The following is a 144179-nucleotide window of genomic DNA, read 5'->3' on the forward strand; positions in this document are numbered from 1 at the left end:
GACCATATGTTGCTCCAGAAGTGTTCCATGTCTGTTATGTTTGGTGGATTGTCTATTTTAATGTGTGTGTTATGTATTGTCTGGTAAAATCTCTTTTGGTTTGTGTTGAATGTTTGGTTTTGTTGCCTTCTATTTCCACTTTTTTTGTATCTTCTAAGTCGTTTGGCCAATGCTTGTAATTTCTGCTTCTTTTCATCTAATTGCTCTATCGCTTCTTGTTGCGAGATTTTACCTACACTTTTTCGTTTTTTTTCTGACATTTCATTTCTTATAAATTGTGTTAGCTGTCCGACGGCTTTTCTCAGTTCTTCTATTCTGATCTGTAGCCTGTGTTGCCATGCTGGTTTTGTGGGTTTCTTCTGTGTGTTGGTTTGTTCTGATCTCTGCCTAGTGTGTATATTTAGTGTAGTGAGTGCTCCTATATAAACCAGTAGTTGTAACTCATCCATAGTTGTGATTTCATTTATTTTGTTGTGTATGATTGTGTTGATAGTTTTTATTGTTGTTTCGACTTGTGGGTTATTTGGCGGTCTATGCCAGAATGGTCTAATGTCTGTATTTGTGTCTTTGTATTCTATATATGTCAGCTGAAATTTCTCTTCTATATCTAACATGTGTGTCTCTTCGTGTTCTATTTGTGCTTGATCTGATGGCTGTCTTAAGATTTCGTTTTCCTCTGATTGTTTAATTGATGCGTGTTGGTCTTTGTTTGTTTGCTCTGGGATGTTTGAGTCCATTACTGTATTTTCTTCTTCTTCTTCTGATTGCACATTATTTTGTTCCAGTATTTGTTGTACTTGTTGTTTGATGTTTTCTAATTCTGACTGGGGTATCCTGTTATTTTTGATTATTACACGAATCTGATCAGCTAGACGTTGTTCTGTTAAAAATTTTAATTCTGGATATCTGGTAATAAATGTTGTGTATACTTGTGATCTGTATCCAGTTGTGTTAGTTCCTAGGTTTGTTGATTGGTAATAACAGAACATGAGGTGTCGATTAACTTCATCTGACCATCTCATCCTCTGTCTTTGTTTTCCTTCTAGGGTGGTTGCAGGAAGCATATCCTGCAAAACACCTCTATTTGGATTTAAGTCATTTTCCAGTTGGCTAGCAGTGTCGTTAGCATTGTGGGCGGGCATAGGGTTCAAGCGTCGTCCCCGACCATGACGGCGCTTGTCCGAGGCTTCTTTAGTTCTGTCCTGAACCAACTAATCACACTAAAAGGGGGGTTAGCCCTATTAATGGTTTGTTCTTTTCGTCGCCTTTTACGACTGGCAGAACATACCGGAGGCCTATTCTTTTCCCGGGCCTCCACGGGAATTATTATTATTATTATTATTATTATTATTATTATTACTTCTATTATTATTATCATCGCTATGATCATTAACAGCATACTGCAACATAATAACAATATCGGTGACTTACAGCTGTACGAAAAATACGTGTGATTAGAACTTTGTTTCAGGATTTTGTTATGTCACGTCATATTGACCCGAACAGTACATTCGTAATGTACACTACTGGCCATTAAAATTGCTACACCACGAAGACGTGTTGCAGACGCAAAATTTAACCGACAGGAAAAAGATGCTGTGAAATGCAAATGATGAGCTTTTCAGAGCATTCACACAAGGTTGGCGCCGGTGGCGACACCTACAACGTGCTGACATGAGGAAAGTTTCCAACCGATTTCTCATACACAAACAGCAGATCACCGGCGTTGCCTGCTGAAACGTTGTTGTGATGCCTCGTGTAAGGAGAAGAAACGCTGGATCCCAACGGTCTCGTATCACTAGCAGTTGAGATGACAGGCATTTTATCCGCATGGCTGCAACGGATCGTGCAGCCACGTCTCGATCCCTGAGTCAACAGATGGGGACGTTTGCAACACAACAACCATCTGCACGAACAGTTCGACGACGTTTGCAGCAGCATGGACTATCAGCTCGGAGACCATGGCTGCGGTTAACCTTGACGCTGCATCACAGACAGGAGCGCCTGCAATTGTGTACTCAACGACGAACCTGGGTGCACGAATGGCAAAACTTCATTTTTTCGGATGAATCTAGGTTCTGTTTACGGCATCATGATGGTCACATCCGTGTTTAGCGACATCGCAGTGAACGCACATTGGAAGCATGTATTCGTCATCGCCATACTGGCGTATCACCCGGCGTGATGGAATGGGGTGCTATTTGTTACACGTCTCGGTCACCTATTGTTCGCATTGACGGCACTTTGAACAGTGGACGCTACATTTCTGATGTGTTACGACCCGTGGTTCTACCCGTCATTCGATCCCTGCGTAACCCTACATTTCAGCAGGATAATGCACGACCGCATGTTGCAGGTCCTGTACGGGCATTTCTGGATACAGAAATTGTTCGACTGCTGCCCTGGCCAGCACATTCTCCAGATCTCTCACCAATTGAAAACGTCTGGTCAATGGTGGCCTAGTAACTGGCTCGTCACAATACACCAGTCACTACTCTTCATTGAACTGTGGTATCATGTTGAAGCTGCGTGGGCAGCTGTACCTGTACAAGCTCTGCGTGGGCAGCTGTACCTGTACAAGCTCTGTTCGACTCAATGCCCAGGCATATCAAGGCCGTAATTACGGCCAGAGGTGGTTGCTCTGGGTACTGATTTCTCAGTATCTATGCACCCAGATTGCGTGAAAATGTAATCACACATCAGTTCTAGTATAATATATTTGTCCAATGAATACTCGTTTATCTACTGCATTTCTTCTTGGAGTAGCAATTTTAATGGTTAGTAATGTAAAAGTGAACAGAACACTAGAGTTAGACTAAACAGCAACAAGTTTGACAGGGACCAGTGCTACACACGTAGCAGAGCAGCCTTTGGGTATCGAGCGAAAGCAAAGACGAATGCTTGACGCGTGTAGGAGGGCGGGAGCGACAGTTGGGAAGGCGGCGCCGGCTGCTCGCGCCACGTGACGCAACTGGTCCCACGGCGGAATGGAACCGCTATGCACTGCCCAACTCGCCTTAGGCATGCGTCACTTCGTTCCCCTATGGTAGCCTCCAGAAGCTGATACCGCACCTACATATGGCGAACGCCGTGCCAACCCAGCAGTCAGTGTTTTTTACTCCTGACGGCGATGGATGAGACATTCGTCAGAAGCTCAAGTGTATTATTCGAAGATAGCCAGCCTGTAAATCGAGAATTTTTATTGATTTCAACATTATGTTTCCGTATTTCGTTGTTTCGGTACACTTGCGAAACAGTGAGTACATATTTCGACACCAATCACCAAGGGTCTTATTTCGCTAGAATTCGTGTTTTTTTTTTTGTTTTTTTTTTTTGTTTGTAAATATTTAGTTTTTCACCAAATTTTAGTAATATTCTCTGCAAAACATTATTGTTCACCCATTGGATTCAATACATAGAGTACAGTTGGTGGAAAATATGCTCATTCGTTTAGTTTCTTTTTAGTGATTTTTCGCCTCAAGTAGTCCCCACAAAAGCGCAAGTTCTGTTAATAGAAGTGGTACCAATGTACAGGCTTAGTTGGTTGTATTTATATAGAAGGCGGACTTAGGGGTACCGTCGGCGTTTCAGTGATATGGAAAAATGTGGGATTTAGTCTTAGTAGTGACATTGTAAAATATCTGAGACAATTCATTTTTAAAAAAATGATGGTTTCTACAATTTCAGTATTCTTTACTTAACGTGCGAATGCAAGACGATGGCGACGACGACATCGACCTGATGATTGGCTAGATTCATTTCCTCGTGATAGACTACCTTCTGGAATTATTTCGTATCTGCGTAACTACTGCACGCTATTCACTTGCACCTGCTTACTGTATTCTAGACTTAAAATCACTCTGTAATTTTCATCTCTGGCATTCCTGTCCAATATAAAATTTACTCCCTCTGGAGGGCGCACGATGTATCCTCCAACCTGACCTTACTTTTAGGGAAGATTTCCTATAAAATCTCTCTTCTCTGCATTTCGATTCAGCACATCTTCGTTTGTGATCCAGACAAACACTTTCAGAAAAAATGCTCAAAATTATATTAGGTGCTACAATAATTCTCTTTTGCGGAAACACGTAAGTGGCAATTAATTGCCAGACTGCAATTTATATCGTCTTTACTTCTGTCAGTTATATAGCTGCCCAACATCGAAACTCTATTACTACTCTCCGTGTGTCAGTACCTAATGCAATTCCTTCAACATCACCAGACGTAATTCGACTCCATCCCATTACCCTTGTTTTACTTTTGTTAATGTTCAGATTAACATCTCTTTTCACCTAATCTTCCAATTGCTTTGCAGTCTGGGAAAGAAGAAAATGTCATCGGTAACCCTCAGAGGTTTGATTTCTTCCAAAGGATTTTATCTTACTCTTACAGTTGAAAGCAAGATGAAACCCTTTACAAAATTTACAGAAGCTCTTGAACCATACTAAAATAAATTTATTTGTCCTCCCTGAATTTTAATTCCCTTTCCAGATTTCTGCTGTTTTTCTTTACAGCTTACCCAATATACATGGAGGGATAAGCGACAACCATGTCTTACCCTCTTTATCAGCTATTCCTTCCCATGTCCTTCAGTCCTTGCAACTACAGGCTAGTTCCAGTACAAGTTGCTGATTGCCTGTCGTGCTCTGTATTTTAGCACTGATGACTACAGAGCGCCAATGACACATTCAGTGTATGAGGTAAGAAGAAGTTGAGTTCTATAATCTCGGAATGAGTGTTGGGAAGCAGATACAGGAATCCTGCCTCACCGTCCTGCGTAAGGTCATAGGGGAAGTCATTTGCCATTGCCTTCTTTAGAACTGATATGAAGTGTCAAGAGTGTGTGTGTATTTTTGTTGTTGTGGACTAAGGGAAAGGTGATTGGTTCAAATGGCTCTGAGCTCTATGGGACTTAACTGCTGAGGTCATAAGTTCCCTAGAACTTAGAACTACTGAAACCTAACTAACCTAAGGACATCACACACATCCATGCCCGAGGCAGGATTCGATCCTGCGACCGTAGTTGTCGCGCGGTTTCAGACTGTAGCGCCGAGAGTCCGCACCTCGTGGTCGTGCGGTAGCGTTCTCGCTTCCCGCGCCCGGGTTCGATTCCCGGCGGGGTCATGGATTTTCTCTGTCTCGTGATGACTGGGTGTTGTGTGATGTCCTTAGGTTAGTTAGGTTTACGTAGTTCTAAGTTCTAGGGGACTGATGACCATAGATATTAAGTCCCATAGTGCTCAGAGCCATTTGAACCATTTTGTAGCGCCGAGAACCGCTCGGCCACTCCGGCGGGCTAGGAAAAGATGAGGGTGAAGCTGATAGCACATAAATACTCCTCTCTTAAGGTCCCCATCAAACAGACGGGCAGAAACGTTCCTCCTCGTCCGTCGTCTCGGAGCTTCTGTAGCGTCTGGTAAAGTCCAGTCACGGCCGTGGACAGAGTCGACGAACCCATAGGGCCGTGAGGTTCTCGAGACAAATCATGCGACGTATTGCTCCGTAGACTTCCTCCCAAAGGTAGGTTTGTGGACCTGGCTTTTTAGAGTGGCCTAGAAATTATCGAAGTAAAGGTTGGCAGCCTCGCTTATACCGCGTTCAAACAGCTGCTTAGCTGCTTCTTCTACACCACCATTCAGTGCCCTGAAACCATCTGATGACCTCAAAACATCCCAAGGAGCGGATAGTAAACACGGCAGTCAGTCTTTACGTCCTCACCAACCGGTCTCTCCCATCGCTTCTGTAAACAACACACGAACACACCGTATAGTCAAAGAGAGTAAGGATACACTCGGTAACTCCACATGTCAAATTTCTATTTGACCAAAATTCAATTTATTCTTCTTCTAATAACCCTTGCCAAGTCCACTTCGTTCGTTACAAAACGCCTCCAGCTAGACAGTTGCTCCACACGCTGTTAGGCAGCCTCTTACTTAACAGACACTCTCTGTCAGTATCCTCCTCGAAAACTAGCAACAGATTAACACGTTTTCCACAAGCGCGAAAGGCAACGCACTTCCAAACACTTCTGAACCTTCCATATCTAACAACAACCACCCCACTGCTCACGAACTTTCTCCACACCACCTCCACCCACCTTCTACGCCATAACAGGGTCACCGGCCAAACACTCAATTTCGCCAAGTACCTTCCGTTCCGCGAAACTCCTTTCACTATGCTGAAATTTCAGTCAATCAGTTTATAGAGCAGAAACTAGACACTACGATTGACAGTTTTCTGCTCATCCTCGTTGTGATACTGCAGTCCTGCTGCCTGCTGACACTTTCAGTAGGCTTTTCCCAAATGGCACTAGGAAATGCCAGTTACTTTGTGAGGAAAGACACGCCTTTGGAAACCTCCCAATCGGGCCAGGCCACATCAGTCAGCTGGAATAAGCAAAGACTGCCCACTTCACTCCAGGCGTGTGAACACTTCCCATCCGTTGAAGTCTGGGAACAGACGTAGTCACAGTGGTATTATATTACCGATACGATCCCATGGCTGTCAATGTTGGCAACAGAACTACAGGTTTCCGTCAGACGCCAACGGCGGGCCCAATGGTGTGCGCCCGCTGAGCCATACCTCCCGTGGCTCCGTACCACGAGCACCCCCTGCCGCCGCAATATACACTACTGGCCATTAACATTGCTACACCAAGAAGAAATGCAGATGATAAACGGGTATTCATTGGACAAATGCATTATACTAGAACTGACATGTGACTACATTTTCACGCAATTTGGGTGCATAGTTCCTGAGAAATCACTACCCAGAACAACCAACTCTGGCCGTAATAACGGCCTCGATACGCATGGGCATTGAGTCAAACAGAGCTAGGATGGCGTGTACAGGTTCAACTGCCCATGCAGGCTCAACAGGATACCACAGTTCATCAAGAGTAGTGACTGGCGTATTGCGACGAGCCAGTTGCTCGGCCACCATTGACCAGACGTTTTCAATTGGTGAGAGATATGGAGAATGTGCTGGCCAGGGCAGCAGTCGAACATTTTCCGTATCCATAACGTCCCGTACAGGACCTGCAACATGCGGTCGTGCATTATCCTGCTGAAATGTAGGGTTTCGCAGGGATCGAATGAAGGGTAGAGCCACGGGTCGTAACACATCTGAAATGTAACGTCCACTGTTCAAAGTGCCGCCGATGCGATTAAGAGGTGACCGAGACGTGTAACCAATGGCACCCCATACCATCACGCCAGGTGATACGCCAGTATGACGATGACGAATACACGCTTCCAATGTGCATTCACCGCGATGTCGCCAAACACAGATGCGACCATCATGTTGCTGTAAACAGAACCTGGATTCATCCGCACCCAGCTTCGTCGTTGAGTACACCATCGCAGGCGCTCCTATCTGTGATGCAGCGTCAAGGGTAACCGCAACCACGGTCTCCGAGCTGATAGTCCCTGCTGCTGCAAACGTTGTCGAACTGTTCGTGCAGATGGTTGTTGTCTTGCAAACGTCCCCATCTGTTGACTCAGGGATCGAGTCGTGGCTGCACGATCCGTTACAGCCATGCGGATAAGATGCCTGCCATCTCGACTGCTAGTGATACGAGGCCGTTGGGATCCAGCACGGCTTTCAGTATTACCCTCCTGAACCCACCGATTCCATATTCTGCTAACAGTCATTGGATCTCGTCCAACGCGAGCAGCAATGTCGCGATACGATAAACATCAATCGCGATAGGCTTCAATCCGATCTTTATCAAAGTCGGAAACGTGCTGGTACGCATTTCTCCTCCTTACACATCACAACAACGTTTCACCAGGCAACGCCGGTCATCTGCTGTTTGTGTATGAGAAATCGGTTGGAAACTTTCCTCATGTCAGCACGTTGTAGGTGTCGCCTCCGGCGCCATCCTTGTGCGAATGCTCTCAAGAGCTAATCATTTGCATATCACAGCATCTTGTTCCTGTCGGTTAATTTCGCGTCTGTAGCACGTCATCTTCGTGGCGTAGCAATTCTAATGGCCAGTAGTGTATGTCGCCCGCATCTCGTGGTCGTGCGGTAGTGTTCTCGTTTCCCACGCCCGGGTTCCCGGGTTCGATTCCCGGCGGGGTCAGGGATTTTCTCTGCCTCGTGATGGCTGGGTGTTGTGTGCTGTCCTTAGGTTAGTTAGGTTTAAGTAGTTCTAAGTTCTAGGGGACTGATGACCATAGAAGTTAAGTCCCATAGTGCTCAGAGCCATTTGAACCAAGTAGTGTATGTCGGCCTGCGGCAGCTACTTGCCCCACTCTTAGTTGGAGTCTCTTCACTATGTGACACTATGCAGACGCCGCCTAGTCGCAGATTTGACACCATCGTTTATCTTTAGGTCAGAGCACCTCTTCGTTGTTGACATTGAGAGGGGGATCTTGAATTTACTGTGATAACATGTTCGCAAGTCGTTTCGGCTCCTGTCCAGATGTCCTACAACGATAGTTGTTGCATCACTGGGTAACCCACCTCTGCTTACAGTTGTGTACGAAGCCTTACACAACAGTCGCCAATTAAAGTGACCGACTTTGGCCAACTGCCGCTGCCTGGAAATGATCCGCTACAGGATCACCGTCAATATTGTCACATGTCGTCACTTCATGAGACATTGCGGAGATGTTTGAAACTTAACCCAGGACAACGTCGCAAAGCCTGGTGCCCAGTAACTATACACGACTGTCTCTTCGCCCCTTTCCGGCCAGATACTCACCGCGAAAATTCTCCACCACCAATTACGAACCGGCTTATCTCAGAGCTGAACACCACCACACAAGCGTGCGTTAGCGGCTGCTGCTGCGGCTACGGAGGCGGATTCGGTGCACGATGCACGTCTGTATTGGCATACGGCGGTATGCGGGCGAGTAGGCGCTCTAGAGGAAGCCAGAGCGACGCCGCATGAACACAGGAATTCCTGTGTGGCCGAGTTATTCCAAGACTGCGACGGGTACTGCGCAAGCACGGTGGCGCAGTCTGCCGCAGGAATGCCCGCCACTGTGCAGGAAACTTTTAATGCCTCTTACTTGCAGCTGCGGCTGTCATACTATACGAACAGTACAGGAAGCAGCAGTACTGTGGCAACTTGCCGTAGGTAAGGGATCGAGGCTACATGGCACGCGAGAACGTGAAAACAACTTATTTCCTATGCAAGTAAGTCACCCGCTTTGTGATGTTCCTGACCGTACACAAAACGTTCATAGGTATACGTCGAAATGTGGGGTATTTTAAAAAGCATCCGATTTCGGAAAACTACTACTTTTACATGAGTGAAGATAGGAACTTGGGATGAATTTCAACTTACGCAGTGGGTTCAAATGGCTCTGAGCACTATGGGACTTAACATCTTAGGTCATCAGTCCCCTAGACTTAGAACTACTTAAACCGAACTAACCTAAGGACATCACACACATCCATGCCCGAGGCAGGATTCGAACCTCCGAACGTAGCGGTCACGCGGTTCCAGACTGAAGCGCCTAGAACCGCTCGGCCACTTCGGCCGGCTACCATTAGACTTTCCAAGTGTAGAAATTTCCATGACTGCACATATAACCTTTAGGGACTATTCACAAGAAACACTCTTTGACACAGGTGCCACTGTGATATATCGTATCTGTGTCGTTTGAACATGCCACAAGCAGTTGAAAATGCTAATTATGCCGATACAGTATGTTTGCTCGTGAGTTACTAAATTGCAGCCGGCCGCTGTGGCCGAGCGGTTCTAGGCGCTTCAGTCCGGAACCGCGCTGCTGCTACGGTCGCAGGTTCGAATCCTGCCTCGGGCATGGATGTGCGTGATGTCCTTAGGTTAGTTAGGTTTAAGTAGCTCTAAGTCTAGGGCACTGATGACTTCAGATGTTAAGTCCCATAGTACTCAGAGCCATTTGAACTAAACTGCATGATATTGGTGCAGCTCCCAGCAGTCGTATTACATCTGAATCTGCGAACGAAGCCGCTTGTTTTTTTTTAGCTTTGGAAGGATCGAAACGAAACAAATGAAAGACTTGTGCCTTCCACCAGATTTTTTAAAACTTGAGTTGTAGTATCTTGGTCATGTCATAAACAGTCTAAGTGTACCTCCTGTTTACTCACATTTGTTAGCCACACGGGTCCTGCCAGTTCCTCGCAGTGTCACAGAATTGCAGTCAGTCGTAGGGAACATGAACTGTCATATTCGGTTCGCACCAAATGCTGCACAAATCACAGTCCATTGCATCGCTTGCGTCGCAAGAACGTCCCCTTTGTGTGGACAGATGTGTGCCAAGAAGCTTTTCAAAAACTTAAAAATGCAATGCTCAGCGATAGATGCTTAGTTCACTCTGATCCTGACAAACCAGTTGTATTGCAAGTTGACGCTTCCTCTTACTGAATCGGTGCAGTGCTTCCGCACACTTTTGGTAATAAAGATGATGATGATGGGTTTGTGGGGCGCTCAACTGCGCGGTCATCAGCGCCCGTACAGAGTCCCAATCTTTACACAGTCAAATCTAGCCACTTCCACGAATGATGATGAAATGATGAGGGCAACACAAACACCCAGTCCCTGGGCAGAGAAAACCAACGCGGCCGGGAATCGAACCCGGGACCCCGTGATCCAGAGGCAGCAACGCTAGTCACTAGACCACGAGCTCCGGACATTTGGTGATAAAGACAGGCCTACTGCTTTCGCATCAAAAGTGCTGTGCGAAGCTCTGTGCAACTATTCACAAACAGAGAAAGAGGCATTGGCTATTGCGTATGGTGTCACCAAATACCACCACTTTTGCATGGCAGAAAATTCTACTTAGTAATGGATCACAAGCCAGTGCAGTTCTTGTTGGATTCGATGAAGCCGGTTTCTGTACGAACTGCCCAAAAATTGCAAATATGGGCCTTTTTTGTCATCTCCATACCAGTACGAGATTATGTATCGTCCGACAGCTCAACATGGTAATGCCGACGCATGTCTTCCGATTGGCCCAGACTTTGACGCTTCTGCCGTATCTTGTTGTCACATGGATGTTCAGGATTCTGAATCGCTTCAGTCTTTTCCGCTGAATTACAGGAAAATTGCATAGGCCATGGAAGCTGATTCAGATTTGAACATTTGGCTAAAATATATTAGCACGCCTTGGCCTCGCTCGTTGCATAGCATAAAGAACTCTGTAGTGCGCCAGTAATTTTCAAGTCGGCATAGCCTCGCTATACAACAAGGTGTGATTCTTGTTCAAAATGACAGTGAATAGTCTCGTGTGTTAATCCCCAATGCTATGCAAAAAGAAGTGTTGCAGTTGCTTCACCAATGACACTGGAGTATTGTTCGCACGAAATAGTTAGCGCGTCAACACTGTACTTGGCAGAGTATGGACACCCAAATAGAACAGATGACGTCACAGTGTCACGAATGAGAGGAAAATCAGTCCTCTCAGCCACAAAAATTCTATGCTTGGCCTAAGTCGCGATCATGGCAACGAGTGGAGAGACTTTTTTAAGCGGGACCTTCTTGGAGCAGTCGTTGGTTGATTGTGGTAGACACTTATAGCAAGTTTCCTTTTGCTGTGCCAATCTACTCGACAACGTCACGAAGCACAGCTCAGGCATTGTCCGCTATTTTTTGCCTCTAAGATATGCCTGTTATCATAGCGTCAGACAACGGACCTCAGTTCACGTCAAATAAATCTGGAACATTGTATGAACGCAATGGCATACAGCATCTAACTAGTGCACCGTTCCATCCACAGTCAAACGACGAAGCGGGGCGTTTTGTCAGAACCTTCAAGCAGCAGATGGCCAAACTTTGCACCGCGCACACCAGGGATCAAGAATTGCAACTGTTTCTCGCCTCCTATCGTTCGCATCCACGAGATGGACCATCGCCGGAGGAACTGCTTCACGGCCGCCGCCATAGGACACTGCTCCACCCTCCTCAGCATCCGGCACCGAAGGAGGGCATCAAGTATCGCTTCGCGCAGCATGATATTGTGTTTTTCAGGTTTTTTAGCGGCAGCAGACGGTGGACGCGTGGCGAGATCCTTCGTCGACTTGGCGCGTGCATGTATCTCATTTCAGGCCCAGACGGATTGCAGCGCCGACATCACAATCAGATTCGGCATTGTCATGTGCACGGTGATCCTTCTGTATCTCTTCCCCAAGATTCAGGGATCCCGAGGACAGCGCGGCCACAGAAACCGCCAGAGGATGTCGTCACGACCCCGCGGGACGAACCCATTGAAACGTAGCCTTCGGCTCCTCTCGTCCTACCGATGGAGCTGGACCCGCCCACGGCGCAACAACCGACGCCTTCTACATTTGGGTATGGGCCTCAGGAAGTGGACGCGTATCCTTCTGGGCGTTTTCTGAGGGTCGTTTCCACCAGAGCGAAGGCCGGATGGCGGGGTACGGCTGTAAGTCTGACGTCGCCTGCAGCCACAGTTTCGCCGGCCGCGGTGGCCGACCGGTTCTAGGCGCTTCAGTCCGGAACCGCGCGACTGCTACGGTCGCAGGTTCGAATCCTGCCTCGGGCATGGATGTGTGTGATGTCTTTAGGTTAGTTAGGTTTAAGTAGTTCTAAGTTCTAGGGGACTGATGACCTCAGATGTTAAGTCCCATAGTGCTCAGAGCCATTTGAACCATTTGAGCCACAGTTTCCAGTCCATCAGAGCGTCCACGCTCCTGCCTCCCCCCGGCGTTGTCGTGCTCCATATACGACGACGGTCCGTCGCTTTGGGGGCGAGGAATGTTACAGTGTAAAGTCTAGCACTAGCACGCCAGTTGGGGACGATATACAGCGTGTTACAAAAAGGTACGGCCGAACTTTCAGGAAACTTTCCTCACACACAAAGAAAGAAAATGTTATGTGGACATGTGTCCGGAAACGCTTACTTTCCATGTTAGAGCTCGTTTTATTATTTCTTTTCATATCACATTAATCATGGAATGGAAACACATAGCAATAGAACGTACCAGCGTGACTTCAAACACTTTGTTACAGGAAATGTTCAAAATGTCCTCCGTTAGCGAGGATACATGCATCCACCCTCCGTCGCATGGAATCCCTGATGCGCTGATGCAGCCCTGGAGAATGGCGTATTGTATCACAGCCGTCCACAATACGAGCACGAAGAGTCTCTACATTTGGTACCGAGGTTGAGGTCCATTGCAGGTGTCCTCGTCGTTTTACGTCTTCCCCAGTCGCGAGTCATAGGCTGGAATGTTCCGTGCTCCCTAAGACGCCGATCAATTGCTTCGAACGTCTTCCTGTCGGGACACGTTCGTCTCGATACAAACGCACCGCGCCACGGCTATTGCCCCGTGCTAATCCATAAATCAGATGGGCATCTGCCAACTCCGCATTTTTAAACATTGCACTGACTGCAAAACCACGTTCGTGATGAACACTAACCTGTTGATGCTACGTACTGATGTGCTTGATGCTAGTACTGTAGAGCAATGAGTCGCATGTCAACACCAGCACCGAAGTCAACATTACCTTCCTTCAATTGGGCCAACTGGCGGTGAATCGAGGAAGTACAGTACATATTGACGAAACTAAAATGAGCTCTAACATGGAAATTAAGCGTTTCTGGGCACATGTCCACATAACATCTTTTCTTTGTGTGTGAGGAATGTTTCCTGAAAGTTTGGCCGTACCTTTTTGTAACACCCTATAGAAGAGATGGCTGTCAGCCGATCGCACGCTGACCGACCCCTCTCTAGGACGACAACGCGACAGCAGCGGCCTCTATGTGAAGAGGACATAAGCGCCGCGACCGACTGGCGACGTTGAATGGTAGCGTCAAGATGAGCGACCTGGATGGAAGCGTCAACGACAGTTACTTCCTTTGTACTGTCTATGTAGCTCAGACTTGTGATTGTTTATACTGAAGACGATTGCTTATTTTCGATCCCAGGAAGCAGGCTTCCTATACACGGAGACATAATGAGAATAATAGAAAATCCTCAGACATTCCAAAATTTTATAAATGATTATTTCTGCGGTAATGGACGAGTTCTTCAGCTGAGGTGTTTTTGGAGCTCATCTTAGGCCTATTGACGACTGTCAAGGATATGCTACCTTGCGGAACCTCTATATTAATGTATTTTGGTTCTGGTAAATGTTTTACTAAATGCTTAGATCTGTTTTAAGTATGTGTTATCTCTATTCTTTGTACCCTATCTGCCAGTATGATCGAAACCAGTCATTAGCTACCCCTCTTATTGCTAATGCTTTTATTTATTTGAAAGAATCTTGTGATCGGCTGTATCAAAGGCCTTAGAAAGATCCAAGATACTTGTAGTTGAGGGAATGATTCGATTCCTGATTTTACTGTTGTTATTTGACGGAGATCGTCTGTTAGTCCGAGATCTTTTACAGCTACATCACGTTTTTTCCTGTCCGTATTTGTGGCCACCTGGTCAACTACTGATGCAGTCATTGTAGTAACACTTGTTGCACTGTTGACCAATAGGGACATACCAAAACTTTGAAGGATATTTATTAGGGTGCTACTGGATTCATTTATGATATTAGTGTTGATGTCCCCACACAGAATTATGTTCAACTTTGTACTCGAGACTTTATCCAGAACTTCTGTTAATTTATTGAAAAAAGTGTCCACGCTACCACTGGGAGATTTATACTCACATAAAATGATTAATTTCTTGGTGATATGAAGCCCTGTTAATTTAATAGTTGATATTTCAAAGTGTTTGTGTTACTTACTGTACTGATGTCATGTCTTAATTTGACCTGTGTTTCTTTTCTGATATAAATGCATGATCCTCCACCCTTTGAAGCAGTTCTCAAGTAAGAGTTCGCCCTTTCATACAATGATAATACTACATCTTGGATTTCTGTGTCTGTACATCAGTGCTCAGTAACACAAACTACTGTGCAGTTCAAAGTTGGAGCTCAACTACTAGTAGTTTTATTTCATTTTTTATTGATTGCATGTTTTGATGGAGGACTGTTAAGTCTGTGACATGCCACATGTTACTCTTTCCAATGGTTTGTTTTCCTTTGTGACATATGGTATGTGTTATATTTGGAGTGTCAAAAATCTGTCTTGTGAGTGATTGTTTCTGTATTTTTTAAACTGCTGGAGATAATCTTTAGACAAGGGAAACTGCTGTCTGGATTTACCCTAAAAAGGACTTACTTTTCCTACTCATGACAACAGGTATTCGACCATGTGTGGCCCGAGATCCATCCCCTATACTTTCTCATCGTAGTGAGAACAAGGTGACGCGTTCTCAAAGTTGCGGTAAGAAATTAGCAGTTTACAAATGAGGCAATCTATAACAATAAAACAGCCGCAACCTGGAGGCAACCCTAATTAAGGGTCGATAACTTGAAGTGCACAGTGTAGTGCATCATTGGAAAGTTCCCTACTTTTATACCACAGTTTACTTTATAGAAATTCGCCCTCTTTTAGTTTATTTGCAGATCTGCGTTGTATTAGGCCACTGAGATGGACGACGTCGTTGGGAAACTGAAACCGATCAGACTGGGGCAGTTTTAATTGCGAAATATTGCATACCGACGAGAAATCACTGGAATTTATGTCTCACGGGAGTTTGGGCATTTAAAAGTAAATCACGGAAGTGCACTATGATGTCCGATCGTTCGTGTTCGAACAATCCACTGTCAACCCCGTCCATTTTTCTTGCTGCAACATTCAGAAATCATGACATAAATGACTGAAATAGAAGGTAATGGCTTGGATCAGTAACGGAGCCGATACAACGGATTTAAATAACCTTTAACCAACAAATATAGTTACGACTACGACACTTACATCTGTTCAGCTTGAGCTACAACGACGAAGGTGGTGAAACAAGAAGACGATAAAAGAACAGCGCTCTTTCATTTATTTTCAGTAGCTTTGCATTCACCACTTTCAGAACTTCTGGAAGTTTCGGCAAATTAAGTACAATATTTAAACATAAATCAAAATAGTGTTCTTTACAACTGAAAGAGAGTTTCTTATTGCAGTTCTTTACATTACCAATGATGGGAATAAAAATTATGACAAAAATAATGACACGTTTAAATCCCTCAATCTCAATTACGTCAGTTTAGGGTCTGCCAAAGTCTGAATATCCTAGTCACATTACTAGCAATCTGCTGCAGCCAACAGTATCTGATTAAAATCCGACGTCTTTCAGTGCGCTGGGTCAACGCTCTGAGTGAAAATTCCAGGTCCATACAATTTCCGGAACTTTGTCTTTTCCGACGCGTTAATATCCAACTATGAATCCCACGCGGATTGCTGTTTTTTCAGTATAAATGTGGCCATCACCGTGAACATTGTGGTAATAGGGGGAGCGTTATTGTTAGAAGCAGTAAAAGAGTGCGCGTGACAATTCATGTTAGCACTATGAAATGCATTGTAGCTATCATACACTAACCATTACTCTACTTTCTCTTTTAAACCAACGAATAACTATAAAACCCCGCACTGCACTTGAAAAATAAAAGAACAGACCATACACGACGAATAATGAAACATAAAATGGCTTACGAGACTACTGTTATGTCAATATTTTTCAGACGGCCAATAATAGAGACCAAGTACAGCCGCGAAGTGAAAAGTGTCGAGGAGAGGCAGTGTTTTCCCGCTCGTTGCCGCAAACCACGCAGTTCTTTGCAGCTGCGGATGGAAGAGATCACAATGACTCTTACAACCCTCGGAGTCACAACAGTAAAAACATTAATTTTAAAGTTTTTCATAGAATTGACCTTTAGCATCACAGCAAGCAACAAATACAAGAAGAAACTGGCTACAAGTGAACAGTCAATTGTTTTAAGGGGGTGCTATCACTTTGAAAATACTGGGACATGTAGTTTTCAGCCAGTCAGCATTTCATGACATATATTTTTCATAAACACAATTCATCTTCTCGAAGCTTCCTTTAGCTCGTAATGCCTACAGCAATTTAGAGTCTTGAATAACAATCAAAAATGGGTCTCAGTTTAGTAAATTTATGTCAAAACTACTTACTGCTGCAGTTCTGTCATTTTTAAACCACTCACGAAAGCAGTAGTACAAACTCAAATTTACTTTGCAATAATTTTAGATACACTTACTTTCACTGCCGATGATCTCAATATAATCACAACAAAAGAACTACATGTCACAATACCCTTCGATCAAGAAACACTCTCCACGCCGGCAGCTGCTTTGAACGACGTAGCTGCTACAATGCATTATACTTGTAAGCGTACGTCACTGTACCTCTAGATGTCTCTGCTTGCAAAAACATCGGTGGTTTCATGCCAAAGGCATAGGTGCTTAATAAAATTGTGCTTTCAGGCAGAAAAAACAAAACATTCATCCCCGAAGTCTTCTGCCAACAACAATGTACGGTACCCGCCTTCCTTGTTTCCGTGTTAGCACGAAGCCCAAGTGTCAATTTTCGCCTTCAGCTCCTCAGGAAATTACTTGAGGTCGTTCAACTGTAGTAAACACGACCCAACGCCACAGACGTGTTGTTCTTGCATCACAGCAATGCGCATCTCACCAGCTGCCTGCAAGACAAATGAAGCGCTGCGTTTTTTTTTTTTTTTTTAAGTGAAGTCACCGAGTGTCTTCCGCATTGTCTATCCCTTCCAAATTACTGCTTGTTCTGTTCTCCTAAACACCTGTCGGAAGGACACTTGGTAGACGATTCAGCTGTTACTGCTGTAAACCATACGATATGTATTCGATATTGTAGAGACAAATACCCGTTACAAAGTATTCGTTGCTTTCGTTGTTGCATGTCGCCATGCGTAATTCTTCTTTTTTATAATTTATTATGGACCTTCCCTCAATGAGAATGATTGTCGATACAAATATCTTTGCTTTATTTCTTGGATATTCTCCGACAAAAATCACGTTTGATTCTTTTCTACTGCGAGATGATTCCATTACACACTGAACAAATGTATTAAAATTATCGTTAATGTGGACTCTATGCAGATTATAACAAGTTGTCGCAAGGTAGAAATAATTTCTCCACTCAGCTCAGATCAAAATTTTATCTTACAATCTAACTGAACACTTTGTAAGCAACGAAGGCACGTGGAACTATACGGCGTTATACAGTTGCCGCAGGTGGCGGTGACGCAATCTATTGTTCCCACCGTGTTTGAACCCACAGTACTTCGCTAGTACGCATACTAGGGTTCTCGCTCCGTACGGCGAGGTGCTCTGTGCAGAGTCCATTGACGACGTTTCACACGTTCCGCAAGGGCCTCATCTAGCAGACTAAAATGGGCTTGTCCGATTTCACTGCTATAAAAACATGAAAATATGCCAAACTGAACTAGACTTAGTTTTTAAATGAGTGCTTTACTTTTAATTTCTGGAGAAGACTTTCTCCTTTCACATGATTTTTGGCAACGCAAGAGTTTTGGTTTGTTTATGTCCTGTAAAGAACGTGAGATTCGTTACTTGTGGCAAAGTGTGTGTGGGTGTGGGGTGCTGTGCAGTTAATATAACTAGCGATAAATAATGTTTTACAAGGTGCAACAGGAGCAGTCCTATGGAATCACGTAACTCTACACGAAGCCCTCCGCAACTTGAAACCAGAAAATGGAAAAATAAAAATTCTACCATCACAAAAGGTGACTGGGTGCATTAATATCAGAAAAACCTTCATTCGTCACTCTCTCAGTGTTCCACACCTGCAACGGTTGAAAGTCATAAACTGACAAGAGGACGAAACTTTTTATCAGCATATCCCACAGACTCGGAAATACTGTAGCATCAGCTTGGCAGCGTTCGGTTAAAGTGCTGACGGTGTCACACTTTGCATTTCTGTTTGTTAAGAAGCCATTTTACATCCACTTCTCCAGCAGACTTTTCCAAGCATTACTGCCTTCACTCATGTAGACGCATGTTGCCCCTTCTTGTGTTCTGATGTTACACACCCATCTTCCATCCTGGCGCCGCCTCGTCTGTTCTTATCCCTTGGGACCCAGAGGACAAAATCCTTGCCACACTGAAAATCTATTTGCCTGGCTGTAGGCCCCGCACAGCTCAGTTTGATTTTCAAGACGTCCATAATAAGACTTACACTCTCGTCTCTTTTCTCGTCCATTTGACTGTTTCACTGTCTCTCTCACCTATTCCCAACATGCATCTTTCACTGCTCGCTTAGAAAGGCTGAGTTATGAATTCTTTTCACACCCAAAAGTCCGTGTCTCGCCACCCCAAGTCGAAATGGTAGCACATAGTAATAGGGTTTCCCATTCCCGATATAATATTTTGTGGTTACTTTCTAACTACCGGTATGTATTATACAGGATGTAACAAAGAGATCATCCGATTTTTTAAAAATCATAACTAGTATGTTATTTGAAATATGTCAGTGAACAACGTACTGGAGGGAAAGAGCAACTCTCGAGTTTTACATGGTTCCCGTTAGGTAGCAGCAGTATGCGCCCACTTCAGTTCTAGTGAAAATGGTGCCGGGACAACAGAAAGCGTTTTGTGTTCTACGTTTTGTGCAGTGCGGGTCAGTAATAACTGTTCAGCGTGACTTTCGTACTAGATACGGTGTGGATCCCCATACAGCACGGAGCAGTAGACGATAACATGAACAATCCCGGGGAACGGGTGGTTTGTGTAAAGGCAAATCGCCGGGCAGTTACCGAGCGTCTGAATGGTTCAAATGGCTCTGAGCACTATGGGACTTAACATGTATGGTCATCAGTCCCCTAGAACTTAGAACTACTTAAACCTAACTAACCTAAGGACATCACACAACACCCAGTCATCACGAGGCAGAGAAAATCCCTGACCCCGCCGGGAATCGAACCCGGAAACCCGGGCGCGGGAAGCGAGAACGCTACCGCACGACCACGAGCTGCGGACCGAGCGTCTGACACAGACGTCGAACGCATCCGCCAAAGTTTCACAAGGAGCCGGCAGAAACCTATTCGCCATGCAGCTCGACAGCTCAACATGCCCCCAATGTCCGTTTGGCGTGTATTGCGCCGACGTTCACACATGAAAGTATACAAAATACAGCTACTGTAAGCGCTTCGTGAAGGTGACAAACAACAACGTGAGGAGTTCTGTAATTTCGTTCTTGGCAAGATGGAGGATGACAGTTTTGTTCCACGCTTAGTGTTTAATGACGAGGCAACATTCCTTTTAAATGGAAAGGTGAATCGCCATAATGTGAGAAAATGGGGTACGGAACAACCACATGTAGTTCTACAACATGTGAGGGACTCAAAATTTGATGTGTTTTGTGCATTTTCACGGAAAAAGGTGTGTGGTCCATTTTTCTTTGCAGAGAACACTGCATATATCTAGATATGTTAGAGAACTTCCTTATTCCACAATTGGAGACTGATTCGAACTACTTCATTTACCAATGGGATGGGGCACCGCCACACTGGCATCTGTAAGTGCGGGAATTTTTAATTCACAAGTTTACTGAATGATGGATCGGTCGCACTGGACCAAATGGCCGGCCACTGTGGCTGAGCGGTTCTAGGCGCTTCATGCGGAACCGCGCGCCTGCTACGGTCGCAGGTTCGAATCCTGCCTCGGGCATGGATATGTGTGATGTCCTTATGTTAGTTAGGTTTAAGAAGTTTCTAAGCCTAGGGGACCGATGACCCATAGCGCTTAGAGCCATTTGAATTTGGACCAAATAATTCAGGCTTATATTACTGGTCTCCAAGGTCACCGGACGTGACTGTACGTGATTATTTCTTGGGGTGGTTTATAGAAGTTTTGTCTATGTGCTTCCTTTACCAACAATAATGAATGAACTGAGACATCACGTAACAGCAGCTGTGGAAGCTGTAACTCAAGACATGCTCACTGCAGTGTGGGAACAATATAACTACCAAATTGACATATGCCGTGAATCTCATGGGGGGGGGGGGGGGGGCATATTGAACACCTATGAAAAAACTGAGTTTCCCGCTCATCAAAAAGCAGAGTTCATTGTACATGTTTATTAGTTTCAAAAATATAGACGCGCCCAATAGTAAGATCTTTTTTGATACACTCTTCCGCTGGAAGCGAGCAGTACGATATGAACAGCAAAAAGGTTTTTCAGACCGGTTTCATTAATACGTTATATTCTATACTGGGTGTTTGAAAAAGAACTTTCGAGTTTTAAATATAAATTTAATGGAGAAATTAACGAAAAATTACATCAGTGACTACATATCACGAAAAAGAATTCCTTGAAGTTTTGTTTAATGCTAGTATACTTCAACGTGGGATCCATATGTTGCCTTGCACAAGTCGAGACGATATTCCACTTCTCGCCACGTATTCACCAACATTTCAGGTATAACTGCCCCAACCGCTGCGACGATTCTTTCCTGTAAACGACCGATCTCTCTGATCTTTTAACTGTACACAATGTTTTTTGTGTGTCTCCAGAAGAAAAAGTCCAGTGGGGTTACGTCTAGGCTTCGTGGTGGCCAAGGTATTGAGCCAGCCCTGCCTATCCATCTTGCTGGAAAGCGAGTGTCTTTTACGCACATCATCATACACAGTACCTTTAGGCACTCCTAATTGTAGACTACGTCTGGCCAATGACTTCTTCGGGCTCCGAACACACACGAAACACAGATCTGTTCAACAACATCTTCAGAAGTGGTGATCTTGCTTTTAAAACACTACTGGTTTCCTTGGAAGACTTAAGTCAATGACTGATAGTTTTCGCTGTAGGTGTGTCACCACCATACTGACATCTAAAATTAAGTTTTACTGTTATAACTGACTCAGTTTTCTGTTGCAAAGTACTCATTGTTGCTGAGTTGTTCTGCACTGCACTGCACTGCACTGCACGTACGCCTGGGCTGAACTGAGGGAACAGAGGAAGCAAAAACCAGCACTGGTGCCGTCTCAAGGTCAAGCAGACGTGCCAACTGCAGGGGAGCCAAACGTGGAGAGTTGATGAATCAAACACCACAAATTAGAATAGTGTAAGTCACTTTGTACAGATTCTAGGACACATTGAAACTAGGGAGTTCTTTTTCAAACAGACTATTTTCCTCGTTTTAGGATCTGAGAACTTCCTTTAGGGAATACAGAATCTTCTCTCCATATGGAATTTCCCACTATTATGGTAACTCTAAGGCGCAGTCCTCAGTCAGACGACACGATATGCGATAGTACACGATGCGACAGTTATCCGTGCAACATCCGCGCTCCCCCAGGAGCGATACGACAAGCAAGAAGACACTGCAGGGGGTCAGCCGAGCTGGCCCTGGCTTATGCGTTGGTTTAAACCTCGACCGTTACTCTGCGTTTGGTTTCCCGCGATTATTGCGGTTATGCCGTGGTTCTTCCTCTTTCTTGTGGCAGCAGCTGTGTGTATCGATATTCGCACCTTGTACTATCTTTGCTCTGGTGCTTATAGTTTCCGCCTAGACGGTGTGAGGCAGTCGGTCGGTTGGCGTGGATCACCCAGGAAATCTCCGCGCGGCGCAGTGGGCCGGGCCCGCTGGCGGTCTCTACGTAGTGTCAGAGTGTGTGGGAGCTGTTCCGATTGCTACGAGGTTCGTGGCTCACCGACCCAGGACATCATCAAAGTTGAGTGGTGATTTAATTCCAGAAACCAGTTTGTTAACACTGTGCCGTTGGTTTTCATGGTTACCTGTTGGGGGTATTCCCGTGAGCAACAGCGAGTGTTCGGGTTGGCGAAAGTTTGGCCACCGTCCGGTGGAGTTTAACTGTATTTTGGTTATTTGAAGTCCAAGTGCACCAGCGGAATTTTCTGCCTTGTGGCCTTTAGCGTTCCGGTTACCTGCCCCGGCCGCTGACGTAAAATTCAGGCAGTGTCCTTTTCCTCACCGTGTTGTTGCTGTCCGACACGTGTGTGTAGTGTTGACAGCTTATGCCTACTTGGTTGTGGGCGGCTACGCCTTTTACGTTTTGGGTTTGGAGTTCCTTGTGCACTGGTCGGATAGAAAGCAAGACGTCTTGTCGGTGGGTCCGTTGACTGTCTCTTGGTTGGGTTGCCGGCAGATCGGATATAGTTGGGCCGACTATCTGCCTCCCCTAAGCGAACGTTAATATTTCAAGTGCAGACCGACTCCCGGAAACTTCTGAGCGCCGCTGGCTGTACTGCCTTTTCTTATTGGTGTTTGATTGTGTATTTTTATGGCTTATAGTCGATGGTTTGAATTTGTATGCTTTTAGTTGGGTTTTAAATAATGGGTCTTCAGACACTTTAAAATTTAAATTCCTTACTTGTTAAATTTTATATTGTTTGGGCCTTCAGCCTGTGTAAAATATTTTTTGAAGATAAAGCTTTGGGCCTTCTGCCTACTAAAAATTATTTTAGTTGTTTTAAGTAATCGGCCTTCAGCCGCTTTTAAATTAAAGTTCTTGTCTTTCAAGTATCAGACTGTGTGGGGCCTTTTTTTTTTAAATTAATTTTATCTGCAGTCTTACATCACGGGCCTTCAGCCGTCTTTAAATTAAGCTTGTTTGCGTTTCAAGAGTTAGATTTGTTGGGCCTTCAGCTTGTAAGACGTATACATTGCCAGCGATGGGCGAGGCATGACAGAATCTCTGACCAGAGAGTAGTTTATCGTTAGCTGTTGCTAGTCTGCGCTTGACCGCGCGAGTCGACAGTAGTAGTTGGCAGTCGACAGTAGTCGTCAGTCCGTGTTAGTCGGTGCTAGTTGGCGGGAGTCGGCATGCGTTAGCTGTGTGCTCTGCTCGCGACTCTGGTTAGGACTCTAGTGGATGAGTATTGTTGTAGAAGGTAAAGAAGCAGCCTTGCGTATATTTAATAATGTATGTTAATTGTAAATTAACTTGTTCAAAGAATACCCTAATAATAATTTTTATAATATAAAGCAACTTTTTTAAAGAAAATCATTCATTTCAATTTAAATAATTTCCAATGCATTATCATTGCATCCAAGAATCAAAAAAAAAAAAAAAAATATACGCCAGATTGCACGAAGCGGTGTCGAAAAATGACTAATTTAAGAGCAGATAGAATTGCAGTTTTATTGAGGTAAGAATTTTTGCCTTTTTTATTCAGAATACAGGGCCGAAGGTCAGCGCTGCTGTCATAAAGTTTATCAGGTTACAGAACTTTATTATTTTGGTGTTTAGGAATTTTTTTTATTTCGAACTTGACATTAAATGAGAAAAGAATTTTGTGGGAATATTAAGTGTGAATGCATTCTTTGCACAGAGACTATAAATCGGAGCCAATTTTGTTCAGAGTTTACAATATTAAAATTCATTTAATTATTATTTTTGTGGCGAGGTTACGCTTGGCTCATTTTCATTAAACATTTTTCAATTCTTTGTGCGGAGGTTACTCGTGGCACACATTTTCATTTAATTATTAATCACTGCGGGGAGGTTACAAGCTAAGTTATAGAACTTACTTCCGTGAGGCCTTCTGCCTTCTAAATATTCTGTTTCGAGTCTGAATTTTAAATTAATGGCTTTCATCCTTTTTAAATTTAAGTGGTTGTGCCCTTAAGGCATGAAATAATGTGGCCTATTCAGCCGGTAACTAAGTTCAAAATATTTTGCTGTATTGTTTGGACAACTAAATAAAGTTATATGTGTTTGAGTGTAACTGACAGCCCCTTTTGGCCCCTTTCCACAATTCCAGCTACCTGTTCTGTCCTGCGGACTTAAGCAGGGCGTTTCAGGCGACAATGGCCTCGCGTTTGGCACTTCGCCACCAGCCTTATAGCGCCAACTTCCAAGTACACTCTCAAAAACCTGGCGCATGACATAGGAATGATCCGAAGGAGATGTAAAGCAGTAGATTTGATGTATATGTTCAACACAAACAAATGATTACAATTTCAGAAAAGCTGGGTGGTTTATTCAAGAGAAAGTTTCACAAAATGAGCAAGTCAATAACGCGTTGGTCCATTTCTGGTCCTTATACAAGCAGTAATTCCTCTTGGCACTGATGGAGTTGTTCCTTTTCCTCCTGAGGGATATCGTGCCAAATTCTGTCCAATTAGCGCATCAGATCGTCAAAATCCCGCGCTTACTGTAGGGCCTTGCCCATAATGCACGTCTTCTGTCTGACGTCTCATTGACTGAAGTAGAACTGGTTTCAGTGTTAAGTCCCGCTTCCAGCTGACCGGTGAAGGCTGATATGGAGATGCCCTGTAGAGCGGTGGGATACCACTTGGCTGTTGCCCGCCATACATCCTGGGCTGCCATTTCATTTTGTAGTAAGAGCCCTCTGGTTTTCATTCGCGGCACCCTTACTGCAAAGTGGTGAGTTGACGATATTCTACGACCCTTTTGTTGCCCTTCATGGCAAGCCATCCTGGACTTACATTTCAGCAAGATAATTCCCGCCCGCGCACGGCGAGAGTTTCTACTGGTTGTCTTTTTGTTTACCGAATCCTACCCTGGCCACCAACGTCGCCGAATCTCTCCCCAGTACAGACCGTTTGGAGCATTGTGGGTAGAGTTCTCCATGCAGCTCGGGATTTTGACGATCTAATGCACCAGCTGGACATTATCTGTCACGATATCCCTCAAGAGAACTTCCAATAATGAATCAATCAATCCGTTCCAAGCCGAGTGACTGCTTGCATAAGGGTCAGAAGTGGAACAACGCGTTATTGACCTATTCAGTTTGTGAAGTTCTTTCCCTTGAACAGAACATCCAATTTTTCTGAAACTGCTATCACTTGTAAATGTACGAGGGGCGTTTAAAAAGTCCGTGCAAAAATAAAAAAACTACTTACACGTTTAGGGTAAACCTTTTTTATTTTTCGACATGGTCTCCTTTTAGACTTATACACCTCGTCCAACGCTGTTCTAATATGGAATTGTCCACGTCTGCAAAATAGCTATTAGTTGCTGCAATCACCTCCTCGTTTGAATAAAATCTTTGTCCCACAAGTCATTTCTTCAAATTGGGGAACAAATAGTAGTCTGAAGGAGCCAAGTCTGGAGAATAGGGGGATTTGAAACGAGTTGGAATCCTAATTCCATTAATTTTGCGACCACAACTGCTGAGATGTGTGCTGGTGCATTGTCGTGATGGAAAAGGACTTTTTGCGGCCCAGACGTTGGCGTTTTTCTTGCAGCTCGGTTTTCAAATTGTCCAATAACGATGAATAACATTCACCTGTAATAGTTTTACCCTTTTCCAGAGAGTCGATGAGGATTATCCCTTGCGAATCCTAAAAGACAGTCGCCATAACCTTTCCGGCCGAAGGAATGGTCTTCGCCTATTTTGGTGCAGATTCTCCCTTGGTAACCCATTGATTAGATTGTTGTTTGGTCTCAGGAGTATAGTAATGTATCCATGTTTCAGCCACAGTGACGAAACGACGCTTGAAGTCCTGCGGATTCTTCCTAAACAGCTGCAAACCATCCTTGCAACACTTCACTTCACACGATTGCGTTTTTGATCAAGCGTGAGCAATCACGGAACACATCTTACGGATAGGTTTCTCATGTCCAAATGTTTATACAAAATATTATGTACCCGTTCATTCTAGATGCCCACAGCACTAGCAATCTCACGCACCTTAGCTCGTCTGTCATCCATCAACATATCATGGATTTTATCAATGATTTATGGAGTCATAACCTCCACAGGGCGTGCAGAAAGTTCAGCATCACTTGTGCACAAATGGGCACTCCGAAAATTTTGAAACCACTTATAAACTGTTCTAATCGAAGGTACACAGTCACCGTAATGTTTATCAAGCTTCTCTTTAGTCTCCTGAGGGGTTTTGCCTTTCATAAACTAATCTTTAATCACTACACGAAATTCTTTTTGGTCCATTCTTTGACAATCACTCGACTTCCTTGATTCACACAAATGCCAAACACAAAGAAATAGACCAATATGGCTGAAACTTGTTGTACGTTCTTTCCAAAGATGCTACTAACTAAACATGACCTCGATACGCGCCGATGGTGCAATCTCTCGGACTTTGCACGGACATTTCAAACGCCCCTCATAGATCACAACTACCGATTTCCATCTCGTTAGGGGAATTCCTTCGTGATGGGTCTTTTTCTTTGTCTTCGAGTGGATGTCGCGTATTCACTGCCCTTCCTAAGTCGGCCACATTTCGTATGCAGCATTGTATGACACAGAATGCACCAGATGTAAACTGGTCAGCGAATACATCTTTTTATGGATAACATCGGAAGTTCACTGAGGCTTTTTGCGGATGATGCTGTAGGGATCTGCAACGAATTGACGCATGGTGCAGGGAATGGCAATTGAATCTCAATGTAGACAAGTGTAATGTGCTGCGAATACATAGAAAAAAAGATCCTTTATCATTTAGCTACAATATAGGAAGTGAGCAACTGGAAGCAGTTAACTCCATAAATTATCTGGGAGTAGGCATTCGGAGTGATTTAAAATGGAATGACTACATAAAATTAATCGTCGGTAAAGCAGATGCCAGACTGAGATTCATTGGAAGGATCCCAAGGAAATGCAATCCGAAAACAAAGGAAGTAGGTTACAGTACACTTGTTCGCTCACTGCTTGAATACTGCTCAGCAGTGTGGGATCCGTACCAGATAGGGTTGATAGAAGAGAGAGAGAAGTTCCAACGGAGAGCAGCGCGCTTCGTTACAGGATCATTTAGTAATCGCGAAAGCGTTACGGAGATGATAGATAAACTCCAGTGGAAGACTCTGCAGGAGAGATGCTCAGTAGCTCGTTACGGGCTTTTGCTGAAGTTTCGAGAACGTACCTTCACCGAGGAGTCAAGCAGTATATTGCTCCCTCCTACGTATATCTCGCGAAGAGACCATGAGGATAAACTCAGAGAGATTAGAGCCCACACAGAGGCATACCGACAATCTTTCTTTCCACGAAAAATACGAGACTGGAACAGAAGGGAGAACCGATAGAGGTACTCAAAGTACCCTCCGCCACACACCGTCCGGTGGCCTGCCGAGTATGGATGTAGGTAGATACCAGTGAAGTCGCTTCATCTGCGTCCTATGCGCTGCACTGATGCTGGCTGCTGCTGCTGCGTCGTACCGCAAGTAGCATAGCTATGGTGTCGCATAGTTTCACCTCAGTGAGAAGCGAGCGGAAGTTTTGACACTGATTTTCTTCAGTATAGCAACACAGGTTGTGTCAACGCTGTTTTTCAAGGACTGTTAATGCAGCTTCTGTTCAAACAGAAGTTTTCTCAAAATCTATTAATTCCAAGTAAAATCTTAATACGTGTCCGAAAGAACTGACACCACATATACCTAACTGAGGCGAGGACGGTCAGTGATCTCTCCACTGCGGACGCATACCAGGCTCGAACTGTTAGGGGAATCGGCGACATGCCGTGAATAATGAGGATAATGAGCAAGGGGCTCATTCATTGTGGATGAGCTGAGGATTTGTGTCTGACGGGAGGCGTACTACGGTAGCACGTGCAGTTGCCATGACCATTGTGTGCGGATGGCGCAGAGGTCACTGCATCCGCATAGAGCAGGGGCGGGCAGGAATCCTGCACGTGTGCGGTGCACTTGCACGCGTGCAGTTAACAGTCGTTTTGCGTGCACACAGGGGCAAACTGGCCACCCGCTTATCTCCCCTCCCCACCATACCTTCTGTCCGCTCCTTCCCCCGCAATGCGTTTTGTTTCCTAGCTTGCTTTATTGAATGAAGGAATAAGATTAGTAGGAGTGCTTGAAAGATATCGTGATTTGAAATGGTACCTACTACCTACGATACGTTTTATTTAATTATCACAGTTGGAGTGGAACAAAATAAGGTTAGTAGGAGTGCTTGAAAGATGTCGTGTTTTGAAAGAGTACCTATTACCTACGATACGTTTTATTCAATTATCACAGGTGGAGTGGAACAAAACTTCTACATACAGACAAACGCAAATAGTTACTTAAATTTTCATCACTGATGTTTCCTCTTAACCGACACTTACTAATTCAGCAAATGGTTTTCCAGCTCTCGCTATATTAAGCGTAATCTTATAATTTGCACGTACCGCTGGGCTATTATTGTTGTCGTCCTGAAAAATTGAAAACAGTGCTCCATAAAATGTTAAATCAGTAAGATGAGAGACATGACGAAAGGAGGTCGCAGATCTCTCGTGACCACAGCAACTACGACAGATTCATCTAGTATCGTCAGATAGCTCTTCTTAAGCTCAGTCAATTTCCTCATCCGCTCAGAATCCGACAATAAATTGTACTCGTCCTTGTGAAATTTGTTATAATGGCCTTCAATACTAAACTTCCGCTGACCAGCGAGAATACTGCCACATATTAAACATTTCGAATTTTCACGTTTTTGCACAAAGAAAAAATGATTCTCCCATTACTTTTCAAAAGATAGCAAATCTCCGCTTCTCCGTTTCCTTGTTTCACTCTGCATTTTCCGGTTCTTGAAATACAACGTTCACTACGTAGTGGTCGCTACGCTTCGACGTCCGCAGCTTAGCCTGGTACTACACTGCCGCAACCTGCCGGCTGTCGCCACTGCCCCATTCGACGATTGCACGCGAGCAGCACACGTGCAGCGCTGTGCGCTCATGAGCCGCGTGCAACGTTTGCCCGCCCCTGGCTTAGAGAGTAGTAAACTCGGGTTCGGAACCCGATCCAGAACAAATTTTCAACTTTACTCATTGATTTTAATCAATGTCCGCTCGCAGCCCATGTCTGTAACTCCTTCGTGTCTGAAACCGGTATATACAGTGTGTTTCAGTAAGAGCGTGCAAGTATTTAACGGGATGTAGAGAATGCTCCACTGAACAACTTAAGGTAGGGAACCAGGACTCGAAGAAGCCACGTTAAGAAGATATAGAAGTGAACTTGTCTACTGATTTGTCTAGCAATACTGTTTTCCAGGTTATTTACAGCTAAAAAGTGTACAAGTTTACACGTGCTGTGCTGTTCATTTGCATCTTTTATGTCCTGCAAGGAAACAAGGACGAGCCTGATGACTGGGAAGAGTTCTACCAAAGTTATTGGAGAACGTAGCCTTGGCTGTTCGTGAGAGGATGTTGGTACAACATGACGGTGCACCGCCTCATTTCATTGCGGATGTTCGCAACCACCTCAATGCTGTATTTTCTGGTCGCTGGACTGGAAGGAGAAGTCCTATTCCAAGTTCTGTGAGGTCACGTGACGTGAATCTGCTTGATCATTTCCTGTGGGGATATCTAAACTCACTTGTGTATGAGATCCCAGTAGACAAGGAGATGGAATTAGCTGCCAGAATTGTAGTTGGCTGTTTGTTGGTTGGTTTGGGGAGGGGACCAGACAGCGAGGTCATCGCTCCCATCGGGTTAGGGAAGCATATATCAGGAAGTCAGTCGAGCCCTTTCAAAGAAACCATCCCAGTAACTGCCTGAAGCGATTTAGGCAAATAACGGAAAACCTAAATCAGGATGGACGGACGCGGGTTACGAACCGTCGTCGTCCTCACGAATGCGAGTCCCGTGTGCGAAACAGTGTACCACCTCGCTCGGTGTAGCTGCACGTCATGAGATTCGAAATACACCAGGGACATTTGTGACAGTGCGTCAGAATTTTGTTTATAATGGGTTTGATGGCCGTCACTTTCAGCACATTTTGTAACATACAGTACAAATGGTACGTTCATTGTGTCAGTGAGGGCATATCCAGCTAACTATAACTAATGTAACAAGAAAGTACACAGTAATGTGAATTTTTATCTCCTTAAGCTGGCTCCTCCGACCCCAGGTTTCCTCCCTCAAGTACACTACTGGCCATTAAAATTGCGACACCATGAAGATGACGTGCTACAGACGCGAAATTTAACCGGCAGGAAGAAGATGCTGTGATATGCATATGATTAGCTTTTCAGAGCATTCAGACAAGGTTGGCACCGGTGGCGACACCTACAACGTGCTGACACTACGAAAGTTTCCAACCGATTTCTCATACACAAACAGCAGTTGACCGGCGTTGCATGCTGAAACGTTGTTGTGATGCCACGTGTAAGGAGCAGAAATGCACACCATCACATTGCCGACTTCGATGAAGGTTAGATTGTAGCCTATCGCGACTGCGGTTTATCGTATCGCGACATTGCTGCTCGCATTGGTCGAGACCCAATGACTGTTACCAGAATATGGAATCGGTGGGTTCAGGAGGGTAATATGGAACGCCGTGCTGGATCCCAAAGGCCTCGTAACACTAGAAGTCGAGATGACAGGCATCTTATCCGCATGGCTGTAACGGATCGTGCAGCCACGTCTCGATCCCTGAGTCAACAGATGGGGACGTTTGCAAGACAACAACTATCTGCACGAACAGTTCGACGACGTTTGCAGCAGCATAGACTATCAGCTCGGAGACCATGGCTGCGGTTACCCTTGACGCTCCACCACAAAGGAGCGCTTGCTATGGTGTCCTCAACGACGTACCTGGGTGCACGAATGGCAAAACGTCATTTTTTCGGATGAATGCAGGTTCTGTTTACAGCATCATGATGGTCGCATCCGTGTTTGGCGACATCGCGGTGAACGCACATTGGAAGCGTGTATTCGTCATCGCCATACTGGCGTATCACCCGGCGTGATGGTATGGGGTGCCATTGGTTACACGTCTCTGTCACCTCTTGTTCGCATTGACGGCACTTTGAACAGTGGAAGTTACATTTCTGATGTATTACGACCCGTGGCTCTACCCTTCACTCGATCCGTGTGAAACCCTACATTTCAGCAGGATAATGCACGACCGCATGTTGCAGGTCCTGTACGGGCCTTTCTGGATACAGGAAATGTTCGACTGTTGGCCTGGCCAGCACATTCTCCAGATCTCTTACCAATTGAAAACGTCTGGTCAATGGTGGCCGAGCAACTGGCTCGTCACAATACGCCAGTCACTGCTCTTGACGAACTGTGGTTATGTGTTGAAGCTGCATGGGCAGCTGTACCTGTACATGCCATCCAAGCTCTGTTTGACTCAATGCCCAGGCGTATCAAGGCCGTTATTACGGCCAAAGGTGGTTGTTCTGGGTACTGATTTCTCAGGATTTATGCACCCAAACTGCGTGAAAATGTAATCACATGTCAATTCTAGTGTAATATATTTGTCCAATGAATATCCGTTTATCATCTGCATGTCTTCTTGGTGTAGCAATTTAATGGCCATTAGTGTAGTTCAGCGGAGCATCCTCTACGTCCTGTTGAATTTTTGCACGCTCTCATGAAAACACCCTGTATATACTGCTGAATATTCGGTCGTATGACGTAGTTCACAGTTTACAACTGCTCCATTACGTACTCTACCAAAATCAACTCGTGCTTGCGTCTGATCGAAATTCATCGTTTTTCACCCTGTAACAGTTTTAGGGAATACTTTGCACAAGATGGAGTTGAGGTTGATACGTCTATAGTTTTTAAATGAGAGAAAGGAGTCCACTGATAGAGATAGTAAGTAGCTTCTTTTTTATAATCGAAGGCACTCCGGCCATTCCGCGTCCGTACGGCGTAAATTCAGACCCGGCCGGCTGGCCGCGGGGATTTCTCGCCGCCTGTGCCGGCAGGCGAGTTATTAAAGAGAGTTCCTCTGGCGCTGATGAATGCGCGCACTGCGTTACTTCAGAAACCAGTGGGATGGGGTGGGACGGGCACGGGGGGGAGGGATGGAAATGGACGCGTCGGGTGCCTCGCGGACACCTGTTGCTCTGCTCCCGCGCTGTATTCACTGTGCGCATGGGCAGTTACGCAGCTCCGCCTTCAAGCACACGCAGGTGCAACTCACATACACAGCAACTTCTAGTAACATGCCCTTGGTTCGATGTGACGCCACACGAGCGCTGCAAGCTTATCAAGCATTTACCCCATCCAATATCACGGATAAGAGTAAAAATTAAGCAGAATACGGGCAACATACGAGGGCGAGTCAAATGAAAACCTTAACCCGTAACTGGTACACCTGGGTCCCAGGGACCCGAGCGAAATTTCTTTTTTCCAGCTCCGTGATGTGTGTGGTAGCACTGACTTCCCTCTCCCTGTACTCTCCTAACAATCAACTGGCTACCAGCCCACAACATTGTTGCAGGCGTTTCTTTGTTAGTTTTGTTTCTATAAAGGTGATCGGGTCCCGTGGACCCAGGTGTACCGTTAGTGAAAGTTTTCTTTTCGTGGCATTATTTCCGGTATCTTGGATTTACGGTGTAGTGCTTCAGAAAAATGAGCGAGGAAGATACTACAGATAATCTGAACGAACCATTGGACACTGATATTGAAGACATAAGTGGAAGCGACAGTGACTATGAAATTAGTGAACATGAAACTGGAAGTGATGAAAGTGATGATGGAGACAGTAACAACGAACAATCTGGAACTAATTATATCTATGGAAGAAACAGATTCAAGTGGTCAACAACACCCAGCATACGTGGAAGAACCTCTCAAACCAACATCATTGCTCCAATTCACTTTCCTGGCATACGTAATGCAGCTAGACAGGTAACAGAAAAGACCCCTCTAGCATTTTGGGAACTACTTTTCAGCAAAGAAATGATTGCAGAGGTAGTACTCAGAACCAATGAAAAGATTATGTCATTGCCACCTGAGTCAAAAAAGAATTCTTTTTCAAATCTAACAGACAGTACTGAAATAAAAGCTGTCATAGGTCTTTGTTATTTGTGGGGAGCCTTCAAGTCAAACAACGAAGATCTGAATGGTTTATATGCTACAAACGGCACTGGTAGACCAATTTTTAGGGCAACTATGCCCTTGAAACGTTTGCTGTTTTTATTACGTTGCCTTCGTTTTGATGATGCAGCAACCCGTGACGCAAGGAAACTCACAGATAAACTGTACCACATCTCTTGGCTCTTCAATTCATTGATAGAAGCTTGTCAAGAAAACTATTCAGTCGGAGAGTACGTCACTGTTGACGAAATGCTTGTAGGATTCCGTGGTAGATGTCCATTTAGGATGTACATTCCATCCAAGCCACGGAAATACGGTATAAAAATATTTATTCTAGCTGATGCCAAAATGCACTACTGTTTGAATGCAGAGATATATTCGGGAAAATCAGCTGTAGCCATCCCGCGCCGTGTCCTCTTACCAACAGCTGTTGTCATGCGGTTGGTTGAACCAATCAAGGGAAGTAACAGAAATGTGACAGGGGACAACTGGTTCTCAAGTGTGGAGTTGGTCAATGAGTTGTCGAACTGTAATTTGACTTATATTGGCACCATGAGAAAGAACAAGGCTGAGCTACCACCAAGCTTTTCAACAGCAAAGGGCAGAAATGTGTCTTCTTCAATCTACGGATACTCTGGTTCTGTAACAATACTTTCACACGTCCCCAAAAAGAACAAGGTTGTCAACCTGATATCGACAATGCACCATGGAGAATGTATGGTGGAAAATAAGCCTGAAATAATCCATGACTACAATAAAACAAAAGGTGGAGTTGACGCACTTGACGAAAAGACGCATAATTACACGACTTCTAGAAGAACAAGGCGGTGGCCTATGGCAGTCTTCTACACTATGCTAGATATAGCAGGTGTAAATGCTTTTGTTTTGTACCATGGGAAAGAAGATACTGATGATGTGACACGCAGAGAATTCCTCATTGAACTAGGTACACAACTCATAAGTGATTGTATGAAAAGAAGATTGGATTCTCCATTTTTGAGAAAAGATATCCGAAATTCCATTTGTGATATTCTAGGCATGACCCCCTCCAAGGCATCAGGAACATCCCAGGTTCACAGTGAAGCTGGTGCTACTAAATCGAAGAGGAAAAGATGCTCAGTGTGCCCATCTAAAAAAGACAGGAAAGCATCCCGGGCGTGTGCCAGATGTCGAACACCATTATGTTTGGAATGTTCCACTGCTTTATGTCCAAACTGTTTCGGTAGTCTGGATGAATGAAATAACTGAAATGGACTGGTGAAGATGCTGTATAATTGAAACCTAATATTTTGTCATAATTTCTGCTATTTTCAAAGATCACATAGTCATTTAGCTGAGAAATGTACTAAAATTTATCCAAAAGTTGTGCCTGCAGAAATTTTTATATTGATTTTGAACTTTTCTTCTGGCTTACTGTTGTGAAGCATAGTACATTTTGTGTTTAAACGTGAAGTTTCAGTTGTCTATCTTACTATTTGTAACTGATGTGCAGGACTTTCCAAAAGTATATTTTTCACATTTCGTATTTTATGCAGTTTATTGTCCTTTTTTGTAACATCTTTAAGGTATGACCATAAATGAGGAATGTGGTTTTAAAACATTAGTAACAAAACATTAATAAAAGTTTCATATTTAAATTTCATTTAAATGTGTTTTTTTTACCAAAATATACTCAAAACTTGGGTGGGTCCCGAGGACCCAGATGTACCTTATGTGTTACAATTTATAGGTGTACCAGTTACGGGTTAAATTTGTAATAACAAATCGAAATTTCGCACCGTTATCCTGTAAGTTGGTAAGCGTGCTACAAACAGCATGCAGAATGGCCTGTAGGTGGCAGCGTAGTGCAGATGCACACATACCGTCGCAGTATCAGTATAATGATGGCCACCCCACCAGGGAAGAACAGCGTTCTGTTCAAATGGCTCGGAGTACTATGGGATTTAACTTCTAAGGTCATCAGTCCCCTAGAACTTAGAACTAATTAAACCTAACTAACCTAAGGACATCACACACATCCATGCCCGAGGCAGGATTCGAACCTGCGACCGTAGCGGTCGCGCGGTTTCAGACTGAAGCGCCTAGAACCGCACGGTCACAACGTCCGGCTCGGCTATCTGTAACAGCTTTTCCGCACGAGTGTGTGACTCCTGCTCGTAGTGTCGATAAATTTGAATGCTGTCGTACTCGCATCGTGCAGCGTTGTCAATCATTATCACATGAAGAAGTCAAACACCTGTTTTGATAAAACTTACACAATGTTAATCGGCTGTAACCCTGAGAAGATTATTTCAAAGGAGTGCATACTGTTGTTTTTGTTGTATTCCCTCCGAAGACTGACATCGAGACATACTTTAGATGCAGAACTGGTAACTGGTATTAGTTTGTTCCTCTTAAACAGTGAAGCTTACCTCCCGAGTACCGAAGTGCCACTTAGCGCAGGGATGCCAGGTCAAAATTTCCGTGTACTATAGTACAGCTGCTCTGAATGACATAATCCTAATATTCAGGTTTAAGGAATTGGTTTATGGATTCTTAGGATAGATTATTCAAGCAGTAACCCACATTTAAAACACGGTGTAGTGACTGCAGAGATGGATGTTCATATACAGGGTGTACAGAAAGTCCGGGAACACTTTCAATCAATTATTTCACAAGAACCAAACTTTGTACAGACACCAGACATATGTTGCTTTGAACAGAAACCCTGAAAGTTCTTTTTCATATGTACCGCCACAGCGTAGTTTGGCAATTTGTCGATAGTCAGTGCTAGTCACAAACATGACGAGTTCAAGTGTGGAGCGACCTTTCTGTGTGTTGGATTCATAAAATGGCCTCCCCGATCACCAGATCTCACTCCGTGTGACTTTTTTGTGTGGGGACAAATTAGAGATCTCATGTATGTTCCGCCTCAACCACGTGATGTAGCAGAGTTCAGGGAAAGAATACGGGAAGCGACTGCCACAGTCGACGATGCCATGCTGGGACGGGTACGGCCAGAATTCGATTAGTGTAATTACGTCTACCGGGTCACTCATGGTTCGCGTATAGAATTTTCTAAAAAAAGTTTAGAGTCTCTCTTCAAATGCAATATGTATGACATCTGTACAATGCTTATTTCTTGTGCAATAAATAATTGAAATTGTTCCTGCATTTTTTGTAAACCTTGTATTTGTCACCATTACAAACTAACTAATATGGTCTGGGACTGCAGGCCTGTTTTATAAGAGCAATAAATAAATACGAGGGCTATTCGGAAAGTAAGGAACGATAGATCGCGAAATAGAAACAACAGTGAAAATCAAAACTGTCTAATTTGCAACAGTTAGCTACACCTTCCAGCTACTTCTCAGACTTAGACATCTGTCGTAGCGTTGTACCAACTTTTCAATTTCCTCGCTATAGAAGACAGCCGCCAGTGCTTTACGACAATTTTCTACTCTGGACTGCAGCTCATTGTCTGTGTCAGAATACTGTGTTCATAGCCAGAGGTTCATTTGTGCAGAGATGGACCTCAGGTGTAGCCAATTACGGGCAGTATTGTGGACGACCAAACACTTCCCAACGAAACGCTGTAGGAGCATTTTCATTACCCCTGCAGAGTGCGGCCGAGAATTGTGTAGAACGAACCGCTTGACATTTACGTTATGTTGATTGCATAGCTTCAGGCGAAATCTTTCGCCAGGCCCTCATACTTGGCGGGAGACGCTAATTTCTAGCCATTTTTTTGTTCTCACTGTGAGCTCAGAACTGAAAAGAGCGACATGATGCGATCGACGGGCGTACTAGGCACAGTTTCCACGCATCTGTGCAAAGCTTAATCAGTTTTTCACTGTATTTTCCATTTCGCGACCGATCGTTCCTTACTTTCTGAATAACCCTCGTAGTTGAAGGATTACTTTTTTGTTCCCTTCCTGTTAGTCTATCTTGTGCCATTTCCTTTGTTTCTATACAACTACTGCAACCTACCACCATTACTGCTTACTGTATCAGGCCTTGGTGTTCAGTTACAATTTTTAACCACACAATTCCTTGCATTATACATTAGCTATTCCTTCATGCCTCAGTATGTGTCCTATCAGCCTCTCTCTTCCTTTAGTCAAATTGGATCGAAAATTTCTATTGTCCCAATCCTGTTCAGTACCACCTCATTAGCTATTGTCTTTACCCATCTAAGCTTCAACATTTTTCTGCAGCACCAAATTTTTAAATTGCGTGTTCTCATCAAATCTTTACTTTTAGTCGTCCACCTTTCAGTTCTGTAGAAGGTTGCACCGAAGACTTATAACTTGAGAAGAGATAACCAAAATTTAGATTTATATTCTGTGGAAACAAATTCCAGTTTTCCAGAAATGCTTTTCTAGCCATAATCAGATTACATTTTATATCTTCTCTGCTTTGGCGATCGTCACGTATTATGCCACCCCAACAGCAAAACTCATCTAGTACTTTCACCGATCCTTTCTTTGACCAAATTCCCTCAGCAGTCCCTGATTTAATTCGATTACGCATTCTAGGACCCTAGTTTTATTGACATCCATTCAGTCTGGAACCGCGCGACCGCTACAGTCGTAGGCTCGAATCCTGCCTCGGGCATGGATGTGTGTGATGTCCTTAGGTTAGTTGGGTTTAAGTAGTTCTAAGTTCTAGGGGACTGATGACCACAGATGTTAAGTCCCATAGTGCTCAGAGCAATTTGAATCATTTTCTTGACACCCATCTTGCATCCGGTTTTCAAGGAGCAGTCTATTCCAGCCAATCGTTCTTCCAAGAACTTTGCTGTTTCTGACAGGTTACAGAGTCATCGGCACACCTTGAAGCTTTTATTTCTTCTACCTAAACTTCAAATTCATTTCCTAATTTATCCTTTTTTCCTGTTTGCTGAATATACAAGACTAATAACCTGGGGCATTGGGTACAACGCTTTGTCATTTCCTTCTCAATTAATGCCACCCTTTCATGTGTTGCGACTGACATGTGCAGTCCATTCAGTGAAGTTAGACTAAAAGTCCTTGCAGTACGAACACGTTACCAACTATGTAAGTCTGCGGGCTCTCGTGACTTCTCACTGACGGTAAAATCTTCTGGCTTGCAACACCGCATCTTCCTCTTCATATCTTCAGTAGTTGACGTTTCTTCCTCTCTGCCAAGATCTACGTCAGAACTCTTCAGGTGACTTTTCTTGGCTGAGCAGTAAGAAGTGTCTCGTTATTCGCTTCCGTAGCGGAGATCGCTAACGCAGGCCTGTGCGGTGGCTTTCTAATCGGAGGTACGCCCGTTTGAATCATATATGGGGAATTTTCATCGCCACTACTTGGCCGGCAAGAAGAGTAGTGGTAGTGGCGTGAAGTTCCTCGTCACCATTATTTGCACCACTGTGCTTGATTAACACGTTGAGCGTACCGTCAGTCACGTTGGACAGTGGTTTGGAGGGCACCAGTGTCATTGCCCAAACAGTGAACTTTTCGTTTGGACGAAATAAGTGCATGAGAATGGCAGTAACAAGGTAAAAAACCACTTTTTGTAATTTTGATCAAGTTTATTAAAAACATTCAGTACAAAAAAGAAATTTAGATTTGCATTATTACAAAAGATAACTACCTGCTTAGTTAAATTTCTAGGTACACTGCACTCGAAAGTTTCATGTTTGTCTTCTAATATTCAGAACGACATCCACCCACTTTATACACTTTTAAGTCCTTTTTGTTCAACGAGTGTTTGCTTTTCCATGTAACGATACTGACTTGAGTTCCCTGACGTGAATGCCGTGTGAGCGCATCAGCCAACTGTTTCCGAAATATCGTGATTGACAGTTCCCGTCCCGTCACGTCTTGGAATACATATAACGCATTAAAAACAGCTGTGTTCGAAAAGAGATCGAATGCTAACTTTCAATACTATTTTTCTGTCTCCGTGGACTGCTCTATGCAGTAATCTGATGAAAAAGATGAATAGCAGCTTTTCCCTTATTACATCCAGTAACAATTTCTGGTTTTCGATAAACGCCTCTTGCGATTGTCACGTTTTCCACTTCACTCGAATATGCATGTCAGGTGGTCACCTCAACGGAAAACCCGGTATAATCGGCTCTGCATTCAATATGTTGAATAGCAAATCTTTCTGCAGTTTCTCATAAAGTTAAGGCGTGCAACACTCTTGACAGTGATCCACCCTTTGGATGGGGACATTAAGCTCAGCAGCCCCTTGCTGCGATCTGAGAAGAGTAGCCTTTGTGCCAGCACCAGGTCTATCTCCCTCACCCTCATCATCTTCCTCACCCTCTTATCTCCCTCATCATCTCCCTCATCATCTCCCTCATCATCTCCCTCATCATCTCCCTCATCATCTCCCTCATCATCTCCCTCACCCTACCCCTCCCCCCTGCCATTCCATCCCAATTTTCCTCACCCTCATCCCCACCATCATCATCATCACCCGCATCATCCAACAGAAATCCAACACACGTTACACCACACAATCATTACATCCACCTACTCTCGACAAATACACGTACGACCCTCTCTCATAAATGCGCGGAAAGAGCCAATGTGCGCCGAGGAATTTAACACACTTTTCAACAGGCGGCTGAACCCCCTATTGTGTCTCACTGGTTAGAGGCACAAATTGCGTGTGTGCTTTCAGCTCGTTACTAAATGCAAGTAAGTAGGAGGACGAGTTGATAGGAGCTGAAGGAGTCCAGGTTGCAATAATACACGGTACGGCACACTGTTAGAGAGGAGGATTATTATTCGAGAAACACATAGTACAATGAAAATTACTTATCTTCAGTAGTTTGTAGGACTGCAGCGGCAGCTATGAACTAACACATCATATTCTCAGGGACTAAGCCTGATGGGCCCTCCTCAGAGAATCAATGCAAACATTACAGAACTAGCTGAGGGCCGATTATGAAAGTGCGTCTGCCTAGGTTGAAATCCAGCTAAGGAGTGAACGAGGCACACTCCAGTTCCGTCGAGCTGCACAGCCCGCTGGAGTGCGCTGTGCTCGGCAGACGACGGGCTGCCAACCTTGCGTTGCCGCGGCGTTGTAGTAGTACCTGTGGCAATGATACTACACCCGCACCATGAGATATTCTGGTTAACAATGCCATATGACATTTCTTTTAAGCGTAGCATTAACTTATTATATGTAGTTTCCCAGGTTGTTCTGAAGTGGAGTTTTTGAGTCAAGTTCTGGCACTACCACTGGTTACTCGGTAGGTAGCAATAAGATGCCGTATTTTTTGTCGTCCATCAACAAGGCGCTGGAAGTTCCCTGAAAAAAAAAAATCCGAACCGGTCGATCTAGAAGCTAACTATTGAAGAAGAAATCTGAAGAGAAACATGACGCGGCCTTAGAACTCCGTAGATTTTACGTTCACACTACAAACTAGTTGCGCTCTTGGAGACAATCTTAATTAACCCTGTGGTGCACATCTGCACTGCAGTGGACAGTTGTTAATGGTCGCTACTTCGGCATTTTCAGCAATTCTTCAGACTACAAACGCACGCAGGGCGCACAGCCAGTAGGGAGTGTCCACTGGGGTGTGCTGTGTGCATATGCATCCTCAGAACTGACAAAATGGCAGAGAACAGACGTTAAAAGCTGTCCACTCCAGTCGAAGGTGCAACGGAGGGTTCTACATCTACATTTGTACTCCGCAAGCCACTCAACGGTGTGTGGCGGAGGGCACTTTACGTGCCACTGTCATTACCTCCCTTTCCTGTTCCAGCCGCGTATGGTTCGCGGGAAGAACGAGTGCCGGAAAGCCTCCGTGCGCGCTCGTATCTCTCTAATTTTACATTCGTGACCTTCTCGAGAGGTGTAAGTAGGAGGAAGCAATATGTTCGATACCTCATCCAGAAACGCACCCTCTCGAAACCTGGACAGCAAGCTACACCGCGATGCAGAAGGCCTCTCTTGCAAAGTCTGCCACTTGAGTTTGCTAAACATCTCCGTAACGCTATCACGCTTACCAAATAACCCTGTGCCGAAACGCGCCGCTCTTCTTTGGATCTTCTCTGTCTCCTCCATCAACCCGACCTGGATCCCACACTGATGAGCAATACTCAAGTATAGGTCGAACGAGTGTTTTGTAAGCCACCTCCTTTGTTCATGGACTACATTTTCTAAGGACTCTCCCAATGAATCTCAACCTGGCACCCGCCTTACCAACAATTAATTTTATATGATCAAATCGTTCCGCACGCATACTCCCAGATATTTTACAGAAGTAACTGATAACAGTGTTTGTTCCACTATCATATAATCATACAATAAAGGATCCTTCTTTCTATGTATTCGCAATACATTACATTTCTCTCTGTATTCGCAATACATGAAATTTGTCTATGTTAAGGGTCAGTTGCCACTCCCTGCAACAAGTACCTATCCGCTGCAGATCTTCCTGCATTACGCTGCAATAGAAAATGCTGCAACTTCTCTGTATACTACAGCATCATCCGCGAAAAGCCACATGGAACTTCCGACACTATCTACTAGGTCATTTATATATATATTGTGAAAAGCAATGGTCCAATAACACTCCCCTGTGGCACACCAAAGGTTACTGTAACGTCTGTAGACGTCTCTCCATTGAAGACAACATGCTGTGTTCTGTTTGCTAATAAGTCTTCAATGCAGCCACACAGCTGGTCTGATATTCCGTAAGCTCTTACTTTGTTTATCAGGCGACAGTGCGGAACTGTTTCGAACGCCTTCCGGAAGTCAAGAAAAATCTACCTGGGAGCCTGTATCTAATATTTTCTGAGTCTCATGAACAAATAAAGCGAGTTGGGTCTCGCACGATCGCTGTTTCCGGAATCAATGTTGATTCTGGGTTTCCGGAAATGACATGATACGCGAGCAAAAATTCTAAACTTCTACAACAGATCGATGTCAGAGATATAGGCCTATAGTTTTGCGCATCTGCTCGACGACCCTTCATGAACACTGCGACTACCTGTGCTCTTTTCCAATCATTTTGAACCTTTCGTTTCTCTGGAGACTTGCGGGACACGGCTGTTAGAAGGGGGACAAGTTCTGTCGCGTACTCTGTGTACAATCAAACTGGTATCCCGTCAGGTCCAGTGGACTTTCCTCTGTTGAGTGATTTCAGTTGCTTTTCTATTCCTTGGACACTTATTTCGATGTCAACAAGCAGGTGCGTTTGTTTAGGAGAAACTTGTGTCGGACTAGGGAAGTGCAGCGCCCTTTCGTCGTGTGTGCACCTGTCTAGATACACGCCCAGGCCGGTCACTTTCCACAGCGACAGAACGGGAGCAGCGGACGAATCCGCTTAACTAGGCCAGCAGAGGCTCCTCCTCTTGCTCCCGGTCTTCGTCTCTCTCGGTCAAGGTGCCGCAGGGTCCTTCACCGCTTTCGTCCGCGCCCCTCCACTAGTCGCATTGCCAGGGCTTTTCCCGTTTCTTCGTCTGGTGCTCCACGTGTAGAAAGATACTGGATCTAGCGAGATGGCCGACAGACGGCCAGCACCAGATCGACAGAAACGTATTCCCGCCGTACCGAGCGGCTGGCCTCAATCGCCCGGAACTTCCACTCCACACCCGTAAAAAACGGATAATGGAGCCAAAGGGTCGCAATAAAAGTGACAGCGCACAGATATAGGGCGGCCGGCGACACTAAAAGGCCGTTCTTTGCCCCACCTTCCACCTCTGTTCCTTCTCCCACCTCCAAGGCATGCCCTCAGAATAAAGTGGACCCGCATAATTCAAGCAGATTCTTTATTCAGAGCAGGAAAGACTTCCATATCGTTATTGGACAAGTCAAAAAGGTTCAACTTTACTTTATTCTTTCTTGCTAATGTGATTTATTAAGAACTGAATAACAGTTCGATGCAGGAATTATGTGGGACCCTGTGCGGCGGCGCGTTTCCTTCAGTCCCTTTACGACGAACCTGCACCTACCTGTGAATATTGTCTCAGCATATCATCAGTAGGGAAGCCGAGCAAAACCTACTGTACTTCGACGTGAACCAGGCTGCAATTAACGTCACTAATCTACGTTTCGGGAGAAAGTTTTTCACGCGAAATGAAAGGTTGGAAATTTTGTCGTCAATTAATATATTCTGAAACTAAAGTGAACAAGTATCACTGCCAAGCCCGTGCTAGTCTTAACACAGTCACTCACGTTAGCAAGTTTATGGTGTTGCATTTCCCGAAAACGTAATAGCTACAAAAATACGGATTGTTTTTGATTGAGAATGCTCGCCAAATATTAAGTCAGTCGGTACCTAATGCAGTCACAGTTTTTTAGCCACCGACCTGCCCAATACGCCACGCGGAATTTATGTCGTTTCTCGTCATAAAATTTACTTAAAAATTCCAAAATTTCTACACAGCCATCGGAATAATTATGTCGTCACTTTACAACACTTTTGATCTATGAAAGACTGCTACATCCGGCAACTTATTTCCATCGCAACTACTACTACACACGTCCTAACTGTTTCATGGCTAGGCTCCGACTCCTCTCTAGAGCACTACTAAGTCTTTTCTACCAGCAGAGAAAGACGCGCGAAGAATACTGCTTTACCATTGGTCAGTTTACTCAACAGCCAATAGCAAAACAACATTCTCCCACGTCAGTCGGCGCTTTTCACTAATAACCAGTCGCACAATAGTAAACCTAACGACTGCACTTTTTACCGACGAAATTATTTAACATGTTGAAGTTTTGTTAATGCATAAAGTTATTTACTATTGTTATTTATACCTGAAATATCTTTCCCTTTATCATAAAATTATTTTACAAATCTATTCTACAAAAATCCCCTTTGTCCACATCCATACTTCTTCGAAATGTTCCCACACTAAATCCCACTACATAACTCGTTAAACAATTATCTTCATATTAACCTTAAACCACACTCACGCATCATTCGCATTGCTAAAACACATAACATTTTACATATATGAAAATACTGCACGGTTCTAGGCGCGCAGTCCGGAGCCGCGCGACTGCTACGGTCGCAGGTTCGAATCCTGCCTCGGGCATGGATGTGTGTGATGTCCTTAGGTTAGTTAGGTTTAAGTAGTTCTAAGTTCTAGGGGACTGATGACCTCAGATGTTAAGTCACATAGTGCTCAGAGCTATTTGAACCATTTTGAAAATACTACAACAGCTTATGAAAAACATTCTATTACTTTAGTGTGCTCATAGTGGGCACAAGCGAAATTAAATCACAGTCCCCTATCCAATACTGTCCTCTATCGGCTGATACATCAACTACATGCGCGTCCAGTCTCGCGTCACCATCTGTCACCATCCAGCTCTGAGACACATCTCTCACTTAACCGCTTCCAAGACAGGATCGGTATACGGCGCTACGCCTCACCTGCCCAGTCACCTTTCGAAACGACACGGCTTTCTAACATTATATATAGTGTGCACATGAAACCTCTCTCGTTTCCAAATGCAATAAAAAGAAGCTGTAAGTGATATTAATGGTTTGCAGTACCACGTAAAGTAACTCTAAATATAGTGCGCAATTTTTTTTCCGAACAATTCCTTTTGTTTGTTTCGAGTATACATAATTACCAGAAATGGCTACACCTCAAGAGGCTTCAGCTGGGGTGCTTTCCGATCTCCTGATGAGAATATTGTGCCAATTAACTATGTCACATGTGTGGACGGTTGCTTCGCCAGAGCAAATGACATTCCCTAGACAGTTGGAGTTTTGCCCGATCCGGTCCAACACCTCGACAGAAAATTTGTAACGAAGCTGGAAGTCAGTTAACTTCAGTGCTTGAGCAATATGGACTTTGTAAGCGAGCAGGTAAAGCAGATAATGCAGCACCTTGTGAACTCTAGAGCGAGGGGTATTTGGCACTAAGGATATTCCGCTAACTACACTACTGGCCATTAAAATTGCTACGCCAAGAAGACATGCAGATGATAAACGAGTATTCATTCGACAAATATATTATACTAGAACTGACATGTGATTACATTTTCACACAATTTGGGTGCATAGATCCTGAGAAATCAGTACCCAAAACAACCACCTCTGGCCGTAATAACGGCCTTGATACGCCTGGGTATTGAGTCAAACAGAGCTTGGACGGCCTGTACAGGTACAGCTGCCCATGCAGCTTTAACACGATACCACAGTGCATCAACAGTAGTGACTGACGTATTGTGACGAGCCACTTGCTCGGCCCCCATTGACCAGACGTTTTCATTTGGTGAGAGATCTGGACAATGTGCTGGCCAGGGCAGCAGTCGAACATTTTCTGTATTCAGAAAGGCCCGTACAGGACCTGCAACATGCGGTCGAGCATTATCCTGCTGAAATGTAGGGTTTCGCAGGGATCGAATGTAGGGTAGAGCCACAGGTCGTAACACATCTGAAATGTAACGTCCACTGTTCAAAGTGCCGTCAATGCGAACAAGAGCCGGCAGGGTGGCCGAGCGGTTCTAGGTGCTTCAATCTGGAACCGCGCAACCGCAACGGTCGCAGGTTCGAATCCTGCCCCGGGTACGGATGTGTGTGATGTCCTTAGGTTAGTTAGGTTTAAGTAGTTCTAAGTTCTAGGGGACTGATGATCTCAGATGTTAAGTCTCATAGTGCTCAGAGCCATTTGAACCATTTTTGCGAACAAGAGGTGACCGAGACATGTAATCAATGGCACCCCATACCATCATGCCGGGTGATACGCCAGTATGGCGACGACGAATACACGCTTCCAATGTGCGTTCACCGCGATGTCGCCAAACACGCATGCGACCATCATGATGCTGTAAACAGAACCAGGATTCATCCGAAAAAATGATGTTCTGCCATTCTTGCACCCGGGTTCGTCGTTGAGTACTCCATCGCATTCGCTGTCTGTAATGCACCTTCAAGGGTAACCGCAGCCACGGCCTCCGAGCTGATAGTCCATTCTGCTGCAAACGTCGTCGAACTGTTCGTGCAGATGGTTGTCGTCTTGCAAACGTTCCCATCTGTTGACTCAGGGATCGAGACGTGGTTGCACGATCCGTCACAGCCGTGCGGGTAAGATGCCTGTCATCTCGACTGCTAGTGATACGAGGCCGTTGGGATCCAGCACGGCGTTCCGTATTACCCTCCTGAACCCACCGATTCCATATTCTGCTAACAGTCATTGGATCTCGACCAACGCGAGCAGCAACGCCGCGATACGGTAAACCGCAATCGCGATAGGCTACACAACAACGTTTCACCCGGCAACGCCGGTCAATTGCTATTTTTGTATGAGAAATCGATTGGAAACTTCCTTCATGTCAGCACGTTGTAGGTGTCGCCACCGGCGCCAACCTTGTGTGAATGCTCTGAAAAGCTAATCATTTGCATATCACAGCATCTTGTTCCTGTCGGTTAAATTTCGCGTCTGTAGCACGTCATCTTCGTGGTGTAGCAATTTTAATGGCCAGTAGTGTAGCTTTGATAGGCTTTCTTGGAAGGTCTCTTTGATCTGTTCTGCCATTTCATCAGTTATGCATTTTCTGCCAAAACCTGAATGATTGTTCACACTCCCAGTGGTTAGGAGCTCATCGTACCAAACCTTACTCGTCTTAACGCTTGGTGGCAGCCATAGAAAAAGGAAGGAAGGAAGGAAGGAAGGAAGACTGGGTTTAGTTGCCCGTCGACATTTTGGTCATTGAAGGGGGAGCACAAACTCTGATTGTGTCAAGGACGTAAAAAGAAATCGGCTGTGCCCTTTCAAAGGAACCATCCCGGAATTTGCCTGGAGCGATTAAGGGCAATCACGGAAAACCTAAATCTAGACGGCCGAACGTGGGTTTCAACCGTCGTTTTCCTGAATGCGAGTCCAGCGTGCTAACAACTGCACCACCTTGCTCGGTAACGTCGGTAGTTCCTTTGGACGCAATGCATGATTTTGTTTCCGCATACAACACATGCGTTAGGGTCTGTCTTGTGTGGCATCCATTTCTGGTAATTATTTAGCACCTGAAACGAAACAAAACAAAGCTATCGTTTTGCAAAAAATGTACAGAAAACAATGAGTTGCTTTCGATGATGAGTCATAAAGCAAGTATCTATGTCTCTTCATTCTTTTTCAACTGCACTTGGGAATCAGCGATGTTTCGTGTAGACACCCTGAAAATCTGCCTTTACAGCAATACTCCGCAAAACTTGTGAAGAAGGGTGCACTGTTTCCATTAAAATAAGTCCTCCCACTTCTTTTTGTATTGGCCAATGGACAGTGAGAAGGTCTGTCGTTAAACCTCTACATAAGCTCTCTATTATCTGGCTCCACCGTCGCGTCTATCTCGTGACATAAAATAGTGTCCTACGTTACTCTGATATCAGCAAGAACTCCATAGTGGGGCAAATAAAAGTGAGACGGAGAACAGAGTCCCAGGGTACAACGAAACACGCCACAGCAAAGGAAATACAGCACTAACCTGACTGTAGCAGATGTTGAAAGTCATCACCATTCACCTATTGACACGTCTGGACCAGTGAGTTCCTGAAGGCGGATCGAAGCTAGACTGCTGGAACTGCTGCAGTCTCCTCCGAAATGTTCTGCTGCAGTTCTTGAAGACGGTTGTTGCGATACACCTTAGACTTGAAGGTTCCCCCACGCAAAGTAATCGCACACTGACAGATCATGTGACGTGGGTGGCCAGCTAGGGCCGATACCAAACTGACCTCTTTTAACAACTCTGTCAGATGTGAAGATTGTGTAAATGCGCTCTGAGGTTCGGCAGGCTGTAAGCGTAATCCTGTTGGGTGTCAGGGAAAAGAATCGCTATGTCAACGAAGCATTGTGTGTTGGTATCGACAATTTACGGACAACGATTGGTACGATACGTAGATCTGACAAAAAAAATTACAGAGTAAAAATACACGGCACTATAGATGATTGGTTTTTTTTTTTTTTTTTTTTGTAAGTTGGATATTTTCCAACTATGAATAAAACCGTTAAGTCTCAGAGTTTGAACTATACCCATCAGTTGGTGCTAGAAATTCAGTGCCTTGGCAAAATTGTGACAAAGCAAGAAAACAGAGTTTGTGTTTTGGAATATGCGATATGTTTATCTGTTGCAACAATACAGCTTGCATTCAGAAGGAATTATGGCAAAGAACAGCCACGTCAACGAAGCATTCTGTGTTGGTATCTACAATTTAGGAACAACGATTGCCTCTGAACGGAGTCGACCAAATGTGCCAGAGGCAACTGTGGAGAGGGGAAGTTTCGAACTCAGTCAAAAAAGCCAGGAACTAGAAACAGCCCAGAAACACTGTGTACCATTTTTCTACAGCGGTTATGTTTCAACTCGTACCGTCTGCAGCATGCGCAACAATTAAAACCTATAAATTAGGGCCGGAGCATTCAATTTTTGGAAGCACTTGAGAATGAACACGTCGCCTCCTACCTGATATTCAGCGACGAAACAACCTTCTGTTAATCCTGAAAGGTTCATCACCACAGTGTGAGTGTGTGGTACACAGAAAATCATTAAATTTCGGTGTGTGAACGAGATTCAGAGAAGGTTAATGTTTTCTGTGTAATGTCGTTTTTCCTGCTGTTGATGGGCACCTCTTACCTTGATATTTTGCAGTTGTAATTTCCGTAACTGACTGTTGATTCATAGAATTTCATAGCTGGATGGGACATAGTGGTGAGGATGACGTGGTTCTGTTCCCTTGACCACCCCCACCCCTCCCACCCCGCCCCTAATCGCCTGACGTAATAACTCTTTGTGATGTTTTCATTCGGAGGTACATTAAGAACCGTGTTTAAGTACCCCGACTGCCAGGAGCACAGGACTAGCTCAGAACGCACCAACGCTAAGGCGATGGCCCCTGAAGGATGTTGCCCATAAGGTATGGAACGAACATTATTACCGTTTGGACGTGTGTGTTGTGACCAGAGGGGCACTCACCAGGAGCATTTGTAGAGTGCAAAATGCGAACTTTGTGAGTTTTCTGTTGTGTTCATAAATATATCACGTTTGTACATGACCGAGCGAAGTGGCGCACTGGTTAGGTCACTAAACTCGCATTCTGGTGGACGACGGCTCAAACCCGCGTCCGGCCGTCCAGATTCAGGTTTTCCACGATTTTCCTAAATCGCTTCAGGCAAATGCTGGGATGTTTCCTTTGATAGGGCGCGGCCGACTTCCTCTTCCTTCCCTAATTCGATGGGACCGATGGCCTCGCTGTTTGGTTCTCTCCCCTCCCCTCCTCCTCCCCCACTCCCCCAACCAACCATTTGTACATGTAATATTTTCGAAAATATGGAGTTTTGGAAACAAGTTAATCATTTATAGTAACCTTGTACATTGATATGAGAATTTTTGTGCTGTTGTTGCGACCTTTTGGAAGGTGCGCTAGGTTGAATTTTACACCAGTGTCCACAGACACTAACGCGTCCGAGGCAAGCGATACGTGTCGTTCACTCCACTCTTAGCACAGAGAGAGAGTTGACCGTCCAGTGGAATAACTGTTTTAACGCGCATGGTGATTACTTTTGAATGGAACCATTCAATGGTCCCGTTGCGTCGGTTGCTCGATTTTCTTTTGGTTGATCTTCATAACAACTGTGTGGATGACTCTTGTCATACAACATTAGAATCAAATATTAAATAATACTCGCAGTGCCAACAACATGTTACAAATGCAGTCCTCACGCATCTACATCATTCCTCCCGAAAATTTGGCGCAAAATAGTCTTTGTTTACATTTAAATACACTGAAGCGCCAAAGAAACTGGTATAGGCATGCGTAGTCAAATACAGAGATACGTTAACAGGCAGAGTACGGCGCTGCGGTTGGCAACAACTGTATCAGACAATACGTGTTTGGCGCAGTTGTTAGATCGGTTACTGCTGCTACAATAGTAGGTTATCAAGATGTGAGTTTGAACGTGGTGTTATAGTCGGTCCACGAGCTGAGGAAGACAGTATCTCCGAGGTAGCGATGAAGTGGCGATTTTCCCATACGACCATTTCACGAATGTACCGTAAATATCAAGAATCCGGAAGAACATCACATCTCCGACATCGCTGCGGCCGGGAAAAGATCCTGCAAAACGGGACTACCGGCGACTGAAAAGTATGGTTCAATGTGTCAGAAGTGCAACACTTCCACAAATTGCTGCAGATTTCAATGCTCGACCATCAACAAGTGTCAGCGTGCGAACCATCCAACGAAACATCATCGATATGGGCTTTCGGAGCAGAAGGCCCACTCGGGTATCCTTGATGACTGCACGACACAAAGCTTTACGCCTCGCCTGGGCCCGTCAACACCGACATTGGACTGTTGATGACTGGAAACACGTTGCCTGGTCGGACGAGTCTCGTTTCAAATTCTATCGAGCCTATGAACAGGTACGGATATAGAGACAACTTCATGAATCCATGGACCCTGCATGTTAGCAAGGCGCTGTTCAAGCTGGCGGAGGCTCTGCAATGGTTTGGGGAGTGTGGAGTTGGAGTGACGTGCGACCGCTTAAACGTCTAGCTACGACTCTTACAGATGACACGTGCGTAAGCATCCTGTCTGATCACCTGCATCCATTCATGTCCATTGTGCATTCCGACGTACTTGGGCAATTCCAGCAGGATAATGGGACACTTCACACGTGCAGAATTGCTACAGACTGGCTCCAGGAACACTCTTCTGAGTCCAAACACTTCCACTGGCCACAAACTCCCCGGACATGAACATTATTGAGCATATCTGGGATGCCTTGCAACGTGCTGTTCATCTGAGATCTCCACCTTCGCTTCCGCCCTTCCGATGTACCTTTTTTGTTTGCATTTGGCACAGGATCGAGCATGAATCCGAGCTCATCGGCAACAGCTTGACAACTTTTTAAGACTGCTTTCTTTGTATATGGTATATTAACCTCTAGGTCCCATAACCATGGTCGTAGATGAAGCTCATGTATCAAATTCATGGCTCCCTCGTTTGTTTACCTCTCCATTGCTGTACACCATAGAAACAGCTACAGCACATGCGGCGATATGTACTGGCACGAACATTCGAACAAAAGTGAAACAATGTTGTTTTCGCTCAGGTGCCTGTAGAGATCTGGTGATAGAAGTAGCAAGCGAAGGTGAGAGCAAGAGGGAAGCATTTACAGGAAAAGACAAATAGATATTTCCGTGCAATACGTAACGTTCTCCACCCTTGGTGGTAAACACCGGCAACGCCTCAGAAACACGAAGTACCAGGAACAGCCTGCAACATCAGCAATGTCTGTCAGCCATACCGCAAAATTACTGTCTATTGCGGTCACATTGTATCAATATTAACGGCAACGCTATTGTGCCAAATACCGCCGTAAATAAAACTTAAACTGAAAATTAAAACTGACGTCACAAAAAATCTCTAGCAAGTAAGAAAGTAGTATATATTGCCCCTTTAAGTTCAGTATAAGTAGTAATACCAGGTGGTTATAATTAAACTTTCCCTAATTGCTGTACGAGTACCAAACTTGGTAGCATTAATGTCCAGAGTATGGGGTGTATGATTTCCATGTGTCACAGCGCCACCGTCCAGTTACAACTAAGGCCACCAGGTGCTGTGATCAGTCATCGTGATTCATAGTCACATACAACGGACCAGTCGTTGTGCACTTGTTGACGTGTCAACGTGAGCGTGGACAAAAAAAGGCAGGGCGTTATTCATAAAGCTCCGTTATCAAATCAACAGTAATGCTGCAGCTGCACTTCGAGAATATCTCCTGCTAAAAGAATTACGGAAGGGTCCTCTTTCTCCACCCGCTGTGCAGAGCATGAGGAGGTGGTTTGAATCACATTGATAACTGGGCGTCGCTCCAGGAAGACGCCAACGACCGGTTGCACCACAGGTGGGTGATGAAATCGCTGCTGCTATGGCAGACAACGCAGCACGCAATTCCCGATCATCAGCCAGTGCGTGTGCTGCGTCACGACAGTTGAACATCCCGAAGTCCACTGTACGGAAGGCGCTTCGAACCATTGTCAAATGGTATCTGTACAAGATCCATATCGTACAGCAGTTTGCACCACAGGACGCACAACAACGTGTTGAATTTGCTCTCCACTTTCTCGCAAGGATCGAAGTTAACGAGAGCTGGCCCTAGACCATCCTACGAACAGACATAGCTCGATTTTCTCTGACGGGTGAGCTGAACATACGGAACTGCCGAGTGTGGCGATCTTCACCTCCAACCAGTGTGCATGAAGTTCCTCTGTATGGTGGACGTATCATCGTATGGTGTGGCTTCACGGCTACGTTCATAACTGGCCCATTCTTTTTTGAACAGGTTAGCACTCATGGACCAAAGCCGTGCAGTGTGACTGGCCAGCGTTACTGCGATATCGTTCGCAGTCATACCGGCCCTGCAGGAGAGAGACTCATTGAACTCAACAGTTTTCACATAAGACGGGGCCTCACCGCAAATCGCTCTGAAGTTCACCTGCTTCTCCGAAGCACATTTGAGAACGATCTAATTATCAGCCGATCGTTTGCAAATGCTTGGCCGGCACGACCACCGTATCTCATTACCTGCGATTTCTGGTTGTGGGGCTACCCGAAGGACAGGGTTTACCAAAGGAACATTCACCCATGTGCTGATCTCAAGCTAGCATACCTACGGACATGCTTCGTTCTGCTTTGCAGAATGCAATCCTGCGCTTTCAGACTCTTCTGGACATTGGTGGGCGCCATACTGAGCCCCTTTTGTAGCAGTAACGGTACCGGTATGTAATGGAGTACTGTAAGGTAGCAGCACATTAGAAGTGTTTCATTTGAACTAATTCTGAGTTATTTCTCTTCCCCATGTCCTTGAAATTAATGCTATCAAGTTTGGTACTCGTACGGGTCATTAGTTTACATGTTATAACGTGTTAAATGGGAAAAGTTTAACTATAACGACGCGGTACTTTCATCCAAGGGTCTCCGCATCGGAGGACCGTTAAGCAAATTAAAAAAAATAAGTTAACAGCAGCTACCGTTTCTAGAAAACCATACTTTCATTATTGCTGGATATAAGCCTTTTCTGTTTGGCGTCATCTCTTCCAGCCCTGCGAGTGCCGTATCCATACCTCAAAATACACTCATGCTCATAAATTAAGGACAATTCTGATACATGGTGAAACGACGTTCTGGTGGGCGGTTTGCGGGTTTAAATCACCTCTGGGTATGACCATGCGGAGCATCGGACCTGCGGTCGTCGCACGGTGGCGCTGGCAGCAGTCCACATACGCAGAGGTGTGTTGGTGCATGTCAGAGTACGGTGCAGCGAGTAAGTGTGCAGACGTTTTCAGACGTGCTAATGGTGACTGTGTGTTGAAAATGGGTCAAAGAACACATATTGATGACGTTATGAGGGGTAAACTACTAGGGAGACTGAAGGCTGGTCAAACACAGCAGGTTGTAGCCAGTGGTGTACATGTTCCGCTTTTAACCCGCCCATGCTTGCCCGCTGGCCAGGCGGGCAGGCCGCCGCGCGTTGTCAACAGAACGGGCAGGCTGCTTCACTCCCAGCCAAGCCAAGCAGAACCCAACCCGGGAAGGCTGCGGGAAACTTGCTTGCCTGCCCATATTACTGCTAAGCTGCGCTACGCAGCCGTTTAGACCGCGCGCGTCATTGTCGTATTACGAACGTTAGTTAAAAGTTTTTATTTTACCTGAGCACCAAAAGACAAACCCCAATATATGTATTAATTTCAGGTCAAAAATATTGGGCTTTATTTGTACATTCTTCCTTTACGCATATATTTCGGGCTTATTATCCATATAAATAAAAATGAATTGCCAAATGTGTCGATAATCGTAAAACTCGAGAAAGGCTGGACCAATTCGCCCAATTTTTTTTCTTTCTTTTTTTTTTTTTTTGCTCTACTCGTAATTCTCAGGAGAAGGTTTTTATGAAATAAAAGTTTTGGAGAATCGACCTAAAAATTGGAAAATTTGAGAAAAACTGAAAGTGCGTTTTCATTGTGCCCGTGTGTTTGTATTGCATACAACCTTGATGAAATATTGCACACTATACCTTGAAACCATAAAATTTCGTAGGGTGCATGGCAGAGGCTACTTCACCAAACGGAATTCGACAAATTGCAGATTTTTATTCCAACCTTGATTAAATTTGGTACACTTGATAATGTTTTTTGTTTTAGTGGAACGCAATGCAGTCTGTGTTGCATTTTTCAACACTAAAACGGATGGATATTTGTACTAAAGAAGTGAACCTCCACCCTCCAAAAAGAAGATTGGTCCCTTACCCAGAAGAATAAATTATCTACGCCCCTGATAACCACGGTACTGCAATGAGAACCAAATTAAGATTTAGGAAGTCTAGATTCCTTAACTTTAGTATGTTTCAGCCAAATACGACACCAGTTCTACAAATATTTAACTACTTTTCCAGGATGTATTTTACTGGTTCTGTGAATTCATTCGAAGTTGGCAAAATCATTCTAAATTGCCAAAATGCATTTTAACAAAATCGAAGCACTTGTTTCGTATCCAGTTCGTCTAAAAACTATAGCGCTGGGAATACAATGGCGACTCTGAGCCATTTTTCGCGGCGTCTACGTTTGCGTCATGAGAGTCCACAGCGCAACCTGTTGTCAGGTGCAGCAAGCTGAGCGGGTCCCGTGAAGCTTGGCAGGTCTGAGGGAACCCAGGTTGCCCGGGCTTGCGGGAGCCCAAGTCGGCCGCATTACCCACTATGCCTCAGTACACGCGCACTCTTGTGTTTACGTCGCGGCAGGCTGACCTGCATGAATGGTTGCAGAGGAGCTAAGGGCAAGCAGGCCGCAAGTGGAATTTGTACACCTCTAGTTGTAGCACGGGACCTCCGTGTGCCACAAAGTGTTATCTCAAGATTATGACAACGATTCCAGCAGACAGGAAACGTGTCCAGGCGCTACAGTACGGGACGTCCACAGTGTACAACACCACAAGATGACCGATATCTCACCATCAGTGCCCGCAGACGGCCACAGAGTACTGCAGCTAGCCTTGCTCGGGACCTTACCGCAGCCACTGGAACAATTCTCTCCACACACACAGTCTACAGACGACTGAACAGACATTGTTTATTCGCCCCAAGACCTGCAAGGTGCATTCCACTGACCCCTGGTCACAGGAGAGCCCGCAAAGCCTGCTAAGAAGAACACAGTACATGGTCATTGGAACAGTGGTCCCACGTATTGTCTGAACAGTGATTCTCGCCGCGTTTTCATCGGGCGTGAACCAGAAACCAGACCCTTAATGTCCTTAAAAGGGACCTGTATGGAGGTCGTGGTTTGATGGTGTGGGGTGGGGATTATGATTGGTGCAAATACACCCCTGCATGTCTTTGATAGAGGAACTGTAACAGGTCAGGTGTATCGGGACGTCATTTTTCACCAGTATGTCCGCCTTTTCAGGGGTTCAGTGGGTCCCACATTCCTCCTGATGGATGATAACGCACGGCCCCACCGAGCTGCCATCGTGGAGGAGTACCTTGAAACAGAAGATGTCAGGTGAATGGAGTGGCCTGCCTGTTCTCCTGACCTAAACCCTACCGAGCACGTCTGGGATGCTCTCGGTCGACGTATCGCTGCACGTCTTCAAACCCCTATGACGCTTCAGGAGCTCCGACAGGCACTGGAGCAAGAATGGGAGACTATACCCCAGCAGCTGCTCGACCACCTGATCCAAAGTATGCCAACCCGTTGTGCGGGCTGTGTACGTGTGCATGGTGATCATATCCCATGTTGATGTCGGGGTACAAGTGTAGGAAACAGTGGCGTTTTGTAGCACATATGTTTAGGGACGGTTTTTTCAACTTATACCGTGGACTTTAACAGATCTGTGTAGAGTGTGTTCCCTTTGTGCCGGTGCTAATAGAGCCAGTTTTGTGTAGTGCCACGTTGTGTGGCACCACATTCTGCAATTATCCTTAATTTATGAGTATGAGTGTAGTTAGTCAGGTAATAATTACATATTATATAAAATACGAAAACCAATCCGCCTGTAATTAGCCTAACTTTGTTAGAGAATAGAGTTACCTGTTAACTTTATATGACAGATTTACGTAATTAAGTATGAACTTAGTTTCAGACGTCAATCATCTAACTAGGGCTATGTCCTGCAGTGGTTTGATGATGGCGTACTAACTCAGGCTTCATTATACCGCAAGTGCAAGTCGCGCGCTATGCGGCAGTCGCGTGAGGGCAGGCGTCGTTGACGGTTGTGTCAATACAGCGAATTTTTTTCGGAGTAAATTAATTCTTAGACTCGACGATTTGATATTGTCGTTTTGATATTTATCTATGTCGCCTACGTAAGTTAGGACTATTTAAATTTTTAGACGTGCTCTGCTTTTTTTTTATTTTTTGCCGGCCGGTGTAGCCGTGCGGTTCTAGGCACTTCAGTCTGGAACCGCGTGACCGCTACGGTCGCAGGTTCGAATCCTGCCTCGGGCATGGATGTGTGAGATGTCCTTAGGTTAGTTAGGTTTAAGTAGTTCTAGGGGGACTGATGACGTCAGAAGTTAAGTCCCATAATGCTCAGAGCCATTTAAACCATTTTTTTATTTTATTTACTTATTCGTCCCGTGAAGCGACAACGCTTGGATCAAAACATTACTACTTATATTAAACTAAAGGGGCGATACATCTTTTTATTTTTAGAGCTCTTTGTGCTGGAGTTATAATAAATGTTTAATTCAAGTTTTATTTCAGGCATTTTAAATTTCTATTTTACTAGAAGACACGGTACGATCGACGTTCTATCGTCACACTCACACAAATATTTTACAGGGCGAAACACGAAAATGTGACGCGAGATATTTTTTACTTATGCGATTGAAGAGTTTCTTTTTGTAATTCACATGTATATCCATTGACTATGTTTCAGTATATACTTAGCTAATTTAGTTTAACAGAAGAAATAAGCACTAGCGATAATTCTAAGCTGGCTGGTGTGGCCGAGCGCTTCTAGGCGCTTCAGTCCGGAACCGCGGTGCTGCTGCTGTTGCTACGGTCGCGGGTTCGAATCCTGCCTCGAGCATGGGTATGTGTGATTTACTTAGGTTAGTTAGATTTAAGTAGTTCTAAGTCTAGGGGGCTGATGACTTCAGATGTTAAGTCCCATAGTGCTCAGAGCCATTTCAACCATTTGATTTGATGATTCTAAATCAAGTGGGTAGAAAGTGGGCTGCCATTGCGTTTTCTTGCAACAGGCTGCCTACATTTTGGGTGAAAATCATTTGATTTGGTACTTAATTGCACACCTCAAATAGAACTACAGAAAAGTCTGTTAGAGCATGCGTTTATCTTGTACAGTTAAGTCACTATCTCCCTTTTTCCAGCTTGGCAGGTGCTGAAATGGGCGACATCAAAAGACGAAACTCATCATTTCTCGTCAAACGTAAAAGATAACCGTTACGTTCTCGCGGGCTTTTATTTAAATCTTTTTGGGCTACTTAATTTGATGCAGCTCTTCTGTATTACGTAGCAATCGATGGTAGGTAAAGAAATCCTCCTAACTATCTGTCTCTGAAGACCTCGTGATTCCATTATCAAACGGAGATTCGTAAGTGCATGAATTACTCTAATCTGTGAATAGCCAGGCTTCTACTGTATAGTTACACATGTAGCAACATTATCAGTATCACTTTATACATATTTTTTACGAAATTTTCTTTGCTTCTCCCGTAAAATTCAACAAATGGAGGTTTTCATTGCCTACCATCGATATCTCAAGAGACCGCGCTGAGGGAACGAAAACAGTTTTACTTAATTTCGCTGATGAAATTTAAATGGCTGAACAGACTTTCATTGAACTTTTCCAAATAAGAACTGCATTTAAATCGGGCCTCCAGTTTAGAAGCTGCGATGCCACACCTACATCTACGTGATTACTCATCAATTCACAATAAAGTGCCTGGCAGAGGGTTGAATGAATCACCTTCAAGCTGTCTCTCTGCCGTTCCACTCTCGAACGGCACGCGGGGAAAACGAGCGCTTAAATTTTTCTGTGCGAGCCTGATTTTTCTTATTTCCTGCTTACATGGCAGACGCTCTATCCATCTGAGCCACCGAGAGCACAGAGGATAGTGCGCCTGCAGGGACTTACCCCTTGCACGCTCCCCGTGAGACCCACATTACCAAGACATCCACACCACTACATTCGTAGTGCGCCTAATAGGTGTTAGCCCGTAGCCGTACTACGAATGTAGTGGTGTGGACATGTTGGGAATGTGGGTCTCACGAGGAGCGTGCACGGGATAAGTCCCTGCAGGCGCACTATCCTCTGTGCCCTCGTTGGCTCAGATAGATAGAGCTTCTGCCATGTAAGCAGGAGATCCCGGGTTCGAGTCCCGGTCGGGGCACACATTTTCAACATGTCCACAATTAAGTACATCAACGCCTGTTTGCAGCTAGGGTGTCCATTTAATTATGATTTCATTATTTGTAATTGTAATCCCTAAGTATTTACTTGAATTTACAGCCTTCAGATGTATGTGACTTATCACGTAATCGGAATTTAGCTGATCTCTTTTTTAGTACTCATGTAAATAACTTCACACTTTTCTTTATTCAGGGTCAATGCCACAAACAGATACACCTGTTAAACTTACTACATTCTTCTGCTTGCGTCGGGTGTTAAATGTGGCCCACCTAAATGCACCTTAACTGGATTAGACTGCATCGTGAAAGTGGCCTTGTAATCGACTGCCACTGGACACCACACGTTGTGGTTTTCGTTCCGTGCGAAGCAGAATGCAATGAGGTAACAACGATGGCCGACTAGTACACTACCGGCCATTACAATTGCTACACCAAGAAGAAATGCAGATGATAAACGGGTATTCATTGGACAAATATATTATACTAGAACTATATTATACTAGAACTGACATGTGATAACATTTTCACGCAATTTGGGTACATAGATCCTGAGAAATCAGTACCCAGAACAATCACTTCTGACCATAATAACGGCCTTGATACGCCTGGGCATTGAGTCAAACAGAGCTTGGATGGCGTGCACAGGTACAGCTGCCCATACAGCTTCAACACAATACCACACTTCACCTAGAGTAGTGACTGGCGTATTGTGACGAGCCACTTGCTCGGCCACCATTGACCAGACGTTTTCAGTTGATGAGAGATCTGGAGAATGTGCTGGCCAGGGCAGCAGTCGAACATTTTCTGTATCCAGAAAGGCCCGTACAGGATCTGCAACGTGCGGTCATGCATTATCCTGCTGAAATATAGGGTTTCACAGGGATCTGATGAAGGGTAGATCCACGGGTCGTAACTCATCTGAAATGTAACGTCCACTGTTCAAAGTGCCGTCAATGCGAACAAGAGGTGACCGAGACGTGTAACCAGTGACTCCCCATACCATCACGCCGAGTGATACGCCAGTATGGCGATGAATACACGCTTCCAATGTGCGTTCACCGCGATGTCGCCAAACACGTATGCGACCATCATGATGCTGTAAACAGAACCTGGATTAATGCGAAAAAATGACGTTTTGCCATTCGTGCACCCAGGTTCGTCGTTGAGTACACCATCGCAGGCGCTCCTGTCTGTGATGCAGCGTCACGGGTAACCGCAGCCACGGTCTCCGAGCTGATAGTCCATGCTGCTGCAAACGTCGTCGAACTGTTCGTGCAGAAGGTTGTCTTGCAAACGGCCCCATCTGTTGACTCAGGGATCGAGACGTGGGTGCACGATCCGCTACAGCCATGCGGATAAGATGCCTGTCATCTCGACTGCTAGTGATACGAGGCCGTTGGGATTCAGCACGGCGTTCCGTATTACCCTCGTGAACCCATTGATTCCATATTCCGCTAACAGTCATTGGATCTCGACCAACGGAAGCAGCATTGCCGCGATACGATAAACCGCAATCGCGATAGGCTACAATCCGACCTTTATCAAAGTCGGAAACGTGATGGTACGCATTTCTCCTCCTTACACGAGGCATCACAACAACGTTTCACCAGACAACGGCGGTCAGCTACTGTTTGTGTATGAGAAATCGGTTGGAAACATTCCTCGTGTCAGCACGTTGTAGGTGTCGTCACCGGCGCCAACCTTGTGTGAATGCTCTGAAAAGTTAATCATTTGCATATCACAGCATCTTCTTCCGGTCGGTTAAATTTCGCGTCTGTAGCACGTCATCTTCGTGGTGTAGCAATTTTAATGGGCAGTAGTGCGTATTTTTTACGAATATATCTTTGCTTCTCCCGTAAAATTCAACAAAATGGAGGTTTCCATCGCCTACCATCGATATATCAAGAGACCGCGCTGAAGAAATTTAAATGGCTGAACAACTTTCGTGGAACTTATCCAAATAAAAACTGCATTAAAATCGGGCCTTCCGTTTAGGAGGCGTGATGCCACAAAGAGATATACCTTTTAAACCTACAACATCCCTCTGTTTGCGTCGGGGGTTATTTGTGGTCCACCTAAATGCACCTTAACTGGATTAGACTACATCGTGAAAGTGCCCTTTTAATCGACTGGCGCTATACACCACACATTGTGGTTTCCGTTCCGTGCGAAGCAGAACCCAATGACGTAACAACGATCGGTGACTAGTACATTAGGTGAGTGTTGGCGAGCTTATCATGAACAGAGTGTAAGCAGCTCGGCTGTGAGAGGCAGTCCCCGTACGCTGGCATTTGATGCACCGGGAGGCGCCGCTTTCCAGAGAAACGCATGCAGGGAAGACCCGCGAGAGCTGTGCGCGGCCGGCTGTCGGCGCCGTAACCTGTTGAGTCCGACCAGTGGAGAGAAGGCAGGCAGCCAGGCATACCGCAGACACATGACGTACGAGCGGAGGGGCAGAGCGCGTCGCGTCTCTACGACTGCATTCGCCGGCCAGAGCCTGGCTTTCTCCTACGCGCATGCGCAGCCGGAGCCGGCAGTGGCTCGCTCGGGAACCCCGCGGCGCCGCGGAGGATCCAGGTCACCCAGTTGAGACCGACCGCCTCCCGGCAAGCGGGCGAGATGGCCGGCCAACCACACGCCCCGCGTGCAGCACATCTCGCGAAAGACAAACACCGAATTTCGAAACCTAGTTTTTCTGTCATTACTTTCCAAGGAGAATTCTATTGGCTCCAGAGCCAACGAAACTCGTACATTGTAACTTACCTACAACAAATATAGCCTATGAAACTTCCTGGCAGATTAAAACTGTGTGCCCGACCGAGACTCGAACTCGGGACCTTTGCCTTTCGCGGGCAAGTGCTCTACCATCTGAGCTAGCGAAGCACGACTCACGTCCGGTACTCACAGCTTTACTTCTGCCAGTACCTCGTCTCCTACCTTCCAAACTTTACAGAAGCTCTCCTGCGACCCTTGCAGAACTAGCACTCCTGAAAGAAAGGATATTGCGGAGACATGGCTTAGCCACAGCCTGGGAGATGTTTCCAGAATGAGATAGGAGACGAGGTACTGGCAGAAGTAAAGCTGCGAGTACCGGGCGTCAGTCGTGCCTCGGTAGCTCAGATGGTAGAGCACTTACCCGCGAAAGGCAAAGGTCCCGAGTTCGAGTCTCGGTCGGGCACACTGTTTTAATCTTCCAGGAAGTTTCATATCAGCGCACACTCCGCTGCAGAGTGAAAATCTCATTCTGGAAATATAGCCTATGTTCGTCTGTGAAAATGTACTCGATAAGTAACCTGAGCTACGAGTAATCGGAGTCTAACCTACGCAACACTGTGTGCGTGTTGTATGAGTGTCAGTTTCACTGTGTGGCGTTCGCTGTGTTATTCAGTTGTTTGGTATTAAACTAATTCGTAAATGAAAATGATGATATTATTTCATTACAGTGACTAATTACAAAGTAATTTTTTCCCTGCAAATGATTTGGTCAAGTTGCTAAAGAACTAAGTTAACGTTGTGTTAAAGTGTTGCCTGTAAGTTGTGTAAGTGTCACTAAATCACAGTTCGTACAACGGATTCTATACAACTAATGATTATGATGGAAACAGTTATCTTCAGCAAAATGATCATTAAAACCACCGAATATCAGCCGAGCACAACACTCACGTATGTTACCTGGAACAATATTCTTCGCAACTCGTGCATAATTAATTTCGGCTCCATACATCAGCAAGAAACGTTTGTTATATGGATCATGCTATAAGCACTGTTTTTAAAGAACCAATCTCATTCGAATTATTTTCATTAAAATGAGTTCGGGACCACCGGTGCACATTTATTTTTACACATTTTTATTACCTTCGGCATTTATGTCTGCGGAGTTGCGTAATTTGAATTTGCCGCTGAGATAATTGTTAAGACGGCGGCAGACAATTGATACAGACTTTCTATTGTTAGAGCAAATTTGCTTTTAACATGATAAGTATTTGAAATGCTTATTAAACTTTACTTTCATATTGTGCACTATTTAGACTAATTTTCATCAAGCAAACCTTTGATAATTTCGTAAGAAACAAAGATAAAAACGCAACACAAATCGCTATCATCAATGGCTGCGCTCCTTGCAGCGGAAAGAAATAATTAACACAGATAATGCTTATTGGGAGAGGAATTAAAGTTACAAATAATTACTCACTCATATTTATAATAATAATAAACTATATTCTCAAGTAATAATTAACAAATAAATACAATTTCTGAACAGACCTCAGTTTGATTTACGTCTTGCGTACGCAATCTACAAAACCCAACCAAAAAAAGGTAAAAATAAAGGAAGACAAACGCAGATCATAAGAGGTATTTACAATTATCACTGTCTTTATATGATACACATCGATATTTCTAATTACATCATAAAGTATTATATAGATAATTTATATTTATCATCGTTTTATTTCATTGTTTTTTTTCATATGTCGGATAGATAATGTTTATAACTGTTAGAGCCATAATTTCCTCTTGTCACACTAGCTAAAATTTATCTCGTGGCTGTTACAACTGTCATTTAAGCCCTCAACAGATCGTTACATGAAAAACTTGACAGTAACATTTGGAGAAGCTATCTGACTGCGGATTTGAATAAGAATTTGCAAGTGATACAGAATCTGGCTTGTGCAACGGAATTTACTGGATTAGAGTCATGATGAAATGTTGTGGTGCGTCAGTGTCTCTGTTTTGGCCCTAATTTTTGCACTCACCTCTTCAGATGACTGCCTTTTTACATGTGGTTTACGGCAATTCGCAACAGCATGCAGCAGCAGCGGCGGCTAAAGCTTATTGTTACTCAGAATGAATTTAATAAAAAGGACTTTGTTTCGTCCTGTAAACTACTAAATAACTTGTGAAGGGATTTCATAAATTAAGTGTATTTGAAACATCAGAAATCATCATGACCAATAATAGAGAATGACAATGCCATAAGTATCAACAATGTCAGTGCCAGATTAACTGATTATTTCAGTTTCAAAGTTACATTAACATTTAATAACCACTGCATAATTATTAATTAGTTGTGGAGAATTATTATTATTATTATTATTATTATTATTATTATTTGGAGGATAAGAAGGCTTCTTTAACTGACAAGCAAAACACGGGATTATTGCAAACTCGGACTAACTAACACGAGCCTATCGCAGCAATTGCTTTTGTGTAGGTTTTTTTTTGACAAATATGTAAAAATCTGCCAACCGGTACATAGGTTTTCTATATACCTTGACCAGGTTTCGTCACCTCTAAGGGTGACTCCATCAGAAGGTAAGGTCATAGCATGTATTACCTTACCTTCCGATGAAGTCACCCTTAGAGGTGACGAAACCTGGTCAAGGTATATAGAAAACCTATGCAACCGGTTGGCAGATTTTTACATATTTTTCAAATTTGTGTATACGGTTGCTGCAAACGTCAGCCATGTTCAAAGTTGTACGTTTTCGTGTAGGCTTGAGCATTTTACCTTTAATATCATCTTCAACCGCAATTAAGCCATCTAAATCTCTCCTGGCTATATAAATGAAATCAGGCTTTGAGTGTGGTAAGATACGCCATTACTGACGTGAGGGCAGCGTGACACGTCTTCCGTCTCTGAGCTCTCGACCGACACTACTACTTCCACACTCGCAGACAGACCTCGTCTCACAACAATGCTTAGAATCGCGCTCCCATGTTTCGCCCTCAGATTGTTACTATCTATATCTGAGGACTTATTTCTTTCCAATCTCACACAATGCAAAGAATACCGTTAACTTAGAGATCTCATACACACTCTTTACAACACATGCCTAATATTTTGTACCCGCGAGCACGCAGAAGTGCCGCAACACGACGTGGCATGCACTCTACTAATGTCTGAAGTAGTGCTGGAGAGAATTGACACTATGAATCCTGCAGGGCTGGCCACAAAACCGGAAGAGTAGGAGGGGGTGAAGATTTCTTCTGAACAGCACGTTGCAAGACATGTCAGATATGCTCAATACTGTTCGTGTCTGAGAAGTTTGGTGGCCATCAGATGTTTATAAACTCAGAAGAGTGTTCCTGGAGCCACTCTGTAGCAATTCTGGTCTGGTGGTGTGTCGCATTGTCGCGCTGGTATTGCCCAAGTCAGTCGGAATGCAGAATGAATATGAATGGATGCAGGGAATCCGACAGAATGCTTACGCATGTGTCACCTGGCAGAGTCGTATCTAGACGTATCAGGGGTCCCATATCACTCCAACTGCACACGACCCACACCATTACAGAACCTGTTCCAGCTTGAACAGTCCCCTGCTGACACGCAGAGTCCATGGATTCGTGAGATTGTCTCCATACCCACACACGTCCATCCGTTCAATATAACTTTGAAACGAGGCTCGTCCGACCAGGCAGCATGTTTCCAGTCATCAACAGCCCAATTTCGCTGTTGACGGGCCCAGGCGAGGCGTAAAGTTTTGTGTCGCGCAGTCATCAAGGGTACACGAGTGGGCCTTCGGCTCCGAAAGCCCATATCGATGATGTTTCGTTGCATGGTTCGTACACTGACACTTGCCGTTGGTCCAGCATTGAAATCGGCAGCAATTTGCGGAAGGGTTGCAATTCTGTCGCGTTGAACGAGTTTCTTCGGTGGTCGTTGGTTCCGTTGTTGCAGTATCTTTTTTCCGGCCGCAACGATGTCGGAGATTTGATGTTTTCCCGGATTCCTGACATTCACGGTACATTCGTAAAATGGTCGTACTGGAAAATCCCCACTTCATCGCTACTTCGGAGATGCTGTGTCCCATCGTTCGTGCGCCGACTATAACACTACGTTGAAACTCACTGAAAGTTTGGTAATCTTCAACCTACATCACCACTGGTCATAGCCGAACTAAAACTGCATAGGTGGGAACATCGGAAGATGTCATTCGCATATTTTGCGATATGGAAACCACAGTGAAAATCACAAATGTTGTATTTGCAACGGTTTTCTACGCGTTCCAGCTACTTCTCTGCTCCGACTTAGACACTACTCGTAGCGTTGTACCAACTTTCCAATACCCTCGTCATAGGAGGCAGCCGCGTGTGCTTTCCGCCACTTCTCTGCGATGGTCTTCATTTCGTTGTCTGACCCAGAATCTTGTCTCCACAGCCAGCGGCTGATATGAGCAGAGATGAACATTAGAGGGAACTATATCCTGGCTATATGGTATATGATAAAACACTTTCCATCGAAAACGCTGTAGACCCGTCCTCACTACCCCTACAGTGTGCTGTCGAGGGTTGATTAGGAGGAGGAAATGCGTGGCAGTTACATTGTGTGGGGCTGTATGAAACCCATACTTGGCGGCAGACACTATTGTTCTTGGAATCTTTGCAGCTCACTGGGCTCTCAAAACTGAAAAGAGCGACGTGAAGCGACCGCAAGCACTCTAGAGACGCTGACCAAAACGTCTGTGCACAGCTTCGTCGGATTCACTGACGTTTCCACTTCGTGACCTATCTAACCTGACTTTCCCAAGAGCCCTCATAGTTTCGCTGTAACCAGTACTGTTGCAGTATGGCTTAAAATGGGAGTGCGACCCTGAAACCAGTAGCAAAAAACGAAAGGCAAAGAAATTAACTAAAATAGCATACTGGCTCATTAATAATGCACATAATAACAAATCGATATCCCTCTATGCTAAAATTAGACAGTACTCTACATTAATTCATTCAGCAGCTCTTTAAGTAGCAGTACATGTAAGCAAACGGCGATTACGTAAGCTCTAGATATCACAGATAGGGAAAGACTAAGGTACGTTTTGGGACCAGCTTGCGAGCAAACCTAATACAAAAGACCTCATAAGAGTGAAGTTTATACACATATTTAAAGTATAAACATGATTAGGAATAGAAGAATAGCTTTCTATGGTCACACCGTAAGGACTCACCAAATTAAAAAAAAAACTCTAGCAGATACTGGAGCCACTTGGACAGAACAAAGGAGAGACACAACGAAAAATAACGAGGCAAAAGAAGAAGAAAAGAAAGGCGAAAGCAGAAACAGTTGAAACGAACCAAGTCCATAGTGGCTCATATGTGAGAGGAAGAAAAAGCAATGTACCTGTGCACAACCTAATTTAAAAAAAAAAAACGCCGGCTTTTGTGGCCGAGTGGTTCTAGGCGCTTCAGTCTGGAACGGCGCGACCTCTACGGTCGCAGGTTCTAATTCTGCCTCGGACATGGATGTGTGTGATGTCCTTAGGTTAGTTACGGGACTGATGACCTCAGATGTTAAGTCCCATAGTGCTCAGAGCCATTTGAACCATTTGAACTAAGTACCATAACAGACCATCCATCATCAAAAACTTACTGCATAATCGTAATACTATTCAGGAAACCTTTATAAAATATTGTCCTGTATGATAGTTGAAGTATGGTACAAAGCGCAACCCTAAAATAGAGGATAGTATGTATCTTTTCAATATAAAAAAGTCTGGTCAGTTAATAAATGGTGCTATTGTTATGGAGAACATCAACGTTGTATTGAGAAACGATGAAAACATAGCAATCCAAATTGTTGATCTACCTTTAATGTTTCATTAAACTGGGAATAGTTTCATCCATTGCGTTTTATTATTTATTTATTCTTAGACCTCATGTTATACATATTATTACGACAGTTTAAAAAAAATTCTGTAGGCATGGGCTCCCTTTTCAGTTCTTCTGGGTATCTGAACGCACAGCACTGACTTTCCCATAGTAACATGACACTTCTACTTCGTTAATCAAACTTTAAGACTGCATCTCATGGGTAAGGGCTGCCAATATTTTTTTTTTCGGTTGCACTTTGTACCATACTTTAGCTATCATATAGGGAAAACGACTGAAATATGGTTGTAATGACTATTTTGATTATGCACAGATATTTTTGGTGGTAAAATTGTCCGATAATGTCCGATGAGTGATACGATAGTAGCAATATTATTTAAAAATAGATCAAACGATATTCTAACTGACTGTTGAGAGGATCTACAAAAGGTAATGCATACCACGTACATAAATGATTTGCTACTTCACAAAATTATAAAACATGTAAACTGCATTTTGCAGCTTGGAAAAAACGTACAAAGCAAGAATACCTAAAACAAGTAGCCACCGCCATAACTAAGTGCACGTTACGCGACAAAGATATCTGCCCCAAGAGGAATATGACGGCTAAAGAAACTGGACTTGGAAAGCGGCTTCTAGAATTCTCTTCGCGTCCGTACGACTAGTTAATCAAGGAAGACAGCTGCAGATTAGCATAAGAAAGCCACTGATGTAAATGTACCAGACGTTCAGGCAGAAGGCGAATGCCTTTCCACAATGGCTGCGTCATCTGTTCGCAATGACCATCAAATTCTTTTACTCTTTTCATTCAAGAGACTTGGCGAAAAGTCTCCGACATAAATACACGTAACTGCTGCGGCAGTGAAAAGGCAGGGATATTCCAAACGCTTTTTAGTTGGATTTCTGAAAGCAATAGCAGGTTACAGCTTTCTGCTTGCCCCTCCTTTCCAACCATTGAACAATTGCGGTGTTAGGCGCATCGACTTCTCTCTTCTGTAATCCTTCCCCCTACTTTCCCAGCGGCGATTTGGAAGTCTTCAGGTATCCTCCAGACTGTCGGCTCTCTCTTCGTCTCTAATCTGTGAAATACTGCAGTGTGCCATCTCTTTCGCATCACCGAGTGATCTCAGTACGAAGGAAGAGTGGAAACGTCAAATGCTCTAAGAGCTAAATCCACGTTTCTCACGACAATCAGCAAGCAATGTATCTCTTTTTGCACATAGCTCATTTTTATTAAAAAAAACTGCGGAAGTATTCTGAGCCTACAGAATCATGCTGCTCACCTCATTGCTGCAAAAAGTTATGAGAATTTAGAAAATGAAAGTATTAAGAACGTTATCGGTACCATGCCAGGGAACTAAAAAATGTTCAAATGTGTGTGAAATCTTATGGGAATTAACTGCTAAGGTCATCAGTCCCTAAACTTACACACTACTTAACCTAAATTATGCTAAGGACAAAAACACTATAAGGTCTCTGTTGGATTCCTTTCATGTTAATTTTTTAAAACTGTTGTCATTTAAGGCATACATTCCAATTCTAAATTTACTGTGGTGTTTCTGACTACCAGGGAGGAGACTGAGCAGTGGAACGTGTTACTTTTACACATAATCAAGAACGATCTGTCACACTACTACACTTTAAAACACAGTTTATATTTAATTCATGTCACACAGTCTCATACGGTCCCTACATCCGCTTTCTTTTATATACTGTATATGATAAGATACTGTCATCCCCCTTCCCTTCTGTGTGAAAGGATGAATGAGCAAATGTATTTCTAGTTGCATGCTTGATGGTAGCAGACAAGCCTGTCTGCTGGAGAACAGTAGGACCAACGTCGGAACAGGTAGCTACGCTTTCAAAAACCAAAGAGGTTTCTTTTGTTAATATGGTCCTGTCCGTCCCTTGTCATGTTGGTATAGGAAGCTGCCTCTCTGGTCACTTCCGTTTTGTATCTGGAAGCACCCTTGGTAGGGGCCCACGGCAGTCTGTCCGCGGCGAGCGTCTGAAGTGGTAAGATCTCCGGCTAAGCGCGTCTCTGCTATGTCCGTAGGACAATGGATTTCTTAAGTTCACCCTAACTGAAAATTTAATCACCTTTATTTCAGGTTTAGATCTAAAATATCTAGTGTTATCTTAAATTGCAACGCAGTGTAATTCGAGTGTGAAGTTCAGACCATCTTCCGGTAGTTGCTTTGTCAGTACTTTGTGAGTAAAGTGGAACCACGTGTGGATGATCCGTAACTCTAACTAAGATCATCAATCTTAAATTCGAATGTGCGTGAGACTATAACGTCTCGTCTTGACAATATTTTTCAATATAGCAACTTTTCTTGATGTTCAACCCACGTGGGGTGTACTTTGTGAGACCAGTACCACGTGCTTATACAATTGTTTGACCCATCAGGTTAATAGTAAGACGATATTAACCAGTTCGAGGTTTTTCTTTTGTAAATTCCGTTTCGATGTAATTTATTTTAATTATCAAAATTATTGTGGAGTTACACTCTTTGTGTAAACCAAGTTGACCACGTGAAGCATGTGCTGTAATCATCAAAGTAACCCTCAGCTATTCTTTTCGGGAAGATTTCACAGAGAGTTAGTATGAATTTAGTATACCAGTGTGTGTTAATGACGGACAGGATTGCGCTACGAACGTAACTTCTTTGGGTGAAAATTGAATCGGTTGGTTGTGGTTAATTTCGTCTTGCATATGTTTCAACGTTCTTCGTGTGTTATTTTATGAATGCAGTCTTGTATGCAGTCTCCCTATCTTGGCTCCATATTTGATGTGTTCCGTAAGATTACAAACTCAGATTTTCACAATCCTAAATAAGGCACCAGTTTAGTTATGAATCTAGTGTAATATGCTGAAATTTTAACGGAACAATGATCAATGTTAAAATAAATGTCCAAATATAAACTGATTAATTCTTTTTATCTGTCATAAGATGACTATTAAAAGATTATAATTAATGTTTGTCTGGTTGGGAATTTGGTAAGCTAGACTGGATACCTGGTGAAACAGTTGCTCAGTAATGCAAGGTTAACTTCCCCAGGTAGCTCACAGCTTTTAACCCGCTTTTATCAGCACCGCTGAATTTACATCATCGTCAACGTCATCATCTTCATCGTCATCGTCATCCGTTATAATGGCTAGATTGGATTGTGTATAAAATGAGACTTTGTACGGACGCTGATGACCGCGCAGTTGAGCCAAGAAAAAAAAAACAATCCAAAGGAGTTAAACATGAAAAGCATTACTGACCCCAATGATAACAATGTATTACAACTTCTTCTGCGAATTGTCTGTTATGGCCGGCCGGAGTGGCCGGGAGGTTCTAGGCGCTACAGTCTGGAACCGGGCGACCGCTACGGTCGCAGGTTCGAATTCTGCCTCGGGCCTGGATGTGCGTAATGTCCTTAGGTTAGTTAGGTTTAAGTAGTTCTAAGTTCTAGGGGACTGATGACCTCAGCAGTTACGTCCCATCGTTCTCAGAGCCAATTTTGAACCTTCCTTTTTTTTGTCTGTTATGATAAGGGGCCTACAATAAGTAAAGCAACGAATTTTCTTATTTCTGTCAATTTCGGTTGAAAAAATGCAGAATTAGTTGTGGGTCATCGTGGGATGTTCCCGCTTCAGCCCCTATAGATTTATAAAGTTTCGACAGGTGGCGACGCTACAGGTAGCCTTGAAAATGCCGTCTGTAATGGAGGTGCGTTCCAAGCAGTGAGCTGTCATTTTCGTTTGGCGGAAAACTAGAGCACCGCTTGTATTCATAGGTGCTTACAGGACGTCTGCAGAGACCTGGCAGCTAACCGGGCCGACCTCCCGCGTGCCAGTCGGCCGCACGCAGCTGTGACTCCTGCAGTGTTGGAACGTGTGGACACTCTCATCCGAGGTGATCGACGGGACACAGTCAGACACCCCGCTGCCCAACCGGACCGCTCTGTTGGTATCACTCATCCACCAGTACTCAAAGGTATGTACCTACAGGGTTCCACGGCGCCTAACAAAGACCATAAAGAGCAACGAAGGACGATCTGTGTGGACGCAGTATCTGGATGACGGGGAGATTATTGATGCAGCAGTACATTGCCTCCGACGTCCAACGGTAGAGTGGTACCGTGCGGACATACATGCTCTCCCAGTGAGGTGGCGTAAGGCTGATTGAACGCGCATTATAGTGGGAATAATAATGTACTGGAATCTTGAATAAAACCAAACTGCTTTCAGGAAAAAAAAAATGTATCGCGTTACTTATTTAACGCCACTCTTAATTGCCATACCTGCTTTTCTCGTTGCCAGACTCAGAATTGATGCTGTGCAGGTGCGTTTGGCAACGGGGGACCGATTTTGTATTAGTACAATGCAGCAAAAAATTTGTATAACGTTGACTGGCGTGAATCAGACTTCGGATCATAAATTTAGATATCAAAGTTTTCTATACTGTCTAAATATGATCGTAAAGGCGCACAGTGGCGCGCATATCGACACGTCATTGAACTTCCCTTTTTCCAGTCTCAGTTAAATTGAGGGAGAGTAACGTCTTCATATCATTAGTGACCAAAAGGTAGCAATAGTGATCTACAAATGAAACACGGACAAAAGTAGCAACTACAATATTTTAATGTTAAAAAATATATCGGCTCAACCACTTGTTTATGGTGTAAAACACTAAGATTGACGCGTTTCGGAAGTCAGGCTTTCATCATCAGAATAATAAAAGTAAAAGAACCTGTTAAAACTCGCTAAAATGGAACATGCACCAGGCACAATAGAATTGATAATAAAATTAAAACATCGTGGCTACTTCCCTTGTTGCAGCTGTGTCTTCCCAGGTGCATCTCCACATAGTCGTCAAAATATAAAATACTCTAAAATGGTGTCGCCTAGGGTGTTCAACATCTAACCACATGGCTATCTCCTCTATCGTCGTAAACCGCCCGTGCGTCTTCGTTGATACCACACACCACGTAGCCAAACACGACACTGAAACGCGAGTGTGGTTAGATGTTGAACACCATAGGCGACACCATTTTAGAGTTTTTTATATTTTATCGACTATGTGGAGATGCACCTTGGAAGACACGGCTGCAACAAGGGAAGTAGCCACAATGTTTTAATTTTATTATCAATTTTATTGTGCCTGGTGCATGTTCCATTTTAGCGAGTTTTAACAGGTTCTTTTACTTTCATTATTCTGATGATGGAAGCTTGACTTCCGAAACGCGTCAATCTTAGTGTTTTACACTATAAACAAGTGGTTGAGCCGATATATTTTTTAACATCGACATTCACAACCACGACCTCTCATCCAGTATGGATAAAATCAAAGTACAATATTTTAGTCTGTTTTTAATCTAGCCTTCACCTTTCAACGATGTGACGAGTTGCCACGAACGATACGCGGTTCGGATTCCACGATAGACTGTTGGTTAGCAGTTGGATAACTGTGGTATATTTGGGACACTCAAGTTGCAGAAGTGACGTGAGATATGGTCCACATGAAATAACAATAATAATAATAATAATAATCGCAAGCACCCGTATCATCTAACACAGCCACACATCGATCAAGACTCATCCAACACATGGCTAAGGAAAGGCAATATATACAGTGAGACAGAAGGATTGATGATTGCAATACAGGATCAAACAATAAACACCAGATATTACAGCAAGCATATTATTAAAGATCCCAATACCACAACAGATAAATGCAGACTTTGCAAACAACAAACAGAAACAGTAGATCACATCACAAGCGGATGTACAATACTAGCAAATACAGAATACCGCAGAAGACATGAGTAGCAAAAATAATACATCAACAGCTTGCCATACAACATAAACTAATAAAACAACACGTTCCCACATACAAGTACACACCACAAAATGTACTGGAGAATGATGAATACAAATTATACTGGAACAGAACCATTATAACAGATAAAACACCACCACATAACAAACCGGACATTATACTCACCAATAAAAAGAAGAAATTAACACAACTAATCGAAATATCCAATTCCAATACAACAAATATACAGAAGAAAACAGGAGAAAAGATTGAAAAATACATCCAACTGGCTGAGGAAGTCAAGGACATGTGGCATCAGGTAAAGTTGACATTATACCAATTATACTATCAACTACAGGAGTCATACCACACAGTATCCACCAGTACATCAACGCAATACAGCTACATCCAAACTTATATATACAACTACAGAAATCCGTAATTATTGATACATGTTCAATTACCCGAAAGTTCCTAAATGCAATGGAACATATACCGTACAGTTAAAAGGAAGTCACGCTTGATCAAGGTCCGCGTCACTTTCCACTTTTAACCAGACATAACGTCTGAGAAAGGAAAGAATAATAATAATAATAATAATAATAATAATAATAATAACACCGCTGAATTCACTCATTTCTGATTGTATACAGAGACGAGTAAGCCTGCTCAAAGCGTTTTCTTACACAGATTACATGTTCTTACGAACTTTTTAACTTTCTATTTCCTGCCGGACATAAAAACATCGAAACATCTATAATGTTTACTTCAGCTTCTTGAAACTTAGTCAAACGATGTTTCTCCTGGTCTACCACAATTGTTGTGACACCAAAGTTTTAATACAGAGTCAAATGATTTTAGAAGTATCGAGAGGTCATGCAGTTGCGTTAAGCGCCGTAATGCTAGAACAGCGATGAGGCTGCATGCAGAGAGTTACCCAGATTGTGACAGGCATTACGATCTGTCTCCGCAAACACTAAAAAATTCAAGAAACTAAGTGTGATGTACAAAAAACTCACATTCCCGGACATTTAATGTCTGTGAGTATTCTTCGCACAATGATTTCTTTCAAAACCGCTTCATTGGATTTTCTTTCGGTCCAACTAGCACTCGTTAGCTTTCTCCAAAGCCGCATTTCCATCGCACCTAAGCGCTTTTTGCCTGTCTTCAAAAAGGTCCAGCTTCCATAGCCATACGGGAGCGCACTTCAGAATAACGTGGTTACCAAATTGTTCAGTTTTCACGACACTGTGATAAAATTTTAGGAACTGTGTAACCAACACAATTGTGCAAACTGTAGATTTAGTGACTATATCTCCACAATTTTTAGTGGAGGAAGAAATTCAGTTGCGGATTAACGAACGATGTCGTTCCCTGGCCATCTGAATTTGCATCCATCTGAATTTCCACTCAAAAGCGAGCAGATAATACGGTTTAGCGTGCTCTCACGATGACTGCTACGGATCATTCAAATTTGTGACTACACCAGGTTCCGAACCCGACCCCACTACACTGAAAGCATCTAAACTATTACTAAGATACGAGGGCTGTCCAGAAAGTAAGTTACGATTGATCGCGAAATGAAAATCACAGTGAAAATCAGAAATGTTTCATTTGTTACAGTTAGCTACACCTTTCAGCTACTTCTCTACGTAGTCGCCGTTCTGTCTCAGACATTCGTCGTAGCGATGTACCAACTTTCCAATACCCTCATCATAGAAGGCAGCCGCCAGTGCTTTCCGCCAATTCTCTACGCTGGCCTAAAGCTCGTTGTCTGTGCCAAAATGTTGTCTTCATAGCCAGCGGTTCGTTTGAGCAGAGATGAAACTCAGTGGGAGACAGTTACGGGCTGTATTGTGGGTAACCAAACATTTCCAATTGAAACGATGCAGGAACATCTTCACTGCCCATGCAGAATGAGGACGAGAATTGACTTGAAGAAACCGCACGACAGTTATGTAATGTTGGCTGCATAGCTTCAGGGGAAAATTCTCACCAGGCCCTCGTACTTGGCGGGAGACACTATTTTCTATAACATCTTTACGCGCTCTCTAAAAGCTCAGGAATGAAAAGAGCGACATAATTCTACCTAGAGTCATACTAGAGACACTGCCCAACACATCCTTGCAAAGCTTTATCCGATTTTCATAGTCGTTTCCATTTCGCGACCGATCGTACCTTACTTTCTGGACAGCCCTCGTACAAACGGGCGTAACAGTTCCAAGTTGAGTACCCACGAATATGTTAGCATTCGCAATACGTTTGTAGCAAAGACTCGCTAAAAAGTTATTTTGCGATATCAGTTACTGCAGTTATAGTTTGCTTTGATAGTAATTACTTTCAACACCTATTAAAAATGGTCAGTTATTGCTGCTGTGATCGACTGATAGACGGACAACACTGGGTCGTATTTGAATGAAGCTAAAGCTCCGTATTTTCTAGCTTGGTATACTGCGTGATTCCTATACTGCTTTGACGCAACCGAACATTAAAGGTCTCGCAAAAAAAAGGATAGAAAAAAAAAGGATTTGCTGAGTGAAAACACCAGGGAATGAGTCGCTGGTAGATGGAACTTACCACGTTAGCTGAGCGAGGTTGAACAGTTATTGCAGGCAAAATGTGAAGTCTTTAATTTTCTGCGAAAATTTCACCGTAGCGGATTACTGTAAACGAAAAGCAATAGAGATATCGTGACAGCAAATTCGTTTATCCAGCGCAGAATATTCCGTCTGCAAAAGTTACAATTCGAGTAAAAACTGCTCAGTAACATCAGCTAAAGATTGAATATTCGATTTCACACTATTAAAAAAAAGTATGTGCACGTGTTTCATGTTTTACTTTAACTCAAAAGCGTCGTTTTTCACTCTGTACCTACATGCAGTCATAAGAAGATTCCCAAACGTCGTTCAGAGAGTCAGTAACTTGTTTTTTACTGATACTTTGAGTCCAAACACTCCCTTAGCCCCATTTTCGGAGCTAAATCCGCCTCATGCTATGTTTTATTTAACTATAACTTAAAAGAATCCTGGCTTATCTTTCAGGTGGACATCCGACAATTTTAATCATTCGATATCTTCCTTTAATCCAGGCTGGTAAGGGTCCCAAACACTCGAGCAGTACTCAAGAAGAGGTCGCACTAGCGTCCTCTATTCGTTCTCCTTTACACGTGTTTAACACTTTCTTGGAATTCCCCAATGAACCGAACTCTACCATCTGCGTTTCCTACCACAATACCGACATGCTCGTTTCATTTCATATCACTCTGCTACGTTACGCCCAGATATTTAAGTGATGTAACTAATGCTGTATCCGAACACTACAGCTTTGTTTTTCTACTCATCCGCATCTACATTTAGAGCAAACTTCCATTCGTCACACAAACTACAAATGTTGTCTAAGTCATCTTGTATCCTCGTAGTCAGTCAACGACGACACCTTCCCGTACGCCACAGCATCGTCAGGAAACAACCGCCAATTGCTGCCCATCCTGTCTGCCAGATTATTTATGAATATAGAGAAAAACAGCGGTCCTGTCACACTTCCCTGATGCACTCCTGACGAAATCTTGTCTCTGATGCCGTTTAGGGCAACACACTGGGCTCTATTATTTAAGAAGTCTTCAAAAACCACTCATATACCTTTAAACTTATTCCATACCCTCGTACCTTTTCACTATAACTATTCGCACACTTTGTTACTGTGGCTGCTGGTGGTACACTAATTGTTATACACACTTAACGGCCACCAATGATGCACTGACAATTCCGTCAAATGCATTCTCGTTGTGGTTATGGGCACGTCCTATTTCATTTCTGTCATTCTATCATACCTCCACATAGCCCCTTCTTACTGTGTGTTGGTTCGATACAAGTGATTGGCACATACAAACAATTTCACTGACAATAATTATCACGTCTGTGACACAGGGTCTCAGGAAACCTTCAGTGCTCCTAAGCGACCCGTGTGTCTTTTTAAAAAGTGAATGATATTTGGTCTGCCGAGCTTATATCCCAATCCAAATGGTCTTAAGTAACTTCTGTGGCTGAAAAGAAAAGGAAATCTATAACCGCTACATGAACACATAATTAATGACCAGCCGGCCGCGGTGGTCTAGCGGTTCTAGGCGCGCAGTCCGGAACCGCGCGACTGCTACGGTCGCAGATTCGAATCCTGCCTCGGGCATGGATGTGTGTGATGTCCTTAGGTTAGTTAGGTTTAAGTAGTTCTAAGTTCTAGGGGACTGATGCCCACAGATGTTAAGTCCCATAGTGCTCAGAGCCATTTGCATAATTAATGACTATAGGAACCCAAAGCGTGGACCACCATTTTGTGGCAGAAATCACTACTAATTTACGAGTCCAGGTAAGAACAACTTTTGCTGACATAAATAGCATTTCTCGGTCTCATTATTTACGACAGAGAAATAAATCAACAAATAGTTGGCACATAGTTTAGTTACGCGGCCATGACAGCTTGGAGAGCCGAAATGAGAACAGCTGTTTCGGAAGAATCGTAAATTAACGCTCAACTGAATAATACAGTATGTTTGTCTTTATGGAATTAGTTAATTTGATACAGATCAAAATTAGCTGCGACCTATACGTTGTGCCGGCCGAGGTGGCCGAGCGGTTCTAGGCGCTACAGTCTGGAACCGCGCGACCGCTACGGTCGCAGGTTCGAATCCTGCCTCGGGCATGGATGTGTGTGATGTCCTTAGGTTAGTTAGGTTTCAGTAGTTCTAAGTTCTAGGCGACTGATGACCTCAGAAGTTAAGTCCCATAGTGCTCAGAGCCATTTGAACCTATACGTTGTAACACTGCTACCACGCCAATTAAACTGGAATGCAGTAATTATGTATTTGTGGAAATGACACGCTACTTACATGACAATATCAGTATAGCCAGATCATTCCGGATTTCCGTACACATATTAAAATGACTGTCCAATACCAGTGAATATTTATTACAATAGTTGAAAATACTCATTTAACTGTTATTATCTGCAGTAAAGCTATTTTTTTGTTTCTATTTTGCATGGAAATGTTCTGGAGACGCTGCGTTATGCTATGAAACATTCCTTGTATGAATAAAAACTCCGTCGAGGTGAAGATTTTTACGGTCGTTGCGCTGCCGTTAGTGAAGTTTCCGTTCTTCCTCACGTTGGAGAACCGTCAAGCAACACTGTACTGGAATTGACTAACGCGAAATAGAAGCTCGATACCTGGGTTTATAGATACCTCATAGGTATGCGAATGACAATGAATTTGTGACTAATTCCCCATGATAACGTACTGACCTTCAATGACATCAATATACATACCTCCACAGAAGTATTTCATCACCCCTTTATTTCGTAATTCATACCAGAGAAACAAAACATGGCTCTGAGACGTGTATGTAGTCATTTGCACCGTGTCCACACCACCAAATGAAAAAGCAAAGCACTGGAGTAAAGACAAAAGCGTCTGTTTCCTATGGTTCCCCCCACCCTCTCACAGCATTCCTGAGCAACGTCAATACGTGGTGGAACGTCCCCTTGTTCAGATGCAGGCTGGAATCCGTCGTGGCATACCATCGATGAGGTCACTGTCCTACTCTTCAAAAGCCATTTTTCCTAAGAGAGTACGTCGTTCTTGTCGACATCCAAAAACAGATTATTTAAATCCTACACATGTTTGTTCGGGTTCATGTCCGGAGAACAGGCAGGCCATACCATTCCGGTGATGAAAGAATGTGTTCTCGAGAAGAGGACTCTGAGCACACTAGTTATTCATCATGATAAATATTCACCAAACTACTGGCGACGTAGTTTCACTACTGGTTGCAGAATCTCTCAACAACAGTGAAATCGGCCTTATCAATAACGAAAGGTGTGCGGCGGCTCCATGTAATGGCATCCCGAAACAGCACGCCGCCACCATCTTGTTGCGTAATTGGGACACTGTGTTGGGCGCGTTCGATACTATCTGCTTGCCTCCAAATACGTTGTCTGCGATTGTAACAGTACAGACAGATTAGGGACTTTGCACTGATGATGATATTCGGTTTGTGGGGCTCTCAGCTACGTGGTGTAAGTAGGCTGTTTCTGTTTTCTTATTGGTAAAGCCACGTAGCGCTCTGTATGAAAATCACTGGCTGTGCTGTGTGCAGTCTGTGGCCAGTTTGCATTGTTCTCTGCCATTGTAGTGTTGGGCAGATGGATGTGAACAGCGCGTAGCGTTGTGCAGTTGAAGGTGAGCCGCCAGCAGTGGTGGATGTGGGGAGAGAAATGGCGGAGATTTGAAATTTGTAAGACTGGATGGCATTAACTGCTATATATATTATGATTATTAAGGTAAATACATTGTTTGTTCTCTATTAAAATCTTTCATTTGCTAACTATGCCTATCAGTAGTTAGTGCCTTCAGTAGTTTGAATCTTTTATTTAGCTGGCAGTAGTGGCGCTCGCTGTATTGCAGTAGTTCGAGTAACGAAGATTTTTTGTGAGGTAAGTGATTTGTGAAAGGTATAGGTTAATGTTAGTCAGGGCCATTCTTTTGTAGGGATTATTGAAAGTCAGATTGCGTTGCGCTAAAAAAATATTGTGTGTCAGTTTAAGCACAGTCCTGTACAATTGTTCAAAGGGGACATTTCAGTGGTTATCAGTGCCCGTATAAAGTCCCAATATTTTCACTGCTAAGTCTCGCCACTTTCCCGAGTGACGATGAAATGATGAGGACAAGACAAACAACCAGTCCACGGGTAGAGAAAATCCCCGACCCGGCCGGGAATCGAACCTGAGACCCAGTGATCGAGAGGTAGCAACGATAGCCACTGGATCACGAGTTTCGTCAGTAAGCAACACTCAATGCCAATCCTCGGGCGTCCACTCTCCTTGATTTCTTGCCCTTCGGCAACGGACTCCATGTTGCTGTGGTGTACGAGGGTACTCGCCACGGTCGTCGAGAATGGAGATTAGCATCATGTAATCGTCTCCTAACAGTTTGTTGCGATACATGACGTCCTGTAGCTTCTTCAAACGTCGAATTCAGTTCTGGAGCACTCGGCACATGGTACCTTCGACTCAGATTTCGTAGATATCTATTGTCCAGTGCACCCGTCGAACGTGGACAGCCTGTGCGGTGAATGTCCGCAGCACAATCTGTGAACTGGAACCACTGCACTTCACTTTGGCTCCTGTGCATACGTCGAGGAACTTTCCTGGAGAGTGGAACCAAACCTTATTTGCAGCCTCATAGAGGCGGTACTAGCGGTACTGTGCGCTACTGTTAAGCGACAGGTGCGAAGTCTGAATAGACATCATCTTTCAGGTGGAGAAACAAGCCTACCAACTTTCGTTAATATCGTACAACTCCTTGTTGTTGCGATTTTTTCCGTCAGCGTATTTTGATTATTTAATTTTAATGTTGGTTTTCCGATACCTTAAAGTAAACGTGTACTTCTGTCTGAGTTGCGAGCAGTTTTACAGTATTGTTCCAGCGTTTGGAGCCCTTATCAAGTATAACTGATGAGAGATCTCTGGCGATTTCAGAGAGGAGATGGTAGACGCTAAAGATCTTTATAAACCGAACGAAAATACAAGAGAGATGCCTGGCGAACTTAAAAGGGAATATTAGAAAGAAAGGCGACAATGTTCTCGCGCAATCATGATGGATAATTAGAGAACAGGTTTCCCAGGAAGACAGTGCGACATTTCTGCAGCTTCCATCGCAAATTTCGATCATGAATCAAAGGCGTGGGAGATCTAGACGTACTGAACTCTCACTACATCAATAGAATACGGTAGATATGTGCTGCATTACTGTAAAGTGATCTCTGCCACTCACGTACAATGTCTTACGGGTTATATAGAATGCTTTTACCATATGCTGGCGAAGTGTAAAAAACACATGCTGTCCGCGCTACTGGTTATTTATTAATAGTGATCATGTGCATACAATACAATGCAGTGCTTGTCATGCTGTGATGAGACCACCGTTAGACAATGCGCCCCAAGCGGCCCCCACGGGCCTCTGACCAAGTGCAACCACGACGCAGTAGCGACTGATGCTCACTAAGAAATGCGCCATCTTGCAACCGAATTACGTCACAGGCCGCATGAACACGTTGTTCCAATGTCTGCACGTCCGTGATGGGCTCCACGTACACGACTTCAAGCGCCGCCCCCTTCTCCCCGCAGGTGGATATCTAAAGGGATGAGGTACGGCCACCTGTGGGGCCACGTGACTGTACGAGGTGCATTCAAGTTCTAAGGCCTCCGATTTTTTTTCGCCGGACTGGAAAGAGATAGAAACGTGCGCATTGTTTTACAATGAGGCCGCGTTCATTGTCAATACGTCCCAGAGCTGGCAGCACCATACGGCAGATGGAATTTTACCGCCAGCAGCGAGAATGAGAATTGTTTTAAATACTTAAAATGGCGACGTTTTCCTTACTTGAACAGCGTGCAATCATTCGTTTTCTGAATTTACGTGGTGTGAAACCAATTGAAATTCATCGACAGTTGGAGACATGTGGTGATGGAGTTATGGATGTGTCGAAAGTGCGTTCGTGGGTGCGACAGTTTAATGAAGGCAGAACATCATGTGATAACAAACCGAAACAACCTCGGGCTCGCACAAGCCGGTCTGACGACATGATCGAGAAAGTGGAGAGAATTGTTTTGGGGGATCGCCGAATGACTGTTGAACAGATCACCTCCAGAGTTGGCATTTCTGTGGGTTCTGTGCACACAATCCTGCATGACGACCTGAAAATGCGAAAAGTGTCATCGAGGTGGGTGCCACGAATGCTGATTGACGACCACATGGCTGCCTGTGTGGCATGTTGCCAAGCAATGTTGACGCGCAACGACAGCATGAATGGGACTTTCTTTTCGTCGGTTGTGACAATGGATGAGACGTGGATGCCATTTTTCAATCCAGAAACAAAGCGCCAGTCAGCTCAATGGAAGCACTCAGATTCACCGCCTCCTAGTGACTTGGCTTCTTCCAACAATGAAAGACACTCTCCGTATCCGCACATTCACCAGCCATGCTGCTATTGCCTCAGCGATTTTCCAGTGGTCAAAACAGACTCCTAAAGAAGCCTTCGCCGCTGCCATGGAATCATGGCGTCAGCGTTGTGAAAAATGTGTACGTCTGCAGGGCGATTACGTCGAGAAGTAACGCTAGTTTCATCGATTTCGGGTGAGTAGTTAATTACAAAAAAAAATCGGAGGCCTTAGAACTTGAATGCACCTCGTACTAGCTCGTTCGATCCATCGGCCACGGTTAATGTTGTCGAGATGACTCCGTACGGAAATGCCGAAATGAGCTGGAGCACCATCATGTAGGAGCCCCTTTATCATTCGTAGCAGCAAAGACAAGTCCTACATCAGAGGAAGTAGGGTTAGCCACACGAAGCGCACAGACACCTCGCCTGTGAAGCGTGGTGGAAGGACGACGCAGTCGCCAATGATCTCTGTCCACACATTGAGGCTGAAGCGGTGCTGATGGTTAGCTGCCACCATATCATAGGCAACTGCCGTAACTCACAAGTGGGTGACGTGAACGTTGACGATGTCGCTCCTCGTAATCGTAGTCTCATCTGCGAATAGGATGGGTGACAGAAATACCAGCACCGTGGTCGCCTCTGCGATGAACTAGCAACAGAACCGTCGTCGCTGAGGCAAGTCCGTAGGTAATAAGGCCTGCACGCGATGTAAGTGGGACGTATGGTGGCTGTTGTATTTTACTCCATCTGGCGGTCCAACTGCCCGGGGCTGCTACCGCCATCATACCCTACCGTGTTCCATTCCTGTTTCCCCGCAGCTGCGCACGTACTGGTCGCACTCACCTTTCACCGTTACCTCACAAAAACGACGAAATACCGTTTCCAACTATTTAAGTGCTGTTGCTGTTAGGCTTTAAGAAATCGTTCACGCAGGAGAATCGTACGAACATGCTGCCGTTTGACCATCGCACAGAATCCCGTAGTTGTAAACGTCCCAGCCAGAGAGAAACAACTGAAAGTGTTGAAAACAAGTGAGTCCCCAGATCCGGATGGAATCCCAGTTCAGTTTTACGAAGAGTACTCTACGGCATTGGCCCCTTACGTAGCCTTGCAGTCCTCGCATATTCTCGCCCAGCGCAAAGTCGCAAGCGACTAGAAAAAAGCGCAGGTGACTCCTGCATACACGGTGTTACAAAAAGGTACGGCCAAACTTTCAGGAAACATTCCTCACACACAAAGAAATAAAACATGTTATGTGGACATGTGTCCGGAAAAACTTACTTTCCATGTTAGAGCTCATTTTATTACTTCTCTTCAAATCACATTGATCATGGAATGGAAACACACAGCAACAGAACGTACCAGCGTGACTTGAAACACTTTGTTGCAGGAAATGTTCAAAATGTCCTCCGTTAGCGAGGATACATGCATCCACCCTCCGTCGCATGGAATCCCTGATGCGCTGATGCAGCCCTGGAGAATAGCGTATTGTATCACAGCCATCCACAATAAGAGCACGAAGAGTCTCTACATTTGGTACCGGGGTTGCGTAGACAAGAGCTTTCAAATGCCCCCATAAATGAAAGACAAGAGGGTTGAGGTCAGGAATTGGTCCGCCTCTACCAATCCATCGGTCACCGAATCTGTTGTGAGAAGCGTACGAACACTTCGACTGAAATGAGCAGGAGCTCCATCGTGCATGACCCACATGTTGTGTCGTACTTGTAAAGGCACATGTTCTAGCAGCACAGGTAGAGTATCCCGTATGAAATCATGGCGGTGAATCGAGGAAGTACAGTACATACTGACGAAACTAAAATGAGCTCTAACATGGAAATTAAGCGTTTCCGGACACATGTCCACGTAACATCTTTTCTTTATTTGTGTGTGAGGAATGTTTCCTGAAAGTTTGGCCATACCTTTTTGTAACACCCTGTATAAGAAAGGTAAAAGAACGGACACACAAAATTACAGGCCAATATCCCTAACATCGGTTTGCTGCAGAATCCTTTAATACATTCTCAGTTCAAATATAATAAACTTCCTAGAAACCAAAAAGCTTCTGTACACGAATCAGCACAATTTTAGAAACCATCATTCGTGCGTAACTCAGCTTGCCTTTTTCTCAAATGATATATTGTGAACTATTGATGAAGGGTAAAAAGTAGATTCAATATTTCTAGATTTCCGAAAATCATTTGACACTGTGCTCCACTGCAGACTTAACGAAGATACGATCATATGGAGTAAGTTCCCAGACAAGCGAGTGATTCTTACGACTTCGAATTGATATAAATCAATACGTTGCCCTCAACGGCGCGTGTTCATCAGAGACAGATATCGCCAGGAGTGCCCCAGAGAAGGGTGATAGGACCGTCTTTTGTGTTGTAGTTGTTTGCTAATGTTACTGTGGTGTACGGTAAGGTGTCAAAGTTGAGTGATTGTAGGCGGATGCAAAACAACTTACACAAAAAGGCAGCTAGCTGTAAATGTATCAAAATGTAAGTTATTGCAGATTAGTAGGAAGAACAATCCTATCATTTTCTAACACAGTATTAGTAATGTACTGCTTGACAGGTGGATTAAATATTTAGGAGTAAGATTGCAAAGTGATATGACACAGAACGAGCATGTGAGGAATGTTGTAGGGAAGGCGAATAGTCTGCATCGGTTAATTGGGAGAGTTTTGGGAAATTGTGGTTCATACGTAAATGAGGCCACTAGTACGACCTATTCTCGGGTACTGCTCTAGTCTTTGGGATCCGCACCACGTCGGATTAAAAGACAACATTGAAGCAGTTCAGAGGCAGACTGCTAGATATACTGATTACCGGTAGGTTCGAACAAAACCCAAGTCTTAGGGAGATGCTTCGGGAACTGAAAAGGAAATCCGTAGAAGGAATGCGACGTTCGTTTCGAGAAACGCTACTGAGAAAACTTAGAGAACCGATATTTGAAGCTGACTGCAGTAAGATTTCACTGCGGTCAACATACGTTCCGCGTAAGGACCACAGTATCAGATAAGAGAAATCAAGGACCAAGATAGTAGTTTTTCCCTTGCTCTATCTGCAGGTGGAACATGAAAGTAAGTGACTAGTAGTGGTACGGGGTACCCTCTGCCACGCACCGTTAGGTGGCTTGGGCAGTATGTATGTATACGTAGATACTCTTCGCGGTATTGTAATGCTGCCGCCATCCATTGCCATTTGCCTATTTGTATGTACAGACCATGTCCGCCTGATGCTGGTTGGTATACCGGGCCATCTTTTCTCAGCGCAGCACTACGCAGCCGAAGTCCGCACCAGTGAGTCGGCAACTAGTAATGTTGATAAAATATCGATATATAGATACTACTTCTAGACAGACGGATATACATCTGTTATATATTATGCCACGACATATCGATATCGGGATCAAAATGGCAATATCGAGTGGCGATATTTTTATTTTATACTATACATTTTTCGCAATTTTCGGTAACTATTTGAAACTGTGCTTTTGAAATCTTAGTAGAACCAATTTTAGTTTCACTGCATGAAGGATACTTACTACTTTTGAGCTTTCATCACGTGCTGTCTTTCTCCTTGACTCTGTGAATCAAGTATTGGTGGCACAAAAGAAGTAGCACGATTGCACTGGGAAGAGGGAAGGGTGGGGCGGTGACAATGGAATACTAAAATTTCCAAGAAGAAATAGCACACCAATTGCGTTAAAAACACGGAAAATGCGAACGTAATCGGAGCTCGATGCTACCAGCAGGAACTGCAACATTTAGCTTCACCACGCAATTTTCCTACATCAACGTTTATTTCGACATGTAGCTAATGACAAAAAATGGTTCAAATGGCTCTGAGCACTATGGGACTTAACTTCCGAGCTCATCAGTCCCCTACAACTTAGAACTACTTGAACCTAACTAACCTAAGGAAATCAAACACAACCGTGCCCGAGGCAGGATTCGAACCTGCGACCTTAGCGGTCGAGCGGTTCCAGAATGTAGCGCCTAGAACCGCTCGGCCACCACGGCCGGCAGCCAATGACAGATTAAGAAAATATGGTATAAGAGTTTAACTGGAATGAAATATTGAAGCACAATGCATCATGTACACAGTTGTCAATTAACAACGCAACAGTCGACCAAAAAGTATTGTAACACAAACTTTTCAACTGCTCAAAGTCCTAATATTCACTTACTACTTTTCAAATTAAGTGTTTTTCTTTCTTGCTCTAAGGGGGATAGGCAGGCTGCTAGCTTATTGAGTACGGAGTATCTAATAATAAATCAATACTTAACTATAGATCTCTAAAACCGGCAGTATATTTATAATGCGCAGCCGATATTTTTATAGGCCGATATTTTTTCCTTCGATATAACCAAACATTTTGCCGGTACATCGAGGAACGGTAATGATAGCTTTTTAAATATCGGATTCCTGATATTTTTAGAAATATCAATAATCCTCTCGGCAACAGCAGAGAAGTGGAAACTCCCTATTACCGACACGTGAGCGCGCTGCCGTCACAGACAAACCTTACTGCGTCTTGAGTGTGCAACTAAAACGTTAGTACAGACAGAACATTCCCACCTGCCTAATGTGTTCTCAGGTGTGCTTTCAGTCGTTGAGACCTACACTGGGCAAGTGGTGTACCTCCCTTAGAACCCGTTTTCGACCGTATTCCCATGCGACCTTTCTAGATTCTCATCCTCTAACGAATGGTTTCCTGCAATTCGCCTTGATTTAGGAAAAAAAATCACCCTTTACACGTAGATTGGTGCCTACATCCTATGTGACGGGTCTTTTCCGAACACGGTTTTTCCAGACGTCTACCTTTGGCAACGAGGACGGCGAAGCTTATTCCTGCCGCTGTGACTGTCGCTGAAGAGCAGTACGGCGAGCTCACTAGATCGTCCTGCTTTCTTCTTCTCGCCGAGTGGTTGCCTAGCAACTGTATCAGCTTTCTGGAGCAGATTGGACTTGCCAGAACCGTTTCTATGCGAAAACTCTCTCCAGTGACTGATTGTACTGTCCGAGCCGTCCACTTCAGTTGAAGCTAGGAGGCTCCTATTCACCGACGCAGACTTGTTCACATTCTAATCTTGTAACTTTTAATTTAACACTGTAATTAAACTTGTTTAGTGTGTAACACTTGTAACGAGTGCTCGATCTGACTTTTATCACCGAAAACCGTGGCCAATAGATTAAGGAAATGCAAACCTACGTTTATAGCATTTGTTGACTTACAGAAAGCTTTTGACAATGTTGACTGGAATACTCTCTTTCAAATTCTGAAGGTGGCAGGGGTAAAATACAGGAAGCGATAGGCTATTTATAATTTGTACAGAAACCAGATGGCAGTTATAAGAGTCGAGGGGCATGAAAGGGAAGCAGTGGTTGGGAAGGGAGTGAGACAGGGTTGTAGCCTCTCCCCGATGTTGTTCCATCTGTATATCGAGCAAGCAGTAAAGGAAACAAAAGAAAAATTCGGAGTATGTATTAAAATCCATGGAGAAGAAATAAAAACTTTGAGGTTCGCCGATGACATTGTAATTCTGTCAGAGACAGCAAAGGACTTGGAAGAGCAGTTGAACGAAATGGATGGTATCTTGAAGAAAGGATATAAGATGAACATCAACAAAAGCAAAACGAGGATAATGGAATGTAGTCGAATTAAGTCGGGTGATGCTGAGGCAATTAGATTAGGAAATGAGACGTTTAAAGTAGTGAAGGAGTTTTGCTATTTGGAGAGCAAAATAACTGATGATGGTAGAAGTAGAGAAGATATAAAATGTAGGCTGGCAATGGCAAGGAAAGCGTTTCTGAAGGAGAGAAATTTGTTAACATCGAGTATAGATTTAAGGGTCAGGAAGTCGTTTCTGAAAGTATTTGTATGGAGTGTAGCCATGTATGGAAGTGAAACATGGACGGTAAATAGTTTGGACAAGAAGAGAATAGAAGCTTTCGAAACATGGTGCTTCAGAAGAATGCTGAAGATTAGATAGGTAGATCACATAACTAATGGGGGGGGGGGGGGGTTCTGAACAGAATTGGGGAGAAGAGGAGTTTGTGGCACAACTTGACTAGAAGTAGGGATCAGTTGGTAGGACATGTTCTGAGGCATCAAGGGATCACCAATTTAGTATTGGAGTGCAGCATGAAGGGTAAAAATCGTAGAGGGAGATCTAGAGATGAATACACTAAGCAGATTCAGAAAGTTGTAGGTTGCAGTAAGTACTGGGAGATGAAGAAGCTTGCACAGGATAGGGTAGCATGGAGAGCTGCATCAAACCAGTCTCAGGACTGAAAACAACAACAACCGTGGCCAAACATTCCGTGTGTGTCGATAGTATCGTCGCACCACGATTCCATCTATATTCGATAACCTATTTTCTAGCATATGGTAACGTTCATCCAGTTGTAAAATTATTGGGACTACTTCCATTCCATTCATTCACTAATGGAGCACTTGAAGGATGTTTCTAGTTAAATGCACATGCGCGCGTTTTCATCATACAAATCATGTCCTCGCAGTCCATACGGGAGCGATATATAGGGAGTTCTACGAGAGACATTCTTTAAGTAATGCAACACATTTTTCCTCGCCCAATTTCGGTTGAAAAAAATGCAGAACTTTCTGTGGGAGAGCGTGGAATATCCCTGCTTTAGCCCCTTCAGTTCCGTGAAGTTGCGAAAGGTGGCGGCGCTGTACTTAGCCTCCAAAATGGCGTCTGAAACGGAGTTGCATTCAATCAGTTGGCGGAAAACCAAAGCATCGCTCATGTTCATAGATGCTCGCAGTATGGCTACGGAGACCTTGCAGTGTAGACAAACACGGTGAGTCGTTGGGCGAGGTGTGTCACCATCGCAACAAACTCGCGTATACCTGTCCGATATTCCGCCTGCCAGCCGACCGCACACATCTGTGACTCCTACGATGTCGGTGCGTCCGGACACAAACAATCAAGGTGATCGATAGATCACAATCAAACACCTCGCTGCTCAACTGGACGTTTCTGTTGGTAGTGCTGACTCACACGTTCACCAGTTTGGGGTAGATAAAGGTGTCTGCCCACTGGGCTCCTCGCCACCTAACAGAAGACCATAAAAATGAAGGATGCGTTCTGCAAGGAAGAGGCCGTCGCACTGAACGAAGATTAGGCTGAAAAACATGGTTTTGTAGCCAAAAGAGTGGGGAATAATATGGTGTGTTGTAATCTTGAATAAAGCCAATCTGGTTTAAGAAAAATTGCGTTGCTTTACTTATTGAACGCCCCTCTTATTACAATCTTACACTTCTAGCTTCAAGATAGTTGTTGAGACCTTTTAAGTAGGTTTTCATCGTATATTATGTTTCTGTATTGAAGTGTCTGCCAGCTCCTCTTCTTCAGCGTTTGCATGACGCCCTTGCATGAATTAAACAAACCCATCATTATCCCTCTTGTCCTCCTTAGTATAAGTTCATGTAGGCTTATTTGGTTTGCATCCCACACACCTGAGAAATATATTGGGATGGGTGGCGCGAGTGTTTTGCAAGCCGTCTCTTATACTTACTGCATTTTCGCACTATCCTAGCAGTGAATCTGCATATACCACCTGATTTATCAAGAAATGAGCCTATTTGATGGCTCAATTTCATATCCATACGTCCTTTAGTTTTGTGAAGAGCAGAATTTCACATTTGCGAAGACGTCAAGCAAATTGCCAATCTTTGCACCACTTCGACGTCTTACGAACATCTGACAGAATATTTGTGCAGCTTTTTTGCAGATGTTACTCTTGCATAGATAGCTACCACCATCGAAAAGTCTGTTGTTCCTTTTAACATTGCAACCACGCCGTTCATATACATCACGAACAAAAATGGTTCCAAATCAATACCTTGTAACATACCTAAAGATACTTTTGAATCTATCGATGACCTTTCATACTAGGTAACGTGTTGCGTCCTACCAATACGTTCTCTGTCGAACAACAATTTTCGTTTGACACTCCGTATGATCAGTTTTCATTAGTAATTACTGATGTGGTACTAAATCAAATGGTTTTCGGAAGTCAACAAATGCTCAGCCATTTCACGTCCTTGATTCACAGCTTTTAGGACAGCACGTGAAAAGCGTGTTTTTGTATAGTCGACACTTTCGAATCCATACTGGTTAGCATGTAAGAGGTATGCTGTTCGAGATACCTCATTGCGTTTGAATTTGATTTGGGTTGGGTACACATAACGGAGCTATCTTTACTCCTCATTGATATGTGCTATCTTCACAAAGTTGCACAACAAAAAGTCTGCAGAACCTGTACTCTCATGTATGTTGCTTTTCCAAGTCGAGATACCACAGTATATAAGTAGTAACTAAAATAACTGACCGAAGAAAGTTGACGCTATAAATTTGAACGTGAGCTACAGGGGTGTTCAGTAAGTAACGCAACACTTTTTTTCTGAAATCAGATTGGTTTTATCAGGGTTCCAACACTCCATATTATTCCCCACTGTTAGTTACAAAAACCTATTTTAACACAGTCTGCGTTTAATGCGACGGCCTTCTCTACCTTACTATAAGGCCCTGTATGCCTTCTGATACACGCTACTGGTTGGCGTTGGAGCCAACGTCTTGCTGCACCAATAATCTCACCATCATCCAGGTGCTGCTTCCCGTGGAGTGCATCCCTTATTGGGCCAAACACATGAAAGTCGGGAAGTGCGTAAGCGGCAAAGAACCCAGCGGGCACACGCCTCCGAGTACTCAAACTGGTGGACGTGTGTGCCAGCACTACCAAACAGATGCGTCCAGTTGTGCTGCGACGTTTTTGATTGTGACCCGCCGATCACCTCCAATGGGTGTGTCCGCACGTTCCAACATTGCAGGAGTCACGGCTGTGCGCTTCCCGTCGGTCAAGTTTGCGCGACCAAGTTTGCGCGACCTTGTTGGGAGGGCGACAGACGCCTGGCCCAACGAATCGCCGTGCTTTTGATCACTCCCAGGTATCTGCAAGGCGCCTATGAATTCCTGCAATGCTCTCGTTTTCAGCCAGAAGAAAACTCAATGACAGCTCGGTGCTTGGAACGCACCTACATTACAGACGGCATTTTGAAGGCCACGTATTGCATCGCCACCCACTGGAACTTCATGAAACTGCAGCGGCTGAAGTGGGAATATTCCACGATGTCCCACAACAAGTTCCGCGTTTCTTCTATCGAAACTAGTCGAGAAAAAATTTGTTGCACTACTTACTGAACGTCCCTCGTGTATCGAGGAGGCCTGAAGAGCGGTGTGGCTCCATCGTAAGATAAACAAAGAAGGCCAATTCTCCTCACTTCTTACTTGGGGACACGGGAGGGCAAATCACCAAACTTTGTGTGTTTACGAAACGAGAAAATCAACCTGCCTATCTACTGAATGAGGGAGTCAGACGCTGTTAAGTAATGTTCTGGTACAACGCATTGTCAATACTATGTGGGAGAGCACTAAATGACGCATTTGTGAGCTCTTACAAGTATTTCTAGCGGCTGCTCGTTTGAAGAGGGAAAAGTAAACACTGCAGACCAACAGGCGGCATGTCAGCGGAACTCGTGCTCCCACATTAACAGCATATCTCTCTGTAGAAGCTACTGAAGCCGCCGCATTTATCTCTGCACCGTTACGCCAAGGACGCCGGCTCAGAGAATTCCTAGTATCTTCGTTATCTGGAAGCGTTCGTGACGACTATACTGCCTCTGCCCCACGCAGATCGTTCAGCATTCAGCTGACGGTGGACGTACGGTGAAAGATTAACTACTCGCCGGACAACACGCTGTTTGACAGAGTGGCTGCGAAACCCATCAGTGGTAACGAAAATGTATTCACCATCTCTCACAGACACTCAGTACAGTATAATTATTGCGTTACGTCTTGTAGCTATTATAGTTAGGAAACAGTAACACGTATTGCATACAGAATGATTAGGACGACTGGTAAAGCCAACCCGGGGACAGATCAGAACGGGCTGCAGAAAAATATAACGTCGTGTGAGGCAATACTAGCACTACGTCTTACTATACAGGGTGTTACAAAAAGGTACGGCCAAACTTTCAGGAAACATTCCTCACACACAAAGAAAGAAAATATGTTATGTGGACAAGTGTCCGGAAATGCTTACTTTCCATGTTAGAGCTCATTTTATTACTTCTCTTCAAGTCACATTAATCATGGAATGGAAACATACAGCAACAGAACGTACCAGCGTGACTTCAAACACTTTGTTACAGGAAATGTTCAACATGCCCTCCGTTAGCGAGGATACATGCATCTACCCTCCGTCGCATGGAATCCCTGATGCGCTCATGCAGCCCTGGAGAATGGCGTATTGTATCACAGCCGTCCACAATACGAGCACGAAGAGTCTCTACATTTGGTACCGGGGTTGCGTAGACAAGAGCTTTCAAATGCCCCCATAAATGAAAGTCAAGAGGGGTAAGGTCAGAAAAGCGTGGAGGCCATGGAATTGGTCCGCTTCTACCAATCCATCGGTCACCGAATCTGTTGTTGAGAAGCGTACGAACACTTCTACTGAAATGTGCAGGAGCTCCATCGTGCATGAACCACATGTTGTGTCGTACTTGTAAAGGCACATGTTCTAGCAGCACAGGTAGAGTATCCTGTATGAAATCATGATAACGTGCTCCATTGAGCGTAGGTGGAAGAACATACTGACGAAACTAAAATGAGCTCTAATATGGAATTAAGCGTTTCCGGGCACATGTCCACATAACATCTTTTCTTTATTTGTGTGTGAGTAATGTTTCCTGGAAGTTTGGCCGTACCTTTTTGTAACACCCTGTATAGTATAAGATGAAGAAAGAAAAACTCAGATTTAAATCATTTGTAGACATAAAAAAATGTTTAAGTCTTGCCTGGAAATGTGAAGGTAAGAGGGATGATGTACAGGGAGCTGAAGGTTGTTCAAGACTTGTACAGAAACCAGACTTCAGTTGTAAGGGCCGAAGGATAAGTAAAGAAAGAAATAATTGGGAAGGCAGTGTACGTGCCTGTACATCATGTTATTCATCTGTTCATTGAGCAGTCACTAAAGAAACCAAGAATAAATTTGGGAAAGAATCGATGCTGAGGGAAAAGGAATAAAAAATGAGATTTGCGGACGACATTTTAGCTCTGTAAGTTTTGAGAGCAGTTGATAATAGATAGTAACTTACGAAGATGTTACAACATTAACACCAACAAAAGTGAAACAATGGTAACCGGATGTAGTCGAATTAAACTAGACTATGCCGATGTAATTAGACCGGAAAATGAAACATTAATTATTTCTGCTGTAAAATAACTGACAATTTCAGAAGTAGAGAGATTTCAAATGCATACAGGCAATATCGAGAAAAAAATTGTAAAAGGGTAAATATGTTACCTTAGAATGTAATTGTACGGAAATACTTTCTGAATGTATTTATATGCTGTGTACCCTTTTACAGACGTGGAACTTTGACGTTGAGCAATATATAAAAGAAGAGAGCATAAGTTTTTGGAATGCGGTGCTCGAGAAGAATGCTGAAGATTAGATGGGTGGATCGAATAATTGATGAACAGGTACTGAAACAAATCGGCGAGAGAAGAATTTATCAAAACTTGGCTAAAAGGAAGAATAGATTGGCAGCACATATCCTGTGGCACCAGGGAATAGTTAAATAGGAATGAAAGGAAAAGTGATGGGTAAAAATGTCAAAAGGGAGATAAATGCTTTAGTACAGTAAAGTGGCTGAGGTGTTTATAGATTTGCATATGTATTTCACAAATTCCTTTTCTTTCAGCTGCAAATGAAGAAAATGCAGGACGATGAGCATTTCGAAACACAATTAAGTGCAAAATAAGGGACAGCATTGACGTGCTTTGTGCGATTAAGTATGTATATATGTAGAATGTGACGCTGATACTAGAAATACTAGAATGATCTTTTGTTTGCATTAACTCAAGTTCTGTATCACTCTGTGAGGAAGCGTGAAAATTCAAATGCACATAATCTGTTTCTGAACAGTCTCGCTCCTTATAAATAGGTAAATCACTGAATTCAGTTTCTTATCAATAGGTAAATCACTGAATCGAAGCAACAATTTCAACAATAATGTACGTTGTAACGTTTCTAGCTTATTTTTGGCATTCAATGAAACTGATGTGAGCTCTCTCTCTATTCAATGTGTCACACTTCACGTCTGTGCAGTGGATATTTTTGAAACTGACGTCTTCAAACACTCGATATTTTACGCCACAAAGGTTCTGAGTACAAGTAATGTCATCTTTGGTCATCAGTAGTTTTGCTGTTGCTAGTAGTATCCAGTGAGAAGTAAGAGAGTGTCAGATGTTGGTCATGCTGCCGAGCGCTCTGGAAATAACTAGCGGAGCACAGAGATGTAAATGCAGAGAATGTTGCTTTTTGGTAGTATAATGTTGTAAAGACTGGTTTGAAAAGAGTGAAGATATTCAGGTAATGTTGTCGTTACATTGCTTGCTCCGGTGAATTTGGGAAAGGCAGTTCGGGTCAGAGCTTGTCGAGACGTGATTACAGAAAGTTACCTGCTCACACAACTATGTCTCAGAGTTACTGAGTCACTACGCCTTTATCATACTATTAACTAATTTCGTGGTAGAGTAATTTTTATGTAAGTACTGATTTTTGTAAAGATTATTGTACATAACTTAAGGAATAACGCTCATAACATAGTTTTTAATGCTAGCTTTTTCCAATCATTTAGTAGGTCGAGTTTCTACCACCGTCACCTACGAAAATTTGTTTCTTAATTGTATGTCGCCATATTCCACTGCGTGGAACACATTCATTCAATATAAATCATGTTGGCAGCGCAGTATGGTTGCATATCCTTGCTTTCCTGTTTTCTAGCTAGTTTGCTGCTCCGCTGTATTCTAATATTCACCACGTTCGAGCAGTACTGAGTTTTCATTGCCACAAGCTATCAGCCGCGCGGGATTGGCCGAGCGGTCTCAGGCGCTGCAGTCATAGACTGTGAGGCTGGTCCCGGCGGAGGGTCGAGTCCTCCCTCGGGCATGGGTGTGTGTGTTTGTCCTTAGGATAATTTAGGTTAGGTAATGTGTAAGCTTAGGGAGTGATGACCATAGCAGTTAAGTCCCATAAGATTTCACACATATTTGAACATGCTATCATGAAAGTTAGTTAGTGCCAGATTAACAACTTGAGGAGAAAGTAAAATCGTTCACAGTCAAGCTATGCATTTTAAAATCATTATCAGGTTCAGTTTAGATAAAGTTTAGTTCAGATTTCTTTTTTTTTTTTCAGACAGGCTTATTTTTACAGTAGAATGTTACGTGTTAATGTGTTCGTGTGTGTGCCATTTAGAGTTCGGAATTTTATTTAGTCAATTTTGGTACGTAAATTTGCAGAGAAAGTTTTACAAAAGCATTCTGGATATTAATTCTTTCATAATTCGATTCGTAATTTTAAGCAAAATTTTTGTTCTGTCAGATTTGGTTGTTCGAACCTGAAGAAAAGCGCTGTGACGTGTCGCAATGTACCACTGTTCACTGGGCTGTACTATACTATACTACATAGAATTTCACAGGATAGTGTATTTGGTACAAGGTTTTACAGATGGATTTGGCGACTTATTTCACCACACAACTTACAACGTTCAGGTTCGCGTTGCAAAACACACACACACACACACACACACAATTTAAGAGTAGAAAACCAGTTTACAACAACAGACTATCAAAATAATTACAATGTTCTCTCGTCGCCAACACAAGGAGGAACAGATCGTAAGACAGCAGAAATGACGACAGTAATTATTTGCTTCAATTTAAATTAACGTCAAGCAATTCAATTACCCGCCGCTGAAAGCCAAAGAGATACGCAATTCGAAGGCGAAAACCGGTAAATAAAATTCTTCTCTCACGTAAAAAAATATTTGACAATTTAATGAAGCATCGTTCCGTGTATAAAATGTTCTGTATATACATCTGATTTCTTTGCTTGCAAACATAAAATCTATTGTTCGATGCAAAGTAATATTCCTGGTCTCAATCAAACAGTTCACTACTGTCAGATTGTGGAATCAGTTCCTTCAGAGGCCCGCCTCTTAAGACTCTTCTGCTCTTAGTACCGTTGGTACATCTACTTATTCCGTCGCTAACAACCGTTGGCTGCATTTTCTTAAAACTAAAACAAATATCCGAATAAAATAAAGAAATATGCGTGTTACACCTGTACATAACGCAAGATTAAAGGATGTCTAATGAAATATCGCCATACTGATCAAGAACGCGTGACCTGCATTCAAATTAGGTGGCATGGTCAGGAGACGGTGGATTGGCAAATCAGTTTCGATGAAGGGGATAGGTAAAGGAAACTGAACCATTTATTACAAAATGATTAACGTCACCACCTTTAATACATATTCATTATCCACAAATTACTTAACCGAGAGAGTATAAAAGCAGTATAAGGGACAGGAATTCAGACACTGGATTTGCCATTTCGCAAGCCATAGTTCTACCGACTTTTTGTTTCTTTCCTTCTTTGTGTCATCGCCTTTCGTTCAGCAATTCTGTGCGGATGCCGCACGACACCTCTCATATTATATCGATGAACACTGCACTCCGCCTTTTATTATTATTATTATTATTATTATTACAGAGTGTGGCCAGCCTCTTCGTCCACAAAACAGACCTACCGTGCCGGTTACCGACTGAGCTAAGCACACACGACCTACTGCCTGCCCTCGCAACTTCGCTTCCACCATTGCTTTTCTCCTGCACTGCAAACTTCACAGCCGTTCTCCCACGGTCTGGCAAGCAGTTTCAAAACAGTGCAGACTCCGACGCTGAGTTAAAGATTCATTCTGATAGAGTATGGTTTGTACCAGCGCAAAAATGCTCCTATCGGAAAATAAAAAGACGAACATGCTGCTGTTCAAAAGAATGACTGGAAAGTGGGACACCAGGAGCCTCATTCGACCTTCCTCATCACCTGTAAAAAATTTTCCAAAAATTTTGGCATGCGAACATAGTCGCGCTCTTTTTAACATGCAAATCACCTCTCTGTCCCGTAAGCTCCTCTGACTAACTCTCTCACATCCTTAGTCCATCGCTCAAAGTCACTCACACCCATCTGCTCTCACTTGATCGTTCTCTCTCTCTCTCACTCAGTCTAACTCATAATCATTATCTCTGCGTCTCTCTATCACTGTCTCGTGTCTCTCTATCACTGTCTCGTGTCTCTCTATCACTGTCTCGTGTCTCTCTATCACTGTCTCGTGTCTCTCTATCACTGTCTCGTGTCTCTCTATCACTGTCTCGTGTCTCTCTATCACTGTCTCGTGTCTCTCTATCACTGTCTCGTGTCTCTCTATCACTGTCTCGTGTCTCTCTATCACTGTCTCGTGTCTCTCTATCACTGTCTCGTGTCTCTCTATCACTGTCTCGTGTCTCTCTATCACTGTCTCGTGTCTCACAGCCGCAGTCCCTTGGCTCTGTCTTACTGCTGCTATCTCCTCCCACTCTCGCTGTCTCCCTCTTGCTCTTTCTTACGGCTACAATCTCCTTCATTCCTTCCTTCTCGTCCTCGTTGTCATTGTCATATAATGTGTGCTATTTTTACTGACGCTCACCCATTTGCACTTTCTTCTTTTCTTTATTCCTCTCCAACTAGCTCCGTCTCTTTCACTTTTTTTCCTAGTAATGTTCTGTCACTGTCAACTATGTTCCGCTACCACCGTATCCATCTCTTTCTCTCTCACTGACATTCTCTCTCTCTCTCTCTCTCTCTCTCTCTCTCTCTCTCTCTCTTTCTATGCAATAACGACTGTCTTCTATCCTCAAGTATTTATTACTTTCCATCTCTTTTCCACATGCCTCGAGATGACTTGGTGTTTGTGCCGTCCTCATCATTTCATCATCATTCATGAAAGTCACGAGATTGGACTGAGCAAAGGTTAGGAATTTGTACGGGCGCTGTAACCGCGCAGTTGAGCACCCCACAAACCAAACATCATCATCTTTCCTACAGCCTCTGTGTCTCTCGCTCCCCTCTCACCGTAAGAAAGCGCGAATATGTTCACACGCCACAATTTTGAAGGTGCTGAGAAAGGTAGAAATGAGGCAGCTGATACCACCTTTACAGTAAGTCTTTTAAACAGGAGATTATTCGCCTTTTTTTTGTTCCGATAGAAGCATTTTTCCATTGGTCCTCTTTTTGTCCGTGCCACAGCAAGGCATGTCGCTCATATGAGAAGATCTTTATGAGACAATAAAATTTTGGTAGTTTATTTACGTGAAACTGAAATAAAGCGAAACAAATTTTACAACTCTCACCGGATTTAGGTGCGTATTTTACGCCTACACAAAGGGTAACTTTTTTTAACCTTCATATCTCCAAAACAAATAGAGCTATCGATAACATTTTCGAAGTTGTTCGAGACTGTGGTCTTAGGAATGTATCTTAAAAATTTCAGCAACTTCTGTGCACAGTTGCCTTCGAACTCGCGGCTCCGTTTTGATACGAAAAATCATTTTTGATATTTCCAAGGAACCGCCGACGAGCTAATATGCCTCCATAATCCCCATACCGTAAACCACATCGAATGCAACAAGGATCAACCGATTTTATCTGTGTGTCTAAGCAAGAGGAAGGTTGTAATATTCATACTTTGACCCTGTACTGTACAATAGTGACACTAAGACGATCAGTCTGTTGGGCATACAAATGGTCCCTAGCCCAACGACTGCCTATCGCACTTGACCCTACCTTTCTATCACAAATAGGGAATCCAAGAATGAGGCCCGAAAGAGTCCCGTTACATTGCAACATTACGTTTTTGTATGAGGTTAGTCCATATTAATTTTCTGTCAGTCAGGTTACGTTCATTTACATATCTACATTTTCAATTTCGCATTTTTTTTTTTTTTTTTTTTTAGTTTTCACGTTGGTAATTAAAGCAAGCAAAAAATCACGAAATTATAGTACAACGCCAAAGCAAGTTTTTCGAGCTCAGACAGCTGGCAGTTTTGCTGCCAAAAGATTAGTGGCGAATGGAGAAGAATTTAGACATTTCATGACCAATGGTTTTAGTCATTATCCATTAAATATAGCTTTTTTAAAGGATGTCGACTTCGTATCTTCTAACATTTCACCGCAGTTTGCTGTCGCATTAGTCTTAATAACGATACCGGTTGCGTTCAGACTTCGAACGCCTTCCGACCAAGTTTAGTTACAGACACACTTACGGTACATCGAACGTGAACTAGTGGCTCAAATGGCTCTGAGCACTATGGGACTCAACTTCTGAGGTCATTAGTCCCCTAGAACTTAGAACTAGTTAAACCTAACTAACCTAAGGACACCACACACATCCATGCCCGAGGCAGGATTCGAACCTGCGACCGTAGCGGTCTCGCGTTTCCAGACTGCAGCGCCTAGAACCGCACGGCCACTTAGGCCGGCCGTGAACTAGTCATTGGATGTCACATGACTAACAGATCCTTCATCAACATTTCAGCCCTTACAAACCTGGTCAAGTCAGCTGTTGGTGATGTGACTGAAATGAAGACGGAAAGTAACAATCGCAGCTAAACTTAGACCAGGGAGACCTCGCGTACTGACGGAGAGGGACCATCGAGCATTGCGAAGGGTATTCGAAAAAAAGCATGAAATCAGTGGAAGCAGTAGCTCCTGAGTTCCAAGTCTTAGCAGTAATCTAGCTCGCACAATGACTCTGTGTAAAGAGTTGACAAGAACGCGGTACGATGGTCAAGCAGCTCCACATAACCCACACATGTCTATAGTCAACGCTCAGTGACGCTTGAGGTGGTGTAACGGCGACAGCACTGGACAATGGATGACTGGAAAGAGTGATTTGGAGTGATTCATCACGCTACAATCTGTGGCAATCCGATGGAAATATCTGTGTTTGCTGATCACCTGAACAACTTTACCTGCCATTTGAAAATGTGTGTGAAATCTTATGGGGCTTAACTGCTAAGGTCATCAGTCCCTAAGCTTACACACTACTTAACCTAAATTATCCTAAGGACAAACACACACACTCATGCCCGAGGGAGAACTCGAACCTCCGCCGGAACCAGCCGCACAGTCCATGACTGCAGCGCCTTAGACCGCTCGGCTAATCACGCGCGGCATTTTTTTTTACCTACCATTGCCAACAATGAAGTACATAGGAGGTGATATTACAGTATGGGGTGTTTGTCGTGTTTAGGGTGTAGCCCCTTTTAGCCCTTAAGAAAGCGCTACATGAGAAAGGATATGGGCACACTTTGCAGCACTGTGTGCTGCGTACAGTAGAGGAACTGCTCGGAGGTGATGACTGATTGTATCAGCATAAAGCAGCGTCTGTGAGGCCATGGTTTGTGGACAGTAACATTCCTGAAAGGGACTCGCTTGCTGAGAGTCCCAACCTGAACCCAATGGAGCGCCTTTGGGGAGAGGTGGAACGCCGACTTCGCTCCAGACCCAAGTGTCTAATATCAGTAAGTTTCACCTTTTGAGGAACAATGGACTGCCATTTCTCCACAGACATCCAAGCACCTCGCTGAAAGCTCCTCAGCAGAGTTCAAGGCGTCGTAAAGATGAATGGTGTGTATACGCCCTACTAATGCCCAATAAAATGTCTCCAGATTGTTCTGATTAAGTAATGTAGTAGTAATAGTAATAACTATTTACCTTCTAAATAAAGTACTGCAGACTACGCATATTGCCTACGGGGAACACAAAGTAAAGTACGTACCGGTACTGTATTTTTGCAGATCACCTGACTTCTAACAAGGGAAACTCCCCATGAGCACCCCTCTCCCCCCGCCGTAGATTTAATGGTGAAATGACCCAGTGGATAGTCCGACAAAAAGTGAACACTGATCGAGCATGGAAAAAAGAGAAAGTGTACTGAACTGTGAAAAAAGAACAAAATTAGGAACAGTGAACGGTCGAAGGTCAAGATGCACAACATCGAGCAAATAGCAAGAACGCGGAGTCATGATTGTGTTGTCACGGTGTTGGACTACAAACAAAGAGATCCGTGTTCAAATCCCCCTCACGAGCAAATAGCCCAGGTTTAACAGCGTTGACATCACGACTCTAGCGAACTTAACAGTCGTGCTGGCCGAAAAATGCAGCGCCGCAATACTAAGTGAAATGTCGCGCTTTACGGCGTAATACCGGGAAGAAAAAGAAGAAAGCAGAGACAGACCGACCTTTGGCCCGCCTGCATCCCGCGCATGAAGTTTAGCACGCCGTGGCCTGCCCTGTTATAGATGGAAGAGTCAGTATAGGGGTTAAAGCATGCTGAAGAAATTGGCGACTGAGTTCTACCAAAGCGACAGAAACACGGAAGCAAGACGAGAAAGGGAGCCGCGAAATCGTACTTGCAGCAAGCCAGACACGTGAGAGGAGACGGCGGAGAACAGCCCCGGAATGACGAACAGACGTCAGACATGCCTCAGGAAGGTCGGAAGCGGCAAAGAAGCGAACCCGCTGAGCGATGCTACGGCAGGTCTGCCCCTCAGACTACATTCTCGCAGTGCCGGTCGAAGAACCGCCGGCAGCGGCAGCAAACCAGTAGTGCTATTAGTTACGGTCAGAATCTCGGCGTCCGGTGTGCACCGTTGCTTTCAGAGTAGCAGACGGGATCGACGGGTTGCCACACAGTACCATCTTGCCCACAGCCACATTGATTAGCCTCGTGTAGATACTTCTATACACTGCGTAAATTCTCAAGTCATACGAGGTGCATTCAAGTTCTAAGGCCTCCGATTTTTTTTCTAATTAACTACTCACCCGAAATCGGTGAAACTGGCGTTACTTCTCGACGTAATCGCCCTGCAGACGTACACATTTTTCACAACGCTGGCACCACGATTCCATGGCAGCGGCGAAGACTTCTTTAGGAGTCTGTTTTGTCCACTGGAAAATCGCTGAGGCAATAGCAGCACGGCTGGTGAATGTGCGGCCACGGAGAGTGTCTTTCATTGTTGAAAAAAGCCAAAAGTCACTAGGAGCCAGGTCAGGTGAGTAGGGAGCATGAGGAATCACTTCAAAGTTATTATCACGAAGAAACTGTTGCGTAACGTTAGCTCGATGTGCGGGTGCGTTGTCTTGGTGAAACAGCACATGCGCAGCCCTTCCTGGACGTTTTTGTTGCAGTGCAGGAAGGAATTTGTTCTTCAAAACATTTTCGTAGGATGCACCTGTTACCGTAGTGCCCTTTGGAACCCAATGGGTAACGATTACGCCCTCGCTGTCCCAGAACATGGGCACCATCATTTTTTCAGCACTGGCGGTTACCCGAAATTTTTTTGGTGGCGGTGAATCTGTGTGCTTCCATTGAGCTGACTGGCGCTTTGTTTCTGGATTGAAAAATGGCATCCACGTCTCATCCATTGTCACAACCGACGAAAAGAAAGTCCCATGCATGCTGTCGTCATGCAGGATTGTGTGCACAGAACCCACAGAAATGCCAACTCTGGAGGCGATCTGTTCAACAGTCATTCGGCAATCCCCCAAAACAATTCTCTCCACTTTCTCGATCATGTCGTCAGACCGGCTTGTGCGAGCCCGAGGTTGTTTCGGTTTGTTGTCACATGATGTTCTGCCTTCATTAAACAGTCGCACACACGAACGCACTTTCGACACATCCATAACTCCATCACCACGTGTCTCCTTCAACTGTCGATGAATTTCAATTGGTTTCACACCACGCAAATTCTGAAAACGAATGATTGCACGCTGTTCAAGTAAGGAAAACGTCGCCATTTTAAGTATTTAAAACAGTTCTCATTCTCGCTGCTGGCGGTAAAATTCCATCTGCCGTACGGTGCTGCCATCTCTAGGACGTATTGACAATGAACGCGGCCTCATTTTAAAACAATGCACATGTTTCTCTCTCTTTCCAGTCCGGAGAAAAAAAATCGGAGGCCTTAGAACTTGAATGCACCTCGTACGATGGTGGTGCTGGTTATCTTCAGTCCCAATGCTGTTTTCATGCAGCACTCTACGCTCATGTGTCCTGTGCAGTCCTTTTCACCTCTGCTTAGCTACTGGAACATGTATCAGTTTCGACCTGCTGAATGTGTCTAGCCCCTGCTCGCTCTCTGTAATTTTTACTCCCACACATCCCCCCCTCCCTCATCTCCAAATTAAGTGTTCCTTGACACCTCAGGACGTGGTCCATCAATCGATCCCTTACTTTAGTCAAGTTGCGGCGTAATTTTATTTTACCCACTATTGTGTTCAATACCTCTTTATTCGTTAACAAATCTACCTCACATCTACACTAAAGTGCCAAAGAGACTGATATAAACATGCGTATTCAAATACAGAGGTATGCAAACAGCCAGAATACGGCGCACGGTCGGCAACACCTATGTTGTCTGGCGCAGTAGTTAGATCGTTTACTGCTGCAACAATGGCAGGCTGTCATGATTTAAGTGAGTTTGAACGGAGTACACGAGGGATTGGACAACATCTCCGAGGTATGGATGAAGTGGGAATTTTCCCGTATGACCATTTCACGAGTGTTGTATAGCTAGAGAAGGCCGAAATGCACGCGTTAAAATCAAGCAGGCTGGCGTGAGGTCTGAAACAGGATACGGAATGAATGCTATAAAGAGAAGTACGTAGCTTCTGGAATACTTAACTTTAATCCATCATTTGAATACATCGTTCTTGACGGTACGTTATCAAGAATATAAACTGTAATAGCGCCTTGCTAGGTCGTAGCCATTGACTTAGCTGAAGGCTATTCTAACTACATTCTCTGCAAATAAGCGAGGCTTCGTCAGTGTTGTCGCTAGCAAAGTCGTCCGTACAACTGGGGCGAGTGCTAGTACGTCTCTCAAGACCTGCCGTGTGGTGGCGCTCGGTCTGCGATCACTGACAGTGGCGACACGCGGGTCCGACATGTACTAATGGACCGCGGCCGATTTAAAGCTACCACCTAGCAAGTGTGGTGTCTGACGGTGACACCACAACGAGTGTACCGTGAATATCAGGAATCAGTTGAAACATCAAATCTCAGACATCGCTGTGGCCGGAAAAAGATCCTGCAAGAACAGGGCCAACGACGACTGAGGAGAATCGTTTAACGTGATAGAAGTGAAACCCTTACGCAGATTTCAATGCTGGAGCATCAGCAAGTGTCAGCGTGCGAACCATTCAACAAAACATCATCGGTATGGACTTTCGGAGCCAAAGCCCGACTCCTGTACCCTTGATGACTGCACGACACAAAACTTTACGCCTCGCCTGGTCCCGTCAACACCCACATTGGACTGTTGATGACTGGGAACATATTGCCCGGTCGGAGAGTCTCGTTTCAAATTGTATAGAGCGGATTCTTCGCAGGGTATGGAGACAACCTCTTGAATCAATGGACCCTGCATTCCAGAAGGGAACTGTTCAAGTTGGTGGAAGCTCTGTAGTGCATGGTGCAGTCATCAAGGATACATGACTGGACCTTTGGGTCCGAGAGCCCACACTGATGACGTTTGGTTGAATGGTTCGCACGCTGACATTTGTTGATGGAGTATGCATTTGGAGTGATATTTGACCCCTGATACGTCTAGATACGACTCCAATAGGCGACATGTACGTAAGCGTCCTGTCTGATCATCTGCATACATTCAAGTCCATTGTGCATTCCGACGGACTTGGGAACTTCCTGCAGGACAATGAGACACCCTACACGACCACAATTGCTACAGAGAGGCTCCAGGAACACTCTTCTGAGTTTATACACTTCCGCTGGCCACCAAACGCCTCAGACATGAACATTATTGAGCATATCTGGGGTGCTTTGCAACGTGCTGTTCAGAAGACGTCTCCACCCCTTCGTACTCTTACGGATTTATGGACAGCCCTGCACGATTCATGGTGTTCACTCCCTCCAGGACTACTTCAGACATTAGTCGAGTCCATGCCACATCGTGTTGCGGCACTTCTGCGTGCCCGCGGGGACTCTATACACGGTATTAGGCAGGTGTGCCAGTTTCTTTGGCTGTTCAGTGTAATATTCGCTACTCTTCTGTAGCAGCACACTTCAAAAGCTTCTATTCTCTCCTCCTCTGAACTGTTTACCGTCCACTTTTCTCTTCCGTAGAAGGCTACACTTTACAGAAATACCATCAAGGAAACCTTTCTGACACTTAAATTTACATTCGATGTTAACAAATTCCCGTTTTTCGGAAACTCTTTACTTCCTTTTCCCAGTCTACGTTTTAGATCGTATTCGCTTCTACCATCGTCAGTTGTTTTGCTGCCAAAGTATCGCAACTCCTAGACTATTCCAGTCTTATTTCCTAAACTAACTTAATCAGTATTACTGGGGTTAATTCTACCACTTTCCATTACCCTTGATTTACAACGTGTTTCAAAAAGAATATGCGTATTAGGAACTACTGTGCTGTCAAAACTAACTATCGCTGCCCCACGGCTCTGTTATTGGAGGAACGAATACACTGTTCAGTATACATTCATTGCACCTAGCGTTGGTTCTGTTCTGTTTGCTTTGTTACCGCCATATGTTTCAAAATGGCTACTCTGCGGCAGAAATAATTTTGTGTTCTAGAGTTTGCGAAGTGTCATTCCGTTATTACAGTACGAAAACCTTTCGGGTTGAGGTACCAAACTGATCTCCGGAATTCTATATTCGGTTTGCCATGGAAAAATAGTTCTCTGCTGGAGAGATTTATTCCATCTAATTCCTCATCTTTGTTACTCAACTGGCATATACCGCCATCCACACAGATTTCCAGTCGGGTTGTGATGATTATGATATGATATGATAGGCGTTAACGTCAGAGAACGTTACACGCGTATTTCACAGTCTTCGAGTTCTGATAAGAGCTTCGTACATGGCACAGTCTATCTATTCCTTGGCGGAGAATGTTTGACCATAAGTAAATCCCAACACCTGGACGAATCTGTAGCTATGTCAAAGTCCATACTTTGTGTTTGGCAAAACGTTCTTCGCAGTAGTTGAAGTTCGACGTTTGATCATTCTTACCTACTGTTCACAATTAGTTAAACTCCGCAACTGTCGTTCGCAATATGCGGGGAGCAGTACCATATTTTCTTGGAAGCAAATGATTAATTCCCGTCGGCCAATACTCCGAACTACATTCATTATATTTGCTACTTTGGTTGTAACTACTTATAATGTAACTATACACCATGTCAGCAGTAAAATCTTTTTAACATTGTATTTTTACGTCTGTCTGTAAGCTATTGATATTTACGGTGGATTTTTGTAAGCCAGTTTAATCTACAATGTATTCTGAACACTGAGTTGCAATATACACTCCTGGAAATTGAAATAAGAACACCGTGAATTCATTGTCCCAGGAAGGGGAAACTTTATTGACACATTCCTGGGGTCAGATACATCACATGATCACACTGACAGAACCACAGGCACATAGACACAGGCAACAGAGCATGCACAATGTCGGCACTAGTACAGTGTATATCCACTTTTCGCAGCAATGCAGGCTGCTATTCTCCCATGGAGACGATCGTAGAGATGCTGGATGTAGTCCTGTGGAACGGCTTGCCATGCCATTTCCACCTGGTGCCTCAGTTGGACCAGCGTTCGTGCTGGACGTGCATACCGCATGAGACTACGCTTCATCCAGTCCCAAACATGCTCAATGGGGGACAGATCCGGAGATCTTGCTGGCCAGGGTAGTTGACTTACACCTTCTAGAGCACGTTGGGTGGCACGGGATACATGCGGACGTGCATTGTCCTGTTGGAACAGCAAGTTCCCTTGCCGGTCTAGGAATGGTAGAACGATGGGTTCGATGACGGTTTGAATGTACCGTGCACTATTCAATGTCCCCTCGACGATCACCAGTGGTGTACGGCCAGTGTAGGAGATCGCTCCCCACACCATGATGCCGGGTGTTGGCCCTGTGTGCCTCGGTCGTATGCAGTCCTGATTGTGGCGCTCACCTGCACGGCGCCAAACACGCATACGACCATCATTGGCACCAACGCAGAAGCGACTCTCATCGCTGAAGACGACACGTCTCCATTCGTCCCTCCATTCACGCCTGTCGCGACACCACTGGAGGCGGGCTGCACGATGTTGGGGCGTGAGCGGAAGACGGCCTAACGGTGTGCGGGACCGTAGCCCAGCTTCATGGAGACGGTTGCGAATGGTCCTCGCCGATACCCCAGGAGCAACAGTGTCCCTAATTTGCTGGGAAGTGGCGGTGCGGTCCCCTACGGCACTGCGTAGGATCCTACGGTTTTGGCGTGCATCCGTGCGTCGCTGCGGTCCGGTCCCAGGTCGACGGGCACGTGCACCTTCCGCCGACCACTGGCGACAACATCGATGTACTGTGGAGACCTCACGCCCCACGTGTTGAGCAATTCGGCGGTACGTCCACCCGGCCTCCCGCATGCCCACTATACGCCCTCGCCCAAAGTCCGTCACCTGCACATACGGTTCACGTCCGCGCTTTCGCGGCATGCTACCAGTGTTAAAGACTGCGATGGAGCTCCGTATGCCACGGCAAACTGGCTGACACTGACGGCGGCGGTGCACAAATTCTGCGCAGCTAGCGCCATTCGACGGCCAACACCGCGGTTCCTGGTGTGTCCGCTGTGCCGTGCGTGTGATCATTGCTTGTACAGCCCTCTCGCAGTGTCCGGAGCAAGTATGGTGGGTCTGACACACTGGTGTCAATGTGTTCTTTTTTCCATTTCCAGGAGTGTATTATCAGTGTACTAGAAGCCTCCACGGGTTTTGAAGTTTCTTTTATCGAGGATATTTCTACATCCTATTCTCCTTTTAAATATCGTGATCAGGTGGTTATATTCAACGTGTTTCCTTGTAAATCATATTTTCTAACTATTAAACGCAGACTGTCGTGCGTTGTATTTATGCTACAAGTTTCAGCGTCTGTGATTTAGTTTCATAGCGAGTTAGTTTTATGTACTTTGGGGGCTTCGGCTTAGTTGTGTTTGTCCCGGCAAGTTGGCTCAAATGGCTCTAAGCACTATGGGACTTAACATCTGAGGTCATCAGTCCCTTAGATTTAGAACTACTTAAACCTATCTATCCTAAGGACATCAAACACATCCATGCCCGAGGCAGGATTCGAACCTGCGACCGTAGCAGTAGCGCGGTTCCGGACTGAAGCGACTAGAACCGCTCGACCACAGCGGCCGGCTCCCGGCAAGTACCCCATTAGATGGGTCCTGCTTCTCCGTTTTCGGTAAGGTCATTGACTGATGGATTATTGAATTAAGTTTAAGGATGTTTCCAGAGATTTGTGATACGGTTTAAATCGGCTGTACATTTCTGTACAAGCTTCAATCCTGCGTGGCTTTGACCGTTACTTGGTCTACTCGAATACCTGCTCTGCCGTTTAAAAGTTCACGATTTGAGTCGTTGTTTTCGTGGTGTGTGTGTGTGTGTGTGTGTGTGTGTGTGTGTGTGTGTGTGTGTGTGTGTGTGTGACGTTTTCTTGTTCAGGCAACGCGGCCGGTTGTCGCTGTTCTGCCGGTTTGTTTCCTTGCACGCGAGCCGCAGCCAATATGGCAACGCACTTTTGCCTCCGCTCTAGACTAACAGCTTGTACGTTTGCAGTTACGCTCGCGCATGCTGATGATCCGCGTGTTGGAGGCCTTTTTACGTTAGCTGCCTTAGTCAGGTTCTGACTAGCAGGTTGTAACTTCGGTCATACAGTTTCTAAGTGGTTACCAACCGCCGCAAAACGCGCGCCCTGTGTACACTGGTCAGCCAGAACATTATGACCACTTGAGGCGTAGCGTCGTATGCCGATTCTGCCTTGGAGGCGGTTATTGTGAGAGATGCGTCTCAGAGCTGGATGGTGAGAGATGATGACACGAGACTGGACGCGCACGTAGTTTATGTATCAGCCGATAGAGGACAGTATTGGATAGGGGACTGTGATTTAGTTTCGATTGTGCCCACTAGAGTGCACTAAAGTAATAGAATGTTTTTCATAAATTGTTCTAGTATTTTCATAAAGTGTTATTATGTCTTTTTGTGTATGTTATAAATGTGTTTTAGCAGTATGAATGATGCGTGTGTTTGGTATAAGGTTAACATGAAGATAAGTGTTTAACGAGTTACGTAGTGGGATTTAGTGTGGGAACATTTCGAAGAAGTATGGATGAGGACAAAGGGGATTTTTGTACAATAGATTTGTAAAGTAAGTTTATGGCAAAGGGAAAGTTAATTCAGATATAAATAACTATAGTAAATAACTTTATGCATAAGAAAAACTTCAGCATATTAGATAAAAAGTTCAAAAGTGTGTGAAAGCTTATGGGACTTAACTGCTAAGGTTATCAGTCCCTAAGCTTACACACTACTTAACCTAAATTATCCTAAGGACAAACACACACACACCCATGCCCGAGGGAGGACTCGAACCTCCGCCGGGATCAGCCGCACAGTCCATGACTGCAGCCCCTAGACCGCTCGGCTAATCCCGCGAGGCATATTAGATAATTACGTCGGTAAAAAGTGCAGTCGTTAGGTTTACTACTTTGCGTTCGGTTATTGATGAAAAGCGCGGACTGAGGCGAGAAAATGTTGTTTTGCTATTGGCTGTTAAGTAAACTGACCAATGGTAAAGCAATATTCTTCGCGCGTCTTTCTCTGCTGGTAGAGAAGACTTAGTAGTATTCTAGAGAGGAGTCGGAGCCTAGCCATGAAACAGTTCGGACGTGTGTAGTAGTAGTTGCGATGGAAATGATAAGTTGCCGGATCTAGCAGTCTTTCATACATCAAAAGTGTTGTAAAGTGACGGCATAATTATTCCGATGGTTGTGTAGAAATTTTGGAGTTTTTAAGTGAATTTTGTGACGAGAAAAGACGTAAATTCCGCGTGGCGTATTGAGCAGGTCGGTTGCTAAAAACTGTGACTGCATTAGGTACCGACTGACTTAATATTTGGCGAGCATTCTAAATTTTAAAAAAATCGTATTTTTTAGCTGTTACGTTTTCGGGAAATGCAACACCATAAACTTGCTAACGTGAGTGAAAGGGATTGTGAGTGACTATGTTAAGACTAGCACGGGCTTGGCAGTGATACTTGTTCACCTAAGTTTCGGAATATATTAATTAAGGACAAAATTTCCAACCTTTATTTCGTGTGGAAACTTTCTCCCGAAACGTAGATTAGTGACTTGAATCGCAGCCTGGTTCACGTCAAATTACAGTAGGTTTCGCTCGGCTTCCATACTGATGATCTGCTGAGACAATGTTCACAGGTAGGTGCAGGTTCGTCGTAAAGGGACGGAAGGAACCGCGCCGCCGCACACTTACCTAATACCCGTTATGTTCACCTTTGGTACTGATAACAGCGACGACGCGTCGTGGCATGGAGGGAAAGAGGCCTTCGTAGATTACTGGAGGGAGCTGGCACCACACCTGCACGCTCGAGTCACCTAATTCCCGTGAAGTCCGGGGATAGGGGCGATGAGCTCTGGCGCTACGTTCAATCACGTCCCAGATTTATACGATCGGGTTCAGATTTGGCGAGTTGGGAGTTGGGTTGGTGGGGAGAGAGGGGGAGGGGGGGCACGTATCAACTGGATCCCGCCACTGTGTTCCCCGAACCACTCCATCGCACTCCTGGCCTTGTGACATTGGGCATTATCTCGTTGAAAAATGTCGCTGTCGTTGGGGAATATGATCGTCATGAAGGAGTGAACGTGGTCTGCAGCTCGAATGGAGCCATGGACGCCCACGTGATTGTTCCCCAGAGCATAATGGAGCCTCCGCTAGCTTGTCTCCGTCCCACTGTAACGGTGACAAGGAGCTGTTCCCCTAGAAGACAACGGATTCGCGCCCTCCCATCCGTGTGATGAAGAAAGAATCGGGATTAATCAGACAATGCAACGCTCTGCCACTGCGCCAACATCCAGTGCCGATAGTCACGTGCCCATTTCAGTCGTAGTTGACAATGTCGTGCTGTTAACATTGGCACGTGCATGGGTCGTCGGCTGCGGAGGCCCAGCGTTAGGACCGTTCGGTGCACTGCGTGTTCAGACACATCTGTGCTCTGAACAGCATTAGAGTCTGATGTTAACTTCCGCCCAAATAACATCCAAAATTGTGGCTGGAATCCGAAATTGGGATGTTATTATAGGGGCCACCTACGGTAGATGTTTGCCTATTAGTTGTTAGGGCATGGACATGACGTCCTGCTATTGCTAGACTTGAGATACAATTGATGATGAGACAATGGCCTCGAAACCGCGGTAGTGTATAGCGACTACTGTCCCGCGAGACTTCGGTCAATAAAGTATTTTACAACAGTGGCATATTTGTTTACCATGAAATGCGAGGCAATGTTATCAACACTGTGGCCACTTTGGAAACCGCCATGTTGAGAAAGAGAGAATTATATGAGAAAGACAGTGATGGACTTTCACTCAAGCAAAATTTTATTCATTTTCGAGTTCTGTCACAATTTACGCAGAACAAGGCAAATGAAGCCTACAGGATGATGTCCACGTGTTGTCCAACAAGCTGTAAGGTGGTGGTTATCGGCTTCACCCATTCCTCATAGACTTCAACCAACATATGTACCGGAATGCGAACTCAAGCATCAATAGCTCGCTCCCTGTGCTGTGCAACATTTCTGATCTTCAACGCATGCACAGTTGCCTTCATATGTCAACGCAGATGGGAAGCTGGAGAATTTCAATGCAGGCAACGTGACGGTCACTCCACTGGAGCTCTTTGATCTACCCACCTCCAGGGAAACTGAATACCCATGTATGCCCGGTGACTTATCTCGTAATGAGGTGGTGAACCATCGGGCTAAACGAAAGTTGGAAATGTCCAGTCCTCAGACAGCAGCGACTGAAGTATATCTACACTCCTGGAAATTGAAATAAGAAGACCGTGAATTCATTGTCCCAGGAAGGGGAAACTTTATTGACACATTCCTGGGGTCAGATACATCACATGATCACACTGACAGAACCACAGGCACATAGACACAGGCAACAGAGCATGCACAATGTTGGCACTAGTACAGTGTATATCCACCTTTCGCAGCAATGCAGGCTGCTATTCTCCCATGGAGACGATCGTAGAGATGCTGGATGTAGTCCTGTGGAACGGCTTGCCATGCCATTTCCACCTGGCGCCTCAGTTGGACCAGCGTTCGTGCTGGACGTGCAGACCGCGTGAGACGACGCTTCATCCAGTCCCAAACATGCTCAATGGGGGGACAGATCCGGAGATCTTGCTGGCCAGGGTAGTTGACTTACACCTTCTAGAGCACGTTGGGTGGCACGGGATACATGCGGACGTGCATTGTCCTGTTGGAACAGCAAGTTCCCTTGCCGGTCTAGGAATGGTAGAACGATGGGTTCGATGACGGTTTGGATGTACCGTGCACTATTCAGTGTCCCCTCGACGATCACCAGTGGTGTACGGCCAGTGTAGGAGATCGCTCCCCACACCATGATGCCGGGTGTTGTCCCTGTGTGCCTCGGTCGTATGCAGTCCTGATTGTGGCGCTCACCTGCACGGCGCCAAACACGCATACGACCATCATTGGCACCAACGCAGAAGCGACTCTCATCGCTGAAGACGACACGTCTCCATTCGTCCCTCCATTCACGCCTGTCGCGACACCACTGGAGGCGGGCTGCACGATGTTGGGGCGTGAGCGGAAGACGGCCTAACGGTGTGCGGGACCGTAGCCCAGCTTCATGGAGACGGTTGCGAATGGTCCTCGCCGATACCCCAGGAGCAACAGTGTCCCTAATTTGCTGGGAAGTGGCGGTGCGGTCCCCTACGGCACTGCGTAGGATCCTACGGTCTTGGCGTGCATCCGTGCGTCGCTGCGGTCCGGTCCCAGGTCGACGGGCACGTGCACCTTCCGCCGACCACTGGCGACAACATCGATGTACTGTGGAGACATCACGCCCCACGTGTTGAGCAATTCGGCGGTACGTCCACCCGGCCTCCCGCATGCCCACTATACGCCCTCGCTCAAAGTCCGTCAACTGCACATACGGTTCACGTCCACGCTGTCGCGGCATGCTACCAGTGTTAAAGACTGCGATGGAGCTCCGTATGCCACGGCAAACTGGCTGACACTGACGGCGGCGGTGCACCAATGCTGCGCAGCTAGCGCCATTCGACGGCCAACACCGCGGTTCCTGGTGTGTCCGCTGCGCCGTGCGTGTGATCATTGCTTGTACAGCCCTCTCGCAGTGTCCGGAGCAAGTATGGTGGGTCTGACACACCGGTGTCAATGTGTTCTTTTTTCCATTTCCAGGAGTGTACATTACGGAAGGGCTATAACGGACGCATGTTAACACCCGATCCCAGTCGCAGGTTGCCTATCCAGTGACTTCCAGGAGCAATAATTTAGTTTTCTGTATTTCATAGAACAATTGCCAAAATTTAAAATGTTGTCAATCTACTCGTTAAGAGGTATAATACTACATTAAAGGTTAAACACAATTGTGAAGTATTTAAGTCATGGGCTGTGTGTATGTTTTGAGACAGCGTAAATCATGGCGCGCTAATTGCCTAGAGTATATTCATCCATTGTTTGAGAATCAGAGCACTTAGCGACTGCCAACAATTTATACACACAATTTTAATCATTTTCGAAACTGTTCCTCATTTATACCCGCTACAAACCGATGAAAGGAAAACAGATTATCGCTTACTACACTTCGGCTGCTCATACAGCGAAACTTCAGAATCACGTACATTGTTTTAATTAATTACTTCATTACTGATTACTTGATTCACAACAAATGTTTCAGAGACTAGTCACATATAAAAATGAATACACCCGCAAATTACGAGGGACGTACAGTAAGTAACGCAACATTTTTTTTTTTTTTCTGAAATCAGGTTGGTTTTATTCAGGATTCCGAAACACAATATTATTCCTCTCTCTTTCGGCTATAAAACTCTACTTTTCTACATAACCTTCGTTCAATGCGACGGTTTTATGCCATCTTCGGGCGAGTCTGTGTTAGTGCATGGTACCACTATCAGTTTAATCTAAACGTCGTAAATTCAACTAAATACCCAGGTATTACAATTACGAACAACTTAAATTGGAAAGAACACACAGAAAATGTTGTGGGGAAGTCTAACCAAAGGCTGCGTTTTATTGGCAGGACGCTTAGAAAATGTGAGACCTACTAAGGAGACTGACTACACTGCGCTTGTCCGTCCTCTTTTAGAATACTGCTGTGCGGTGTGGGATCCTTACCAGGTAGGACTGACCGAGTACATCGAAAAAGTTCAAAGAAAGGGAGCACGTTTTGTATTATCGCGGAATATGGGAGAGACTGTCACAGGAATGATACAGTATTTGGGCTGGATAAAAGAAAGGCGTTTTCGTTGCGACGGAATCTTCTCACGAAATTCCAATCACTAACTTTCTCCTCCGAATGCGAAAATATTTTGTTGACACCGACCTACATAGGGCGGAACGACTACCACGACAAAATAAGAGAAATCAGAGCTCGTACTGAAAGATATAGGTGTTCATTCTTTCCGCGCACTATACGAGATTGGAATAATAGAGAATTGTGAAGGTGGTTCAAATGGCTCTGAGCACTATGGGACTTAACATCTGAGGTCATCGGCCCCCTAGAACTTAGAACTACTGAAACCTAGCTAACCGAAGGACATCACGCACATCCATGCCCGAGGCAGGATTCGAACCTGCGACCGTAGCGGTCGCGCGGTTCCAGACTGAAGCGCCTAGAACCGCTCGGCCACACAGGCCAGCGAAGGTGGTTCGGTGAACCCTGTGCCAGGCACTTAAATGTGATTTACAGAGTATCAATGTAGATGTAGATCGACGTCGGAGCCAACGTCTCGCTGCATCAATAACCTGCTCATGAATGTGAATCCTAAGGGCCCGGGTTCGATTCCCAGCTGGGTCGGGGATTTTCTCCGCTCCGGGACTGGGTGTTGTGTTGACCTAATCATCATCATTTTATTCCCATCGACGCGCAAGAAGCAGGCCATGTGGCCGAGCGGTTCTAGGCGCTAATGTCTGGAACCGCGCGACCGCTACGGTCGCAGGTTCGAATCCTGCCTCAGGTATGGATGTGTGTGCTGTCCTTAGGTTAGCTAGGTATAAGTAGTTCTAAGTTCTAGAGGACTGATGACCTCTGATGCTAAGTCCCATAGTGCTCAGAGCCATTTGAACCATTTTGGACGTGCAAGCCGCCGAAGTGAATTCAAATCGAAAGACTTGCACCCGGCGGCGAACGGTCTACCCGACGGTAGGTCCTAGTCACACGACATTTACAGTTACCTGCCCATCATCCACGTACTGCTTCCCCCGGAGTGCATACACCACTGGGCGAAACAGATGGACGTCGGAAGGAGCGAGATCCGGGCTGCAGGGTGGATGAGGGACAGTCCAGTGACGTTTTGTGAGGTCCTCTCTGTGGTGTCACCGCCAGACACCACACTTGCTAGGTGGTAGCCTTTAAATCGGCCGCGGTCCGTTAGCATACGTCGGACCCGCGTGTCGCCACTATCAGTGAGTGCAGACCGAGCGCCGCCACACGGCAGGTCTAGAGAGACTTCCTAGCACTCGCCCCAGTTGTACAGCCGACTTTGCTAGCGATGGTTCACTGACAAATTACGCTCTCATTTGCCGAGACGATAGTTAGCATAGCCTTCAGCTACGTCATTTGCTACGACCTAGCAAGGCGCCATTACCAGTTACTATTGATGCTGTAAAACATGTACCGTCAAGAGCGATGTTCACCTATTATGGATTAAAGGTAAGTATTCTACCAGTTACCTCCTTTTTTCTGCAGTCTAAAATCCGTATCCTGTTCCAGACCTCACGCCAGCCTGCGTGAGCTTAAACGTGTGCCTTTCGGCTTCCTCCTGGTGGATTGGCTGTCTTGCCAGTCCAGAAGACTCTCGAGTGCAGAGACCGGTGTAGGGGCTTGCGTTCCACGGTGAAGAAGTTCGTTTCCATTTTTGTGACTACGATTACGCCGAAGTTGGTTCTTCCATTTCCTGAAGGTAGCACAAAACACTTCGGAGTTTATCGTTGCACCTTGAGGAAAGACATCAGGCAGAATGATCCCTTCAGAGTTCCAAGAGACCGTCGCCACCACTTTACTGCCTGAGGGTGTAGGAGGAAATGTCGTGTGACGCTGCTCCATGGACTACCGTTTTGTTTCCGATTCGAAGTGATCAACACATTTTTCATCGTCTGTGACAATGTTCGACAAAAAATTGCCACGATCAGCTCCGTAACTCGCGAGCAATTCCGCACAGAAGGTCCGTCGTTGCTCCTTACGGTCATCTGTTTAGGCGGCGTGGAACGCAGCCGGCACACGCGTTTGTGTAGTCCAACTCATGGACCACTGTGTCAGCAACAGACGTCCAGTTTCACGGCATGGTTGTTTGCGATCCGTCTATCACTTCGAATGACAGTGTCTGCACGTTCCAACATTGCTAGAGTCACAGCTATATGCGGCTGACCTGCAGGCGGGAGGTCGGATGAGTTTGAGCGACATCGCCCAACGACTCACCGTGCTTTTGTTCACTGCCAGGTCTTCTTAGACATTCTTTAAACACATATGAGTGTCTGCGATGCTCTGGTTTCCCGTCAAAAGAAACTCAGTGACGGCTCTCTGCTTGGAAGGCACCTGTACTACAGACGCCATTTTGAAGGTTACGTATAGCGCCGCCACCAATTGGAAGTTCATGAAGCTTAAGCGGGAATACTCTACCATAGTCCGCGCGGGGTAGCCGTGCGGTCCGAGGCGCCTTTTCACGGTTCGCGCGGCTGCCCCCCTCGGAGGTTCGAGTCCTCCCCTCGGGCTTGGGCTTGTGTGTGTGTGTGTGTGTGTGTGTGTGTGTGTGTGTATTATCCTTAGGGTAAGTTAGTTTAAGTTATATCAAGTAGTGCGTAAGCCTAGGGGCCGATGACCTAAGCAGTTCGGTCCCATAGTCCTTACCACAAATTTCTACTCCTCCACGTCCCATAGTAAATTCCGTATTTTTTTCAACCGGAATTGACCGAGGAAAGAGTTGTGTTGTGTTGCATTACTTATTTAATGCCCCTCGTATATCGTTGTACTACATATATGTAGTTGACGTGAAATGACGTGAACGTTGACATGTGTGAAAAACCAACTTTTGTTTTGAAGACGAAGCGCAAATCACGCTGACTATAGTCATCCACTTAATAAGCCGAAACCAATGTAATTAAGAGTGCTTCATAAGTCGAGTCCGCAGCTCGTGGTCTTGCGGTGGCGTTCTCGCTTCCCGCGCACGGGGTCCCGGGTTCGATTCCCGGCGGGGTCAGGGATTTTTCCTGCCTCGAGATGACTAGGTGGTGTTGTGTCGTTTTCATCACCATCATTCATCCCCATCATTCATCCCCATCATTCATCCCCATCATTCATCCCCAAGACGGTCGGAGGAAGGCAATGGCACCACCTCCACCAGGACCTTGCCTAGTACATCGGTGCGGCTCTCCCGCATCGTCCCTACGCTCCTCAGATTATGGGACCTCATCATCATCTTAAATCGAAGTCTTTACACGCTTAACGTCAAATATTTAAAACATTAACTGATTTATAAAGTAGTAAGACGCCTGAAGCTGTTTAATACATAGGAGTTTGATTCTTGAAATAGTGGGAAAGGGGGGGGGGGGGGGGGGAGGTGGGCTAATGGCATTCGTCTATCAACTATAGGTATCGGGTCTACTCTAAATGTAAATGGGCCCAAACCCTCTATTCCAAACCAAACCCTCAGTTTCGATGCGCCAAATACCTCCAATTGATCGATCCAGCAAAGGCTGACGTGTGACCGGTATCTCTGATTGTGTTCACTTATCGCTCCGTCCATCGACAAATCATCTTCATTCGCGAACAGTACGTCATAGGGGAAACACCGATTTTTATCTAGCTTTACGTGCATGTCAACAAACGAAACAGGGAGAGACATAAAATGATGGCAGAGCGTTTCTAGGCGCAACAGTCTGGAACTGCGCGACCACTACGGTCGCAGGTTCGAATCCTGCCTCGGGCATGGATGTGTGTGATGTCCTTAGGTTAGTTAGGTTTAAGTAGTTCTAAGTTATAGGGGACTCATGACCTCAGATGTTAAGTCCCATAGTGCTCAGAGCCAGCCAGACATAAAATGACCTCACAGTAGCTCCGACTTTAAGTAACAGTTTTGGGTGAACTACCCACAGCTAGTCACAGAAGACTAATAGAGCTCCACAGCAATTACAGCAAACAGTATGAATATTGCGAAGAAAAGACTTCGTAACATGAAAATGTGCGTACGTTACAGTGCTACCTCCAGCACGTGACATGAGAGGAAACGCAATGCCAGCCAAAAACGCGAGTAACTATTCCACTGAAGATGCCTTAAAGAAAAAGGCGAAATGCGTCTGAACTAAATAAAATACATTGCAGCAAGAAGACAAAACGAATATTTCTGTGCTTGCTGCGAACTATGGCCACGCAAACTTACGTATCTCTAATTCTGTTGCTCGTAACTATGTCCTCTGTGTAGCAGAAAATACGTCCGTGTGAGATCGCCCAGTAATACGTATTTACTGACGCGCCGGTGAGAGTTAAAGTTTGAGCGTGTAGCGCCAGGCAGCCGCCGTGCATGCTCGGCATGTGGGATGAAGCAGCCGTGTCGGCCACTCTTCCCGGCTTGTTTCCCGCGACGCCGTCTGCAAAATTCAAGGCCGCCGTTTCTGGAGCCAGCGTGGGCGGATAGCAGAGGAGAGGGCCAGGGGCCGAAGGTATCGACCCCCGTCCCTCCCTCCCAGAGAGCCGGCCGGGCTCATCTCTGACGGAGCACCGCGCTGAAAAATTCAAGGCGAGCCGCCAACTCGTCCGCCCGCGGCACGTCTCTACCTGCGTCGCCCCAGCGACGGGGAAGGAACACCCATCCAACGTTAATGCCGCGACAAGTAAACGGCGCCGGTGCTACGGCTCAGTAAGTCCACCAATAAGTCCCAAGAATGCAGCTGACCGCTAACGATGCACACTTAAGATTACAACGGCTGTAGATGTACAGTGTGTAAATTTTAAGATGACAAACCAGAATAACTCGAGAAGTAAGCTCCACACAAAAAAATGTGTAAAAGACAAAGTTGATTATTTTCGAGAGGGACATCTCCGGTGCTAAAATTAGCCCGCCACCCTGAGGTGGGGCGGGAGGAAACTTCAAAATTTCAAATGGGAACCCCAATTTTTTATTGCAAAATCAGATTCTACATAAAAAACTTCGTACATTTTGTCTTAAACATTTGTTTTGATTCTTCGTAGATGGCGCTGTAATTCAAGAAAATCCATGTTCATTTTTGCGTGGAAAATGGTTACGGATAAATGAAAAATCCTCATTTACTTCGTAAATTTTGATTCGCTAAAACAAACTCTCCCTCTTTCCCCATAGGGTCTGGTCATTCTTGATTTGAGTTTTCCGTGATCTCCCTAAATCGCTTCAGGCAAATGCCGGGATGGCTTCTTTGAAAGGGCGGCCGACTTCCTTTCCCATCCTTCCCCAATGCGATGGGACCGATGACCTCGCTGTTTGGTCCCCTCCCACAAATCAACCAACCAACCAATCAATCAATCAACGGGGTGTCATTATCTATATGGTTCAAATGGCTCTGAGCACTATGGGACTTAACATCTGAGGTCATCAGTCCCCTAGAACTTAGAACTACTTGAACCTAACTAACCTAAGGACATCACACACATCCATGCCCGAGGCAGGATTCGAACCTGCGACCGTAGCGCCAGCGCAGTTCCGGACTGGTGTCAATGTCTGTGGAGTAAGCAGAGCAGCCGGCCTGCGTGACCGAGCGGTTCTGGAACCGCGTGACCGCTACGGTCGCAGGTTCGAATCCTACCTCGGGCATGGATGTGTGTGATGTCCTTAGGTTAGTTAGGTTTAAGTAGTTCTAAGTTCTAGGGGACTGATGAGCACAGCAGTTATGTCCCATAGTGCTCAGAGCCATTTGAACCATTTTTAAGCAGAGCAGAGCAGAAACCAGAGAAGATAGTCATTTTGCACGCTGGGGTCTGGAGTGAAGTCTATGTTCTAACTAATCCCAAAGGTGGGTAGGACAGTCCATTTCCGGAATGGTGATAAGCAACTTCTGTGAAGCATTGATTTGTTGATAATGCAAGGTGAATTTATCCTGCTGATACACAAAATCCGTGTATCCGAACTTTTCCTCTACTTACGCAGTACGCAGTGCTGTAAAATGTGTTCCTGTCTTCCACATTACGCGTTGTCCTATGTGCACTGAGGAGACCACACCCGAACCACGTACATCACTCCTATACCATAAGACCAACTTCCCGTATTTCCCTGTTTGCTCTCCGCGGAATCCTTTCGATATAGTTGCTCACAGTCGAGCGCTACTCGAATTACGTGCCTACGGAGTATAGACTCAGTTATGTTAACGGATTCGTGATTTCCTGTTAGGAAGGTCACAGTTCGTAGTAACTGACGGAAGTCATCGAGCAAAACCTAAGTAACATCTGACGCCCACCAAGGAAGTGTTGAAGGCCCTCTGCTGGTCCAGCTCTGGATAAACGATTAGGTGGCAATATGAGCAGCCCTCTTAGATTGTTTGCAGATAAAGCAGTCACATGCCATCTTTTGAAGTCATCAGATCAAAATCAATTTTAAAATGATTTAGACAAGGTATCCGTACGGTGCGAAAGTGACTATTCATTCTACACTCATGTTCATTCTGCACCTTGAACGAATATAAACAGGACGTTCATGTTCACAGAACGTATACGTTAGTACATTCTCCAGAAATGATTAGCGTTTCAGTCACCCCGGTTCAGAAAGTTTTGGGTTGCCTAGTAGGTACAATGTCCACCGTGAACCCTGATAACTTGTTCCGTGCGTGACGGTATCTACGCACATAAGGCGCAAATTGTTTCCTATGGTATAGCCATGCTGCATTCACCTGGTTCTGAAGTTCATCCGTGGTGATGGGCATTGGGTCACGGCGTTGCACCCCTCGTTTCACGATACCCCACACATTTTCAGCTGGCGACACGTCTGGTGATTTGGCGAGCCAGATCAAAAGGCTTGGCGTCGTGTAAAACCAAAAAGTCACGTGTTTCTGCAGCAACATCTGGTCGTGCATTGTCTTGCTAAAAATGGTGTGTGGTCTGTTGTGCAAAAATGGTATGGCTACAGGTCGCAGGATGTTATTCACGTAGGTCACACCGGTTACAGTCCCCTGGACACGCACAAACTGTGATTTGTGGTTGTATACAATAGCACTCCACACTGTAAGGCCTTGAGTTCGCGCCGTGTGTCTTGTGCGAATGCAGTCACTGTGATGCCGCTCCCCTTTCCTGCGTCGGACCAAAGTGTGGCCATCAGTTTCAAACAAACAGAATCTGGATTCGTCCGAAAACACTACCTGCTGCCATTCCTGTCTCAACTGACGTCGTTCCACACGCCATTGCCATCTAGCACGTATCTGCACATTCGTCAAAGATAAGCGGAGAAGTGGACGTCTGGAACGAAACCTATGCCGTAATACACGGCAACGGACTGTCACCCCTGATAGTGTACGATGTGTTACACTGTTGTACTGTTGCGCCAGAGTCAAATGGCTCTGAGCACTACGGGACTTAACTTCTGAGGTCATCAGTCTCCTAGAACTTAGAACTACTTAAACCTAACTTAACCTAAGGACATCACACACATCCATGCCGGAGGCAGGATTCGAACCTGCGACCGTTGCGGTCGCGCGTTTCCAGACTGTAGCACTAGAACCGCTCGGCCACACTGGCCGGCAATAATATTGTGCTATTAGCGATAGTACATATCACTTTCAATTCAGTTACACTGGCACCGTAGACTGGAATGACGCATCATAGTCTAGACAGTATTCTGGGTTTGTGATGGGTGGCATGAGGGAGACAGTGACAGCAAACTTTGGATACCCGCAACTCATGTTCGTAGCAGCGGTTCACTGCTGCTCCCAGTTGAATCTTATGTTGAGAGAGAGAGAGGTTTCGTGTGGCATCGCATATATGGCCATTTTTAAGACTGGTGGGAATTTTAAATCAAACATTGGACATTTCTTAAAAAATGTGTGTGAAATCTTATGGGACTTAACTGCTAAGGTCATCAGTCCCTAAGCTTACACACAACCTAACCTAAATTATCCTAAGGACAAACACACACACCCATGCCCGAGGGAGGACTCGAACCACGGCCGGGACCAGCCGCACAGTCCGTGACTGCAGTGCCTTAGACCGCTTTTTTTTTTTTTTTTTGCATTTTTGCATTTTGCTCGTTGTTTATCGTTGTGTTTGGTCGTTGCGGACGTCACATGACATCCGGTTTGTTGATCTTTCCACTGAGTTTTTTTATTACAGAGGCCAACCAGCTCTCTGACCGAACACGCTGAGCGACCGTGCCGGCTGACCGCTCGGCTAATCCCACGCGGCGGGCATTTTTATATTAATTTCGAGTATAAGAGGCATCTGAATTTTGGAGGCAATTTTTCGAAGAAAAAAGTGCGTCTTATAGTCCGTAAAATACAGTAAACGTTTCACAACAAACCACGATGCTTTAATGGTTTCCAAGTTACGCTTTTTTGAAACGATATTACAATTTCATGAACACCCTGTGTTTTACCACTGAACACATCTTCAATCAGCTCTTACTGCATTACTACGGATCATCAGACGCCGACAAGCAGCTGTTGAAATGTTCAAATGTGTGTGAAATCTTGTGGGACTTAGATGCTAAGGTAATCAGTCCCTGAGCTTACGCACTACATAACCTAAATTATCCTAAGGACACACACACACACACACACACACACACACACACACACATACATACACGCCCAAGGGAGGACTCGAACCTTCGCCGGGACCAGCCGCACAGTCCATGACTGCAGCGCCTCAGACCACTCGGCTAATCCCGCGCGGCCACAAGCACCCGTAGGAAAGTACAACTTCACAAAAAAATGAGCTGGAGGTAAAACAGTTCCCCATTCGGATCTCCGGGCGGCGACTACTCAAGAGGACGTCGTTGTCAGGAGAACACGTGAGGCAATACTGACCTTACGACTTATCTTAGAAGAAAGATTAAGGAAAGGCAAACCTACGTTTCTAGCATTTGTAGACTTAGAGAAAGCTTTTGATAATGTTGACTGGAATACTCTCTTTCAAATTCTAAAGGTGGCAGGGGTAAAATACAGGGAGCAAAGCCTATTTATAATTTGTACAGAAACCAGATGGCAGTTATAAGAGTCGAGGGACATGAAAGGGAAACAGTGGTTGGGAAGGGAGTAAGACAGGGTTGTAGCCTCTCCCCGATGTTATTCAATCTGTATATTGAGCAAGCAGTAAAGGAAACAAAAGAAAAATTTGGAGTAGGTATTAAAATCCATGGAGAAGAAATAAAAACTTTGAGGTTCGCCGATGACATTGTAATTCTGTCAGAGACAGCAAAGGACTTGGGAGAGCAGTTGAACGGAATGGATGGTGTCTTGAAGGGAGGATATAAGATGAACATCAACAAAAGCAAAACGAGGATAACGGCATGTAGTCGAATTAAGTCGGGTGATTCTGAGGGAATTAGATTAGGAAATGAGACACTTAAAGTAGTAAAGGAGTTTTGCTATTTGGGGAGGAAAATAAATGATGATGGTCGAAGTAGGGAGGATATAAAATGTAGACTGGCAATGGGAAGGAAAGCGTTTCTGAAGAAGGGAAATTTGTTAACATCGAGTATAGATTTAAGTGTCAGGAAGTCGTTTCTGAAAGTATTTGTATGGAGTGTAGCCATGTATGGAAGTGAAACATGGACGGTAAATAGTTTGGACAAGAAGAGAATAGAAGCTTTCGAAATGTGGTGCTACAGAAGAATGCTGAAGATTAGATGGGTAGATCACATAACTAATGGGAAGGTTCTGAATGGAATTGGGGAGAAGAGAAGTTTGTGGCACAACTTGACTAGAAGAAGGGATCGGTTGGTAGGACATGTTCTGAGGCATCAAGGGATCACCTATTTAGTAGTGGAGGGCAGCTTGGAGGGTAAAAATCGTAGAGGGAGACCAAGAGATGAATACACTAAGCAGATTCAGAAAGACGTAGGCTGCAGTAGGTACTGGGAGATGAAGAAGCTTGCACAGGATAGAGTGCCATGGAGAGCTGCATCAAACCAGTCTCAGGACTGAAGACCACAACAACAACAACAACAACAACAACAACAACGGAAATAATACCCGTCCCACGTGAGGAAACATAAACCTGCGGAGCGGTACGAAGAGAACGCCTCACGCAGTACGGGTAGTACGTGCATGCTGTGTGCTTCGTTCCGAGAATTCGAACTGGAACGGCGCAGTAGCCACCTGGCCGTTACGACGCCCTCTCGCAGATGGAGAACGCTGTTTACCGCCATAGCAGTACGAACGCCTGCCCGTCTGTCTGGTAGCCTGCGCGCAGCTGCGACGACGGCGGGAGCCGTGGCAGCCGAACGCCCTGCGGCGGAGCCGCTGGCGACGCACGGCGGGCAACAACCAGCCGTCACCTCTCCCAGCCTGCGGGGCGAGCGGCTGTCACGCACGGCGCTCACACGTTTCCTGTTTTGTTGAAGAGCGCAACACTACCAGCCAGGAGGAGAGCGCAAATCGTAACCGACTGCAACGGACGCCCTAATAAACCACATCGCTTTGCCTTGCCTCACGTGGACCATTTACCGTCGCATCAAATTCTTGCCCTTCCTCGCCCACATCGACACCACCGTATATCCCTAATTATAGGTAAAGTTGACTGCAACTAGCCAGCTGTTTCCTCTCTAATTCTTAATTAATCCTTCCGTGGCTATACCGAATTATGTCTCTAACCCTACACACACACACACACACACACACACACACTGACACTGACACTGACACATTACATACCCTAACCAATCTTACCTTTAGCAGACTCCCTCTCCACACTATCGGTTTCCGCCTTCCTCTCCCACTTTCCCCACACTTCGACTTTCATACGAAGCATCGGCCTATAACCCAGTCCCAGACACCATTTCTTACCGTACCTACTGTGGTATTGATAGCTACGATGCCACGGCGTAGGTGCAAGTTCGTAGGTTGGCACTACGACACCGACGACAGCGCCCTCTAGCCGGCGCTGTTCAGCTCTACGAGCGCCGCTGCAGATTCTGCCCATTTGATCAAGAGCAGACGGCCGGTAGACTTCGCTTCAGCTTCGCTTTGCACTACGTACAAAGTTATGTATGCCTCTGTATACAGGGTGGTCCATTGATCATGACCGGGCCAAATATCTCACGAAATAAGCGTCAAACGAAAAAACTACAAAGAACGAAACTTGTCTAGATTGAAGGGGGAAACCAGATGGCGGTATGGATGGCCCGCTAGATGGCGCTGCCATAGGTTCAAAAAAATTGGTTCAAATGGCTCTGAGCACTATGGGACTTAACTGCTGTGGTCATCAGTCCCCTAGAACTTAGAACTACTTAAACCTAACTAACCTAAGGACATCACACACATCCACGCCCGAGGCAGGATTCGAACCTGCGACCGTAGCGGTCGCGCGGTTCCAGACTGTAGAGCCTAGAACCGGTCGGCAACCCTGGCCGGCCTGCCATAGGTCAATGGATATCAACTGTGTTTCTTTAAATTCGAACCTCCATTTTTTATTACATATTCGTGTAGTACGTAAAGAAGTATGAATGTTTTAGTTGGACCACTTTTTTCGTTTTGTGATAGATGGCGCTGTAATAGTCACAAACATATGGCTCACAATTTTAGACGAACAGTTGGTAACAGGTAGGTTTTTTAAATTAAAATACAGAACATAGGTACGTTTGAACATTTCATTTCGGTTGTTCCAATGTGATACATGTACCTTTGTGAACTTATCATTTCTGAGAACGCATGCTGTTACAGCGTGACTAACTGTAAATACCACATTAATGCAATAAACGCTCAAAATCATGTCCGTCAACCTCAATGCATTTGGCAATACGTGTAACGACACTCCTCTCAACAGCGAGTAGTTCGCCTAGCGTAATGTTCGCACATGCATTGACAATGCGTTGACGCATGTTGTCAGGCGTTGTCGTTGGATCACGATAGCAAATATCCTTCAACTTTTCCCGCAGAAAGAAATCCGGCCCCGTGAACGCGCGGGCCATGGTATGGTGCTTCGACGACTAATCCACCTGTCATGAAATATGACATTCAATAACGCTTAAACCGCACGCGAGCTATGTGCTGGACATTCATCGTGTTGGAAGTACATCGACATTCTGTCATGCAGTGAAACATCTTGTAGTAACATCGGTAGAACATTACGTAGGAAATCAGCGTACATTGCATCATTTAGATTGCCATCGATAAAATGGGGGCCCATAATGCCGCACCATACATTAACCCACCAAAGTCGCTGATGTTCCACTTGTCGCAGCCATCGTGGATTTTCCATTGCCCAGTGGTGCATATTATGTCGGTTCACGTTACCGCTGTTGGTGAATGACGCTTCGTCGATAAATAGAACGCGTGCAAAAAAACTGTCATCGTCCCGTAATTTCTCTTGTACCCAATGGCAGAACTGTACACGACGTTCAGAGTCGTCGCCATGCAATTCCTGGTGCATAGAAATATGGTACGGGTGCAATTGATGTTGATGTAGCATCCTCAACACCGACGTTTTTGAGTCCGCAGCTCGTGGTCGTGCGGTAGCGTTCTCACTCCCCACGCCCGGGGTCCCGGGTTCGATTCCCGGCGGGGTCAGGGATTTTCTCTGCCTCGTGATGACTGGGTGTTCTAGGGGACTGATGACGTCAGAAGTTAAGTCCCATAGTGCTCAGAGCCATTTTTCGAGATGCGCCTTCCGATAGCACTAAGTACTTCATGGAACAGTTTTCTTTTTCTTTCAACTGTGAACACATCGATATACTTTGAGAAATGCATTATGCCCAAGGTGATCTCTTACAATACATTCATGCACTACCGGTTTCGATCATGGACCATCTTCACAGTCCTAGCACGAAAATGGAGACAAGTGAAAACTGAATGTCAACACATGAACGAATGAAAATGTAATTTGTGTGATATTCACAGTTTTCACTTTGTTCCCAATTTTGTACTAGCACTGTGAAGATTGTCCATGGTCGAAACCGATAGTGAATAAACGTATTGTAAGACAGCACAATGTGTATCATGCATTTCTCCAAGTACTTTATCGAGCTTGGTACCCCAGCCCAACCGACCAGCGATCCGTGCCTGCCACCACCGACGCTGAGATCCTTGTGGGACTTGGCACCAGAACACCAGCCACAGCCCGACTCATGTTGGAGAGCAGCGAGATGAACTCAATTTACGGAAGAATCCACAAGCCACCACTGTGGCCACATGCAGAGCAGAGGTACCAAGCCCCAAGTGGAACAGCATAGAGGCGCAACACTTAGCATCGCTGACGTCAACGGCCATTGCCTCCAAAGGCCACCGACCTCAGCAACGCAGGCCGTCACCACAGCAGCTACGGCCCCCACCAATTTTTCATCGGCATCAGCCAGGGGCAATGGGTAGAAGCATGACTGCTGTACTATGTCATGTATTCAAGTCAATAAAGGTCATCCCTAACTGTCCACGGCGTTTCATCTGGGCCCACTGGCTGGTATCCCCACTCACTCATCTCATAGCGTCCAAAGTACGCTATAGCATTCATGGACAGTTCATTTACTACATAACAAACATTCAGAAGTGATGTAATTAATTAGTTACACAGGAATTGTCGTAGAAATTTCAAATCTCAGAACTGCAGAAAGATGCGAAATTTAGTACACAGAGCCGAACTGAACTTGGACGGTAGATCGGTGTACAGCATTCCATGCTGTTTCACCTCTATACCAGAATTCATCTACAGGGTTTGCTGACGAGTACTGTCGTGTTAGTCTCTCAGCAGTCCATGATCAGATGTTTTTAGTGGGCGAGAGATGTCGAGAACGTGATCTGAAGGACAGCAATTTAATATCCTGTGGTTCGAGGTAAGCCAGGGCAGCACAGGCAGGATGCGATCTTTCGTTACCTTGTTGAAAAATGGTGCCTTGAAAACAGGGCACAGACATTGGCTTTAGCATGTCAGAAATGTAACACTTGCTGTCCACATTACTGGCTATGTGAACGAGAGGAGATGGTGGTGTATGCCCAATGGCGACCGTATCACCACGCCAGGTGATGGGTCCAGATGACGATGGCGGTTGCTGTACACAGAACCAGGACTTGCCTGAAAAGGCAATGTGGTGCCACTCTAGTACCCAGTCTCGCCATTGGACGCACCACTGTTGGTGCACCTCTCTATGCTGTAACGTCAAGAGTAGCTGCAAGAATGGCCGCGATGTTAAAATTCCGTGTCTGTCAGGATGTCGTCGTCCAACCGTACCATTCCCTGATTGACATTACATGACTTGGCTGTACAATCCTGCACCGTCGAGCAAACAAAATGTTACGACACAAGCAATGGTGGCGTTATCAGGACGACGATGGAAGAGCAGGGTTGAGTGATCCTGTAGAGCGCCGGGGCGCTACTGAATCATTTTTCAAATAACGACCATTTACTGGAGAGACTTTTACAATGACTCCGTCGTCTTCCCGGCATTACCTAGCAGCGACTGTGCTGAGTCCGCGTTGCTTGAAAGCGCGTGGTAACACGTCCGTGGGCGTCTGGTCAGTGCTGCGGCCCCGTCGCTGTAGTATGGATCTACCTTGCGTGCCCACAGCCTGGGGTGGCTGTGGACGTCCTTCAGATCCTCAGCGCTCTCGGTAAGTGAAGCTGCACGTCGGCTCGGCCCGAGAAATCTGCATGCCCCTTTGGTCGGTTGTCGAGATGGAGTGTAAGCAGAAGAACCAGAAGCAACACGATGAACAGGACCAGCATCTACGACCAGCTTGCAGGCGAGCAGATTGGTTATTCATCCCAGGAAGATCGGCCCAGTCCCCGTTCCCAGTCATTCATTTCTGTGACCAGCAGCAAAGCGGATTGCCGATCTGAAGCCAATGCGGGGCCAGACGGCTGTGGATTTGCAGCAGTGGACTCCCAAGTTGGCGGCAGCTCGTATATACTTGTTGAATTCACCGGGCATCCTGCTACTTAACAGAGCTGCCTGGTCTTTCTTCGGTATCCGTATTGCAGATGGAATGGACTAACTCTGAGAATGAAGTTGATGAGGGCGGAGGTTTTATAGCAGGCGATGACGTGTGATGTATCGCGAACACATAGAAAGAAGGATCCTTTATTGTATGATTATATGATAGCGGAACAAACACTGGTAGCAGTTAATTCTGTAAAATATCTGGGACTATGCGTACGGAACGATTTCAGGTTGGGTTGACAGAGGAGATAGAGAAGATCGAAAGAAGAGCGGCACGTTTCGTCACAGAATTATTTGGTAAGCGTGATAGCGTTACGGAGGTTTTTAGCAAAGTCAAGTGGCAGACTCCGCAAGAGTGGCGCTCTGCATCGCGGTGTAGCCTGCTGTCCAGGTTTCGAGAGGGTGCGTTTCTGGATGAGCTATCGAATATATTGCTTCCCCCTACTTATACCTCCCGAGGAGATCACGAATGTAAAATTAGAGAGATTCGAGCGCGCACGGAGGCTTTCCGGCAGTCGTTCTTCCCGCGAGCCATAAGCGACTGGGACAGGAAAGGGAGGTAATGACAGTGGCACGTAAAGTGCTTACCGCCACACACCGTTGGGTGGCTTGCGCAGTATAAATATAGATGTAGATGTAGACCTAAAGTGCTCTCGTTTTCTAAGCCTGTCAGCGCTCGCGGCTGCTCTAGTGTTTAACTCGAGGGCTTCAGAGGTTTCCTTTACGCGAAGTTTGCATCCTGGAAAATGTCCTCTCACGCACTAGTTGCAAGGAGCACGCTATGATCCTGTAGGGCGTTGGGCATTGCCCTCTTCAGCTCATTACTTCCGTATCTGCATGACAATCATGGGATGCCGACCAACGTGAGCAGAAATACCGTCGAACAATAACCCACAGTCTCGACAGTCCACTAACGTACCACTGACTAATTCCAATACGTGCTGGTAGACGTTTATTAACGAGAAACCCGCTGAGTAATCTTTCATCCTGTACATATTGCAGATGGATTAACTCCTACCTCCTGTCTGTCATTGTTAGTGGCATATCTTGCGATATAATACTACACTTCAAACCAGTCTGACGATTGCTGCTCGTGCGTCTACATGAATAGTCTTCATTTCGCAGTCAAGTGTCTGGCAAAGGGTTCATCCACATGGAGTTACAACTTCAGCGTGTATGAAACCACCTGCCTGGTTAAGGAAACTCCTCCTTAGTTCGTCCGTGATGCTAGGAACAAATTTCTATGTTGTTCTGAGTGCGCAGAATGTCTCCCATTCATTTTGCCGTATTCGTTATACACTACTCGCCATTAAAATTCCTACACCACGAAGATGACGTGCTACAGACGCGAAATTTAACCGACAGGTAGAAAAGGCTGTGACATGCAAATGATTAGCTTTTCAGAGCATTCACACTAGGTTGGCGCCGGTGGCGACACCTACACTACAACAAATGCGTACCATCACGTTTCAGTCTTTGATAAAGGTCGGATTGTAGTCTACCGCGATTGCGGTTTATCGTATCGCAAAATTGCTGCTCGCGTTGGTCGAGATCCAATGACTATTAGCAGAATATGGAATCTGTGTGTTCAGGAAGGTAATACTGAACGCCGTGCTGGATCCCAACGGCCTCGTATCACTAGCAGTCGAGATGACAGGCATCTTATCCGCATGGCTGTAACGGATCGTGCAGCCATGTCTCGATCCCTGAGTCAACAGATGGGGACGCTTGCAAGACAACAACCATCTGCACGAATAGTTCGACGTCGTTTGTAACAGCATGGACTATCAGCTCGGAGACCGAGGCTGCAGTTAACCTTGACGCTGTATCACAGACAGGAGCGCCTGCGATGGTGTACTCAACGACGAACCTGGGTGCACGAGTGGCAAAACGTCATTTTTTCGGATGAATCCAGATTCTGTTTACAGCATCATGATGGTCGCATCCGTGTTTGCCGACATTGCGCTGAACGCACATTGGAAGCGTGTATTCGTCATCGCCATACGGGCGTATCACCCGGCGTGATGGTACGGCGTGCCATTGGTTACACGTTTTGATGAACTGTGGTATCATGTTGAAGCTGCATGGGCAGCTGTACCTGTACACGCCATCCAAGCTCTGTTTGACTCAATGCCCAGGCGTATCAAGGCCGTTATTACGGCCAGAGGTGGTTCTTCTAGGTACTGATTTCTCAGGATCTATGCACCCAAATTGCGTGAAAATGCAATCACATGTCAGTTCTAGTATAATATATTTGTCCAATGAATACCCTTTTATCATCTGCATTTCTTCTTGGTGTAGCAATTTTAATGGCCAGTAGTGTAAGTGATACGCGCAAACTAAGCTGACAGTTAGCGCGGCGGCTGATAGTAGCGACAGTAAACGCATTTTCCATTTACAGTCGCTGCCAACAGCCAACGCACGGAGTGTCAACTTAATTTGTGAACGTAATATTTCGCACTGAGATCAGACGCAAGTGTCCTACGTACTACCGTCTGGCCGCTTTTCCACAGTAGTCAGGACACACGAAACAATGCTACATTTAAATCACAGAATTATGCTCCCGACGTCCGAGGCGCTGTCTCGACGCCACAGAGAACGGCACCAGATTTCTTTCAGCCCAGAAAATAAAAAGAGAATATCCCTCGGAGAGCGTGAAACAGAGTAAGGCAGACTTTATGTTTCTCAGAATGTTTTCTTTGACAGAAATCATATTTTCCTGCTCCCCGGGGCTAAAGAGGTATTCCGAGAACCGCCTTCTTCGCTGTCGCACCGCGCGGCTGCTGTCATAGCAACGGCACTTAATAGAGGAAACAATATCTCTCTCTCTCTCTCCCTCTCTCTCTCCCCCCCCCCCCTCTCTCTCTCTCTCTCTCTCTCTCTCTCTCTCTCTCTCTCTCTCTCTCTCTCCCCCCCCCTCTCTCTCCCCCTCTCTCTCCCTCCCTCCATAAGCAGGGTTTTTCTTTAAATCCCATCGTCTTAAGAACGAGGAACGGGAGTTTTCTGACAACAATAGACGAAGTTTCTGGAACGATGGAAAAGCGTATTAGGTCAAAAGAAGGTAATGTACATTCACCCGATAACTCTCCTGGCAAACTTTTTAGGCTAAAAACTGATGAAGACAGCCGGCAATCGGTACCCAAATCACCGTCCTCCTACCCTCTGCACCAACCAGTAATGGAGAAGGAATCTGTATGTTGTTACTCCATTATGATGGAGCCTTGGTAGCGAAATAAATATCTTTTAGCTGCCAGTCTGTTTCAAGACTTTAGATTTGACGCCACTTCTGCGATCTGATTGTCCATTTCACTGTTTAACGTATTAAGCAGCTTCGAATTTGACATAATGAGACCGAGAACAATCGCTGCAGAAAAATCTTACATAATTACCGGGTATCGATAATGGGATCTCTTAGTTACAATCCAGCAATGCTAGCCACTGGATCACGAGTGTGTTGCAAGTTCGTGCCAGTTTTTTGATTCCACGCTATTTTGGCGGCAGCCTTGAGCTTACATTAAAAATTTGGAAATTTGTAGTAAGGTCTTATGGGACCAAACTGCTGAGGTCATCGGTCCCTAAGCTTACACACTACACACTACTTAATCTAATTTAAACAAACTTACGATAAGGACGATACACGCACACACACACACACACACACACACACACACACACACACACACACACAAGCCCGAGTGAGGACTCTATCTTCCGACACAGGGAGCCGCGTGGCCCGTGACAATACGCCTTAGACCGTCCGGCTACCCCGCGCTGTAAGCTTACCTAACTAAACGCCCTACCGTACAGGGTCAGAGGGGAATTCTTTAATGCATTCATGCGGATCATCAGTCTTTGTTCTCTTAAGTAGGTAATAAGGAAGACTCACAGGGGTGTAGTAGGATGATGATATTAACTGACACTGCTTAGAACAGATTTTCAACCTAAAATCCTTAATTCATCACAAATTAATAAACTCCAAAGACATAGTTATCTTTATTGATTTTAGAAAAGCTTTTGACTCAATCGACAGGGAAACCATGTATAAAGAAATCCGTGAACTCGGAGTTGAAACTAAGTGCGCAAGCCTAACCCACCGAACTCTGACAGGCACAACCCCTAAGGTAAAATCTGTGGGCGATATTTCGACCACTGAAAATAAGCACATGTATCATGTAAGGGGATGATTTATCCCCACTTCCTTTTAACTGTGTCATGGAGAAGAATCTGGAATGGAAAAGTGAAAGAAACCGAAATATCGCAGCTCGTGCCAGGGAGAAAGAGCAAAAGTGTTGCAGTAAAATTACGTAAAATTTATGGATGATTTTTCCAGACTTCCTGAAACCTTGACAGATGCTACAGCGTAGTCCATCTTCTGGAAGAGACCGCCAACATGACTAGTTTAAGAATCTCTGCAGAGACAATAAAATTTACGGCTAATACAAAATGTGCTCCAAAATATTAAATAACAGATGTTGAGCAGACGGAACAGGTAAAAAGGTATCTGTGAGATACTATTCAAGACAACTGTTTAGAAAAACCTGCTTTAAGAGAAAAGATACATAAGATGTAAAATGCGTGTGGCATAAATAGGAATACCTACTATACGAAGTATTTACATAATAAACTTCAAACACTAAGACACAATACTGAAATCAGAATGCCTGTAACCTACCGAATATCAAGTATTAAATTACGACCTCGATAAATTAGAAATTTTAGGAACATGATTTTTTTGGAAAATCTTTGGTCGAAAAAATGCAGCATTCTGGAAACTAAGAAATAACCATGAAATTTAACAGTGTATAGGAAACTTATCAGATGCAACAAGGAAGAGGCGAGCACTAATTTTGGACATATTTACGGAATGGATGGAAAACTCAGCAAGCAGACCTCGAAATATTTTAGGGAAAAGGAATTAACAAGAAACTAGATTCAAGAAGTTAGGAAAGACTTGGACAGGAAAAATCGTAAGAGAATAAGTAGTCTTAAAGATTTCTTTTAGGGAAAAGCTTTAAAAGTTGAAGGGTCCCGGGGCAGGAAGGACAAGAAAATGTGAAACAGATAAGGAATACTGTAAGTAAATAACAACAAAGGATTACGAATCGAAACTCGAACGTTGTCCCTAGAAGGCCTTAATGGGGGGGGAGGAGGGAGGGGGGGGGGAGGAGGAGGAGGAGGAGGGGAGGACGAGGAGGACGACAACAACAACAACAAATATTTATAAAAAATGGCTCTGAGCACTATGGGACTTAACATCTGAGGTCATCAGTCCCCTAGAACTTAGAACTACTTAAACCTAACCAACCTAAGTACATCACACACATCCATGCCCGAGGCAGGATTCGAACCTGCGACCGTAGCTGTCGCACGTTTCCAAACTGAAGCGCCTAGAACCGCTCGGCCACTCCGGCCGGCCAAATATTTATATCTGTATCTTTACTGCTTATTACTGTGTGTGGTGTGGGTTATTTCTGATACCAACATCTCCGCCCCCCTCCCTTTCCCCTCTTGCAGACACGAATGACGCCTCGTAAGAGTGACACAGTGTGGATCTCTGTATATCTAATTTACCACGCTTTCTCAGGGTTGTCATTTCGAGAGCCGTATGTGGGAGGAAGTAATGTGTCACTCTTCTTGTAACGTACATTCTCAAAATTTCAACAGTAAACCTTTCGGTAGTGCACAATGCCTCTCTTGTAGCGTCTGCCGCTCAAGTTTGTTGAATACCAGAAGTACGTTCTCACGCCGATTAAACGACCCCGGTTCTTCATTGAGTCTTGCCTCTATCTTCTATTAACTCTCTCTGTAGTGGCCCAATACTTGTCCATGTCCACAGAATCCAGGCAATTTTAGTTGTGTTCAAAAATTTATATCTTGCAAAATATCGAACATTTAAAAGCAAAAGTAACATTATTTTAAGCCCATTTTGTCTCATTTAATATGCAACCATGAACAAAATCCTGTCTGATATACCATGGACAAATTACATTATTATGGATGACACTGTTTTCGCAAAATTCAATGGAGTCATACATTCATGTAGGTGGAGTAAACGATTCCATGAACACACAATGATCAGCGCTGATTATTGTATTTAAATGCAATAGCACTTTCTACCTGGACTTATATTGCATTTTAGTGTGAAATATTTTAAAATAGGGTTCCATACACAACGCCACTCAGCACTATTCACACTGATAATCTGTCTCCCCACGAGATGCTTTCCGGCTTTCTTTCTTCGATTTTGTAGAACAAACTTAACACACACGGGGTGGTAAGTGTTGCAGGAAATACATCCGCGTCAGTCAGCCTACAGGTCCACTTTGGTTATTTGGAGCCGTTGACAAGACTGGTAATGAAATCAGTTACTGTCATTTTCTTTGTCTGACATGCACTGTGTAACCACAATGCTTTAGATACTCCTAGGAAGAGCAAATAAAAAAAGAAAAAAACCGTTTCCGCCACCATTTCACAGTTCTGTGCCTGAACACGTACTACAGTCGCCTTCAAAGACATCTGAGTCGTCCAAATAATCTCCACTATCTAGAGCATCGACAGTGTCTCGAAAATTCAGAAAATCGGCAATTTGTTCATCTGATAAACCACGGTGCACCATTTCTCTTGCACAGAATAGTAGTAATGTGCTCTATCCGCAGGGGAAAAGAATGACACATAACGAACGAAATACCTCGAAAATAAGACGCACATTCACTGTCTATCCATGCAACTAATAGGTAACAGCATAAACATCGTACACCGATAGTCAGAGGTGCCAAAACAACGAGCAGCGCTTTTTAATCAACAGAACATACAGCTCCGTAGAACCTACGGGCTTGGCTCTTTCGAAGGGAGCGTGGACCGTAGAATCTAGGGGCTTGGCGCTGAGAGAGTTAATCCTGTCTGATAAGGGACATTGACTGATGAGCAGCACCCAAGAATCGGTCGAACAACTGTCTGGAAGCCACTTCTTTCGTAGATTAACTGAATTTCCTGAAGACTCGCCCACTGAATCAGAGCTTGGCACGTTATCTTCCTACAGCTAGTTTTATGTGGTCACTCCACTTCTTTTCGCTCCAGATAGTGACTCGAAGGTATTTCGTGGTAGTTACTATTTCCTGAGGTTTGTCACCAATAGTGTAATCGACGAGTAGCGGATTTCTTCGCCTAATTATTGGTAATACATTACCTCTTTTACCCTCAGGGTCGACTGCCAGCCACTGCAAAAAATGGCTCAAATGGCTCTGAGCACTATGGGACTTAACATCTATGGTCATCAGTCCCCTAGAACTTAGAACTACTTAAACCTAACTAACCTAAGGAAATCACACAACACCGAGTCATCACGAGGCAGAGAAAATCCCTGATCCCGCCGGGAATCGAACCCGGGAACCCGGGCGCAGGAACCAGCCACTGCACCTACCACTGATCCTCTGCAGGTATTCCTTTATTTTGCTTCACCTTTCTTGCGGTGCTGTCTTCCTAGAGACAGCAGCATCGTACACGAATTGCCTCGCGGAAAATTTGGAAATTTGTGGTATGGTCTTATGGTTCAAAATGGTTCAAATGGCTCTGAGCACTATGCGACTTCACTTCTGAGGTCATCAGTCGCCTAGAACTTAGAACTAATTAAACCTAACTAACCTAAGGACATCACACACATCCATGCCCGAGGCAGGATTCGAACCTGCGACCGTAGCGGTCGCTCGGCTCCAGACTGTAGCGCCTAGAACCGCACGGCCACCCGGCCGGCTGGTCTTATTGGGACCAAACTGCTGAGGTCATCGGTTCCTAAGCTTACACACTACTCAATCTAACTCAAACTAACTTACGCTAAGGACGACACAGACACCCCTGCCCGAGGGAGGACTCAAACCTCCGACGGGCGGAGCCGCGAGGACCGTAACAAGACGCCCCAGACCGCGCGGCTACCCCGCGCGGCCTGCCTCGTGGTGTTTCCGACGGTATCCAATAGGTATATTAATAGTAGGTATGGCAGTTATTTTTTAAACAACGATTTTCGGTTATATCCGGTTTTTTTTTCAAGCCAGTTTAGCCTGACCGTTAAAATCGCTCAAAATAACCTTTTTTTTTTTAATAAGCGATTTTTGTTTTTTATTCCAATTATTTCGTGTAGTAAACGTAGATACCGGATGAAGACAATTTTGACTGCCTCGTCTTCAAGGTACTTAGAATCAAAATATTAAATGTTCAAATAAAAGAAAACTTACTCCGTCTACTGTTCGGTGCTTTTCTCGAAAAATGTGAAGTGGTTCAATACTAGAAAAAAAAATCGTCAGTATCCTTCTATTGATTCTAATTTTTTTAAGGTCTGCTCAAAAATCATGTTGTAATAGGTGATAATACTACTGCTTGGGCACTAAGAATAGCCAGTGCTAAGATGTTAAAACTGTGGTAGAAGAACTCTGTTTTTCGTGTTGATTTGTCTGTTTTCAAGGGCTACAAGCAGATAAAGGTATATTATGTAGACACGGGCAGCAGATCAATACATTCTATTTTAATTGCATGCTACAGATGAATTAAGTTTTTAATTTATTACCGTTACCGTAATTTCCTTCCTCTTATTACTTCATAGAAATTGCAGACAAATCTTTAATCATTTAAAGCATATGAAGTATTGTACTTCACTTATACGTCAATTCATGAAAATATTTACAGACTAGGGTCGGTGTCATTCAGCAATAAAAACGATGTCCGGTGAGGGCACCGAGAAACTACCGTCCAGGCCAAATGGGGGCTAGTCTTGCGCTACGCACGTACATGCGTAACTTAAGCCACGACAAACGGCAACAGGGACATTACTGTGTCTGCGATGCTAAACCAATTCTTATGCTATACGTTCGTTGCACGTTTCTAACGGCACTGCTACTAAAATTGCACTGGTCGCTTTCCCCAATTTCCATAATAACGTAGTATTTCAAGCAAATGCAAATTTTACAAATAGAAGCTGTTTTTTTTAAAAAAACTGGTTTATTTAAAAACTGAAAGTTTTATGCACTGCTCCTATGGTTAACTGATATTTAGGTTTTAGGTAAAGGTGTGGCCGAGCGGCTCTAGGCGCTTCAGTCTCGAACCGCGCGACCGCTACGGTAGCTCCCATTATTACCACGAGATGTCAGTCCAAACGTCAGTTAAATATGGAACAGATACACATGTATTACATACACACTTATTGCTATTATTACATACACAAACCTCCTGGTGAATCAGTCGATCTGTTAGCGAAAACCATATCGAAATCTTCACAATAGTTCCTGAGATTAGCATGAACATAGCACCCCAACCTCCATTCCCTGCCCCTCCTTGGATCCAAGACTGCACTGATTCTCAAAGTGTAGATGCAGACATAGTCATCCTTTAGCAGCTGAACGAGTTTTCAGCTTCGCCCCCTGCAGCTAAAAAGGCATTCTCGCCGGCATGAGCACGTCACCATGTTACCGTTTTCGGGTCCTTGTGTGATCTAGCTCGCCGACTGTCAGATCCCTATCCGGCAACTGGACGTGAAATTGCTCCGCGCCAGTCGCCGCGGCCAACTGGCGTGTAGCCCGTGTAGGTTTCTGGCGCCAGCGACAGCTGCTGCAGCCAGTGCCGCGTAATTAAAATGACGGCGCGCTCGGCACAGTTTAATTACGGCGCTCCACGCGCGATTACTCGGCGATCAATGAAATTTAACCGCGGGGTCGCGCGCGCCGATTGTCATTAACAGCCGGGAGTCAACCGAACTCTCCGTAACTGCCGCTTTTCTCCCTGCCGGTCGTGTTTTCAGTTCTAACAAGCTCCAATAGCCCGCCATGCCTTATAGATTGCTGAGAATCCGTAAGTAATTCAGACAAAATTAAGTTAGAAGGGCTCTGTGAAATTGGGAATCGTTTTCACGGTTTCAGTGGCGTTTCACGTACACTGCAAACAATCAGGACGCCCTGAACAGCGTGAGCACGAACTCCAACGACAAAATCTGAAATTTTTCAGCCATATTTTCTGAGTTTTGTTGTAAAACGGAAAAAAATCTCCGATGGCTCGCTATAGAGCAGAATTAGAATTGTCTTAACGAACGAAACACTTGCAGCAGCTCCTGCGATGTCCATTATTCACCAGTTTTAAATAATGTTGCAACTTTTACTTGATGCCTTCATTCATAAATAATTTATCACACAAATATCTATCCCTATGCACACTGGTCTGCGCCAGTGTGTGTCTATTCAGAGTAATATTGCACAACACAAATTACTGTTAGGTGACTTCGCTTTGCGTAATATTGTAGCCGTTCCTGTCCTGTGTGTGTGTGTGTGTGTGTGTGTGTGTGTGTGTTGTCCTTAGCGTAAGTTAGTTGAAGTTAGATTAAGTTGTGTATAAGCCCATCTGAACTTACCACAAATTTCCAAAAAATTTCCTAATTTCATCAGCGGATTCTGGTAATAACGGAAGGATTCCCGCCTCCACCTTCGCTATAATGTCCTCCATGGGAACCTTTAGTGATGTCTTTGCAAAATTACCTGCTTTCGATAGACATGAACATTCTTGTTTGGCTATTTCTCTAACAGTAGTTTCTCTTAAGGGGAAAGCAAGGCGCTGAGGAACATCGATGCAGGTAAGAGCATCTTTGTGCTTTCAGTTGACAATGGTAATACCACAGTTTCGATGGTCGATTCATTGATTTGGAGTGAAAGGGACTAAACTGCAGATTCATCAGTCCCTTCGCCCATTAAGTGCTAAACCAGGAGTAGTCGTCAAAGGAAGGAGCTGAAAGGCAAATCCTGGAAAGCCTAAGTGTAATTAACACAATAAAAAACAGAGATAAAGTCACGAAAAAAGACATTAGAGACAATCTGTTGAAATATCAGTCAAGACAAGTTATTACAACCAAGAAATGAAAAAGAATAAAAACGTGGAAAGGGCAGAGTCCAGGCTGGGCCGCCCAACAAGGGTCGCCAAGGGACTACTGGAGGTTCAGGGAGGGGGGGAGGAGGGAGGGATGGGTGCCCCACGAACCCCTTAGGCAGTCAACGACGCCAAAAAGCAATGGACAGAAACCACTTTTGCAGGCAAAACGTAACAGCATTTTAGCAGAGATAGCATTATCTGATAGCACCAGAGAGAGCAGTCAGGAAGATTAAAATGCAGTCTAAAACCAGGTAACTTAGGCAGTCTACGAGTAAGTGGGCTACTGTCAGGTGGGATCCCCATCGGCAGTGAGGGTGATCCTCACATCAGAGAATGTGGCCATTGGTCAGCCAAGTGTGCCCATTGTGGAGTCTACAGAGGAAGATGCATCCCTTGTGAGGAGCATGCAGGAAGAACTGCCACATGGTCGTAGTCCTCTTAATTTTCCCCAGTTTGGGGAGATCAGGGCAGACTATTCTGAGTTCCAGACTTCCAGTAATCGATGGCATATAAACAACTGAAAGTCTGGTTCTGGGACCCCCATTTCCAGAATTGGCATCCTTGTGGCCAGCTTGGCCAACCAGTCAGCTCGTTCATTTCCCAAAATCACAATATTACCAGAGGTCCAAACGAAAACAACTGGCTGCCAGCTTGATGGAGATCTAAGACGAGATCCTGGATAGCTGTAACCAGTGGATGAGGAGAGTAGCAATAGTCTGTAACCTGAAGGCTAAGGGAGTCACACCAGAGTATGACACTCTTACTAGTGCTACAACGAACGTGGCTAAGGGCCAATTTAATGGCAATCAGTTCAGCAATGAAGACACTGCAGCCATTTGGCAGACAGAGGAGTTCACTACACTGTGCATGTGTGTATGCAAAGCCAGTTCGTTCGTCGACTGTTGAGCCATCGGTAAATACCACTTCCATACCCAGATACTGCTCGAGGACAGCCAAGAACAGGCGACGAAAAATCGTCGGGTCAGCCGAATCTTTTGGACCAAAGGAGACTTCCAGACAAATCGGAGGTTGGGGCACAAGCCATGGAGGCAGGTGTCGTGTCTACCTGACCAGAGGCGACAGTGTAGGAAGTTGCAGTTCCCGAACAGAGACAGTGGAGGCGTTCAGCAGTTTCAAACCCAGTTCTGAGTCGCCGTTGCGGGAGGTGCAACTCCCTTCCAGGGAAAAGGGCACAATAGGTGGGATGCTCAGGGAAGGTACAAAGGCATATAGCATAATCCAGCAACTGTTGTTGGCGCCTTATAGGTAATGGAGGGACTCCAGCCTCAACTAGTAGGCTATTCACAGGGCTAGTTCAGAAGGTTCCTGTCGCAAGTCAGACCCCACAATGATGAATGGGGTCCAGTATCTGCAATTCTGAAGGTGATGCTGAAGCAGATGCAAGATTCCCATAACCAAGTCTGGCAGACTCAGGGCTTTGTCAAGCCGCAAAATGGTAGAGCGATCTGCACCCCAGCTAGTGTTACTGAGGTAGCAAAGTGTACTGAGGTGTCGCCAGCACTTTCGCTTAAGTTGGCGAAGGTGGGGAAGTCATGGCAGGGAGGAATCAAAGACTAGTCCCTCAAAGTATTGCATCTCAACTACAAGAAGTAACTTGTCGTCTAGGTAAACATCTGGGTGAGGGTTGGCAGTACAATGGTGACAGAAATGTATGACTTGAGTCTTGGCGGCTGAAAACCAAAAGCCATGGGTGAGAGCCCATGATTGCGCCTTTCATAAGGCTATCACCAACAGCCATATTAGAGGAGCAATAATAAAAGCAAAAATTAGTCATATCAGGAGGGCGATACCAAAGACCCCATAAATACCGCTTGACCATTGATGGCCAGCAGAAAGAAGGAGACGCTCAGTACAGAGCCCTGTGGAACCCCATTCTCTTCGATATTAGGGGTAATGAGTTAAGCGCCCACTTGAACCTGGAACGATTCGTGCAACAGGAAGTTCTCGACGAAAATTGGGAGTGGACCCTGGAGACCCCACTCATGTAACGTGGTACGGACATGGTGATGCCACGTAGTGTCATCAGCGTTCTGTAGGTCGAAAAAGACAACAGTGAAGTGTTGACGACATGCAAAAGCCGTCTGTATCGTGGACTCCAGGTGAACCACATTAATGGCAGTGGTGGGACCTTTGTGAAATCCATCCTGAGATACAGCCAAAAGTCGCTGAGACTGAAGGAGCCAACACAATCACTTGCCCACCATGCGTTCATGCAATTTACAGAGAACATCCGTAAGGTGACTGGGTGATAACTGTCCATCTGAAGGGCGTTCTTACCCAGTTTTAATACTAGAACTATCGCGTTTTCTCGTAAGAGGGGAACTCGCCCTCATTCCAGATCCGATTAAAGAGGGCATGGACGTGATGGTGACAGTCCACTGAGAGGTGTTTCAGCTTTTGGATCGATCGCTATCTGGCCCTAGGGCCATATCAGGGCGATGAGCTAGCAGAGTGTTTGCTTTCAGACGTTTCACGCCGTACAGGCGAACGGCTGTATGATTCATCTGAAAAGCTACGTGTTGTCGTTTAATGGACGTCTAGCAGCTACGTTTGCAGAACGACCGTTGAGGAGACTGGTCATAGCGCATTCGTTTATCTGCAGGTCAGTTGCTCAACAGTTGCACGTCTGCTCGGCAGCCGTCGTTCACCCCTATCATCTACGACCCGTGGTGCACCAGAGTTACTTCGATGCCGGTTTTGGATAGCGCCATTTTTCCATGCACGCTATACTTTAACCATGATGGCATGCGAACAGTTTACAAACTAACCTGTTCCTGGAATGTTTTCACCCTTCAGAATCCCCTTTTGGACGTCAGATAAATTGCTCCATTTCGGCATTACAACGACTGCGCTGTTTCCAAAATGATTTTTTGATATATTGTTCATTAAAAAAATGACGATCAGTGCACTTGGGACCTGTGGAGGGTACATTAGCTTATTTGTTTCAGTTGTAAATATTTGTCATGTATTATTGTTTTTCTGAAATGTTCTACATCTTGGAGGACCTCCTCACTAAGCATCAATTGGAATGAAAGTAAATCAAATCTAATCTAATCTAATTCGCGTCCCCCCCCCCTCACCCCCGGCACTCTTCATATACCCTCCACTGCTAGTACTGCCACGTGACATCATTGTGGTTATTGTACTTCCACGTCGAACATAGGAAGTGGTCACGTTGCTGTTTCGCGATAATACACAAATGCAGTGAACAGTAACGAACAAAATGAGATTAAAAAGTAAAGTCGGTAGAGCATTGCTTGCGAATGGCGAAGGTCCCGAGTTATTCTCGGTCTGACACACAGTTTTGATCTACAGAAAGTTCCATAGAGGAGAGAGTCACGGGTATGATGTCGAGTTGGGGTGACAGTCATTGGAACAACGGCGTTTTCCGTTTCTCCGATATGTTTTCCCGAAATTTCAATGTCTAAGTTTCTCCTTCGAAAGCGAAAATAGAGCGAAGGAAAAATATCACAACACTAAAAAACAATTAAATTAACGTAATGAAATTTCGGTAAAACAATCGTCTAGGTAACGTACGCAGTCATTAACACTGCAAGATTACAGGTTACTGTAGCGCGAGATAAGCAACTGCAAATACGGAATGTTGGAGCATTACCAACCGGTGTAGCCGCCAGAATTCAAGGATAGAAACGCGCATGCATTGTGTAGTACAGGTGTCGCATGGAGTTCGAATATAATGAATTTCCTTGAGACACAGAAGTTGCTGTCCATGCA

This window comes from Schistocerca cancellata, chromosome 8 (assembly GCF_023864275.1).
Source record: "Schistocerca cancellata isolate TAMUIC-IGC-003103 chromosome 8, iqSchCanc2.1, whole genome shotgun sequence".
In the NCBI taxonomy this organism is placed as follows: Eukaryota; Metazoa; Arthropoda; class Insecta; order Orthoptera; family Acrididae; genus Schistocerca; species Schistocerca cancellata.